At 36.2% G+C, this 143849-nt stretch overlaps 3 protein-coding genes across 11 annotated transcripts in view; 2 read left to right on the forward strand and 1 right to left on the reverse strand.

Moving 5' to 3' along the window:
- The window catches only part of LOC121369368 (mannose-1-phosphate guanyltransferase beta-like), a 33409-nt gene extending 26128 nt beyond the window's left edge, over positions 1-7281 (forward strand). Inside the window, exons 8-10 of the mRNA XM_041494413.1 lie at positions 1748-1875; positions 2538-2720; positions 5405-7281. Of these exons, the coding sequence (XP_041350347.1) occupies positions 1748-1875; positions 2538-2720; positions 5405-5536 (443 nt within the window). The 3' untranslated portion in view covers positions 5537-7281. The remainder of the gene's footprint in view (positions 1-1747; positions 1876-2537; positions 2721-5404) is intronic.
- A 2819-nt stretch (positions 7282-10100) lies between these two features.
- LOC121369367 (guanine nucleotide-binding protein-like 3 homolog) lies at positions 10101-35139 on the reverse strand. The gene is made up of 17 exons (XM_041494412.1): positions 35002-35139; positions 34204-34256; positions 33582-33636; positions 33101-33183; positions 32098-32226; positions 31580-31666; positions 27262-27397; positions 26391-26494; positions 25337-25481; positions 24894-24981; positions 17406-17517; positions 16522-16587; positions 15988-16130; positions 15347-15483; positions 13264-13481; positions 12624-12798; positions 10101-10542 (listed from the first exon to the last, which is right to left on the reverse strand). The coding sequence occupies exons 1-17, from the start codon at positions 35018-35020 to the stop codon at positions 10442-10444; spliced, it is 1851 nt and encodes a 616-aa protein (XP_041350346.1). The 5' UTR covers positions 35021-35139; the 3' UTR covers positions 10101-10441.
- Positions 35140-40699: 5560 nt separating this feature from the next.
- LOC121369369 (protein polybromo-1-like) lies at positions 40700-118371 on the forward strand. 9 transcript variants are annotated; one of them, XM_041494416.1, is made up of 42 exons: positions 40700-40832; positions 42318-42415; positions 43652-43799; positions 44216-44416; positions 45376-45528; positions 46077-46244; positions 46808-46899; positions 47804-48049; positions 49369-49438; positions 50127-50225; positions 54480-54545; positions 55499-55552; positions 61504-61656; positions 62276-62410; positions 63517-63689; positions 68185-68314; positions 69014-69184; positions 70149-70286; positions 71354-71445; positions 71936-71978; positions 72110-72196; positions 72601-72825; positions 73618-73697; positions 75052-75190; positions 75574-75675; positions 76783-76857; positions 77538-77693; positions 78172-78253; positions 79763-79838; positions 80583-80755; positions 80922-81019; positions 82128-82199; positions 82523-82564; positions 83969-84124; positions 86903-86938; positions 88363-88488; positions 88886-89042; positions 92133-92234; positions 93562-93918; positions 112252-112363; positions 114422-114651; positions 117870-118371. In XM_041494416.1, coding segments are annotated over exons 1-42 (5223 nt in total). In that variant the 5' UTR covers positions 40700-40724; the 3' UTR covers positions 117872-118371. The 9 variants fall into 9 exon arrangements, with proteins under 9 accessions (XP_041350350.1, XP_041350356.1, XP_041350351.1 ...); XM_041494422.1 differs by having other exon boundaries at positions 93562-93801; XM_041494417.1 differs by having other exon boundaries at positions 83969-84115.
- Positions 118372-143849: the final 25478 nt, after the last annotated feature.

Genomic DNA, 143849 nt, shown 5'->3' on the forward strand with positions numbered 1-143849 from the left:
TTTATACCAATCACTAAAACAAGCATTACTTAGCCTTGCTTTTACAGATGTCTTGCAGAGTTTATACCAATCACTAAAACAAGCATTACTTAGCCTTGCTTTTACAGATGTCTTGCAGAGTTTATACCAATCACTAAAACAAGCATTACTTAGCCTTGCTTTTACAGATGTCTTGCAGAGTTTATACCAATCACTAAAACAAGCATTACTTAGCCTTGCTTTTACAGATGTCTTGCAGAGTTTATACCAATCACTAAAACAAGCATTACTTAGCCTTGCTTTTACAGATGTCTTGCAGAGTTTATACCAATCACTAAAACAAGCATTACTTAGCCTTGCTTTTACAGATGTCTTGCAGAGTTTATACCAATCACTAAAACAAGCATTACTTAGCCTTGCTTTTACAGATGTCTTACAGAGTTTATACCAATCACTAAAACAAGCATTACTTAGCCTTGCTTTTACAGATGTCTTACAGAGTTTATACCAATCACTAAAACAAGCATTACTTAGCCTTGCTTTTACAGATGTCTTACAGAGTTTATACCAATCACTAAAACAAGCATTACTTAGCCTTGCTTTTACAGATGTCTTACAGAGTTTATACCAATCACTAAAACAAGCATTACTTAGCCTTGCTTTTACAGATGTCTTACAGAGTTTATACCAATCACTAAAACAAGCATTACTTAGCCTTGCTTTTACAGATGTCTTACAGAGTTTATACCAATCACTAAAACAAGCATTACTTAGCCTTGCTTTTACAGATGTCTTACAGAGTTTATACCAATCACTAAAACAAGCATTACTTAGCCTTGCTTTTACAGATGTCTTGCAGAGTTTATACCAATCACTAAAACAAGCATTACTTAGCCTTGCTTTTACAGATGTCTTACAGAGTTTATACCAATCACTAAACAAGCATTACTTAGCCTTGCTTTGACAGATGTCTTACAGAGTTTATACCAATCACTAAAACAAGCATTACTTAGCTAGCCTTGCTTTGACAGATGTCTTACAGAGTTTATACCAATCACTAAACATGCATTACTTAGCCTTGCTTTCATAGATGTCTTACAGAGTTTATACCAATCACTAAACAAGCATTACTTAGCCTTGCTTTTACAGATGTCTTACAGAGTTTATACCAATTACTAAAACAAGCATTACTTAGCCTTGCTTTTACAGATGTCTTGCAGAGTTTATACCAATCACTAAAACAAGCATTACTTAGCCTTGCTTTTACAGATGTCTTACACATATTCCAAATGTTTGGTTAATATGATGTTTTATATATGTTGGTATTTTTCTTATTAATATATCGCAAGAACTGTAACTGCATGAACTCTGTCTACACCGGCGCTCTATCTAAACCGGCATATTTTATCGGTCCCAACTTAATCTGGTTTAGACTAGAGTCCACTGTATATTAATTTGGATAATTTTATGTTATATTAATGTTTAGAAATTTATAGTACTACTAACTTGGATAATATGCTAGGATTATGGTTTTTAATGTTAATTATATGCAGGATTATGGATGGATGTTGATGTTTACTGTGTTTAATTTTAATCCTGGTTACATGCAGGATTCTGGATGGATGTTGATGTTTACTGTGTTTAATTTTAATATTGATTATATTCTGGATGGATGTTGATGTTTACTGTGTTTAATTTTAATACTGATTACATGCAGGATTCTGGATTGATGTTTACTGTGTTTAATTTTAATATTTGTTATATGCAGGATTCTGGATGGACGTTGGTCAGCCGAAGGACTTCTTGACCGGGATGTGTCTGTATTTGACATCTCTCAAACAAAAACAGCCAGAGAAACTTTACGTTGGACCCAGTGTTGTTGGAAATGCATTAATAGTAAGTTAGACACTTTTTATGTTGATAGTGATGGGAGACTTGCTAGATCTTCATCATAACATGGCTAGTGTTTTGTTTAATTTTCCCTTCAATTTGTATGCAGACACCCATGTAATGGTCAAACATTTAGTCTCAGCTGTGACAGTGAATGCTGGCTGTGTAGTTTTTCAGAGCACATCGGCCATCTTTCTTTTGCATAACCATATCACTTTCTTTAATTGGTCACAGTATTCATAGAAACAAGAGAAGTAGTGTGACAAAGATGTAGTAGTATTCACTTCTCATAGGTAAAATGCTGTACTAATGATTGAGATTTCAGAAGATGAGTAAATTAATCAAGAATTTTAATCCTGGTTACATGCAGGATTCTATATTATATATATATTAACCATTTTATATTAACCATTTTTATTAAATTTATATTTTGATGTCTAAAATCTCCATTATGTTTTAAGACAATAAAAACCTCTTTTAAAAAAAAATATCAACAGTATTAGTATTATAAAAAAACCTGTTTTGTGGTGACCTGGTTTGGCCATTGTCTTGAGTTTCATAAAATTCTCTAGAGAATTATAAAACTGTCCGATAGGTTTGATTTTGATTGATATTTTACCTATCATGTTCTTGATAGCTTAAGTAGTGTTTTTTTTTCTTTGTTGTAGGACCCGAGTGCTAAAATCGGTAACAACTGTAGAATTGGTCCCAATGTGACGATTGGCCCGGATGTGATAATAGAGGATGGAGTGTGTATAAAGAGGTGCACCGTGTTGAAGGGAGCTCACATCAAGTCTCACTCCTGGCTGGAGTCCTGCATCATTGGCTGGAAGTGTAACATAGGAAACTGGGTACGTTGTATGTGATGTAGTGTGTATTAAGAGGTGCACCATGTTGAAGGGAACTCACATCAAGTCTCACTCCTGGCTGGAGTCCTGCATCATTGGCTGGAAGTGTAACATAGGAAACTGGGTACGTTGTATGTGATGTAGTGTGTATTAAGAGGCACACCATGTTGAAGGGAACTCACATCAAGTCTCACTCCTGGCTGGAGTCCTGCATCATTGGCTGGAAGTGTAACATAGGAAACTGGGTACGTTGTATGTGATTACTGATTATAAGAAATTGGCTGGAAGTGTAACATGGAAACTGGGTACGTTGTATGTGATTACTGATTATAAGAAGTTGGCTGGAAGTGTAACATAGGAAACTGGGTACGTGGTATGTGATTACTGATTATAAGAAGTTGGCTGGAAGTAACATAGGAAACTGGGTACGTTGTATACTACTCAAAAGAATTTAAGGGTCAAAAATTTATAACCAAATAAGTTTCAGAGTGTATTAGATTGATGATGTAAACTACACCAAAATGTTTATTTATTGTTCCATATTTACAAAAAAAAACAAATAAACGTCACTGTATACAAGAAAGTCACATGACATGCTGTCAAAGTTGAAGGTTGTCAAACATGGATTTTACACATTAGAACATTCGTTTAATAGTGTGTGAATCCACCCATGGCGCGAATACACTCGACACATTGTTGCCTCATGCTGTTGATCAGACGTCTGAAGAACTCTTGGGGAATGGCCTGCCACTCTGCCATAAGAAGTTGACCCAGATCATGAAGGTTGGCCGGAGGGGCATGGTTATCCCGAACTCTCCTGCCTAATTCGTCCCAGGCGTACTCTATTGGGACCAAGTCAGGCGAATATGCTGGCCAATCCATCCTGGCGATACCTTGTTGTCTGAGAAAGTCCGTTACCACCCTGGCGCGGTGGGGTCTGGCATTGTCATCCTGCAGAACTGCCCCGCTGCCAATCTGCTGAAGGCCTGGGAGAACCAACGGCCGGATAATCTCATTCAGATAGCGGATTCCATTCAGAATGCCATCCATAACATAGAGGGGGGTCCTGTGGTGGATAGAGATGCCGCCCCACACCATGACGCTGCCACCACCGAACCGGTGACGTTGTCTAACGTTAACGTCAGCGAAGCGCTCCCCAGGACGTCTGTAGACACGAACCTGACCGTCGTTGAAATGGAGACTAAACCTGGACTCATCAGTGAACATCACTCGACCCCACTGAACACGTTGCCACCGCAGATGAAGCATGCACCAGTGACGTGGTAGGAGTGGTGGTCGAACAGCCTGGCGACGGCAGCGTAGATTATTGGCTCTCAGACGATTGCGTATGGTTTGATCAGACACTCGAGTTCCAGTTGCAGTCCGCAGATTGTCACGTAATCGGCGTGCAGTGGTTGTGCGTTGACGTAGAGCCATATTGGTGATGTAGCGGTCCTCTCTATTTGTAGTGCTTCAGGGTCTTCCCGAACGTGGACGATTTCGAACAGAATTCGTTGCTTGGTACCGTTGCCACAGTCGGCCAACGACACTCTGACTGACACCAAGTCTCAGAGCAACATTTCTTTGCGTATTGCCATCCTGAAGCCAAGCAATAGCCCTTCCTCGATCTTCGATAGTCAGTTGAAGTTGTACCATTGTCGAATTTGGAGTGTGCACCGTACACAAACGCAAGCTCCAATTATACGGAAATTCAGCATTGGGAACATGGAATACACGTGCAAAGCGTGCAAATGAAGCGCTTTGTGAAAAAGCAAGTTATGGGCACTTAGCAGACCTTTCGCTTTCGCCCTAATTTACGTGCAAATGTAAGCATGTTTTCGCCATTAGAACTAGTCGACAGTGTCAATGACAGTGGATTTTAATTCATTTATGGGTTGCTTAGACCCACTTTCGTCAAAATGGAACAATACCATGCGTGACATTATGGTCTAGCTAATATAATTGACATTCAGAAAATAATGTCGAAAATATCGTCTGACCCTTAAATTCTTTTGAGTAGTATATGTGATTACTGATTATAAGAAATTGGCTGGAAGTGTAACATAGGAAACTGGGTACGTGGTATATGATTACTGATTATATAAGAAATTGGCTGGAAGTGTAACATAGGAAACTGGGTACGTTGTATGTGATTACTGATTATAAGTAGTTGGCTGGAAGTGTAACATGGAAACTGGGTACGTTGTATGTGATTACTGATTATAAGAAATTGGCTGGAAGTGTAACATTGGAAACTGGGTACGTGGTATGTGATTACTGATTATAAGAAATTGGCTGGAAGTGTAACATTGGAAACTGGGTATGTAGCAAAACAAAACACAAGAAAAATGTGTATTAAAACTATAGGTGCGTTTGCATTTAGCATTAGTAAATAAAAAATTTATAATATGACGAGATAAAATTTTAACTGCTTTTCACATATTAACAACTGATATAGATAAAAGTTATACGGAATTTTTACAGTAGTTGTTAAATTCTCATTGGAATAATAATATGGTCTATTAATAGAGTAATATGTACAGAGTCATTCCCGTTTGGTATTCTCTCTCTTTGTGAACACTTTATCATCTTAATTGGCTCAAAAATTAAAAAATTTGTACCAACTACAAAGGTGGGAGAGTCATAATAAAACAAAAGTATTTACAAATGTTGTTTTGTTTTTCCAGGTTCGAATGGAGAACGTGTGCGTACTGGGTGAAGATGTGACAGTGAAAGATGAACTGTACATCAACGGAGGAAGAATTTTACCTCACAAGTCTATAGCAGAATCCGTCTGTGAGCCTCAGATCATCATGTAGCCAGACAGCCGTCTCGTTCTTACCTCACACCGCAGCTTTCTTCACAGAAGTGGAGAGGACACAGTCATCACCAATACTGGCCGAAACTTACACTTCATGTCCTGCATCAAGACCAAGTTAATACTTTCTGGAGTCCTTTGTTGGCAAGATTTCTGACACAGGTTTGAAGGAAATCAGTTGTACGAGTCACTTTTGCATCAGTTTTTAATGACTTGTTCGAGTTGGTTGATTTTATCGAGATGGGTATCGAGATTGTCTTCAAAAGGATAAGTTCCAGAAATATTTTCTAGTACAGTTGTATATGTTGTAAAATCATCCTGTTGTGCCACAATATCACCATTTCTTTTCATGTTATGTCAGATTGTGTTACCATCATAAAGAACGAGAAATGAAAATGTGTATTAACATGCATTGTTAAGAAGGTAGATGGTCAATGTTAATATTGTTATTTGTTGATGGCAGGTTACACAGTGTAGACAATCATTGCTAGGCAGTTTCTTTCTTAGGGGTTTTCTAGCAGGTGATCACCATCAAAGTTAACCCCGTTTATCCAGGACACAGTCAATGACAAAGTGGTTGGACATCTTTAACATAAAATTGTAGTGTAGCAAATTGTTTTCATATCTCAGCTGATTGCACTAGAAATACTTTTTCTTAAGGAACCATTGTTGGGGGTGGGGGGGGGGGGGGGGGGTGGGTGTGTGTGTGTGTGTGTGCATTGGGTTGTGGAGGGAATAAATAAATTGATGTTTATTTGGACTGGAGCTTAATGGAACATGACATTAACAGTGTGACATCTCTTATATAAGTATATTGAGAGAATTTGATTACTTCATTTTTGTCAAGTTTTTTCTTCTGCCTTCTAGTAGGCTTGACAGAAGGAGCACACTTGAATTGTCCATTTTGTTTAATTTAAAACTTGTACATGCTCCGATGTCTGTTATCAACCATCATTTTAACCATTATTGTTATTCGTGCAGTCTGCAGAATTGTTTAAAAAATGCATTCTAACTTATTGTAACATTTGTAGCAATAATTGTAGGTTTTACTGAATATATATTATTTAGGCAGAACAAATATTCTTTGGCAAATTTTGAATTGCACATTTTGTATGTTGACATTGTTTTTGATTATAAAATTGTTGAGTTTCATTTGTTGTATCATTTAAGTTTGGTTAGTAATTGTATTATTTGTTTTATCACGGTCCGTTTTGTTCACTTTCAAAATGCATTGTGTTTTGTTTTCTCCTGTTTGTAACATATAATAGAAGACATAATTTGTATCATTAGTCCTCTGCCGGTCCAATTGGAGGGGACTATTGGTTACATCTACGTCCTTCTGTCTGTCTTTGCCACACATTGTTTTCACAATGCCTCGAGATACTGATCTGAAATTCTGTGTATAGCTTTAACATGATCTGTTACAGATCAAGTTTGACTGTCAGGACAATTTATGCATTTTGCACACAGTTATGATCTTTTGAACTTGGGAAATAATTATTAAAAAAATTCTGGACCTTTCTCCCCCACCCCCCGCAACACAAATATTTTGTGTATAGCTTTATCATGTACGGTCACAGATCATATTTGACTGTCATATCAAATTTGACTCTCATGGCAATTTATACATTTTTCAGTTATGGTCCTTGAATTTAGGGAGATATGAAAATTTGTTTTCCCCCCGACATTTTCTTTTTGCAATGCCTGAAGATATTGAGATGGAATTTTGTATATAGCTTTATCATGTATTATACAGATCAATTTTAAGTTTTATGGCAATTTACCAATTTTTCACAGAGTTATTGCCCTTGAACTTAAGAGATGTAAAAAAAAAAAATGGGGGCCCAGTAGGGGGACATGTATTACTTTAGCACTACTCTTAGAATGCTGGTTTTATTATGTAAATTCATCAGGCTCTATTTGAATAATGGTTTGCAGCTTCACTTGCATAAACTAAATCTCAATTTTATTTGTATATTTTGTCTCTTCTCAGACTTCTGAAAAAACATTTACTGATTACAACCAACACATTATTTTATAATGAATATATGTTAATAGTCGTATACAAATAAGTGCAATAAACATTTCTTTGACATTCCATAAACTGGAATAAATGTATTAATATACTACATTTTTATTTGTTTTCCCATGAAATCATCAAATGTTTGAGTGTCTGATTTCAGTTTCATTATTTTATACATTGATGCTCCGTCCCATGTTCTTTATAGAATGTAATCAATATCTGTTTTTAACTGGATGACAGATATATTTAAGATTCACACACAAGATCTGTTAGCTGTATTGCACACCAAACTTCAGACAGTAGTTTCCTCATATTTTGTGGATTTGTAAATGTGGTAATACTTGTACAGGTGGGTGAAAGGCTTTGGTTCTAGTGTAGTGCTTTGATTCAAAAACAAGACTTTGTGATCTAAAGTGGGCTTTTGCTGCGATGCTAGTTAGCATGATTGGGTTTTAGTTTATGAAAGCTGCCATCTCAAATGTTCTGTTGATGAAGGGCTTTATTCGGGCATTCTGTGGGATCGACCGTAGATCCCTTCGCCAAAAGCAATTTGATGTGTAAATATTGTAATTATATTGGTTAGGATAAATTAATTTAATAATGGTTTGTTGCTTCATTCAATAGCCTAAACATTCCAGTAGTATATGATTAAATCAAGCTAATATTTCCACTCCCATTGGACACAAGATCCTGCCAAAATCGTGAATAAATCCCTATTTTAAGTATGTCATCAAGTTCAATTGTGGATAAATCCCTATTTTAAGTATGTCATCAAGTTCAATTGTAGATAAATCCCTATTTTAAGTATGTCATCAAGTTCAATTGTAGATAAATCCCTATTTTAAGTATGTCATCAAGTTCAATTTTGTGTCACCTAATATGTTGTCCTCTATTAATGCTTGAGGGGTGGGACATTTCTGGACTGTTTGGTGGTACAGACATCGAAATAAGTCGAGATTTTCACTATCAGTACGAACCGAGCTTTCCAGGTCTGTATTTTGTATTAAAACTAGTTGGTTGTATTTTGCTTTAGGAGGGGAGAGTGCAGCTTTATAAATAGGACATTCTGCATATGTCATCAAATATAAATCAAACATCTAGGGATGAATGTTTCATTACTGGAAATATTTTTGGGTTGTTGTAAAGATCTTTTTTTGTGCGATTTTTGTCTCTCTAATAACTAAAGGATTGGCTTGTTGAGCATCTGTCATTTGTTTACAACTTGTTTAATGTTATTGGTTAACATTCATTTTTAATTTGAAAGAATCATAAGACTTTTGTTTTTATACCACAAACATTTCTTTTGGAAGCAGTATTTGTTGTGTTTAATGCTCAAGTAAAGACGAGACTAGGGATTTTCAAAGCTATCTTTGTGCTACGAAATCATAAACCATCGTAGGCTGTGATGTCACTAAAGCACATGCCATAGCTTACAATGGTTTTATGATTTCGTAGTGTTAAGATAGCTTCGAAAATAGGGGCCCAGGGCCGGTGTTTATAAAAGTTACTCAAATCTCTAATGACATCACATGCATACAATTTGTATAGCTTTGCCATGACTTTTTTTTTTTTTATTGATTTCTTTTATAAAGTAAAAGTTTATTGGTAATTTTTATATAAAATCTGGGACCAACCTCGGTCAGTGTAGTAATTAGTATTGTAGAATATATATGAAAATTGATACGATAGATTTCATTCTAACTTTTGGCCAATATAGAGCAATTCAGTCTTAAGTAAACTTACTTAATTACAAATACATTGGAAGAACTTAATGGAATGGTTTAAAGTGAGGAACAGTTTATATAGAAATCAATTGAAACTCTTCCATATGTATGCAGTATGTTAATTCCCGAACTCCTTGCTTTCAGTGTGCATCACGCACACATGGATTCCTAGCTTAAGACTGAAATGCCCATAAGTACTTAGAATTTAAATGTCTCCACCAAAGATGATTGTTTTCTTTTGCATGTTAACTATTTTAATAGCAATTCCATTATTACCAAAAGTACTGCATTTCGTAGCATCTTTGTTAGTATTTATACCTCAGCACTGGTTCAAAATGCTGTTGTTTCTTTGCTTTTGAAAAGGTTGAACATCCTCAAATCATCATACTGCTTACATACAAGTTATTTTTATATACATAAATATTTATTTTCACATTTAATTTTGTACATATGTGGGGATTGACAATAAAAGATGAAATATTTACTGAGTTTTTGTTTCATAGATAATATTAGAAAGGTCATCCCAACTACAGCTTTAACTTGCCACCCTGTACATGACCAACTGATCCACCAGTCGGCTCCTATTTTACAGTGTACTCGTCAAACTGGAGCCAATTCCAAAAAAATAGTCAATTATACTGGTTATGCCTTTACATGTGTTTGGCATCTATTTTACATAGAAAATTACATATTTCAAACTATATTTGTTGTACTGTTAATAGTAATAAGAATTATGGTTCAGTCATAGATTTACAATTATGTGCAAACTGCGTTCTGTCAAATTGCTCGTCTCTCAACATAACTAAACAACATTCAAATAAGAAATAAGAATGATTTATTGTCAAGCAAACTTTTGCAACATATTTTTTACGGACATTTTTCCATGTGTCTTGAACCACCATATATAGTTCATCTGGCATTTTATTTACTGTCCTGACAATAGATCTCAATTCAGCCAGTTGATACTGCATTTTGTTTTATATACGAAATATTCTATTTTCTGAAAATTGGTTCTCGAAAATGTGTAATCTTGTGCAACAAACCTTCACAGTGATAATATGATGGTGCATGTGTCACAGGAAAACTGGTGTCGATCACAGAATGTGCACTGTACATCGAAATAAATATACAATTACATTTTTTATATTTTTGTCCATTTTCAAGTGAAGTCTGTTTCAAAACTATATTCATCATCTTTATCAGCGCTGCCCATGTTGAAAGCATTGGACATGGCATCGGAAAGCTGTGTGGCAACAACGTCTGAAACCAAAAGAAAACATTTATTACACTTTTATAACTTAAATGTTCAGGTTGAAAATGATAAAACACAATTTGGAACCAAGCAAAAACATGATTCTGATATAGACAAAGTTCACAGGGGTGGGAATTCTCCTCGGAACAGCTGCTTCCTCTCATGGAACATAGCGTTTCCTTGTATTTTAATCGTCCTTTCCTCCAAAATGTGTCGGATGGCACAAATTTTAACCTAGGATTTCAAGAATTTCCGGGACCCTCTAAATTTCCTCTTTTACAAAACTTCAGCATGTAGAATGCCAATTGCTATAAATGTGTTACCAGAGAGAGCTTTGTGAATTGGGCTGATGTTTAATAACAGATTATCAGCCGAGTCCAGGAAAACTGTACATGCACAATCAGATATTTCTTTTATTTGTCAAATATGAGACCGAGAGAAAGAAGCATGTCTACCAGCCTCATAATATAAATCTGGACAAGAGAACCACTGACGTTTTCAAAATCGTATCTACACACGGCAGTCTAAAGGATATTTTAACAAGGTTGTGACTGCTCCCACGAATCGTCCAAAAGCTGTGCTACCCAATTTACCTATAATATAGCTAAAGTCCAAACCAAATTGTTAACAACTATGATAAATTACTCTCCTACCTTTAATTACTGTTACATTTCCCCCAAATTTTGTCCAGACACAAGTTGTGAAAAAAACATTACAGTGACACAGATTCCACATATGAGACTGTAACAATGTCACCAGTATTGACTTCACTGAGATAGCATAGGGCAAAATACATGCAGTTTTCTGCCGTCTGCCATTTTGTTTTTTATGGAATACTCTTCAAGAGGGGTTAAAGGCTCCAAAGTATGTGACATAATTGATATAAAATCAATGATCTCTAGAGGTATCTTTAAAACCACAAACACTAATTAAAACAATAACATGACATCATCACATTTGCTTTTATATCGTAACATGTTATGACGTTGTTAGATTAAGTCATATCCTTTCACCCCTCTTGGAGAACATTCCATAAAAAGTCAAAATGACAGCCGTCACAAAATTACATCCTTTTTGCCCTATGCAATCTCAGCGAAGTCAACATAGCTGACATGGTTATCATCTAGTATGTGGAATCTAAGTCATAACGTTTTTTTTCAAGATTTCTTTCTGGACTAAATGTGCGTAAAATTTAACGAAAAATAAAAGTATTTTCCCATGTATTATGCGCACCGGTGTATAATGCGCACCCCCCACTTTGAATGTTTATTCCAAGAAAAAAAACATGAACCACAATATAATGTGCACCATTTTTTTAAACCACAAAATCGACAGTGAATACAAGATGTACCGTTTTTCCCCCGTCACCAAAATTAACGAAAAGCGAAAGTCGAAAGAATCGGTGTATTCAAGAAACCAAGAAACAAAACTTAAGTTAGGTATTTGAGTACATAGACCTACATATCACATTAAACAAAGGCTAGTACTTGTGTACTTACATACCACAGACTTACATGTGCATAAATCAAAACAAAGTTATATACCCATACACTGTAAATGACTAATAAATAAATGAAAACAAAAATATAGCATATACATTTGGTTCTCATGGCTAACGTGAATGCGCGAGATTTCTAAATTTATAATAGTGTGGTATATTTCCGGTTTGCCGGAAATGGCCGAATTAAATCTCATGGAAATTTAAAATATTTACGGTCCAGTTTTGTCAGTTTTGTGCACTTTTTGGTGAGGTATGGATACTTTTGTAGATTTATTTTGCATTTATTACAACCATCACAAGTGAAAAGCGATTTTTAAGAGGGTTTTGGCATTTCGTTGTAATGAACACTGTCAATAACCTGTAAAGTACCGTAAACTACCGATCGGCGATTTTTCATGGGTGATCGCTGGACATTTTTAAAAGATATTTTTTCTATTGCTATGTATAGTTAGCACCACCATTTTTAACCTGTATTTTCTGAAAAAAAAGTGCGCATAATACACGGGAAAATACGGTAGGAGAGCAATTTATCGTAGTTGTTAACATTTTGGTTCAGACTTTAGGAACAGTCTGATACAAAATTGTTACCTGATCGCTTTCTTTGCTTTTTCATTTTCTTGAATGCCAGTTTTTTAGCTTTGTTTAACTGAGGAATGTCAGTTTCCTTGTCGCCTTTAACCTTTGTCCTCTTGCCAAGGCTTGTTGTCGAGCTGGTTGTTGATCCTGATCTAGTACTGGGAAGAGATACGGTCAAAGCTTTTGGCTGAAACAAAAGTGAAGACGTACAGAAACATACCACATTACTTTATAGCTCTATGAGAAATGAACACTATAAAATGAATAAAGGTAAATATGTTGAGAGATAAATAACTGAAATTGTTTGGTATCTAGTGTGGTTATTATAATACTTGGATCTAGTGAGAAAAAAAAAAACCTAGAACTGGTTTATGACATCGTTAGCTACGGTATCAAACTATAAGAATTTAACTTGCAATGTTTGCATGAAATGAAGTGGTTACCAAGTAAACCAACATCACAGTACAGCATTTGATGTACTAGCCGTGGGGTACTGGTTGGAATGGGAAAACACCCAACTCCACTGATCCTGTGACCTATTGCATCTCGGACAAGAATCCCACCACATCGAATTTAATTATTAATTGTTTGAAGGTCACCAGAGATCGGTCTAGGTAACTGTTTAAAAGTCACAAGATATATGTTTAGTTACCAAACTGTCCTGATTGTCTGCAGTTTGTTCCATTTCCTCCTCCATCTCCTCCATCTCCTCATCATCCTCATCAACATCAACATCAACATAATCATCATCATCATCATCAACATCCTCCTCAATGCTCTCTTCAGCAGGCAGGTCCGACTCGTTGACGATCGCACCGAGTGGACCCATCGACTCCACCAGTATGTGATCGGCATTCTTTGGCTTCAACTCTAGAACAAGCGTTACAATAACGGTCATAGAAAATACATTAAAGGTAGACTAAACTCCAACAAGAGCCCTATGTGTTGGAAAGATGCATACCTGGACCACCAAGACATACTGACACTTTAACAAATGAAAAACGCGTAATTTTAGAATTAATAAAAAACCATGATTATTCCTGCTAACTGGGGGCAACCATTTTGTTTCATTTTTGTGACATCCGGTGGTATAGCTTGGGACGAAGTGACGTCAGCTCAGGTCCAACTTCTCTATTATGCACAGTGTAAACAATTGCTCTAATTTACAACAAGGCGCTTCGCTTTCATCAACCTGACTTGTAAAACAACATAAATGACTTGATAGTATAATAAACTATTTAAATATATTTCAATTTGCATCAATATAACGATATGGCGTTATAGTTATTTTAGTTTTTTTTTAAATCCAAAGAAAAAATGCATATTATTAGGCCTATTGGTAGGATACATTCGAGCAAAAATGACCACTCACGATACCCAAGTGATAATTTTTTTTTCTCTGGGACTACGTAATTGGTCAGTTTTGTGATTTTAGATGGGAAAGTCTACTTAATCAAGGGTTTTACAGAATTACTTACAGAATAAAGCTGGTAAAGTCCATTATGATTTGAGGTTATCACACAATACCCTGTGCTCTTCATAAAAGAGGCACGTCTTTTTAGTGTGTCTAGATACAGTGTCTAAGGACCATCTATATATACACCTGCCAATCAAGAACCACAGGTACAGGCCACGGAAAGAAAAGACCAATTAAGCAAGAAAACACTCCGACTATTATTTCAGTACGTGGGTTAATTTATATACAAAATATAAGACAGTTATTTCAACACTTTGACAATGGTGGTTTATTATGTATTGAAAAATAAACCACATATACACGTAGCTGTGTTACTGGGATGAATATTATTACAGAACATTGCGATGCATCCGCAAAAATCAAGTATGTTTTGTTTCTTCAGTTCGAAGACTAATTCCTGACGTGACATGTTAGGTATTACGTAACCACCAGCTCGCCAGAGGGCGTATTCCCTGGGATGGTACAAAATGGCTGCACAAGTTATATATAATAGCCGTCACATTTAACCGTTTTATTAATTAACTATACGATTATACTTGTTGATATAAAGCAATAATGTGCATTATGTATCGTTGAATATGCACACCAGTCCAAAAGCCTTACTTTAGCATTCCTTTAATAAGGAACTATTTCCTATGAAGTAATTCATTATTAATCCAAATACTATACAATTATCAACAACACAACTTTTAAACAGAACCCCTCGCTCAAACTGACCTAACCACAAACACAACAGATCTTCTTCTGTACAGTTATGAAGTTAATGACATGCATTATTAAGAACACAGCCCAGATTTTCTAAGCTATCTAGCGCTATATCGTAAAATAATTGTAGGCGATGGTGTGCATCATTGTGATCTTAGAGCTTAAATGGTGTGCATCATTGTGACGTTAGAGCTGAAGACAGTTTTATGACACTGTGGTGCTAAGATAGCTTCATAAATCTCCAGCTAAACAAGTAATAATTTCAAAAATAATTGTTATAATGAATGCACATACCTTTTTACTTATCGGCAGTTCAAACATAAGGCTTCAAGCTGGAACTACACTAAAATAAACTTGGTTTATAATGCACTATTGATCAAGTTAGAAACGGTCGATCCTCTTAACCACATTTGAATAATCAACATAAAATCAGGCCTAAAAATATTTTATGACTGACATGTCCAGAAATATGATCCAAGTCTTTACAATGATGTTTTAGAAAGCTAATCATATTAACGTGTCTTTTTTTGTACTGACGAATTTTATTATTTACCTTTCAAACAGTCTGCTTCTGCTTTTAGGATAGCATCGATGTCAAAAGACTTTCCCATTTGTGTAACAATCTCGGCACTGATGTGAGCTGGTAAAGACCTCTGTTCGGGAGGGTGGGTGAAATAGGTGATCTTACCACTGAAACAGACATTCACACAAATACACACATGCCTACACAATATTTTCTGTTTGGGGATTTCAGTGAACAAAACGGTGATAAACCCACCCCCCAAAAAAACCCCACATGTGTACCCATGAAAAATAACTATAAACAAACATGCTGAAAGTACTGCTAAAGCAAAATATATCCCCCAAATTGCCCAACAAATTGTTGGATCATCTAAATTCAACTCAAAAGTACATAAATTACTATGCATGGAAAATATATTTTTTAAATGTCAGCTCAATATTTTGACGCACTGCCATAGAAGTGCAGAAGACTATGTGGGACAGATGGACGCAATATCTATAGTCCCCTCCAGCTGGACCAGTAGTGGACTAATAACATAACAATATGAAACATACAAATCTAAACTAAAAAACCCACACACATTACGTTACAATTTGCAATAAACATTTGTTCTGTCACATCTTATCTTTTAATTTTCTTGTGACGATAATAAATAAAAAAGATTTTCTTACCACATCCAATCACTGAGGACCATTTTGGCTGCTTTCTGCTCATCTGGAATTCCTCCTTTTTTAAGTTTGCCCTGTCTTGTGGCCAGTAGTGACAGAAACTCACCGACATCTTTGTAGTCCGGCAAATTGTAGCGAAGCATCATCTTGAAACAGAGATTGTAATAAAGTAATAAAAGTCCATCTACGTCTGAAGCTTGTTCTAAGTCTAGCACTGTATAACATGTGTGGATTATATTACACTTTAAAATCTCATTACTTATACACTTTGATAAGAATTGGATCCATCTTGAGACTAATGGTGTGCTGATAATGATATAATTTTTTAAAAGTGACCATTTGTGTTGTACTGTAAGAGAAGTGGAACTTCATCTCCTTATAATCATCATATTTATATTCATACCAGTAATGACAACTCCAATCATGGTATTGATCTTCATACCAGTAATGACAACTCCAATCATGATATTTATCTTCATACCAGTAATCACAACTACAATCATGATACTAATAAACAATGTTCCAGTGATTAATTACCTGCTGTTTGTTACACCTCTTTAAAATGGCTTCCACCGGCTCCGTAGGGTCAGCTACAGTTTCAAGCTGTCAACACAAATTAAAAACAAACTGAATAAATAATGAGTTTGAACAACAGTTGTACTGATCAAAGTTACATTCTTACAAGTAGTCAAATTGTAGAATTGTCCACTAACAATAAAATCAGTCTGCATAATAAAAACTCAGGCAAGTTATGTTTTTTTAAAGGAGTGAAATTATAACTTCATCGGATTAAGCAATATTTTACACACTAGACAATACTACAAGATACTAGTGTATAATAGTACAAAGACAATATTATTCTACCACCCTACCTCGTCACTTACACACTTTAATATCACCAACTGATTACACATACATTTTACACACTAGACAATACTACAAGATACTAGTGTATAATAGTACAAAGACAATGTTATTCTACCACCCTACCTCGTCACTTACACACTTTAATATTACCAACTGATTACACACATTTTACACACTAGACAATACTACAAGATACTAGTGTATAATAGTACAAAGACAATGTTATTCTACCACCCTACCTTGTCACTTACACACTTTAATATTACCAACTGATTACATACATTTTACACACTAGACAATACTACAAGATACTAGTGTATAATAGTACAAAGACAATGTTATTCTACCACCCTACCTCGTCACTTACACACTTACACACTTTAATATTACCAACTGATTACACACATTTTACACACTAGACAATACTACAAGATACTAGTGTATAATAGTACAAAGACAATGTTATTCTACCACCCTACCTCGTCACTTACACACTTTAATATTACCAACTGATTACACACATTTTTTTGTAAAATTTAAAATGAAGCAATCACCTTGACAACATTTCTGAGAACTGTGTTGGTATCCGATGATGACCTTGCCATGACGACCCCTGGGCTGTCGAGAAGTCGGATATGTTTGTCTAACTGAACCTCCTGCATTGTTCTGCAGACAAAAAGAAAAAGGAGATTTTTTAGGAAGATATAAAAAATATAACAGTAATTGTACAAAACAATTTATCTTCCATAAAAAGTACTACTATATGAAGAAGAAATCTAGATAGACCAATTGTACATAAATTATGTTTTAGGTTTTATATATCTGAATTGAAAAGGAATATTCTTACAGTGACCTGAAAACTATATTCTTTATGGGGCTTCAAAAGATAACTGCTGTAACATTAATACCTCCCAAATAACTAGAATCTGAATAGCTTTTAACCCTTATCCTGCTGCATTCTTTTTGTTAAATTTAAAGAATTTTCACCTGTTCTACATTTCTAGTAATTTTATTAAAATCCATGGGCATTTTAACATGAAATTACACCCATATATACCATAATGATCCACCTACGTAATGATAGCATTTTGTAGATGGTTATTTTATTTATGTTACCATGGCAACAGCTGCAAATTTCAATATACAATTTTTTCATTAATAATTAAGAAAACATGAATAAAACACTACTATTTTTTGTTTAATTTAAGTGTATGCTGTGATTTATTAAGCATAGTGATTGATTTAAAGAAAAAATTAAGCAGACTGCCATTTTTTTCAGAATAATAGGGTGCAATGCACATACTGTCATCAACGCTTTTTTGTAAATTATGAAGATAATGTCCAACATTAACTATTATACATTTTTAGTAATATTATTAAAATCAGTTGACATTTCAGCATGAAATTACACACATATATACTAAGAATATCCATCTACATAACGCTAACATTTTATAGTCAGTTATATTATTTATGTTACCATGGCAACAGCTGCAAAGTTCAATATACCATATTTTCATTAATAATTATGAAAACTTTAATTAAAAACTAATATTTGTCTTTTAATTTAAATCTGTGCTGTGATTTATTAACAATACTGCTTGATGTAAAGAAAAAATTAAGTTGACAACCGCGTTTTTTCTGAAAAATAGGGTCAGATGCGCATTCGGCTATCATTGCATTTTTGTAAATTATGAACATAATTTCCAGCATTAACTATTATACATTTCTGGTAATATTATTAAAATCAGTTGACATTTCAGCATGAAATTACACACATATATACTAAGAATATCCACCTACGTAACGCTAACATTTTATAGTCAGTTATATTATTTATGTTACCATGGCAACACCTGTAAATTTCAATATACCATATTTTCATTAATAATTATGAAACCTTAATTAAAAACTAATATTTTTCTTTTAATTTAAGTCTATGCTGTGATTTATTAACCATACTGCTTGATGTAAAGAAAAAATTAAGTTGACAACCACGTTTTTTCTGAAAAATAGAGTCAGATGCGCATTCGGCTATCAACACATTTTTGTAAATTATGAACATAATTTCCAACATTAACTATTATACATTTCTGGTAATATTATTAAAATCAGTTGACATTTCAGCATGAAATTACACACATATATACTAAGAATATCCACCTACGTAAGGCTAACATTTTATAGTCAGTTATATTATTTATGTTACCATGGCAACACCTGCAAATTTCAATATACCATATTTTCATTAATAATTATGAAAACTTTAATTAAAAACTTTTCTTTTTTTTAAATTTAAGTCTATGCTGTGATTTATTAACCATACTGCTTGATGTAAAGAAAAAATTAAGTCGACAACCGCGGTTTGTCTGAAAAATAGGGTCAGATGCGCATTCGGCTATCATCGCATTTTTGTAAATTATGAACATAATTTCCAGCATTAACTATTATACATTTCTGGTAATATTATTAAAATCAGTTGACATTTCAGCATGAAATTACACACATATATACTAAGAATATCCACCTACGTAACGCTAACATTTTATAGTCAGTTATATTATTTATGTTACCATGGCAACACCTGTAAATTTCAATATACCATATTTTCATTAATAATTATGAAAACTTTAATTAAAAACTAATATTTTTCTTTTAATTTAAGTCTATGCTGTGATTTATTAACCATACTGCTTGATGTAAAGAAAAAATTAAGTTGACAACCACGTTTTTTTCTGAAAAATAGAGTCAGATGCGCATTCGGCTATCAACACATTTTTGTAAATTATGAACATAATTTCCAACATTAACTATTATACATTTCTGGTAATATTATTAAAATCAGTTGACATTTCAGCATGAAATTACACACATATATACTAAGAATATCCACCTACGTAAGGCTAACATTTTATAGTCAGTTATATTATTTATGTTACCATGGCAACACCTGCAAATTTCAATATACCATATTTTCATTAATAATTATGAAAACTTTAATTAAAAATTAATATTTTGCTTTTAATTTAAGTCTATGGTGTGATCTATTAACCATACTACTCGATTTAGAAAAAGAATTAAGTAGACAGCCAATTTTATTTTTGAATAATAGGGTCAAATGCACATACTACCATCAACGCATTTTTGTAACTTGACACTAAAAATATGTATACTATCTCTATTACTTTATATATCTTTGTCAAATGACACAAGATTTTAAAAAAGGTATATGCCCTTTCACTTCCTGTCATTTTCAAATGAACATAATTAATTCTGTTACCATGGTAACCAATGCAAAAAGAGGAACCGTTTCCCATATGAAATGTTTTAAATGAATTTATTTGAATACAAATCACTGTATAATGATGTAATAATAAGCTCCCAGCTGTTTACAAGAGATGGGTGAAAATTGTGAATTCTGTTACCACGGTAACCAATGCAAAACAGAACATTTCTAAAAAAATATCATTTTCAAGGACTGAGAAAAAACAACAATGTATAGTGACACAATTGTACTATGCCTGTAGAAAAGATATATGAAGCTTATTAATTCTGTTACCATGGTAATCAGTTCAAAACTATATGTTACCATGGTACCCAGATCGAAACTGTTACCATGGTAACCAATGCAAACTATTAGTTACCATGGTAAGGTATGTAAAACTGGATACTATTTGCTGTGTGCATGCAACTTTTGGGTCATACGGTCAAAAGTAAAGGACACCAGTAATCAATAATTTGAGGGTACTTGAAAACTCCACATCATAACTGCCACTACAAGGTGGTTATGACGTTTGGAATCTTTTTAAATTGGACACTGTATTTCATGTACACACTTTAAGCAGCAGCTATCTTACTATAATCATTCTAAAAATTATTAAAACGTATCCATTAATTCTCAAGATTTTAGGGTACATAATTTTACCCTTCATACCCTCTGGCAGAAACCCTGGACACTGATATTAGAATAATAGAAATAGTAAAAAGGATTTTATGCATTTCCGTAATTTATTGTGACACAAGATACTTGCCATAGTGCTTCACACGGTCACAATTGTAAAAAAAAAAAAAAATTGTCCATTCATCTAAAAAATGTTTTAAACCCAAAGAAACAAACATCAACATGTGAGCCCTAATTAAAATTCGATATGTACCGTATACATAATGTGTATCCAGTGTTAAACACTTATGCATGATACAAAATAGATCTAAACGGTCACCTGAGTAAATTGCTGACCACAACTACCAAACACATGGAGTGCGGAGCACCCATTTTCCTAGGGGGATTAAAATGACCAAATTCATGGTTTTGGGTTTTCCATGGGTGAGAGCAACTATCAAATAAATTTGGTTGGAAATGGTCTAGTATTTCTGAAAACATAATAGTTTAAATGCATTTGTCTATATGATAGATGGTTTAATGAATTTGTCTCCTACCTGAGGGGGGGGGGGGGGGGGCCCCAGGTAGGGGACACGACCTTAACGAAATTCGCAAAATTGATATTTGTATGGTATTCCTGGACACGATAATTGGCTTAATTTCCCCTATTTGTGCCCCACCTTTAGGAGAGGGGTAGGTAGAATGACCAAATTCACAAGGAAATGGGTCACGAATATGCAATTTCTATATAACTATTGTGACCTCCATCCCCACCTAGGGGACATTCACAAGTTATATACACTGGTCATCTATTTGCCTTTATATATTATTTGAATACTATCCAGGTATAGCATTTCGGGCAAATGAGCTGGCCTAAAACCTTTTAACCATGTATTTCCATCATTTTACTCTGACACAGTATTAGTTGTAATCCATGTAAAAATATGTAGTGATTCATTTGCAACCCTATATAGCTGTTCAGGGCTGTAACTAGGATTTAAACAATGAACCAATGAGCATGGAAGGTGCAAGACACCATTTTGCAGTCATTTCAGGAAAGTTACATACTTAAAACATCAGTATCAATAAACTATTTTTCTATTATTTTAACAACCCCCCCCCCCCCCCCCCCCCCCCAATGCATTCCTCCCACACCAGGGGCGGGATGCAGCCCAGTGGTAAAGCGCAGTTGGTTTGGGATTGATTCCCATCGGCGGGCTCACTGGGCTATTTCTCGTTTCAGCCAGTGCTCCATGACTGGTATATCAAAGGCTGTGGTATGTACTATCCTGTCTTTGGGATGGTGTATATAAAAGATGTCTTGCTACTAATGGAAAAATGTTGGGGGTTTTCTCTCTAAGACTACTAGTATGTCAAAATTACCAAATGTTTGACATCCAATAGCCGATGATTAATAAGTGTGCTCTAGTGGTGTCGTTAAATAAAAAATAAAACACACACACACACACACCATTGCCTGTACCCGTTAGCGGAGACCCTGCTGTTTGGCAGTAAAGCTAATATGAATAATAATTGTTGTTATCTAGATTCAGGGATTTTCGTTCAACTCTGGCAGAAATGTGCCTGCATGCCCAACAAAAATGAGAGCCCGTACGCTTAGGCCTATGCCGATTCATATATATATTTTTTTAATTTTGTGCCCTGTCGCTTAGGCCCATGGAGAGGGAGGTCAGAATGTGTTTATGTGTGGCACACAATGTAGTTGGAACTGATTAAAAAGTCAAAAACGTGAAACGCGTGACGCACAGTAGTCCGAGCGGACGTAGAAAATGTGCTCCATACCGCAATAGGTCACTTGAGATGTCACACAAGTAAATGTTTAAAACATTATTATCGGAATCATAAATTTATATTTGTGCAACTTCTTCTGACATGTTTATTGACGGAGTGAAAGAAGAAGAAATCACTGGCAGTTGGTCCCGCAAAGTAATGTATTTGGGTCAAGGGTCGATAATATAGGTCAACTACACTTCCAAGTTTTTGCGATTTTTCTTTGATATTTTTATCAACAATATAGGATCGTTTTATGATTTGTGATTATTACATCCAGAATACAACATTTTAATTGCATTAAATAATTTGTTTAATGATTTTTGAGACAAAAACAATGTTTCGGGTCGTTGCCTACACAACAGTGTCCGCCCTGCTAAAGTACGTGGAATGTTTTTATTTTTAATTGTTATTTTAAAAATTTTAGTTATTACCGTATTTTTAAAATAAAAAAACGTGATAACTTACTCTGAATCTATTGCAAACCATTATCCTACTGTAATTTTCACATTTTATATAGGTCCATATAGTTACCGCACGATTTTTTTTGGGGTGTTGCGTAACACGAAAAAGGACCGTGTCGATGTTCTAAAAAACGGTCGATAACTGTTGCATGGAAAAAAAATTGGAACTCGCGGTAAGGGTGTGTATACCCCCGACGCATCCACACCAATTGGTACCGTACAGGCCTGATGTACTAATCATAAGCGTACGGGATCCCGTTTTGTTTTGTAGGGGTGGGAGAGGGAGAAGGGCAGGCTAATTTGTGCCCGAATTAAACGAAAATACCACCAACTAATTTTTTTTATTAGTTTTAGCGTTACTGCTAACCAGCTATATATAATATAGGGTTTCAAACGAAGCATTACACAATTTTACATTGATTTAATTACAACTAGTATTGTAGGAGAAATGTTGGAACTACTAGTACATGATGAAAAGGTTTCAGGCCAGCTCAATTTGCCCGAATGTCTCTCGTATTCGCCCAAATTTTAGATTTTGGTACTAATAAATTTATAAAAATACAGTAGATCCAACAGTGCAACACAACTACAGTTTACCTCATGATGATTAATTTATCTGTATAACATTTGCAGATATGTGTGCAGGGAATGGGTCGACCCCCACCCCCTTTCCGGTCCCTGCTCGAGCAGATTAAAAAAAAAAAAAAAAATTCAATACATATTCCGTCGGAGCATTACAGAAATCCCCTATAAACTTCGCTCTCCAGACACCCCTACCTAAAATCCCTGCACACATGCCTGATTTTTAAAAGATTGTCATCCACCATTATTACAAAAAATTAACTGCTTATATACGCTTATTCATAAAACGCCATGCACGGCACACACACACACCCCTCCCCACACACCAAATCCTTGGATCCGCGACTGGTACAGTAATAAAAACAAAAAACCGGTGGCGCCACATAATTATGTGTGACACGCAACGAGAATGTTTTGTGATTGGTTATTGAAAATAATGTAGGTCACGGTATTCTGCAGACTACTTCAGGAGATATTCATAACCTATCGTTTATAATTCATTTTTTTTAAAATGAGAACAAATATATATCCACTCAGTAGTGATTAATACTAATGTGAATGTTGAAAAGGAAAAACTGGCAGAAAAACAACACACAACAAAACAACGACGAACACCGAGCACATGTGCGTATTCGATCATATAGTCGACGTAACTGTTCAAGTAAACATAGTTAGTTAGAATATCGTCTGCTGTAGTATAAGTAACCACGTTGTAATTATTAATGAAAACAGTTAGCCGCACATGCAAGCAATGTGTACTACTGCTGTCAAATTGTATGGCGGGAAATGTGCTGTCACATGACCTGTTGTTTATAAATAGAAACAGGGAAATGGCGCTTTTCGACGACTGTTTATGCCGTCGGATTACAATTATTTGATTGTGTTTGTACCTTTTTTAGGCATTAAAAGTGATACTTTTTCTAATTTAATGCAACTGTCATAATGTAGTTCATATATAATAGTATATTATGACAACTTTGTAGAGATAAAAGAAACCGCTACCAAAAAGACAAGAAACAATAACAAACAATAGCACGCGCCATTTGACGGGTCATTTTTGTTTTTAAAAAAACGTAAGATGTACAACAGCAATTTAGCAAATATTTGGATATGTCATTCTAAGACTATTTATTGACATTTTCTTACTTTGTTTTTGACAAAAATGTCAACAATTAATTTAGAAAACGATTTTTAAATGAAAACAATGCAAAGTGACGTCATTGTGATGACGCTTGACGTGTATACACGTCAACGGCACGATAAGGGTTAAAACATGCACCTGTATTACAGTAACTAAGATTGTCATCCTTGTAATGAAAACTCACTTGGTGATGCCCGGCATTCCTCCAACATTACACACTTTGGATCGTTTCAAACTGTTGATTATGCTGCTCTTTCCGGTGTTAGGGAAGCCTAAACAAAATCATTTGAATTATGATAATTTTTCATTTTCCATAATGAAATCATACTTTAACACAAAATTATGAATAATTATATTACATACCCTACATTATATCAGAAAACACAATAAGGGAGTTGAGAAAGGCATTTTAAATAATTTTTCCTAAGCAAACAATAGTGACAAAGGGAAGACAACATAATCCAAAGTATTAAAAACGTATATGAAAAGCATGATTTACTCCCACCAATTTACATAAAATGTCCATTTGTGTATTTCTTAAAAGATATATATTTTACATTCCATAAATATAAATTTCCAAGTTTCAAATAAATGTACTAAATACCAAGTTCCTGCTGCAGAACTTACCAACAACACCCACTCGAATTGTTCTTTTAACGTCCTCACTACGGGCATAGTTACCAAGCAGTTTCATCAGAATATCGGCACCAAGACAGAGACTAGTTTGACGAATTTCATCATGCACTGTGGATATATTCACTTTTCTCCGAGCCTACAATGAATGTAAGACATAAACTCAATAAATTAATGTTTCACAATCAAATACACAAGACTTGCAGAGACTTAAAAGTAATATGTAACCTTTATGGTCAATCTGAACAGATGTTCTATTCCTGTTTACATAATATTATGATCAACATTAAACAAACAAAAAAACAAACAAAAAACAATTATTATTTTAAAAAGTTGTTTTATTTATTGACCACTCTTGGGCACATTGATTTATTAACCATCGGCTATTGGATGTCAAACATTTGGTCATTTTGACATGTAGTCTTAGAGAGGAAACCTGCTACATTTTTCTATTAGTAGCAAGGGATCTTTTATACGCACCATCCCACGACAGGATGACACATACCATGGTTACTGACATACCGGAGGTGGTGCTCTGGCTGGAAAGAGAAATAGCCCAATAGGCCCACCAATGGGGATCGATCCTAGACGACCGTGCAACAAACGAGTGCTTTACCAATATTAAAAAGCAGAAAGAAAACATGACACTTGAATATTATCATTTTGATGTGAATTTGTCTTACCAGGTTATTAATCTGGATCCGTGTTAAAGCCTTGAAAGCCACCGTAGGAAATTGTCTTACCAGATTAGTAATCTGGGCCTGTGTTGAAGCCTTGAAAGCCACCGTAGGAAATTGTCTTACCAGGCTATTAGTCTGGGCCTGTGTTGAAGCCTTGAAAGCCACCGTAGGAAATTGTCATACCAGATTAGTAATCTGGGCCTGTGTTGTGTTGAAGCCTTGGAAGCCACCGTAGGAAATTGTCTTACCTGGTTATTAGTCTGGGCCTTTGTTGAAGTCCTCAAAGCCACCGTAGGAAATTGTCTTACCAGGTTATTAGTCTGGGCCTGTGTTGAAGCCTTGAAAGCTACCGTAGGAAATTGTCTTACCAGGTTATTAGTCTGGGCCTGTGTTGAAGCCTTGAAAGCTACCGTAGGAAATTCATTTCTCAGATGTTTCAGCCAGGCCTCCACATTCTCCCTCGGTACGAGGTCTGAAAAAAAATCCTTTGTGATTACTCAGTTTATCACAATACTGAAGAGTTCATACCTGCTACCAACTGACCTCTGTTTTCCAAGATAGTGTATGCATAATTTAGGGAATATTCACAAAAGCCATGTCCAGGGTAATACTGCTTTACAATATCGAAAATAACATGCACACACACTATTACAGCAGTAATCACACACACACGCACACACACACATACATGAACACCCACTCACACACACTATTACAGTAGTAATTATATGAGTTCTCTAGTTCCATCCAGCTGTAAGTGACGAAAACAACAATAGACACTAGACCTCTATTCCTGAAAGAAAAATCCATGAAATAAATGGATGTCTGAAAATAGTATTACATATTAAATATTTGAAAATCTCCATTTTCACCAAAAGGTATCAGACTACTTTCAAAAATAGATAAAATAATCATAAATGTTTCTTGAAAATTTATATTCCATTGCAATATCCTAATAAAACATGCTTTGGGATAAAATACAACAAGTATCTATTTACATTCTAACAAGACATGACCTGGGCAGGTGCTTATAAAACTTTTAGAGTCCAGACTTAATCTTTAATGACGTCACACGCATACAATTTGTATGGTGTTGTCATGACATCACTGGCTCAGATTTATTAAAGTCTCGAGTCTAGCCCTGACCTAAAACAGCACATGTACCTATTTTGTTAAGCACGAGAACCAGACTCTAAAGGTTCTATAAGCACCAGTCCTGGACTAAAACAGCACATGTACCTATTTTGTTAAGCACGAGAACCAGTTTCTTGTCTGTCCCACTTTCGAGCACAGCCTGCTCCACTTCCACACACCGACTACCGAGCGGGTCTCTCGCGTCGAGGACTTCGAGAACCACATCAGCCGCGTCGATCACCTGTAACAACACAGGGTACAACTATTCTGAAATTCGGGATGTATTGTAGAATAAAACAAATATAACGGGTCAGATCAAAAGCACATTGATTTATTAATCATCGGCTATTGGATGTCAAATATTTGGTAAATTTGACATACAGTCTTAGAGAAGAAACCGACTAAATATTTTCATTAGAAGCAAGGGAACTTTTATATGCACCATCCCACAGACAGGATAACAAATATCACAACCTTTGATACACCAGTCGTGATGCACTGGATGGACCGAAAAATAGCACAATAGGCCACCAATGGGGATCGATCTCAGACCGTGCATCAAGCTAGCACTTTTCCACTTGGTTACGTCCTGCCCCTCTGTTTGCAGTGTTGCATAAAGTACTCGCCTGCTCGCCAAATGTGAGTAAAAATTCTGATGGACGAGTTAAAAAATGAAAGTACTAGTCCGAAGGGGCGGGACGATCGGTCTTTTTCTGACTCAGGGGTTCAAAAATCCCATCGCCCGACGCCCGTGCCAAGTGGAATTTTCATGCCGGGCAAGTAATTATGTTAACTGCATATGCCCGATGACAAGTGACTAATGTAACACCTAAAGCCGTTTTAAAATGTTGTTACAAATCTCGGTAAAACCTTTGGAAAGAGTTCCGATCGTGCGAGCATTTACATAGCTCTAAGGATAACTCACCCTAACTCTAAATGCTGGAACGATCGGAACTCCTGCCAATGTGTTGACACACCAAAACTGAAAATAATGTGTTAAAAAGTTTGATAACAATTTTAGAGTTATTCCCCTTTTACTGTCGACTAAGATCGGTAATTTCCGCCACTGAACGTAATCGGTTCGATGATCTTCAAACTTAGGAATAACATCCAATACGCTTTACAGCTCATATAAAAGTAAAGTATACATGCCTTGTGTGTGCAATCATAATGTTTAATCCTTGCAAACATGGTAAATGAGGTGGGATACAGTTTAAGTGTCATATTCAAATTAAATTAGATGTTAATGTGGTTCTGGAATCTGCTCTTTGCAAATGAACGGGGAGGTAAAGCAAATTTATAATTTCCGAGTTCACTTGAACAGAGCATAAATATTATGAACTGTATGTTTATAAAAGATGCAAGACATTATAGTTTAGATATAATAAACCTTGTAGCAGAAAATACTTAATGTGTTTCAGTACTTTGCAAATGTAAATCTACGTTTGTGTAAAATGAACGGGTAAGGTGAAGTTAGATTTCATTAGCCCTACGCCATAATCGTGATGGTGCGTGCTATGCCCTCTAAGCATACATGAATATATTAATTTGTTCTGCTTTATTAATAGTTTTTAACAAATAAATTATGCTTAACAAGTTAAAAATACAAGGCTGCAATCGATGTACACCCCCTCCCCGGCATTTGCAAAGTAACAGAGCTCATGTTTACTTTGAGGCCAGCCACGACTGTTTACGAGAGACTTTTCTCAGCTATTAACAGGGTAAAAACACCACAAAGAAGTGTTCAGGGGCAAAAAAAAAAAAAAAAAAAAAAAAAAAAAAAAAAAATATATATATATATATATATATATATATATATATATATATATATATATATATATATATATATATATATATATATATATATATATATATATATACTGTCGGTAGCCAAATTAGCCACTGGCTAATTTTTACAAAAAAATGGCTAATACAATTTGCAAGTGGCTAAAATTTTGGCTAAGCCATTTTCTGTCTTCTGAACAAATGGTTACATAATCTATCCGATACCTCAAACATAATAATAATACCAAATATTCAATTAGCGTAATAGCGATCTCGCAACCGGTAACAAAAAAATTGTGTCATGCATAATTTAGCGTAGGCCTTATAATGTTTGCTTATTTTAATAATCACAGTAATTAATTTTAAAGGCATACATTCAACATGTATGACAGCAATGTCTGGAAGATATGTAACTTGTTATTTTTACTTTGTAAAATCTTTGAACCAAAGTAATAAAAACAGCCCGACAAAGCGTGTCAATTTTAATACACATGCCAGTTCAGGGCCGAAAGACATGTAGGGCTATCTCATGGGCCGAGTTCAGCCAGACCGATCGAAAACAAAACGTTTGCTAAACAGGTTTGTGCGCTTCACGTTAAACCAAATGGATATGACGAACACCAATCACATTGTTCGCGAACGTTAGGAAGAACGTTCGTTGGCTGAACTGAGGACAGCTCTCGGTGCGAATATACGTCACGTCAGCCGACACCCACATGTCAAGAGACATTGTTGCATTAAACAATACGATTATGCAAAAGTAAATCTTGATGTAAATTTGTAGAAAAACAATAGTTGTTCGCATCAATGAATACCTAACTGCAGTTTTTGTTTATTCCATTGTCTTTGTTAATTTCGTACCCTTGGTCGAGAGCATGCATGCAAATCGCTATCGCAGGAAATGAACATGCAGTATTTATACAAATTGCAGTTAAATGTACACTGAATAAAAGTAGTTTACAATAATCATATTTGTTAGATAATTTTAGCTCTAAATTTGTAAGACTGTGAGGTGACATTTAATAAGTTAGCTGGATTTTAAAAAGACCGTAAATTTTAATTTTATTAACTTTCTTTCTTTTTTCTTTCTTTTTTTTAAATAAATGAATGGAGTGAAGTCGGCATTCTTAGCCGAGGTATTTTGCAAGCAGAAATCACAACAAGCATTTAAGACGACACTGGAATCAACAGAAACAACATGGCACAAATTATGAAATTGTTTGGGGTGGGGAATTGATGGGTCACTTTAAAAAAAAAGAAAAAAAGAAACAAAACAATTCAATTTAACATAAAGATTGCTATTTAAAGATATAATGAGCTCTATATAAAAAAAGCTCTCAAAATTTTATTTGGGAAAAAAGGAAGAAAGAAAAAACAACTACCCACCCCCATATTTCTGTATGTTTGTTAATTTAATGTCATAGGCCTTAGAAGTGAGGGTGGGTGTATGGGGTACTGGCTTCAAACTGAAGATAATGCATAACCCCATCCCCACCGCACCCCCGCTGAAAAATCAAAGTAATATATTAACTGCCCCTACCCCCATTGAGGTTTTGTTATTCCTATTCATTCCAGTTTGTACACAATTAGCTGAAAAAGATACATTTTCATATTCATATATAAATACTCTATACAGTACTGCGTAAAACAAATTTGGCTAAAGCATTTTCAATATGGCTAATAAAAATTCCATTTGGCTAATATTTTGGCTTACAGGTATTTTTGATCCAGGGTGAGCCCTGAAATCCCTAAACATTTTTAAACCAATGCCAGCCATAAAAGAATGGCTCACGAGTGGAGAGGGGGCTCACGAGTGGAGAGGGATCTCACAACATCCACGGTCATACAAGTGGTCACTAAGGCATACATCGACACAATAATTATATTTAGATGAACAAGTGGACACTCCCAAACAAATAACAAAGTTTAAATCAACAAATGGACACTATTTAAAAAATAAAGTTTATATCAATAGAGAAGACAGTTGATACTACTGGACAGACATATACATTTAGTACTTCCTAGGTAAGTGTTGTAACCTATTGGCAAAATTCTTTATTTGTGGAATTAAACCAATTACTTTCAAGATTATTACACTATTAAGCACTGTATTAAATTAAATAGGAGTAACACAATTGGTTACCTTAAGAAGTATGGGCAAGTGGAAAAATATATGGGGCAAGTGAATATCTGATTGGCACTTGCCCTGTGGCAAGTAATTTTTTTGAAAATGTTTGAACCCCTGTGACTGACCATAATGTTTGTTTTTTTATCCATCGAGAGTGCATCAGAGATGTCAGAATTCCAAGCCACTCAAAGAAACAGTTTGGAATTATGAAGAAATACACAATAAATGTACCACATTGACAATAGACGACTCCCGAGTTCTGAATTGTGCAAGTGTGACATTCTGGAAATAGAGCTGGTCAAAGGTTAATATTTTCTAGAAATGGCTTGTTTATGTTGAAAGTATGATACCAGTGTGTTTTGAATAGATTGTTCTGTTAAATACATGCGGGGTGTCACTTGAATTTTGTGATATTTAATAAGGTGAAATCTAATATTTATGGATATGGATCACACAATGTCTGACAAGAACAGATGTATGCATTAATTTGTGGTAAGTATGTCAAACAACCTTTTTAAATTCTTTGTAGTAAGCTTTCAGAGATGTTTCCATCTTCTTGCCAGACACTTTGCCATCTGTCTCGGACTTTAATAATTTCTGAAATATAACAAATAAATTGCAGTTGATGAAATCTATAACTATAAAGATGCAAGACAGACGTATGTTGTTGCTAAATTAACAAATGAACAAAAATCAGCAAGGCTAGCTCTGGGTGAGAAGAACATTTGACCAAATCATCTATTAAGCTTCAAAAATGGCGGAAGATTATTTTGTCAAATTAAAATAGTTTGCCAGAGCTAGCCATGTAAATGTATTAAAGTTTTTTTCTAAATTAGTTTTTTCTAAATTGCACTTTGTTTTAACAATTTTTTAATCTATCCAAACCAAGCAAGAATATTATTCAACCATTAATTTTGACAAGAAATTTACAGAGATATATTACATGAAGTACAATCGTATGATGGTACATAACAAAATATCCCATGGTGAGCTCAAAATCAAATGTTTTATAGTATGTGTCAACAAACCCGTTTTTCAAACTCTCTCTGCTTCTTGTAAGCATCCTGAACAAGATTATCGAGATTCCGTTTCTTAGTGAGCAGTCTTTCCCGTTCCTTCTTCCGCTTTTCTTTCAGTCGGTTCTGTTCCTCTTGAGCCTAGGCAAAATCAAAATCAAATTAAGACTAAACAAGCATGTTGAGAGTACTGCTAAAGCAATACACGTCCCCTACTGGACACAACAATTTTTCGTATCTCCTAAATTCAAGACCAAACATCTGTGAAAAGTGGGTAAATCACCATGAAAGTTAAAATGATCAGTAAAAATACATGATAAAGCTATATACAAAATTTCACCTCAATATTTTCAGATAGGCCTATTGCAAAACAAATTTTCATATCTCCTAAGTTCAAGAGCCATAAATGGGTAAATTGTCATGAAAGTCAAACTTGATTTGTAACAGTACATGATAATGCTATACACAAAATGTCAACTCAATATCTCAAAGCCTTCTGCAAAAAACATATGTGGAACAGACGGATAGACAGACAGAAGGAAGGACGGAGATGAAACCCATAATCCCCTCCAGTTGGGACCGGTAGGGGACTAAAAACAATTCACATACTGTCAGGAATAATCAAAATCAAAACAAAAGTGCCATACTTCTTTGTCAGTTAACTTGAATACTGAATATTTAGTTATATTCTTACGTGTTTAGTTGTGTAGCTTAGTAGAAGAGCACTCGTGTCTGAGGTGAATTCAAATTTGTTTAATCAAAACCATGCCGATTTGTCCAAGGCAATAATATTTACCGTCTTGTCTATGTGAAAGTGAATGTAAATTATCCCAATGCTGCTCATCAGTAAGAGTAGCTTGTATATAGCAAGCATTCTCTTTATCGACCAAGTTTTAATAACTTTACGTGAGACTCCAAATAGCTGTAGTTTAAAATATGCTAAACAATGCTTCATTTCCTTTTACAAACTGGCCAATCAAGTTTTGTTTTAGATCCAGCAAGTGTCTTATCTTACCCTAATTTTCCTCTTTTCTGCTTCCTGAAGAATTTGTTCTTTGAAAGGAAGGCTGTTTGGAATTCCTGGGTCTTTCCGTTTTTCTGAAATTACATGTTAAGAAAAAACAAATAATAGCCTTCTATAAATATTTCAAGTACATGACACACAATATGGCTGTAAAAGAAGAAACCAGCAGACTTTTCCTGCTGGGTTATAATCATGGTGTCTAAAATAAACGTTTACATGTTGCAACAAATATACTTCACATGTTCAACACAAAAGACAACAGAATGTAAATTGATATTTTACTTGTCAGTATTGTCAGATTTGGAAGGTGGAATTTTACAGATGGTGTAAATTATTTAACTGCTGGCTGATGGCTGTAGTATCTCTGATTAACAGTAACTGTAAATACTAGGTATGTATGAATGTATATGTGTGTGTGTGTGTGTGTGTGTGTGTGTGTGTGTGTGTGTTGTAAAGATTCAAATATACTTACTCTTATGCAAATTTTTCTTCTCATCTTTTTTCACCTTTTTCCGATGTTCTTTAACCTATAAATATAAAATGTTAAATAAGTAGTGTAAGACATATTAACAACATAAACTAGGACAAACACATGTGCCGTCTTCAAACACTGTATTGCCCTTCAAGCACATTAGTTGGCAGGGGTGACTCTTAATGATGAACAAAGGGTCTTGAATCCTTATTATTGATAAAGTAATAAATTTTTATTTTGTGCAAGGTGGAGTATCGACACCACTGAACTATATTACATATATGTTATGCCCTGACCACCAGACATCGCTGTTTAAAGGGAGCTATCACTCTTACTCCAAATCACTTCCCTGAGACTACATCATGTGAGGGGAGTAATTTTTAGCTCTACTCTTTAGCATATAAATTTATATGGTATCAATATGGTAATACTGTAAATTGCTCCCCATAATCTAAGTTAGGGGAGCACTTAACCACTGCCCTCAATTTTCTTCGAAGTATGCAAACCCCAATTAAAAACATACAGTTCTGCACTTGGTAGGGTGTCACAATCATACAGCAGGTATGGTCTACCGAAATGTCTTATCACAATTACATGTACTAAATAATCAGCCCTGCTTTACCTTCTTTTCAACTTTGTATCGTATCTTAGCCTTTAATCGTTTGCTTCTCTTTTCTGAAAATAATAATAAAGCACAATTTAGGCTATTATATTCATAGTGTTTTCCCTAGAAATATGGCAAGGTGTGGAAAATTAAACTTTTGGGGCATGTTGACCATTCTTAGGGCACTTCGTTTATCATTAAAGATAACAAAATTTATTTGAAATAAAAATAAATGTAATTAATATGTTTGAAATTTACTACAAGTTTTTTTATTTTTCTAAATTGCACACAAAAATAGTATTATCTTATTATTTCCAAAACACTTTTTTTACTTTTATTTTTACATCAAACAAAACTGAAATTATTTACAAAATACATATTTGTTGGAGGATGGGACAGACTATTTTAAGTATCTTAGGGACATAGTGGCATAGCATGGGCGAGACCACCGGGGCGATTGCCATGGGTGCAAAATTCTGAACTGGTGGAAGCGATTCTGGGAGTGCTAATGGTGCAATGGTTGGGGGCGCAATACTTACCTTGTCCCGGCAACCCACGCTACGCCACTGCAGGGACTGAATAAATTTTCGGACCAGATTTAACACAATGCATCAATCTTTGAACTGTTAGGTCATATATATTACAGACACACACACACACAATGGTTCCATTTTTGCCAAAGAAAATGGTTCTGTTTAGGTAGTGGTCCTGTTTTAGCCTGATCCCCGATTAAATCTCGAGCCCTGATAATTTTTTTTTTTAACTTGTGGGTTGTCGACAGCAGTGGGAGTGTAATTTTCACCAAACAAAACTTACTCATGAACTGTCGCACCATACTGAAAGTAAATATTTACTGAAAACAATATGATAAATAAGTACTACCGAATATTTACAACATAAACATACACTACAAACACGTGTATGTCACTAAAAAATAGTCTTGATCAACACAGGTTTGGGAAAACCGAGACTAAACGAAAAACAAAATCTATCAAATCCGTGAATGACTCTAGGCCATACACATGCACAATAATATATCGATATACAGCTTGTTATAGTAGACGACTTGATCATTTCGTTTTATTTTTGCTGCATTTCCCTGTACTTTATTTTTTAAATGACATTATCATCTATAATACAAACAATATATAGGTTTATATATATAATATTTGCCGAATTTGCGAAATAGACCGCAACTCCGTATTCTTGTAGGTGCGCAACAAAGATTTGTAAATCAGTCTGCTGGCTATGCCTGGTTTGTCATAATTTGATTATTTTGTATCTTTTTAGTTTGCTAAAATTAGCATCAAATATATTTTAGTTCGTGTTTTATTAATTGGCTATATAATACATATTATATTATTTAAATTATGTCTACTATTCTATGTGCAGGTACCGTAAGGAAGCTGCATACTAGTAATTTCTAACCAAGCATGTCGAATGTTGATTGGGTGTCTTTGTTTGGAAAGATAGAATTATGAATGATTGTTAATTTCGAATATTTTTTTTCAGAGTATGGATGGCAAATTGTCCTTATGCTTCCCATGAACAAATGTTTGTAAACAAATAATTTTAATGAATTGATTAATTTATAAAGTTTTAATGAATATTGGGATTAGGCTATTGTTATGAAATTTGGTTTTGTTCTACTAGTCTGAAGGGACGTAGAAAGTGTGGTTCTTTTTATGTCCAAATATTGTTATGTATCCTACATATAGCTAGTATTAAAAACCATGTTTCTCAACCGAAATAGTGCAACAAATGTACACACAATCCAAAAATGTATACCGGGAACCTTAGCCCGAGTACTTAGTTCACCAAGATAAACCTTGCGTGCAAGCACAAACAGTGAGGTTTATCTTGTCTAGGCATTCCGCCATTAGCAGCTTCTGGACAATGGTTCCGAGGAATTTAGCTCGGAACGAAATTGCAGTCAAAATAACAATTACCATCACATTTCCACACCCTAATCGTATATTGTGATCTATTTCGAGCTCACTGAGACCAAGAAATACTTACTTTGAAACAATCTTCACTTTGAATTAAAGGAAAAAAGTCCTGACTTTACCGAGCGGATTCTAGCAGACAATTTCAGCTGACACGCATGGCGACGTTCTAAACACCAGACTCATATGCCTTTTGAAGACCCTTTAAGACATAAAAATGAGTCTTGGTTATTATTTTGATTTTGTGTGTTTTTTTATATAAAGATACTCTTTTAAATTCTGAAATTCTTAAGTTATAGTGAACACTAATAATTAGCATATCGGTGTGTTTGAAAGGTGTATGATTCCGAGCAAAATTCCTCGGAACCGTTGTCCAGAAGGTGCTATGGCGGATTGCCGAGCAAAATAAACTCGGAACCGTTGTCTTGCACGCAAGGTTTATCTTGGTAATGGCTCGGAAGGTGCCCGGTAGACAAGATAAACCTCGCTGTACATTTGTGCTATTTCGGTGCGAAACATGGTTTTTTTATCTAGCTATATGTAGGACCCGAACACTCTGGACAGTAAAAGAGCCAGACTTTCTACGTCCCTTCACAGAGAACGAAACCAAATCCATAACTAGCCCGACGCCCATATTCTTAAAAGTTTATAAATTAATCAGTTTGGGCTTGTTTACAAAGATGCAAAATAAGGACAACTTGCCAGCCCGCCCGCTAGTGGTTTCCCACCCCCTCTCCTTATTGCTCGATCGTGTTTTTGTTGTTTTTTTCTCTCGGCTGAAATTTCGTTTAATAAATTTGATTGTGACGTTTGTCATAGAATAATATCAACAACACCATCAGTATATAATAATAATAATCCACTTGAACTAGGTCTGCAAATTGCAGACATGCTATCTCTAAATCATCACAGTTACAGCATGCATTGTTTACTTTTCCCTTTCAAGTTTCTGGCACAGGAAATAAGTCTAATGACATGCATGTAAATAATTGGTTGGAAACGTCACGTGGTAGTTAATCTCTCACATCCCGGGTAATTATGTTTTAGGCTAAGAACTTGGAAATCACCAATCGCAACGGCAGGTTAATCTCAATCAAGAAAACCCCAGTCATGCTTTGAATTTCAGTGTTTGTTTTATTTACTTATTGTTTTCTAATTTAACACTTCGCTTACATATGGTTATTGGCAACCAGGAAAACAATTTACTTTAATGGTAACCGCACATGCAATGACTCGGCTTGGCCTATTACGTTTGGATAATGCCTCACAGCTGCTGATACAAGATAATTCCTTTTTTGTTCATCAATTAACAACTGATTAGATGTCGCCGTTCTATTCTTTTGATATCGGTCTGACATGGAATAATGCCCTGTATTTGAGCAATTGGCAGTACCGTTCCTGGCGACATAAATAGTAGGCCCTAAATGTATAACCCACTACCAAATACACTGAACCATCTATTACTGTGTGTCGCACTGTCGTACCCTCATTTAAATTTAATTATTTTGATAGTGGTTTTAGATACTAACCATGAGTTTAATCAATTATTTTTCCCCGGGGGAGGGCAAAAGCAAAAACAGGACAATGACGATGGATCACACTTGACAAAAGACCAAACATACAACATGACAAAACTGAAAGTTACAACATAATTTAAGTGTGTGTTTTTGTTTTATTTTACTGTTATACTCGTAAATGTGTAATCTTACAAAAATTAGATAAAAATCCAGTTATAATTAATCAAGAATTTGGGCTAGTGCAATTAGTGATTAATATGTGGATTTTTTTTAAATCAGTTAACTCGAAAATGATCGATGTAAAGATATTTGACGTCAAACATAGGATTGTTGTGGTATTAGAGCGGAAATTTTTGCCAACTTTTTGGTTGTCGGGAATTGCCAAAAAAATACATAGCTTGGTCTCTGACTGTAATGAGAGCGTGTTTATGTCCAAATGTGACTTTGTCCGTCTAGCTCTCTTACAGTCAGAGTACTCAGGCTACGGTAAGCTATACCGTACTCACTAAATCCTGATTAAAGTATGTCCATCATTATTAACCAAATAAATCTTCAAACAACAACATAAAAAATGTGCCTGCCATTTTAAATTGACTAAATAGAGGGAAGTAACTTGCCCTGCACATTAAGAAAAGTATTGACTTAACATGCATGTATGCCCTGTGCACACTAAGTTTCATTTAAGAAAACCAGCATAATGAGAAAGTCTTCTGACTGGGTATTAGACGTTTCGCCCCCAAGTCTGTTTCCCCCCAGTTTGACCAATTCTCCTGAAGTGTCAGTTCCTTCTCCAACAAATTGTCAGTTTGCCACCTCAATAATTGTCATCCCCCCCCCCCCCCCCCCCCACAAACTACATGTATTTGTTAATTCCCCCCCCCCCCCCCCCCCGCCCCCCAACAAAAAAAACCCCATTCAGTTGAACGGTTCCACTGAGGTGATTCAATCCTGCGATGCAAGCACCTCAGGCGAGCGCTCAACCGACTGAGCTAGCCATGGAACTTAGTGTTACTAAAACAAATTAGGTAGATGCTTTGGTGATAATAGTGTTATGGTAACAACTGACACCAAATAGTACTGTGACCCACCAAGCTGATGTGGCCTCTTTTTCTTTATGTAGGTGGTATTCACAGTGTGGTTTCTCTAATTAGGTAATTTCCGGTAATTGGCAATTAAGCATCAATATCTGATTTTCGATATTTTGTCCATGGATGGTTGGATGTATTCATAATACTTTCCACTAAATATTCCAACCATCTCACATATATTTTAATAAACTATTTTATGAGCAACATACTCAGGCCTTCAAGAATTTTTACAAAATCCACTAGCCATGGGATCAGTGATTTAAAATATTTACTAGCCATGATTAAAAATTCACTAGTCCTACTTTACTTGATACAAATTTACTAATAGTAATATTCAGATGTTACCTAAAGAGGGAGATAGAGATTAAAAACACTAAGATTGGTGGGTGAGGGCGGGGGCAGAATATTCATTTTTACCAAATAAGACTTAAATGCAGCATTTAACAACTTTTTTTTCACTAGCCATTGGGCATGACAATAGTAGTTATTTACTAGCCCAGCATTGAATATCACTAGCCATGGGAGTGGGGCTACCATAATCTAGGAGCCCTGCATACTTTATTATTAATGGACTGTTGTATGAATTTTGTAAATTGCAAAGCATTGCATCAAACTGTGGGCCAAAAACTGCAAATATGAACAGCATGCAGGGAGGGGCGGTGAACTAGTAATGCATTGGTGAAGAACTAACTAGAGCGAAACATTCCAGTACTGGATAGAGTTCTGTATTTTCCCTATATTTGGGATATTGAATTAGTGTTATCAACACAATAATGCATAACAAATGACTGAACTGAAGCCAAGCGCCTCAACTCGGCCTCACCTACTCAATATTTTAAAACTTATAAAGCTCAAAGGGGTCTATTTTGTTGGAATGAACTGAACATTACATAATAAAATGAATGTTTAGTCTTCTATGTTAAATTTCCTTCCAAAACACCCTTTTGAAGGATATTTCACAAATATTAAATCCAAAATGTCAGGTATAACCTAGCAATATTGGATAATGAAATATTTATACAGAACTTCAGATACGTTGTTTTCGCTTAACGTCATAACAACACTTTGTTAAATCTATGATCAAAACTCCTTTCATGGATTTACTTAACGTTAAGAATCATACTCTGCGGCAGCCTTGTGTAATGTTTCAAATACAATGTGATGTCATTTGTAAATCATATATGACGTCAGTAAATAAAAGGCACTAATTGCAATAAAAAGAAAAAGGGAATTCCCCATTTAAAAGTTCTGGTCCATATTGCACATATGTGCGATACAAAATAAATTTATCACATGGTTTCAAAATGTCAAAATGTAATAAAACGATTTTTCTTTTGTTTTATAGAACAAAATGTTTTAAAAGATTTTTGTATATACACATGTAACTATCTTTAACCCTAACAAATACCAGTATGTTTTAATTTTGCTGGAATTTGTCTAATAAGGAAAACCAATATGATAGATCATGTGAAATTGTGACATATTGCAATTTCTGTTACAAATTTCTTCACACAGGTGTTTTTGGAGGAAATAACACAGAAGGCCAGGTTGTGGTATTTCATAAGATGTTAGGTTAATTCCATAACAGCACATCCCTATGAGCTGTATACAAGCTGGGGATTTTTGAAGCAGTCTTAGCACTATGGAATCGTAAAACTATAGTTGTCTGTGATGTGAATACAACATGCCATAGTGACGTCATAGCTTACAATGGCTTTATGTCATGTAGCGCTAACATAGCTTCGGAAATATGGGCCCTGGATTGTAGGTTATTGTAGGTGATCTGCTGCATGGTCACAAAGGCTTGGAGTTCGAATCTGGACCGTAGCATTACAATGTAACATGGTCTGTAATGTGGCTCAAAATACAAAGTAAAATATGGTCAAGTGTTATTAAAACAAATGTAGCAGGCAAAGATAGATGTGTCCTAATTGGTTTGTTTTGAGATTTCTAACTTATTTTTGTTGATTTCTAATTTAAAAGACACAATGCCTGCTAAGCGTAAACGGAGTGTTCCACCAGATGGCATTGAGGAGAGGGAAGAGTCGCCTGCCCCTACTATCAAGCGCAAGAAGAAATCCCTTCAGTATGACTCTGTAAGCTTTGTTTTGTTTTTGTCAGCTTGACATGCATAACCTTTTATTTACTTTTTGTTTGGTGGTATATTACTATGATTGTTTCATTATTCATAACTTTGAAATAACTGATTTTAATTTGAATATAATTTATAAAATCTGTATGTACTTTCTGTTATGACACCATACTACCATTCCATGAGTTGCAGGGTATGCATGTAGGATTTTTTTTGACTGGCCAATCAGGCCACTCACAGCAACACTTTGACTCGCCCATACAACTTTTGAATGGCCCGTGACCGAATTTCGTTAAAAAAGAAGTTACTTAAATTGTACTTCAAAAACAAGTTATCATATCATACAAACGGTACAAGAAGGAAACAAAAATTGTTTTAGTTTTATTACAAACTGTTGTAATTAAAGTTTAATTATTATGTAGTCACGTGACCCTCACAATCAAACATCTGGAATGTTTTACCAAGGCTCGATCTTGGAATGAATAAGGTGTTCTTGTGGCCGTATGACGAGGAATTAAAAAAAATACTAAGCTGACAGCAATCTATGTTGACATTGTTCGCAGTGATGATTGGGTGTTTGGTATAGTAGACTTGGTATATTCTGTAAGAAATGAAAACGTTCCAACACAATGTAACTTCAAAAAACTTCAGGCTTGTAAACAAAATCTTTCTGTGAAACACGTAGCGGAATGTGACGAGTTGTCCCGATTGTAACTAAATGGATTTAGTAAAGATGGACATGGCTGAAGTGTTCCGATTGAATCTACGAATACATTTACGTGGTCGAGGTTTTTCAAATACATAATCCAAACCAGCAGAGGCATTCCGAATGGTTTTACTGTTCGATAGACTGGGGAAGTGGTCACTATTATTACAATAAGCGGACATTTTCGGTCGCCAGGCAGGCGACACGTAATAAGGTTTTGACTTGCCCAACGCTATTTTGACTCGCCATGGGTGATCGGGCAACCGTGAAGTGCACACCCTGGAGTTGTAACTTGGTATAGCTGCTTAGTATACTTGTATGTATGTAGGAAAAAGGTCTTCATTAAAACAAACAGTTCAAGGCTAGATTCAGTTGCAAATTTTAAAAACATTTGGCACATTTTATATTAATTTTGAAAAATAATTTCATATAATAATTGATGTTTTGTTGAAAAATTAACCATGTTTAGAAGATGAGCATACAAAATTTTCGTCTCACCCAGAGCTAACCATGGAAAATTTATAGGGAAAATGTGACTTGTTAAACTTGAAGCTGCACATAAGCAGTGTTTTGGTATTGCTTGAGTTTAATATGTTAAATAATAGGAAGACTATGGGAGCTTTAAGTATGTGGAATATGTTTTATGTCTTAAAATCACTCTTTGATGTGAAGGCTTGTTAAACTTGTAAATTGTTTTCTTAAGAATCTCTATGCAAACCATGGCAAGTAGCTAACATGTTGTGTGAGGTATTGTTACACTGGTAAATATTTTATTCTAAACAGCAAGAGCTGTGCCAGGAACTGTATGACACAATACGTTACTACAAAGATGAAGATGGCAGGATCATTTGTGAAACCTTCATCAGAGCACCCAAGAGAAGGTTAGCCTCCATCTTTATACCTAATGCTAGTACTATTAGTCATTTACTGCTTTTAGAGAAATAATTATTTTACTAATAAACCTTCATCAGAGCAGCCTCCATCATTATACCTAATGCTAGTACTATTAGTCATTTACTGCTTTTAGAGAAATAATTATTTTACTAAACATTATACCTAATGCTAGTACTATTAGTTATTTACTGCTTTTAGAGAAATAATTATTTTACTAATAAACCTTCATCAGAGCAGCCTCCATCATTATACCTAATGCTAGTACTATTAGTCATTTACTGCTTTTAGAGAAATAATTATTTTACTAATAAACCTTCATCAGAGCAGCCTCCATCATTATACCTAATGCTAGTACTATTAGTCATTTACTGCTTTTAGAGAAATAATTATTTTACTAAACATTATACCTAATGCTAGTACTATTAGTTATTTACTGCTTTTAGAGAAATAATTATTTTACTAATAAACCTTCATCAGAGCAGCCTCCATCATTATACCTAATGCTAGTACTATTAGTCATTTACTGCTTTTAGAGGTAATTATTTTACTAATTGTTTTGATTTGAGCTTATTGCTGTTCCTTATGTGACATAACATGAACATATTTTAATTTTTTTAAATCTGATGTACTAACTGGTGCATTTTAAAGGGACAGAGCCTAGTTTCAACCCGTGAAAATTAAAACTAAGTTTAGTTAATCTACAAACCTGCAACACATTTGGATAAAGTTACAATTTAGTGAAACACGAGTCTGTGACTTTGAAATGGTGAAATACCCTCTGAAAATAGACTAAAACTTGACTCCATAACTGTTACTTCTCAGACACACGTGCATTTTGTGATATTAAAAACACCAGGATGACCAAAAACACTTCGAATGTACAAACATTGATAATCTAAACCATAACATCTAAGTAAAGTATGATTTCAGTTGTCAAAAATGGCTATAATAGTCAAAAATATGCCTTAGTGTTTAAAAACTAGGGTATGCCCCTTTAAGATTTTATATTTATGAATTGATAATATTTTTTTAGCTTAAAACATTTGCCTCCTGTATAAGATGATTACAAATTTATCTAAAAAATATTCTTTTATCAAGTTATGAAGTGATTATATACTATCAATTTTTAATTTAATCATATTCATATACCTTTGTTTGACACCCAATAGCCGATGTATATTTTTGTGTAAGGGCGTTAATCAGCATTCATTAATTAATTTCAGGACTGCTGCCGATTACTATGATGTTGTTTCGACTCCGATCGATCTTCTGAAGATTCAGCAGAAACTGAAGATGGAGGAGTATGAAGACATAGACCAGCTGTCTGCCGACGTAGAGTTGATGCTGAACAATGCTAAGGCTTATTACAATGTACGTATCAGTCTTTACAACTCACATTGTTTCACTTAACAGGCAAGCAGAAGCTTGTGTCCAAAGACGAGAAGCATTTGTGGGAAAAAAAATAATAATGTTTTTGTTTTTGTGTTAATGTTTGTAAAGAACTAGATTAATAATTTAGTTTTTTTAATTAATTGTGTTGTTTACCATTCATTGAGGTAAACACTGATAAGTGACATCTAATAATTGTTTTTGTATGCAAGAAATTTAATTCAACAAAATTCTTGCATTAAAGTGCTATATATCAAAAGTTATAAAATCACTTTCCCCTGAGGAAGGCAGCTAGGCTGCAGAAAGGTTGGATGTAATGAGTAATGTGACTTACTGTGACTCTCAAACTGTAAATAAATTTTTAAACTTAAACTTTATCTTTTGTGATTATGTTGCAGAAAACCTCTCAGGAGTATAAGGATGCGGCCAGGCTGTGGGACTTGTTTGTAGAGGCGAAGAATGACGTGATATCCGAGGCTTTTGGAGAATTACCTCGCCACGAGCCGCCACGCAGTCGACGAGAAGTGTCCGTACCAAAGGAGGCGAAGATTGAAGATGTAGGTGCCATGACCGAAGAGGATGAAGAGGAAGATGATGATGTGAGGACACTGACTGATGCAAATTATCATTTACTGGGTGATTCGTAAAAAAGAAAACCCACTCCACTTTTTGCTGTTGAATAGCAGAAAAAGTATATGTAGTGTCTGTGCCCAAGGAGCAGAACATTGAAAAAGTATATGTAGTGTCTGTGCCCAAGGAGCAGAACATTGAAAAAGTATGTAGTGTCTGTGCACAAGGAGAAGAACCTTGACATTTTGCACGAAACCAGATTATTTATCGTTGATTAATGGTCAGAAAGTTTTACTTTGATATTTAGCTTACATTTAAAATGGTACATGGGACAAAACATAATGTCGAAAAATGCTGTAATTCCATTAAGAAGGTACTCAAAATCTACTGTACATGTATGTACCATCTTGTTTTTTTCTTGGTTTTTTTAACCACATCCTGTAGTATGTTTTCCAAAATAAACTTAACTTCCTTACTTTTTCAAGTTACCTTTTCCCCAACATTTGCAAACTGATGAATAATTCACATTTGACCCATCTAAAAATTCTGTGTCCTTCTTGACCTGGAAAATGACAGAACTTACAAATTACGTGATTTCTAGGACCATATAAACTCTTTCAATGTAACAATGTCATTAGTTTCATTCTGATTGTGTATATTGATGAATTTTAAAGAAATGGAAATTCTCACTTTCTTAAGTTAATAGAAAAAATATGCAACATTAAACATGGATATTTTGCACAAAACTAATTTATTATATTGTCTGTTCACTTTGACACACAGTTTTAAATTGTAATGTCAAAAAATGTAGTAGCACTCAGAATCTACTCAACATCTATTGGCCCACTAGCTTCTTTTGTCACCTCTTGTGGGTGATTTTCCTTACTTATTCCAGAATTATTTTCCACCCATGTTTCACAGTCATTAAATTAGAGACTAATATGATATATTTGTTTATAGATTTGAATTGTTTTTTTTAATTGTACAGAAAGCTATGAATGACGACGCACATTCGACTATTTCTGAAAGCCGTGAGCCTGATGACCCGGATGATATCGAGGCTCTGTTCACGTCCGTGATGATGGCGCGAGATGGTGAAAGAGACATCAGCTTGATGTTTCAGCTTCTACCTCAGAAATCTGTAAGTGTCTCTCAGTATTGTGCTTGTGGTCTTGACAGGATGTCATGTATAGTGTCTAACAGACACATTGATTAATCAGTGTCAGTATGGTAATTAAGACTAGGAGAGGACCTCGTAACTTGTGCCCAAACCTTTTATATATATGTTTAAAAAAAAGACTAGGTGAATTTAAAAATCAACTTTTATTTGTTAACAACAAGGGGACCAGATAGCACATAACAAATACTGATATGTCAGTTATGGACCACTGGCTGGAACGAAAAATAACCAACTTGATATAAAGACGATGCTTGGTCATATCACCCACTGTGTGCCATGGTGTATTTCTGGTACTAAACCACATTCAGCTCTGCCATAAATGGAAATCTAGTAGAAATGACACCCAACCCATGGATGGTACATTTTAATAATGTCTTTTTGTCTTCAGAATGGAGCAAATAATGTTCATGTGGATGTTTCAATGCTTTGGTTAAGGAACAAAATGTTAAATTGTTACCAGATGATCAGTATGCTCCATATGAATGTTTGTGTGTTGACCTTGTTTTCAGAAATACCCTGAGTATTACTCCGTCATCAAGGAACCCGTTGATCTGAAAATGATTGCTCAGAATATACTTGATGGCAAATACAAGTACATCAAGGAAATAGAACGAGACCTAAATAGAATGATAAAAAATTCGAAGATATTCAACGAACCCAAGTCGCAAATCTATAAGGTATGTTCTTTCTTTACTTGCTGCTATTTCTTTCTTTTTGTACTTCAGATGCCATTTTCTTACTGCTAGGGTACATCTAATGCTACATGTATATCTCATTAGTTATGTAATTTACATCATTTTTCATTTAATTTTATACTATGTTTATAGCATTACCATGTTTATTTCTTTACTTCTTCAAATAATGTCAGATTTGATGTATTAAATTTTTAACAATTTGTATCAATGGGTATTATTGAAAGAATCATCTCTGCCCATCAAGTTTTTTTGTTGCTCAAAGTTGACAACATCAAATTTAAGCAGTCTTTGGACTAGATATGACTTTGTATACTTGAGCTATTTACAGATGACAATATTTCAAAACCTTAGATAACTGGAAGTCGCTTCACATCATTTTTTTTACCTGAACTGTATTTGTGTCATTTATTTAATTACCTAAAACTTCTATTAAATGTACATCATTAAATGTACATCACAATGACAATATTTTCAAAGCAAAGTAAAATATTAAATAAAAATGTTTAATTTTAACGGTTCAACATGTAACTTGTTGATGTTTTCAGGATGCTGTTGCTCTCAAGAAAGTGATAGCAGCTAAAATCCACGAGCTGGATTGCAAGAAAACTGGTTTGCTGAAGACAAGTGAGCGAATAAGGTGAGGTTTATAGATTTTGAGTTTCCCAGTTTGGTATCGTGACAGCAGAATTCTCATACCAACATGTTTACTGTTTTGAATGAAGCCATATTTATACTCATTCATTTCAATTATGCTGGAATTTGATGGTTATCATATTTACAATCAGGCTGCAAATTTAGCTTCCGTGAATCCCAGATTTTTGGTGAGAAGAGTAGGATTTTGAGATGGAATCCCAAAATATCTAATACAGGTATTCTTGATTAAAAAAGATGTGACTGTGGGTGTGACATTTCATTTGTCAATCTTCTTTTGCTATTTTATAGCTTGTGTTTAGTCTTAAACATCAATATTAGCTTCGCATTATATATTGGACTAAACTTATTTACTGCCATTCCGTTTTCTTCATATTTACCAGTAGTTGAATTAATTTAATCAAGTTAGAGGCCAATTAGAATCCATAGGGTGATTAAAATTACTTTTCTAGGCACATACTAAAAACTGTTATGACTAGGCAGTTTTAACCCTTGTTTACAGTAGAGTACTAGTTACTTTCTTTTTTTTCAACATCACTTGTCCGCAAAACTAGTGTATATTCCCCTAAGGATAGTAGTCGGTTCGAATATCCAAACAGCCAATGGGATGGTCTAAAATTCTTCAACTGCGCACCCTTCCTGTTCCGGTCACGTGACTGTAGCTTCCTTCTTTTTCCTTCTCGTCTTATGGTTCAGACGTTCTTTTTTTCTCTCTGTCGTAATCTGAGCCATCTATTTATTTTACTTGGTTTATTGCAACAGTTATGTCTGTAAAACATTCTACAATGTTGTTACTTTATTGTTGTACAATTACTTCGGTTTTTATCACTTTCTTTAAAGTGTTAAGTAAAAATTTAAATTTTTTCATGTTATCCATGTTTCCTGACCAGAACCCGGAACTCGAACGTGCCGAAGATGTCGTCGGTGTGTGCGAGCCTGAAGTACCAGTCTGACGAGGAGAGCGACGCGAACACGCCACAGATGACGAGTCACCTGGAGGAGGGCGACAGTGATGGCGACGTTGGCATGACCGAAGATGACACACCCATGATGGCGCTCTACAAGGCCATCGTCAACTACAAAACACCAGCGGGAGAACAGCTGTCGGAACCATTCCTCAAACTGCCCAACAGAAGGTTAGTGTTTCCTCAAACTGCCCAACAGAAGGTTAGTGTTTCCTCAAACTGCCCAAGAGAAGGTTAGTGTTTCCTCAAACTGCCCAACAGAAGGTTAGTGTTTCCTCAAACTGCCCAACAGAAGGTTAGTGCTTCCTCGAAATTCCCAACAGAAGATTAGTGTTTCCTTAAGCTTCTCAACAGAAGGTTAGTGTTTCCTTAAGCTTCCCAACAGAAGGTTAGTGTTTCCTCAAGCTTCCCAACAGAAAGTTGGTGTTTCCTCAAGCTTCTCAACAGAAGGTTAGTGTTTCCTCAAGCTTCCCAACAGAAAGTTAGTGTTTTATCAAGTTTCCCATCAAAAGGTTAGTGTTTCCTCAAAATTCCCAACAGAAGGTTGGTGCTTCCTCAAGCTTCCCAACAGAAAGTTAGTGTTTTATCAAATGTTTCAACAGAAAGTTAGTGTTTTATCAAATGTTTCAACAGAAGGTTAGTGTTTCCTCAAACTTCCCAACAGAAAGTTAGTGTTTTATCAAATGTTTCAACAGAAAGTTAGTGTTTCCTCAAACTTCCCAACAGAAGGTTAGTGTTTTATCAAATGTTTCAAGAGGTTAGTGTTTTATCAAATGTTTCAACAGAAGGTTAGTGTTTCCTCAAACTTCCCAACAGAAAATTAGTGTTTTATCAAATGTTTCAACAGAAGGTTAGTGTTTCCTCAAACTTCCCAACAGAAGGTTAGTGTTTCCTCAAACTTCCCAACAGAAGGTTAGTGTTTTATCAAATGTTTCAACAGAAGGTTAGTGTTTCCTCAAACTTCCCAACAGAATGTTAGTGTTTTTTCAAATGTTTCAACAGAAGGTTAGTGTTTCCTCAAACTTCCCAACAGAAAGTTAGTGTTTTATCAAATATTTCAACAGAAGGTTGGTGTTTCCTCAAACTTCCCAACAGAAGGTTAGTGTTTTATCAAATGTTTCAACAAAAGGTTATTGTTTCCACAAACTTCCCAACAGAAGGTTAGTGTTTTATCAAATGTTTCAACAGAAGGTGAGTGGTTTTTTGATTTGACTAGTTCCCATCCTCTTAAATTCATTTAACATTAAGCACTGTAACCTTTTTATTAAGTATTTTGTAATACCAAAGGGTACTTGCTTCAACTGAGTGCAGGAAAATTAGTTTCCATGTTTTGTGAGGTTTCACAACTGCCACCCAGTTACATTTATTATCACTTAATTAAGCTTTTAGTCATTTAACTTTGATTATTGTAATGGAACTATTGTTCTCTTGAAAATGTAAGTCCTTTTGTACCTGTTCTCGATTTTGACCACAAAGTCTTTGACTTGCAGATTTTATCCTGATTATTATGAAGAAATCAAGAAGCCGATGTCCCTCTACAACATTCGAAAGAAATTGAAGGTATGAACAGCCATGGCTGGTGTCCTTTCTGTGTTACCACATCTCTTAGTATAAACTCTCTGCTGGCAAGTTGAAGGTATGAACAGCCATGGCTGGTGTCCTTTTCTCTGTTACCACATCTCTTAGTATAAACTCTCTGCTGGCAAGTTGAAGGTATGAACAGCCATGGCTGGTGTCCTTTTCTCTGTTACCACATCTCTTAGTATAAACTCTCTGCTGGCAAGTTGAAGGTATGAACAGCCATGGCTGGTGTCCTTTTCTCTGTTACCACATCTCTTAGTATAAACTCTCTGCTGGCAAGTTGAAGGTATGAACAGCCATGGCTGGTGTCCTTTTCTCTGTTACCACATCTCTTAGTATAAACTCTCTGCTGGCAAGTTGAAGGTATGAACAGCCATGGCTGGTGTCCTTTTCTCTGTTACCACATCTCTTAGTATAAACTCTCTGCTGGCAAGTTGAAGGTATGAACAGCCATGGCTGGTGTCCTTTTCTCTGTTACCACATCTCTTAGTATAAACTCTCTGCTGGCAAGATAAACTTCATTAAGTATTTAAACCTTTAAGTATTATCATTAAAGACCAATACTGTTTTCTTAGGATATGCTAAAACATGTCTGTGTTGTTATGACTAGATACATTTGTGATTTTATTTCCCCCAAGCTAACGGTGAATCACTGTTTGTATTGCAGCATAACCGTTACAGTTGCCTAGCTGATATTGCAGCAGACATGAATCAGGTGTTTGACAATGCCAAGCAGTATAACCAGGATGGATCCAAGATCTACAAGGTATTTTAATGTTAAGAGAACATTCAGTGACCTGTGGTGCTGTATGGTTTACCTTGTACGACTGGACTGATGTTGTTCTTACAAGTCTTATGACAATGATTCATGAGTACATGTCATCACAACTGTACTTTTTCTAATGAACTCTGTCCGGTGCTGGTTGTGATTTAGTAAACTAATCTGGGAGAGGCAGTCCTCTTTGTGGCAGTGCGAATGGATGGAATCTCCAATAAAGGATCTCTTTGGGAGTGGCTGTTCTCCTATAGACAAGGCACTAAATAGAGATTTATGAAATCAACCACAATTTTGCCAAAAGCCCATTTGGTCACGTATTATGGTTATGTCATTCAGATTTGATGAGGGAAGGACATTAATTCACAAGTGTAAGATAGAGTATTGCTGAGAACGAAGTTGGGTATTCTTTTATTACCCATTATCATTCTGATATCTTTTCATGCAACATTTTCAAACAATACTGAAATGTACAAGTTAGATATATAGCTGATGACACAAGTCTACCTGGACCTCCAACCCCGCAATCAGTTCCCAACACTTTATGGTTGAACAACATACTTGGTGTAGAGCTAACATCGGTTTTGTCATATCAGCTAGTCTATTGGCATGAAGTGATGATGTACGCTTCAACAGGTCACAAATACATTCATTTGACACCATCACCACACTATTAAATAAAAAAATAGTTTTGGGTTCTCTTACATATCATATAATCACTGAATATGATGTCATGCAATACTGATTTTTCCAAGGAGAAAACCAGCAATAATCTCCCCCACATGTTTCTGCACATATGAGTAATAAATGCCATATTTGACGTGGGAATGCTAAATTATTGATGTAGCTAAGAAACCTACGTCAACCATCCTTAAAAAAATTGTCTGCTGTAATATTATTCATTGTTATAGCAGTAGATAAATCAGTAGGCATTAATTATAAATTTTTACTGGTGTTGAAAATAGGCAAAAAAACTAACATTTATGAACAATATATTATAGTGCCAAAGTACAAGACTGGACACTGTTATTACGAGTCGGCAGGATTGCTTGAAACCATCTATTCTGTTTTAACACACCACAAATTGATAATACTCCTAGTTATACCAAAATCTATGTCAACATTTATTCATACTCCTTGATGACAGTTTTGTTGTGGCTAACTTGAATTAAATAGACTTATTGATTATATTAAAGGGACATTCCTGACTTTAAAGAAAATAGACAGTAATATAGATTAGTAAACTCACCTGTAATACATTTGTGTAAAAAAATCAATGAAAAGTGCGAAATTGAAATACTTACATAGAACAATACTTTTGGGATTCCCCATGACACGATTATTTGAAATCCTCGCGGAAAGGTGAAGGTCAGAGATCGCAGTGATGACGAGAACACAAATTTCCCACAATGCAATATTCAACATGGCTTCAGTGAGTACACGTTTTTGGGATGCAGTCGATTCGTCCACTGGACAATTTGTCCACGGACGATTCGTCCACTGAAAATTCGTCCACTGAGGAACTCGAGATGATTCGTCCACTACAAAAAATCAGTTCCGGACGATTCGTCCACTGGGTTTTTATTTCCCCAGTACATTTGGGTGAAAGTTTTCCGGCATATGCCGAATTTTCCGATTTTTCTGGGTCTCTAAGGGTCGTTTTTCCAAATCGTGTAAATCCGTTGAGATTTTCATAGGGGGGTGGGTAGGGGTTATGACCCAACTTCTCCGCGATTGTTGATAGATGATTACTCCAAAGTTCAACAAAAAGTTTGATTCTACAACCTAATTTTATCAATGATTCAATCCGAGAAAGTTCCCTGATCTAGCAGATGCACAGTGCGCGTTTTTTTGTGGGGGGGGGGGGGGGGGGGGGGGGGGGGGGGTGGGGGGGGGGGGGGGGGGGGGGGGGGGGGGGGGGGGGTGTGTTTACGGAGATCGCCGATCCTTTCGTTCGATTCCGACAAAACTGACTCAATGCGATCACCAGTCAACGGAAACACGAAATCGCAGCCGTGAAACGAGATCTGGAAAGTTGAATCAAGTCGCGTCTGAAACAACATGCTTTGTTTGAATGACATTTGTTGTTTTGTTGAATTGTTTTTTAATGTACATTTAATTATATTGGAATTGAAGACAGCGAGTTTTTATTTTATTTCGAGGTTATTAGGCATATGGGGATAACATGTGACGAGGGAGGGTACAGTGGATAGAATTTACACCATTGAAGGAGAACATGACATGGGGGGGGGGGGTAATAAAGTCTTCCGATGCGGAGGCTTGCATTACCTATTTACCACATCGTGACATGCGAGATAATGTATGAGCGAGTGGACGAATCATCCGGGGCATGATAATGAATACAAATAGTTAATAAAAAATGGATATTAATGTTGAATTCTAACTCTATTTTACTTTTTTGGTTATAGTATACCACAAAATAATGTTAACAAACGATTACAATGTCAAAGAAATATCTATTAATATGTATGAAAAAAATGCAGTCATCGAGTGGACCAATCGTCCGTGGACGAATTGTCCAGTGGACGAACCGTATGGAAAGCACGTTTTTAATGTTATTTATTTTTTAATATTGACGTTTTGCATTGATTACCAACGACTTTCCATTTGTTTCCTACAAGTCAGTAGTATTACAATTTCTTTTTTCGTTAAACTAAGCGATACGAATGGACGCATTTTAAAAGAAACGAGTAGAAATGATGCCGATAACAATTCCAAGATTTCATAATAATGTTCGGTTTTTTCTTCGTTTTTTTTAACTTCTACAACTTTTTGATCTTGTCTCTTTTCTATTGGCTTCGGCTTGGCAAGCCTTCTGATCGTTCTAGCATTTAGGGTTAGGGTCACTTGTACTTATAGCTATAGAAATCTATAGATGTTGGAAAGATCGAAACTTTGTCCATTAGTCAACTCGCCCCAACCCAAGCATTATACTCATAATACTGTGATGGTGCAATTTTATGGGTATCTGGTCGTTTTGGCCGGTTGCTAGTCACTTCGTACCTTGGTCCTTTTGTACCATAGTCATTTCGTAGCTTGGTTCTTTTGTACTATAGTCATTTCGTACCTAATTTGGTCCTTTCGTACCATTGCAAAATTGAAATTACGTATATAAGATGCAAACACCACCTGCAACTGACTTTATAAATCATTAAATATTTAATTTTGTCCCCAAAAAAAGATCAAGTCATTTCGTACTATACACTGAAACAAATTTGTTGTTAATTTAAGTGCGTTTCTGATCAGCAAAACAAAAATTAAAATATTGTCATTGTGTATAAGTAATAAACATGAGCAATTGGCTGATTTGGTAATCGATAGGGTAGTCAATGTTTTCAGTGATTGTTATTGTTTATTTCTTAAACAAATAAAATAATTAGTAATAATAAGTAATATTCGACCATTTCAGCTGGTAACTGAAAAAAATTGTTCATATTTATTTATTTATTTATTTATTTATTATTATTATTAGCATATTTATTAATTATGAATGTAAAAAAAGCACACTTTGGTCAATTGGGGCCAATTTCAGAAAACATCGAAGTTGGCCGTTAGTAGTACATACCAAATACGGCTCTTGTCAGGTAAAATGGAAATAACAGTTGACAGGTGTTATGGTAAATCAATAACGATATGCTGCACAATAATGTGTTCTGATTTTCAAACTGTCAAAGTAAATTTAAAAAACAAAACAAAAAAAGACTGCTTTTATGCTATGGTCGATTCGTTTTTTATATACTGGTATGAAATGACTATGGTATGGAAAGACTTCTCACAATGGTACGAAATAACTAAGGTACGAAATGACTTTTTACAATGGTACGAAATGACTAGGGTACGAAATGACCAGGCAGCATGGTATTTACATGTGCTCTACGTCACAAAAAGGTCACGTGATGCGCTTCAAATGCATGACAAGTCGAAGGGAATCCGCCGTCTAAAAATAGACTTTATTTGACGGTTGAAGGGAAAAATAAATTGATATGTACGAAAAAATATTTGGCAAAAATGCATATTGAGCTACTACGAACATTTGGGGGACCAAAAACACATTGGATATACAGATATAGACATTCTGGACAAGGAAATATAAGTAAATTGTCATTCTAACAATTGAAAACGGTTTTATTTGCCGGAAACTTTATAGCATTGCAACAAAGTCAGGAATGTCCCTTTAATGATTTAGTGTTTATAAAATGTATGACATATTGAATCTATTTTCAGGACACTATTCTGCTACGAAAGTTCATGCTGGACAAGAAAAAAGAGTTGGAAAAAACTGAGAACAGGGTATGTTTGTATTTTTAATTGAAGATATCTTTCTGGTATATCCACCACTTTGTTAACAACAGAGGATGAACGTAAGATGGAGATTGTGTAGCTAATAAACAAGATCAGCAAATGTTAACCACTTATTGGCTGTCAGTGAGGCCAATTTCTTGGGTCCATAAAACATGATATTTTTTTATTGATAAGACTTATACATTCCTATTTTTTTTATCCAAATCGAAATAGCTTTTATTTTTCTACCAGTTCAGAGCTTTCCTTTGATGTGTCATGACAAGCATAAGAATGCAGAAGTAAACATTTGAGAAGTAAAAATTTGAAAACATAATTTTTAATTTTGTTTTTACAACAAACTCTGTCTCATTTATCACCAATGGCAGGACTTGTGGTATTAACTGCGATATAAAAAAATTGGTGCACCTTGAACTTTGACCCAGCCGGTTGTTATTTGGTTTGGTACTGCCATATTCAGACACTTTCAGATACAAACAACTAATTTTTGGTAAGTTCATCATCTGGCTCTAATTGACCAGCCTCGGTGGCGTCGTGGCAGGCCATCGGTCTACAGGCTGGTAGGTACTGGGTTCGGATCCCAGTCGAGGCATGGGATTTTTAATCCAGATACCGACTCCAAACCCTGAATGAGTGCTCCGCAAGGCTCAATGGGTAGGTGTAAACCACTTGCACCGACCAGTGATCCATAACTGGTTCAACAAAGGCCATGGTTTGTGCTATCCTGCCTGTGGGAAGCGCAAATAAAAGATCCCTTGCTGCCAATCGGAAGAGTAGCCCATGTAGTGGCGACAGTGGGTTTCCCTCTCAAAATCTGTGTGGTCCTGAACCATATGTCTGACGCCATATAACCGTAAATAAAATGTGTTGAGTGCGTCGTTAAATAAAACACTTCTTTCTTTCTTTCTGGCTGTAATTGAAATTGGTTGTATACTGCTTGCCAGGAGATGACGACAGTCAGTGCACATCCTGTAGTGTATCAGCCATCTGTATCACTGGTGAGTATTGAACATTCCAGTCAACTTGCCATGTTAGACAGGCCACTAGCATCATTCAGCTTTTAACAGCCGACGTGGGGGTGGGAGGGAACTTGCCAAAACTTTGTCGTGACACTTATGCATCCATTATTACTGTTCAGAATTAATTCATATTTATTCCCCACCTACCCCAGATCATTCACCTGAGTAACCGGACGGTGGATCTGGAGGAGGCATGCCTGAGTGGATTTAGGTATGTTAAAGCAGTCACGGCCTGACTTGACCCCAACCCACCCAACTTGACCTGACCTGACCTGAATCATGATATTCACTGAGTTTGAAGTATTCAATATCTTTCAACAGAATATGTCTTTCTTTACATGAGCTTAAAACATTGGGTTGGGGGGGGGGGGGGGATGCCAATCACCTTAAATGCCTCAGCTTGAATCTTAATAATATGTTCAGACTAGAAATCACATTCTAACACTTCACGATGTTGAATTAGAATGCTAGATATCCTTGGTAGTATCTCCAACACGCTGCCAGCTTAAAGGTTTGGGCTGGGTTTAGGTGCAAGCTGATAGTAAGAACATCTTAGCATTCTGCTTATATCAATTGTCCTGCTATAAGATATATGTAGAATGTTTGACAGTTTTATGTGTGTTTGGGTTTTTATATGTGTTGAGGGAATTAGGGGTTGTTCGTCAGCAAGGAAATCCTGTTTATGAAGTTACCCTTTGCTGAATTACCTTCACTGTAATACCCATGTGCAGAGCAATAGCATTTGATACATATCAGAATGCAATAACATCATTTCAATACATTAGATTATTAGTAACCTCATTTTGATATGCATTAGCTAACCAATATCATTTGATATTCAGTGGCTGTGCAGTATCATCATTTTAGTACCTTATATATGTTTTTTTGTTTTTGTTTTTTCTTGTTTTTTCAATTTAGTTATTTTTACATTGTCATCATTTTAATACCAAGTAGCTGGCCTGTATCATTTCAGTACTCTGTAGTTGTGCAGTATCATCATTTTAGTACATGAAAGTTTTAGCTGTGCAGTATTGTCATACATATACCCTGTAACTGGGCAGTATCATTTTAGACTTTTATATCCTATTATTTTGTCAAAGGTAGAAATTTAATAAATTTTTATTTTTGGTCTAAAATTAATGAATGAATTTTGACAAGACGCAGAGATCTTATTTTCATGATCTTGAACAGCACTTAGCATGACAGTGTGACTGAGGGGTGGGGCTAGTGGGTGATAAGGACAGGATCAGTCCCCATAATGAATAGACATATTTAAAAAAAGAAGAAAAAAAGAATTCAGCCAGTGTTTCAAGGCTCGATATTCATTTTGTACAATGTAGTGTTGTAATCAATTTGTGCTTCTCACATTCAAGGTTGAAGCAATTTGTAGACATTGAAAGGAATATCTAGAAATTAGTTTTAGACTTTTACTTGTAATGGTTAGGCCATCGGTCTACAGGCTGGTAGGTACTGGGTTTGGATCCCAATCGAGGCATGGGATTTTTAATCCAGATACCGACTCCAAACCCTGAGAGTGCTCCGCAAGGCTCAATTGGTAGGTGTAAACCACTTGCACCAACCAGTGATCCATAACTGGTTCAACAAAGGCCATGGTTTGTGCTATCCTGCCTGTGGGAAGCGCAAATAAAAGATCCCTTTGCTGTTAATCGGAAAGAGTAGCCCATGTAGTGGCGACAGCGGGTTTCCTCTCAAAATCTGTGTGGTCCTTAACCATATGTCTGACGCCATATAACCGTAAATAAAATGTGTTGAGTGTGTCGTTAAATAAAATATTTCTTTCCTTTTTTTTTTGACTTGTAGTGTAACAATTTTAGAAGCAACATTCCAGAATTGAGACAAAGATGGCTAAAAACATTAGACTTACGTCAAAGGCATTCACTCACAGATCGATATAAATTCAAGGGTACATTACATGGCCGTCATATATATACATATAGATGTGTCACTATTCATAGTAGACTTCCCTTAAAAGAGTCATAATCCATATTTAGAAAGATAAAGCTCTCTAAATCTGTGCCTTTAACACTTCTGAAAATCCCGATTTTTTTTTAATACCTTAAAAGTACTTAATGTTTGAATTCAACATATTACAAATATTTAGTTACATTTCATTATCAATTTCTTGTTCAAAAATACAAAAAATTAAGTGCTTGTAAATGTTTGGCTTTAATGGGGGGGGGGGGGGGGGGGGGGAGAATGCCAATCACCTTAAATGCCTCAGCTTGAATCTTAATAATATGTTCAGACTAGAAATCACATTCTAACACTTCACGATGTTGAATTAGAATGCTAGATATCCTTGGTAGTATCTCCAACACGCTGCCAGCTTAAAGGTTTGGGCTGGGTTTAGGTGCAAGCTGATAGTAAGAACATCTTAGCATTCTGCTTATATCAATTGTCCTGCTATAAGATATATGTAGAATTTTTGACAGTTTTATGTGTGTTTGGGTTTTTATATGTGTTGAGGGAATTAGGGGTTGTTCGTCAGCAAGGAAATCCTGTTTATGAAGTTACCCTTTGCTGAATTACCTTCACTGTAATACCCATGTGCAGAGCAATAGCATTTGATACACATTAGAATGCAATAACATCATTTCAATACATTAGATTATTAGTAACCTCATTTTGATATGCATTAGCTAACCAATATCATTTGATATTCAGTGGCTGTGCAGTATCATCATTTTAGTACCTTGCATATGTTTTTTTGTTTTTGTTTTTTCTTGTTTTTTCAATTTAGTTATTTTTACATTGTCATCATTTTAATACCAAGTAGCTGGCCTGTATCATTTCAGTACCCTGTAGTTGTGCAGTGTCATCATTTTAGTATATGAAAGTTTTAGCTGTGCAGTATTGTCATACATATACCCTGTAACTGGGCAGTATCATTTAAGACTTATATCCTATTATTTTGTCAAAGGTAGAAATTTAATAAATTTTTATTTTTGGTCTAAAATTAATGAATGAATTTTGACAAGACGCAGAGATCTTATTTTCATGATCTTGAACAGCACTTAGCATGACAGTGTGACTGAGGGGTGGGGCTAGTGGGTGATAAGGACAGGATCAGTCCCCATAATGAATAGACATATTTAAAAAAAAATAAAAAAAATTCAGCCAGTGTTTCAAGGCTTGATATTCATTTTGTACAATGTAGTGTTGTAATCAATTTGTGCTTCTCACATTCAAGGTTGAAGCAATTTGTAGACATTGAAAGGAATATCTAGAAATTAGTTTTAGACTTTTACTTGTAATGGTTAGGCCATCGGTCTACAGGCTGGTAGGTACTGGGTTTGGATCCCAATCGAGGCATGGGATTTTTAATCCAGATACCGACTCCAAACCCTGAGAGTGCTCCGCAAGGCTCAATGGGTAGGTGTAAACCACTTGCACCAACCAGTGATCCATAACTGGTTCAACAAAGGCCATGGTTTGTGCTATCCTGCCTGTGGGAAGCACAAATAAAAGATCCCTTTGCTGTTAATCGGAAAGAGTGGCCCCTGTAGTGGCGACAGCGGGTTTCCTCTCAAAATCTGTGTGGTCCTTAACCATATGTCTGACGCCATATAACCGTAAATAAAATGTGTTGAGTGTGTCGTTAAATAAAATATTTCTTTCTTCTTTTTTTTACTTGTCTTGTAACATTTTTAGAAGCAACATTCCAGAATTGAGACAAAGATGGCTAAAAACATTAGACTTATGTCAAAGGCATTCACTCACAGATCGATATAAATTCAAGGGTACATTACATGGCCGTCATATATATACATATAGATGTGTCACTATTCATAGTAGACTTCCCTTAAAAGAGTCATAATCCATATTTAGAAAGATAAAGCTCTCTAAATCTGTGCCTTTAACACTTCTGAAAATTCCGATTTTTTTTTAATACACCTCAAAAGTACTTAATGTTTGAATTCAACATATTACAAATATTTAGTTACATTTCATTATCAATTTCTTGTTCAAAAATACAAAAAATTAAGTGCTTGTAAATGTTTGGCTTTAATAGTATTATTTATGTTACATAGCTTAAATTAACACTAACAAGAACAGGCTTTTTGCTAGACCCCAAAAATAATAGAACATTTTAGCCAACTTCATGTTTTACTTTTAGTTACATGTAGTCAAACAGCTACGGCAATCGCTTTTTGGCAAATTAATGATGAAATAAATTTGCCAGATTCAGCTCTAATTGATATTTGGTAATTTGGCGAACAATGTTTTAAATCCTGCTGATGTTCTTTTGTCAGTATTTACAATTTTGTTTAACAAAGCAATAGTGTGATTGTCATATGTGTTGTTAGGTGTTAAAATTTATCTCTTCAAATTAAAACAAGATTGGACAAGTTATGAAAATCGGCTGTACTACTATCCAATCTTGTTTTAATTTGAAGAGATACATTTTAACACCTAACAACACAGAATTTGATTTAATATCATTCCATAAGGTAATTTTTATTCAGAGTAAATGTAAGTCTATGAACTTATTACAAACGGTTTCTGTGTAATAACAACCGGCCTCGGTGGCGTCGTGGCAGGCCATCGGTCTACAGGCTGGTAGGTACTGGGTTCGGATCCCAGTCGAGGCATGGGTTTTTTAATCCAGATACCGACTCCAAACCCTGAGTGAGTGCTCCGCAAGGCTCAATGGGTAGGTGTAAACCACTTGCACCGACCAGTGATCCATAACTGGTTCAACAAAGGCCATGGTTTGTGCTATCCTGCCTGTGGGAAGCGCAAATAAAAGATCCCTTGCTGCCTATCGGAAGAGTAGCCCATGTAGTGGCGACAGCGGGTTTCCTCTCAAAACCTGTGTGGTCCTGAACCATATGTCTGACGCCATATAACCGTAAATAAAATGTGTTGAGTGCGTCGTTAAATAAAACACTTCTTTCTTTCTGTGTAATAACTGTCATTCACCTGTAAAGATCAGTGTGTACAAACATGAGTGAATTAGATAGAAATAAAGGCCATTTCTTATTGTTTAAAATGTGTAGTACAAACTTGTGAAAACATGTATTAATTACTTTAATTTATTTTAGTTAATTTTCACATCTTGGTATTTTAAACAAACACTTTCATCTATGAATACTAGTTATAAATAGGATATTATTAGAGCGACTAAAGCTGTAGCTACATGTATGTAAACAGATTAATGGAATAAAATATTCAGCATAAAATTAATATATGACATTGATGTGTTTACATGTATTGTCATGTATGTGTATGATACTAGTATGTATACTGAAGTAAATAAGTAAAGCAACACCTCGTATTATAGACCACTTTTAAGTCTAGTGTCGTAATGTCTATAAAGTACAAAAATGTAATATGGGACTGAATGTCAGTAATGTGAGATTGAATGTCAGTAATATGGGACTTAGTGTCAGTAATGTGAGATTGAATGTCAGTAATATGGGACTGAATGTCAGTAATGTGAGATTGAATATCAGTAATGTGAGATTGAATGTCAGTAATGTGAGATTGAATATCATTAATATGGGACTGAATGTCAGTAATGTGAGATTGAATATCAGTATTATGGGACTGAATGTTAGTAATGTGAGATTGAATGTCAGTAATATGGGACTGAATGTCAGTAATGTGAAATTGAATGTCAGTAATATGGGACTGAATGTCAGTAATGTTAGATTGAATTTCAGTAATATGGGACTGAATGTCCGTAACACGTTTAAGTTGTTGAGACTATGGATGATGGTTTTGATTGTCTCACTCCTTCCTGTTAATGTCAGTGTGAACCCTTATTTCTTTCCATCAGTATACATAATAAATGATTAATTGAATTACTTTTTTTTTTTTTTTTTCTTTTTTTTCCCCATGTTTTTTAAAATGATTTAAAATGAAGTCAAATTTAATTAGTTAACTACTTTATTTTGTTTCTATAGAAACCCTTGATCACTGAAGAGGAGCACACACCGAAAAGTAAAAGTCGTCGAAGCATGCCTGTGACGGACAGTGAGAAGAAGCGTAAACGGTCGCCGGAGGAAACACTGAAGCGACGACTTGGGGCCCTTTACAAGTCGGTCTATGAATATCCGGTAAGTCTCGTGACTTCATTGTCGTGTAGGGGCGGGATTCAGCTCAGTAAGTTGAGGTGCATGCGTCGCAGGATGGAACCACCTCGGTGGATCAGTTCAAATGATTGTTTTTTTTTCCTTGTTCCAACCAGTACACAACAACTGGTCAAAGGCCGTGGTATGTGCTTTCCTGTCTGTGGGAAAGTGCATATTAAAGATCCCTTGCTGCATGTAGTGGGTTTCCTCTGATGACTTCGTGTCCGAATGACCAAATGTTTGACATCCAATAGCTGATAATTAATAAATCAATGTGCTCCAGTGGTGTCATTAAACAAAACAAACTTTTCAATATCATGTAAATTATTTGTATTTTTATATCCAGCAAGTATTGTTTTTTAATAACCAACAGATCTTTTGGGGTTTTCACTACTCAGTCTTCTTTTTTCTTTTCTTTTTAGCATCTATTAAATTTCTTGTCTTGTTTTGTAAGATCCCCTAACTCTTCTCATATATAAAAAACATATTTTTCTATAAATCATAATCCAAAGAATTTTATCTTGTCATTGCCTGGCTGTGTTTTGCAAAGCAAACTGTAACTTGTGCTACTATAGTTTACAGTGGAGTTGTGTTGTTTTCACAGGAGCCAGGTACTGGGCGCTTCCTACGTCAGATCTTCATGGAGTTACCATCCCGCAAGGACTACCCCGACTACTACCAGGTGATTCTGGAGCCCATCGACATGACCATGATTGAGGCCAAAATCAAAGCAGAAAAGGTGAAAGTGAATACTTGGTCTAGCTCATTTAGACTAGTAGGGGTCAAGGTGTCACTATGATCAAGGCCAAAATCAAGGCAGAAAAGGTGAAAGTCAATACTTGGTCTAGCTCATTTAGAACTGTAGGGGTCACGGTGTCACTATGATTGAGGCCAAAATCAAGGCAGAAAAGGTGAAAGTCAATACTTAGTCTAGCTCATTTAGAACTGTAGGGGTCACGGTGTCACTGTGATTGAGGCCAAAATCAAGGCAGAAAAGGTGAAAGTCAATACTTGGTCTAGCTCATTTAGAACTGTAGGGGTCACGGTGTCACTGTGATTGAGGCCAAAATCAAGGCAGAAAAGGTGAAAGTCAATACTTGGTCTAGCTCATTTATAACAGTAGGGGTCAGGGTGTCACTCAATGATCAAGGCCAAGATCAAGGCAGAAAAGGTGAAAGTCAATACTTGGTGTAGCTCATTTAGAACAGTAGGGGTCAGGGTGTCACTCAATGATCAAGGCCAAGATCAAGGCAGAAAAGGTGAAAGTCAATACATTTAGAACAGTAGGGGTCAGGGTGTCACTCAATGATCAAGGCCAAGATCAAGGCAGAAAAGGTGAAAGTCAATACATTTAGAACAGTAGAGGTCAGGGTGTCACTCAATGATCAAGGCCAAGATCAAGGCAGAAAAGGTGAAAGTCAGTACATTTAGAATAGTAGTGGGCAGAATGTTGCTCTATGTAGAGTGCTCATCTGAGCTTTGAGGGGTCATAGGATCAATCCCAACCAGTGTCCAAGACCACTTTATAAAGTGTGTTCTGTCCTGTCTGGAAAAGTGCATATGAAAGATCTCTCACTTCTTTTTGTTTAGAGTATCCTGTAGTTTTCATATGTCGGCACTGGTTTCCTATGTCTCTCAGTGAGGTGTCAAAATATCGCATGTTGTAAACACCACATAGACACAGTTTAAATGTGCTGAGGTGTTGTTAATGTGTTTTGTTTTCCTATCCTTCCTACGGTGGTTTCAAATACTTTGATCAAAAGTTAAACAATTCTCAGTACTGAATCCGATATGTTTCAAGTTCTGTATTGTTATTTATTTCAACTACTGTTTTGTTTGTTTTAGTATCCTAGCGAGATGACCCTTCTCAATGACTTTGACCTGATGTTCAGCAATGCGCGACACTACAACGAGGAGGGCTCACTCGTCTACCAAGACGCCAACCAGCTGGATCGCGTCCTCAAGAGTAAATGGCGCAGCATGAACCAGACTCCAGCACCGCGCTCCACAACCAAGAGGTTTGTCAAAGTCCTGGCGAGATTTGTTGGTGATCATTTAAACAATATTTGAAGAGTTTATTCTCAAAATGAGATATAAGAGGATTCACTACTCGTGTTTTTTAATATGGAAAATATCAACCTAGTCTACGTTAATCGGTATTTGTCGAGGATCTGCCGAAACAAATACCAATTATCTAGACAAGGTTGATAATTTACATATTAAAAAACACGAGTAGTGAATTCTATTTATCCTATAACACTTCTAAAATAACATTTTCATTTGATATTAAGTAAATTACAGTACTAAAGTCGGTAATATGATGTTATCACGATTAGTACAAATTACTTTGACATCACACACTATAACTAAATCTTATGAAAACGTTATGCTCAGGTATACAGGTCTTGATGGCTTGTAAACAAATAATCCATTCACAGCAACACATTATTACCAAGAGCAAGCCTTGAAATAAAACATTTTAGTGTACCTGGCACAATGTCCTGCACCAATCAATTTGTGCCTGACATGAAAGAAATTGTACCGGTCACAAAACATTGTAAATAAAAATGAAATAAATTATGTTTTGTGTTTAATAATTGATATATTTAATTACTAAATAACCAATGCAGCAATTAAGGCAATAGTCACCAAATGATGACATTTATTATTGTTACATACTTACTAGTCTATGATGCATTAATATATGTCCTCTGGTAAAGCTGTATCCTAACCAGCCGCGAGTTACATGAGCGATTATTTTAGAAATCATGTGTACAGTTAGGATGCAGCAATGGAAGTCAATGATTTCTAAAATAATCGCTCGCGGCCGGTTAGGATAGGGCTTAAGAAACCCATGAAACTTTTGTCACCATCACTTTGTGTTGAACTTTCAGATTCATGATGATCTGACTCAGACTCATCCATTTTTTTCAATGTAATCAGTGTCTTGTTTGTGGTAATATTCTATATTTTTGGTTGCCGAGTGTTATTTAGCATTTGACACATGCAGATTTGTGGACTCTTTGATCCATGCGTCCGAAAAATCGTGATTATACTACATTTCTTTTTTAAATGTTTTGCAGAGCGAACACGTCATAAGTGTAACCTCGCCTTTGGTGTTTTCTTCAAACTGTAGCCACAAAGAGGCATTTGTTTTAACTAAATACTCCTTTTACCATTTTAGTTCAGTGCTAGATTTTAAGATACTACTCTGCGGGATATTCGTTTGGGAATTTTTGGTGGACGATTTAATCGGCGGCTGCCCGCCGCGGATACTTGGAACAGGGACAGTTGATTTGTCATTATCGGTACTTGTCTGTTCTTTTACAGCAAAGACTGAAGTTATTTTGTTCAACATCCTTTAACTGTTAACAACGAGGCAATTTGAATTGCAAACTTTAAATGAAAACACCACAGGAAGTATACGCTAAGTACGAAAGGTCAATTACTAATATGTGTGACATCACTTTTCACAATGTAAGTTCCCGCAAAATCGAGACTATAAAAAATCCTACTAAACAGCTACGCGGACTGTAGATGAACTTCGTGTTGGACTGTCAAGTGCGCCGCAAACCGGTTCGAATCCCACTGGTACACATTTGTATTTTTTCATTCGTAATAAAAAAATTAATTGGTGCATTAAGTGTATTCGACTACAAAGCAGCCGGCTTTTACAACAATGCGAGCTTCGGACATGGTGACCGGCGCAATCGACATTGTTACTGACAAGTGACAAATTTGTAACGGACAATGACTGTGACTGGCCGCTTATTTCAAGGCTTGCAAGAGACCTTGAAAATTTGGATATACCTTTAAATTTGCATACCGTTATTAATTGGGTTAATACACCAAATTATCACATGAGTTTAACAAAAAAATGTAGTGTATTTTACACACCCTACAATTTTAACCATCCTGTTCTGTGGACATTGACAATGTTTTGACATAAACTTTATTGGCATCTTGATGAGTTGTACTAATAGGAGTACATCTTCACCTTTAACTCTAAAATTGGGAAAATGGCATAATATCGCATTTTAAAAATAAATTCTTTATTTAAAGGGAATACCCAAGTTTTTAAACACTGAGGCATATGTTTGACTATTAGAGCCATTTTTTGATAACTGAAATCATACATTTCCGTACATTTAAAGTGTTTTTGGTCATCCTGGTGTTTTTAATATCACAAAAAGTATTTCTCATATTTTTAAATACGCACGTTCGTCTGAGAAGTAACAGTTATGGAGTCCGAGTTTTGGTCTATTTTTAGAGGGTATTTCACAATTTCAAAGTCACAGACTCATGTTTCACTCAATTGTAACTTTATCCAAATGTGTTACAGGTTTGTAGACTAACTAAACTTAGTGTTAATTTTCACAGGTTGAAATTAGGGCATGTCCCTTTAATACCATCAGTTTAATAAGTGGCTAACAGCCATAGCCAATAATGCTATTAGTGTTTAAAAAATAATTAATAATGCTTCAGTCTATAGATTCTTTTCATCTTTGTTATGCAGAAGTCTTTATTAACAAGTATAATTTTAAAAGTTATTATACAGTCGAATCCACTTTATTGCATATCGGTTTATAGCATAAATTTGTTATTTGCATACATTTCGGCTGCACAGAACCAAATAGCATTAAATCAATACAAAATATGTCGCATATTTGAATAGCTTTATAAAGAAAAAATCGGTTAATTGCATACGAAAACCATTTTTTTGTTGAAAATTCAATCATAAAATGTTCCACAAACCTTTAATATTTTACCAGAAACAATAAAAACTAATATTAAAAGAAGAAAAAGTAAAAGCAGTTACTAAAACTGGCGATGTATAATGTTGACATCTCGCGCAACAAGACTCATCATAGTGCTTATAGCAATGTGTTCAAGTGTTTATTGCAGTAATCCTGGGCCATTATTGCATCATTTAAGTCTAGATGGCAGGATTTCAGATGTAATTTGCCCTTTGTTACAAAATTACTTAAAACAATACTGACAACAAAAACTACGTTGACAGAACACAAAAACCTCCCTGAAGCTGTGGAATAGTTCATTGTTATTTTTATATGCGCATGCGTTACGCTGAAAGATAGACTTGGCCAAGGCAATTGTGTCCTAGAATAAATTTAATAAAGATAATTAAATATGATTATTTTTACTGTATTTTGTATGTCACATAGTTGGATGTTTGTGTTTTTCTTTCAAGAGGTTTGACCCTTCGTGAACTTACAGCAGACTTGCAGATAAAAATATTTTTAACTCATTATAAATAATTTTTACAACATTCATATTGGGTCTTTGTTTCTAGAATAAGATGCTTACAGGCCTATAGGTATGACATCTGGAGTGGGGAAGGCACCATCTAGTTGGGGGGGGGGGGGGTAGGGGAGGAGATAAGCCAGATTTTAATCTGTATATGGAATAGGAAAAAAAAACCCCACATACATTTGTGGGGGGGGGAGGAAGGAGGCAGGCACAGGCCTCTCCCCCGATTCCTACGGGGGGGGGGAGGGGCGGGTACAGTTCTGGCTTACATCGTGTTAATAATTTTATTCATGATTAAATATATTTTTTTTTCTAATTAATTAATGAAATAAGCAAAATAAACACTACCCTTCTTATATTTTGTTCAATGCACATTAGCATCTCTAACAAAATATACTGTAATATTAGTACACTGTAGCTGAAATCGGTTGACAATTAACAGTTGCTAATTTAAGCTATGTATATTTCGCCTGCACGTGGAAATTGCGCTTTGCCAAGTAACACGGTTTCACTACTCACACCCCTCAGAACAATAGGTGTGAACTGTGGAAGAGCCGTGTGTAACAAACTGCAACGCGAATATTAGTAGCTAGACATAGCATCAATAAATACAACCACAGATTTGTAACAATGCAGAATTAAAAATATATAAACAAATAAAACACATACATGTATCGGCATTCAGACAATGTTCTGCAGTTAAGAGTAAGAAGACTGTCCACAAGGCATTTGTAAAGTTTACCGTTGGTTATAATCTGGAAGTGGGGCTCTATCGGATAATTGGTTATACCAGTTATTGGCATAAATTTAACACGCACCGGGGCTATGCAATTAAGCGGATTTGACTATTTAGTTTTTGTAAAAACTTGTAGATTCAACCAAAACAATTTTGATATTTTTTATATTGAAAATTTTCTTTGATTTTCTTTAAAGTCTAAGCTTTTCTGTGTACCCTTTTAGTCTCTCAACAGAATTTAATTTTTGCAGAACAATCATGCGATTAATTTACAGTAATACAGTAGTGTCTTTAATACAGGCTGCATGTTTTTTTTTACAGAATTGTTTCTGTCTAATTAGGTTGATTATTTCATAAAAGCTTAAAGTTTTCTTTACAAGGTTTTAGATTCTATTTAAATGAATACTTTATACAGACATGGTTTATTCTTGATACAGGTTGCTGCTTGTTCAATGTTATTTCTCTTTCTACAGAATTTAAATGTTATTTTTATTTTATTTTTCACTCAGTCGTTCGAAGGCCAAGTCTTCCTCTCCATTATCTCAGAAGCTACAAGATCTGTTCGAGTCGATCCGAGACTATCACGACAAGTCGGGGCGGGTTCTGTCTCCACCCTTCCTCAAACTGCCACTCAAAAGTGTAAGTCTTAATCAGTTGTTTCTTTTATAGCTGAAATTAGTCGCACATTCTGTACATTGTCAAGTCTCTGGCATGAAACTGACAGTACAGTCAAATGATCCAGCATGCAGCTCTGAATATATGTAAGCAGTGAGGTTTACAAATTATGTGTTGATTTTCTAAAAAGTGCCCATACATTTCCTAGATATATCTTTCTGTGAAATCTACTTTCTGGAAAACAAATTAGAGATCCCATTGTCGAGGACACCATTCACGGATAACAAGACAGGTCGTAGCCCAGTGCTAGAGCCATAGTTTAAATGTGCTCAAAACAACAACAATACCATCTTACCATAGGTGACTAATTGTCATGTGTTGATTATTCACGTTTAGTATTGTCAGTTATATTTCTTGATATATAATTAACAATGCAGTAGTTTGCTAATATTGTATATTGACTATTGAGGGTTAATGTTTTATTTCTCTGTAGGATTGCCCCGACTACTACGGAATCATCAAGCGACTAATACTGTATATTGACTATTGAGAGTTAGTGTTTTATTGTATATTGACTATTGAGAGTTAGTGTGTTATTTCTCCTGTAGGATTACCCCGACTACTACGAGATCATCAAGCGACTAATACTGTATATTGACTATTGAGAGTTAGTGTTTTATTGTATATTGACTATTGAGAGTTAGTGTGTTATTTCTCCTGTAGGATTACCCCGACTACTACGAGATCATCAAGCGACCTATGGACATGCAGCGCATTCAGCAGCGGATGACGGGGCCGCACCAGTACGAGAGCGTTGAGGACATGGTGGCTGACTTCGTACAGATGTTTGACAACGCCTGCAAGTACAACGAGCCAGACTCGCTCATTTACAAGGTGAGTTGTCATGGTTACCGACTTTGTACAGATGTTTGACATTAAATATTTGTTCATACTAGGGGCGGGGCGTAGCTTAGTGGTAAAGCGCTCACTTGATGTGTGGTCAGTCTAGGATCGATCTTCGTTCCAGCCAGTGCACCAAGACTAGTATATCAACAGCCATGGTATGTGCTGTGCTTTCTGTAGGATAGTGCATATAAAAGATCAATGTGCTATAGTGGTGTCATTAAACAAAACAAACTTTAACTTTTTGTTCATTTGTTCATTTGTCCATCTGTTTGTTCCTTTACTCTTTCATACATTTGTGTTTTTTAACAGAGCTAATAATTATTAGTGTTAGTGTACATGTATCTTTCATGAATAAATGACAGTTGTCAAAATACCCATGTTATACTCATGTTATACAAAATACTCAAGGCACCATGTTGAAGTTATTTTTATTTCAGTCCTGGTTGGTCATGTTGCCCAGTGATGAGAGTAATTCTGGTTATGATGCTTCCACCCATGTATCAACAACCCCAGAACTTTATTTATATCCCGTAATGACTTCTTTTTCAGGAAACCGGCCTCGGTGGCATAGTGGTTAGGCCATCGGTCTACAGGCTGGTAGGTACTGGGTTCGGATCCCAGTCGAGGCATGGGATTTTTAATCCAGATACCGACTCCAAACCCTGAGTGAGTGCTCCGCAAGACTTAATGGGTAGGTGTAAACTACTTGCACCGACCAGTGATCCATAACTGGTTCAACAAAGGCCATGGTTTGTGCTATCCTGCCTGTGGGAAGCACAAATAAAAGATCCCTTGCTGCTAATCGGAAAGAGTAGCCCATGTAGAGGAGACAGCGGGTTTCCTCTCAAAATCTGTGTGGTCCGTAACCATATGTCTGACGCCATATAACCGTAAATGAAATGTGTTGAGTGCGTCGTTAAATAAAACATTTCTTTCTTTTTTTCTTTTTCAGGATGCACTAACTCTACAGAGACTGTGTCTGGAGAAGAAGATGGAACTGACATCGGATGGGACGAATGAAATCCCTGATATCAAAGCTCTGGTTCAAGAGTTGATGACCAACCTCTTTATATCTGTGTATAACCACCAGGTACGGTTAACACCACAACCTCTTTATATCTGTGTATAACCACCAGGTACGGTGAACACCACAACCTCTTTATACCTGTGTATAACCACCAGGTACGGTGAACACCACAACCTCTTTATACCTGTGTATAACCACCAGGTACGGTGAACACCACAACCTCTTTATACCTGTGTATAACCACCAGGTACGGTGAACACCACAACCTCTTTATACCTGTGTATAACCACCAGGTACGGTGAACACCACAACCTCTTTATACCTGTGTATAACCACCAGGTACGGTTAACACCACAACCTCTTTATACCTGTGTATAACCACCAGGTACGGTGAACACCACAACCTCTTTAAACCTGTGTATAACCACCAGGTACGGTGAACACCACAACCTCTTTAAATCTGTGTATAACCACCAGGTACGGTGAACACCACAACCTCTTTAAATCTGTGTATAACCACCAGGTACGGTGAACACCACAACCTCTTTATATCTGTGTATAACCACCAGGTACGGTGAACACCACAACCTCTTTATGTCTGTGTATAACCACCAGGTACGGTGAACACCACAACCTCTTTATGCCTGTATAACCACCAGGTACAGTGAACACCACAACCTCTTTATACCTGTGTATAACTACCAGGTGTTTTTAAAATATATTTTTTTAAAGCCACTAGCCCATCGGGCTACTGGTTTTGCATTTGTTACTAGCCCTGTGTTAAAAAGCACTAGCCCCGGGCGCCGGGCTAGCGGATTTGTCGAACTCTGAATTAGTACCAGCTATGTCGTCATTAAGACAACTAATAATAAAAATATATATTACACCAAATAGGATTAATTTAAATTTACATGAAATGAAACTACTAAGTATTACATTGCCTTCTAACTCTGTGGTTGACAGAAGTCTTAATTAATTGGGTGTTCATTTTTTGTGTATGTGAATGTCCCAGTTGGTCATGAGGTTAGCATCACATACTGTCACATGTCATATAAATGGACTGAAATAGGCTCGAATCCCATCAATATACACAGTGTTCGTATTACCGATACTGAATATTTGTCTTACAGGATGAAGAAGGGCGGTGTTACAGCGACTCGTTCGGCGAACTCGCTGATTTAGAGGCGCAAGCGGCACTGGATGCGGCAGGAGTTCCAATCAAGTATGTGTGGCATTCTTAGCTCATTGGTTTTTGTTGGCATTCCTTTGTACGGTACATTCTCTCTGATTCATACATGTCTTAAGCTATTCTTGTAATACCTTAAAATCTGTCTAAATCATAATTTAGTGAAGTAAATGACTCATTCTCACATTTCTACATTCACTTAATATGCATTTTGTAAAATTCAGAAATGGTTGTAGATTTTCTTTAAAACACTTGAAAATCCACCTATTAAAGTATCTTGTATTTTTTCAGTCCTACTTGATATATTTACAAATCATTTAAAAAGTCGGTAGTAACCACCTTTATTCTATGATATTAAATAATTAAATAAAATAAACTATGATAAATTTACTGTTAGTTTTGCTAATTAATTTGTTGTTGGTAAGTCCTGTCAAATTCTAAATTATGTTCTCATATTTTGTGATTAAAGATTGTAAAATTAATAATAATAATTAAACAAATTCTGTTGTATGATTTGTTTTTCTAGGAAACCACCAAAGTTCGACCAGATAAGAAGAAATCTAGACAAGGTAATTTCCATCCTCAAGTTTATATAACTTTTAATGTATCTTGGATTTTAAGTATTAAGGTTGGGTTACATGGTAATTTGTTTAATATATTTGTCAAAAATTTACATAATTTATTATATTTTGCTTTCCAGGGCCGTTACCGACGAATAGACCGATTTCAAGAAGATATGTTCAAAGTGTTTGAGCACGCAAGAAGTCTGAGTCGCACTGACTCTCAGGTCAGTTTTCATTATTACTTCAACTGTCTGTAATTCTCTGACTTTCATTGACTGTCGGGTCTTTTTTCTTTATTAGTCTAATTCTGGAATTCTCTGATTCGCACTGATTCTTATGTCTATTATCATTATTAATATAACTTTATAATTCTCTTAGTCAAATGGACTGATTAGGTTAGGTTGCATTATTTATAATGTTTAGGATGTTGTCTAGCTGTTGATAGATCACTGGCCTGAGGTGTTTGGATCATAAGATAAAACCCCCTCAGAAGACCCCCTTTGTCATCCCAACCTTTCCCCACAACTAGTTTATCAAAGGCCTTGATATGGTGAAAGATCTCTGTCATAATTTAACTTTTAAAATGTGTATTATAAAATATTTAAAACAATTTACTTTTAATTTTCAGCTATATGAGGATTCCATTGACATGCAAATGTTTTTCATCAAAATCCGTGATGAGTTGTGTAAGAATGGGGAGATGGTGTTGACCCCCGCCTTGAGTTACACAGAGCGCCACCTGCTGGAGGCTTTAGAAATCACAAAACGCGAAAAGCTTGTCCAGGAACAGAAGGACGATGAAGAGAAGAAGATAAAAGGAGAATCAGAAGAGAAGGTGGACGACATGTCTTTAGTACGTAGTTGTATTTTCAGTACGAAATGGTAAATATGTTACTTGTGTATTTGCTGCAGTAATATCATGTGTCTTTAACATAATCATGTTAGATGTGTATATGGTATCATCAGAACATCAATGCTTTGTATTGTAGGGAATCTGTCTAAGCTATTACTAGTACCCTACTGGTCCAACTGGAGGGACTATAGGTTTCAACTCCGTGCTGTCCGTCCGTCCATCCGTCTGTCCCACATAGTTTTCCGGATGGGTTTTTTCACAGTGCCCAGAGATACCTGAAATGTGTAAATCTTTATCATGTTCTGTTACAGATCAGTTTTCACTTTTATGGCAATTTACACATTTTTCATAGTTATGGCTGATGAACTTAGGAGATATGAAAATTTGCTTTCCGGACTTTTTCTTTGCAATACCGAAAGATATTGAGAGGACCTTTTATATATAGCTTTATTACTTACTGTTGTAAATCAGCTTTCATTTTGATGGCAGTTTACCCGTTTTTCACAGAGTTATATCCCTTTAATTTAGGAGATTGTTCGTCTCGTTAGGGGACATGTGTTGCTTTAGCAGTACTCTCACAATGCGTCTTTCTTATTATAGTATTAGTGGATAAGCAGTTAATTCTTAACTACTTTAGCAGTACTCTCACAATGCGTCTTTCTTATTGTAGTATTAGTGGATAAGCAGTTAATTCTTAACTACTTTAGCAGTACTCTCACAATGCATCTTTCTTATTGTAGTATTAGTGGATAAGCAGTTAATTCTTAACTACTTAATCACGTTTGTTTCTAGGATACAGACCCCAAGGAGCACAGTGTCACATTCAAAGGACAGGAGTATTTCATTGGTGACTTCGTTTATGTGGAGCCAAGGTAGGTTACTTTAGTTCCTGTAATCAATTTTAGGTCTAACTTGCTGATTAAAAAATGAATGTTATAAAAGTGATGGATTATAATTTTAAAAACAAGCTTTACATTTCAAGAGTGGATTCTGACATATAAAAATAACCTCAGAGGCTGGACTTGAGTCAATCATTCTGGTTGAAGAAATCACATTCCTTGATATGAATATCGATGGCATGTTCAGGAGGCTGAGCACACACAAACAATTTGACTGGTACCATCGTCTTTTATCATATCACATTCATCTAATATTTAACATAAAAGCAGTCTTTTGATCCACTGCTCGCCCTCTAGAACATGCTAGGTATTTTCGAAGCTATCTTAGCACTACGAAATTGTAAAAGCATTGTAGGCTATGACGTCACTACAGCATACACCATAGTGATGTCATAGCTTATAATGGGTTTTACTATTTCATAGCGTTAAGATAGCTTTGAAGAAATGGGTCCCGGTCTCTGGATGGTAGGATGTTCCCGTATTGTGAGTGCTGACTTGTGATTGGTTTCCAGGTCTCTGGATGGTAGGATATTCCCGTATTGTGAGTGCTGACTTGTGATTGGTTTCCCGGTCTCTGGATGGTAGGATGTTCCCGTATTGTGAGTGCTGACTTGTGATTGGTTTCCCGGTCTCTGGATGGTAGGATGTTCCCGTATTGTGAGTGCTGACTTGTGATTGGTTTCCCGGTCTCTGGATGGTAGGATGTTCCCGTATTGTGAGTGCTGACTTGTGATTGGTTTCCCGGTCTCTGGATGGTAGGATGTTCCCGTATTGTGAGTGCTGACTTGTGATTGGTTTCCCAGTCTCTGGATGGTAGGATGTTCCCGTATTGTGAGTGCTGACTTGTGATTGGTTTCCCGGTCTCTGGATGGTAGGATGTTCCCGTATTGTGAGTGCTGACTTGTGATTGGTTTCCCGGTCTCTGGATGGTAGGATGTTCCCGTATTGTGAGTGCTGACTTGTGATTGGTTTCCCGGTCTCTGGATGGTAGGATGTTCCCGTATTGTGAGTGCTGACTTGTGATTGGTTTCCCGGTCTCTTGATGGTAGGATGTTCCGTATTGTGAGTGCTGACTTGTGATTGGTTTCCCGGTCTCTGGATGGTAGGATGTTCCCGTATTGTGAGTGCTGACTTGTGATTGGTTTCCCGGTCTCTGGATGGTAGGATGTTCCCGTATTGTGAGTGCTGACTTGTGATTGGTTTCCAGGTCTCTGGATGGTAGAATATTCCTGTATTGTGAGTGCTGACTTGTGATTGGTTTCCAGGTCTCTGGATGGTAGAATATTCCTGTATTGTGAGTGCTGACTTGTGATTGGTTTGGTTTCAGAGAAGCGAGACTGCAGCCTCACATCATGCTGATTGAGAAGTTCATCACTGACAGCGCCGGGGTCCAGAGCATGCAGGGCAACTGGTTCTACCGACCAAACGAGACCTATCACCTCGCCACGAGGAAGTTTCTCGAGAAGGTTTGTATGTTTGAGCTAGGTAGAGAAGAGTGAAACATTCTCTGTACCTTAGTGGTAGAGATTATGTTCTCAAGTTTGAAATGAAGTTAAGTAAATGAAGTTAAGTATATGTAAATAATTTTCTTTTTAGTTATGTTGATTTATCTCCCTTGTCTGTGATGATTTGTGTGCTTTCAGTAAACTAACATACATTTGAAGACACTCTTAATTGTCTTATTTTAATATTTTAGAATCCAGTTTCAGATTTATAACATGTATAAGAATTTTAATATTCGATTTTTTTTCTGTTGCTAAGATAATTTCCATCATTTCTCAGATTTACGTTTGTTAACCCAGTGGTGAAAAACAAATATTATAAATTGAATGTATTGTTTGTGTTGTAGGAAGTGTTTAAAAGTGAGAGCGTCACAACCATTCCCTTGGCTCAGATCATCGGGCGATGTCACGTCATGTTTGTCAAGGATTATTTCAAAATGAAGCCTGAGGTAAATTTTGTTACATCTGTCTGTGAATTTATTTATATATAATTTTACAATGACGTTGACTATAATTAATATGTTATGTATAATGTTTAACCTTCTGACTACTGCAGGCGAGATATCTCGCCCGACGTCACACCAGTCGACATACAGTGCATTCCCCAATTCATATTTCCCGCCATTTTGCACATAGCACTCACTGGAAACGAAAATATAATACTAAAAACAGACAAAATGGTGGGTTTTTTTGTTTTTTTTCAATAAAAAATACTTTGGAATTTTGGTTTTCTGCAAGTATTTTCGCTTGACAACAACGGTAATTTTTTTCGATCGATAGCTGATTGTAAACGATAATTTGATAATAAATTTTATCGTTTTACCAACAACAAAAATCACCAAATATTTGGATATGAAACGTAGCTTGCTTTTTAGAAGAAAAAAAAAATTCTGGTCAGAGAACCACTGTTATTGGGAATAATGGACTTCGCTGTAAGTAAACAACGTTTTAAATTTTTTCCCTAATTTTAATCAATATTAACTGATATAAAATATCATTAAAATTAGAAAACCCCACGAAAATAATACTTACTGATTCAAATATGAACTTTACTTTAGGTACTTATAAAACATTTCAGTGAATATTTGTGAGTAAAAATTATAAACTTGTAGCCACTCAACGTGGTTTTTGTCAAAAATTAATCCAGTAGTCTAAAGGTTAAAAGAAGTCATCTCTGCTTAATTTGGTCACTAATCTGGTGATAAAAAATTGTTAACATTGTCAGTATTTCAGTATGTGACTTTGGGAGTCAAAACCTTGTTTTATGTGTTTTAAAATATAGTAGTTTCAGTCACTTAAGGACTGATTAAATTTACATTTTATAATTGTATGATACTTAATGTATGAGTTTAGTCTCTTTATGGTACAAATTTGTTTTTCTGATTAACGAGTCTGCAATTTTTCTTATTTCTTACAGACTTGCTCTGTAAACTGTCACTCATGTTTACTGCATACATTTCTTATATTTATAATAGCTTTGTACATGCAATGTCGTTTTCGTTGATAGTGATGTCATCTTGTTTAACTAACAGAGAGTACATTTATCTTGATTTCAGAATGTGCCAGACAAAGATGTGTTTGTATGTGAATCTAGATACCATGCCAAACACAAGTGCTTCAAGAAAATTAAGGTAACAAGAGCGAAGTAAAACTAATATGTATTTTGTAAATCTGCCACAAAAATCTGGATACATTTTTGCTCACTTTTGGATCTGTTTATCAAATGTGAATTATTTCCCTTTGATGTCTTTGTATGTTTATGTTGCTAAATAAAGTGATAGACTTTGACCCTGGTTGTTAGCCAGTGTAATATATTTGCAGCTTTTGTTTACAGTTAATTTCTTCATTACTTGAAATAAAATGTGTTGTTCAGATTATCTGTGTTTGGTAAACCCTACTTGGTTCTGGTTGTGCTGGTCTTTCTAGGAGCTCAAATGTAATTTTTTATAAAACAGAAAAAGGGACATAACTTGGAAAGGAGGGCTGGCAGTTTTATTAGGTTTGTATTCTATTACAATCTAAAGACATTTAGTTTTCTATTTTATTACCACCTAGAGACTTGTATAGTTTCTCTTCATTAATATTGCCTTTATTAATCAGTAGATTTTAATCAAATTAGCTTTTCTGATAAACAATATTTTAATAACTATTCATCACATTTTGGAAACCTTGGTATTCAACGTGTAAAGGAAAATATTTTTGTGGTTGAGTTTAGTGTTTGTTAAGAGAAAAATGGTTTTTTCTTTCTTTTCTTTTTTCTTAGTTCTACTTACTTTACCTGAGATTAAATTGTGTTTGTTTTTGTGCTCAGATCTGGACGACAGTAAAGAATGAGAATGTGAAGATTGTTCTGCGAGAAACCCCTCTGTCTCAGGTTCGAGTTGCCTCAGTGTTTGCCGACAAGACTCCCTGCGATGTCGTTGTTGAAGATGATGGTCAAACCAGCGTGCTCGATAAAACTCGCATTGTGAGAAACATTTTACTGTGGTATAAGCAATGCTGTATTCTGTGTTACCACAGCAGGGGTTGAGTGAAGTGTGTTAGTCTGTTTAGTGTTAACTGATTGGCCAGTTTGTTTTTACACATGTTTGTAATGATTTAGTGAGTTGAATATTGGTTACATTTCTGTATGATATTTTAGCACATTGTTCTGTATTGATTAGTAAATCTGCAAATCATCTTCTGCAAGTTGTTGAACAAATGATTTTCTTTTCTACTTAACCATTTGCTGTTGGGATGTTCTGACAAGACTAATATCCCTAGGGGAATAGGCTATTGTTTGAGGTCAGGTTAAATATTTTTAAAAGAGAAAACACTCCAGTTTTCTCCAGTTTGTCTTTACTTCATACATAGCAAAATAAGCAGTCATATTTGTTTTAATATTAATCTTATGCTTTATAATACTAATATTTGTAACTAAGTGTGTGTTTTCACTCTGTTTTCAGACAGTTCTCAGTGAACAGATCCCGGAAGATAACAACGTGTACTATGAGCAGTATGTGGGAGCCAACGGATGTTTTAAACTGGGTACAATTTACTCATTATTCTGTGTATTATAGCCACTCATATTAAAATATGGTAATCATCAGATTGTCGAAGCCAATACATTCAAATGTTTTAAACGGGGTACAACATATTCATTATTCTGTGTATTATAGCCACTCGTATTAAAATATGGTGATCATCTGATTGTCGAAGCCAATACATTCAGATGTTTTAAACTGGGTACAATATACTCATTATTCTGTGTATTATAGCCACTCATATTAAAATACGGTGATCATCAGATTGTCGAAGCCAATACATTCAGATGTTTTAAACTGGGTACAATATACTCATTATTCTGTGTATTATAGCCACTCATATTAAAATACGGTGATCATCAGATTGTCGAAGCCAATACATTCAGATGTTTTAAACTGGGTACAATATACTCATTATTCTGTGTATTATAGCCACTCATATTAAAATACGGTGATCATCAGATTGTCGAAGCCAATACATTCAGATGTTTTAAACTGGGTACAATTTACTCATTATTCTGTGTATTATAGCCACTCATATTAAAATATAGTGATCATCAGATTGTCGAAGCCAATCAATCGAGATGTTTTAAACTGGGTACAATTTACTCATTATTCTGTGTATTATAGCCACTCATATTAAAATACGGTGATCATCAGATTGTCGAAGCCAATACATTCAGATGTTTTAAACTGGGTACAATATACTCATTATTCTGTGTATTATAGCCACTCATATTAAAATACGGTGATCATCAGATTGTCGAAGCCAATACATTCAGATGTTTTAAACTGGGTACAATTTACTCATTATTCTGTGTATTATAGCCACTCATATTAAAATACGGTGATCATCAGATTGTCGAAGCCAATACATTCAGATGTTTTAAACTGGGTACAATTTACTCATTATTCTGTGTATTATAGCCACTCATATTAAAATACGGTGATCATCAGACTGTGTAATACCAATCTAATAAATTGCAATATAAACATTTTACATTGTATTTTGCTATGGCTTTACTCTTTACACTGTTTTAATATAATTTTTGAATGTTTATTTTGATGTTGATCATCGATTACCTTTATTTTACACCCAATAGCTGATGCATATTTTTGTGCTGGGGTGTCTTGAATATTCATTCATTCATTCATTTGCTGTGACTTTATTAATGTTTGATTTTCTGCAACATTTTGGTCTTTGTGTAATTAGTCACCTAAACAAAGTGAAAAACAATTCTAATAATTATGATGGAAATTTGTGTGTTATGCTTGTTGAGACCACAAATGAGCACCCTGAAAGCGAGATTTAATACTTTTACATTTTAAACAGCTCTTTTGTCATCCAATCAAAGAGTGTTTTTTAACGTGAAATTAAAATAATATGTAATTATCTATTGCATGTGACTTTGTCTTTTTTAAGCTGAAATTAAAAGAATATGTAATTATCTATTGCAGGTGTCTTTGTGTTTTTTAACCTAAAATTAAAAGAATATGTAATTATCTATTGCAGGTGACTTTGTCTTTTTGAGATCAGAACGAGAACGACCTCCGCTGGCTCGCATTGACAAATTGTGGACCACTCCCAGGTACGTACTGCTGTCATGTTGACTTTCTAATTGATCAATAAATTTTTGAAGACATGACTTTGTTTCATTTGTAACACTTCAGCACATGATAAACCACAGCTGTTTGGTATCTAACGTATAGTTTATTTTGACAATTCATCAATTGAGAGAAAAGGGAAATGAGCTGCTTCTACTGATGAAGCAGCAAGGGATCTCTTATGTATGCACTTCCCCAGACATACCACAGCCTTCAATATACCAGGGGCGGGACGGAGCACAGTAGTAAAACACTCGTTTCATGCCAGATCAGTCTGGGATTGATACCTATCGCTGGGCCCATTAGGCTATTTCTACTTCCAGTCAGTGCACCATTATTGGTATATCAAATGCTGTGGTATGTGCTATCCTGTCTGTGGGATGGTGCATATAAAAATATAGTGTGTTTCCTCTAAGACTGTATGTCAGAATTACCAAATGTTTGACATCCAATAGCCGATGATTAATAAATCAGTGTGCTCTAGTGGTGTCGTTAAACAAAATAAATTTTAACAGGATGTGGGATGAAAAACCTGAATTGAAGGCTATCGATCAGGTTATTCTTGTCTCTTGCAGTAATGAAGCAATTTGAATTTGTTACAAGTGGACTTGAATGTATTTGAATGTTTTATTAGAGAAAATAGTAGTAGAAATTTCAAAAATGTGAAAATGTTGTATAAGTTGAAGACATGTAAAATTCTCTATTTCGTGTAATATTTTCTTTTGTAGCGGTGATGCATTCTTCTTTGGTCCATGGTTTGTCCATCCCTCTGAGATCCAGCACTCTCCTACGCGACTCTTCTACAAGAGAGAGGTGTTCTTGAGTTCCGTGGAGGACACCAATTCTTTGATGAGCGTCATCGGCAAGTGTAGCGTCCTGCACATCAAAGACTACTGTTCTTGTGAGTACCACATCCACTTATTTTCTCCACACACTAGCATTCTTCTCCACATCAAAGACTACTGTTCTAGTGAATTAAAATACACCATATTAAGAAATAACAGAGATATTTTATGTGGTTTATGTTTTGCTACAAGTACTTTAACACCATCACTGTTGTTTTGCAGCCCGTTTAACGGAATATCCAGAACAGGATGTGTATGTGTGCGAGTCAAAGTACATGGAAACTGAAAAGTCCATCAAGAAGCTGGGCAAGGGCCTGAAGGTAGGAGTCTATTTATCTTTCATATCCAGTGAGTAATTCATGGATGAGGGGGTGGGATATAGTTCATTTGGTTGAGTGCTTACTCTAGGTGCTTGCGTCGCAGGATTGAACCACCTCGGTGGATCCATTCAGCTTATTGTTTTTTTTCCCGTTCCAACCAATGCACCACAACTGGACAAAGGCTGTAATATGTGCTTTCCTGTCTGGGAAAGTGCATATAAAAGATCCCTTGCTGCATTAGGAAAAATGTAGCTTGTTTCCTCTGATGACGACAAGTCAGAATTACTAAATGTTTGATATCCAATAGCCAATGATTAATTAATCAATGTGCTCTAGTGGTGTAGTTAATCAAACCAAAAAGTCTTCTGTTTGAGTTTTTAAAAATTTAAACACAAGGATTAAACTAAGATTTTTGTGAAAAATTGCTCTGAAAAGAATTTTAATATAGAATATGATTAAAAATATTTTTTGAATTTTCGTTTTCCTCCTCTCCCCCAACTCTTGTATTTGTTTCACCAGTATTTTGAATGCTCTGTCAACATTAGATCTAAGTTTATGCAGAAAAAAACCCCCGCCTGTCTTATGTGTGTGATGCATTAGTGTGTATTTCCTGTGGATATGAGTATTTGGCTAAAGATCCATCCCAAATATACCTACCCCACTCATAACCATATCTCCCCAGTTCTATATCAGCTACTGAGAATTCTTACTAGTGAGTCGTCGTTCACCATTCTGATCCCTCCCAAATATACCCACCCCACTCATAACCATATCTCCCCAGTTCTGTATCAGCTACTGAGAATTCTTACTAGTGAGTCGTCGTTCACCATTCTGATCCCTCCCAAATATACCCACCCCACTCATAACCATATCTCCCCAGTTCTATATCAGCTACTGAGAATTCTTACTAGTGAGTCGTCATTCACCATTCTTATCCCTCCCAAATATACCCACCCCACTCATAACCATATCTCCCCAGTTCTATATCAGCTACTGAGAATTCTTACTAGTGAGTCATCGTTCACCATTCTGAACTTCATGTAGTTTATACAGATTTGATTGTTTTTATCGTTATCAATCAATTAATTAGTTTGTTTTTTTCTTCCAGAAACATGCACTTTCACCCAAGGTTACTGATGATGAAATCTATTTCTTCAGAAAGTTAATTTCTGCACAGAAGGTAAGTAAATTAGCTATATCTTTCACCTTGAGTTCAATAAATAAGATGCAATATTGTATTATGTGCATATATCTCTATTATTCAGAATATTTTCTAAGAATTAATTGTTAAAAAAATGTCATCCTGGTTTTTTCACTGGCATAACCACATTATATATTTTCCTGTTACCCTATAACATAACTCATAGACAATGTGGTTGGCCCCCAATGTGGGTGGCACCTCCCCCTCCCTCCCCCCCACCCAATATAAAATCCTGGCTATGTTAGTGTTTTTTGTTGCTTTTTTTGGATGTTGTTGATGATCAATGCTCTCTCACCTTGCAGGTCAGTTTTGCAGGTATTCCCGGAAAGCCAGCTTTATTTATGGTACGCTGTTACATACATGAGGGCATTGCTTTAAACACCCCTCCCCACCCACCCACACATACACACAACACAATTAATTGACACGTGTTTGTCGTTAAATTTTGTTTTTATCTCATTCTACTTTGAATTTACTGCATGCATTTTACTTGAAAGCACTGTTGGTAATTTACTTTATACTTTAGGATCCTTAAGATGAAAGCTCTTAGAAATAGCTAATTAATACATGTTCTTGTAACTAATTGGGGCCTTCTCCAGATTGTAATGCGTATCTTAACGATAACTAACTGGACAAGACACTACTATTAGTTAATAGCTGTGCATTAAGTTTATCATCGGTCATCGGTTATAATCGGTTTTCAGAAACTGATTAACTTTCGAATAAACAAAAGGTTAGAATTATATGAACATAAGACAGATTTGAAATATAAGGATCAGGCATCCTTCTGTTATATTCGTCAGATAATTTTACCTTTAATATAATTTTAATTAATTGATCACTTCAACATCACTAGTCTTCATTTATGTTCGATTAAAAGAATGAATGAATGAATGTTTAACGACTCCCCAGCACAAAAATACACATTGGCTATTGCATGTCAGAAAAGGTAAGTACATGTATATGGAAATATTATTGGATTAAAAGAGACTTATGGGTTTAAAGAAAACATATTGTGAAACAAAAATTTTGCTTTTACTTATTAATGAGCATTTGTGGCAAAAGTGGGTTTCTTCCCTCACTAATCCATTAACATGGCAAGTTGAGCCTCAACGGCATACTTGAAATTTATTTCGATAGAGGCACAGATATGATTATCTTTGGATGGGTGTTTTATTAAAACCTAGCCATGGTTATTAGCCCACTACCGGTCCAACAAGAGGGGACTACGCTTCAAAATATTGGGCTGACATTTTGTATATAGCTTTATCATGTACTGTTACAGATCAAGTTTGATCTTCAGGGTGATTTACCCATTTTTGACAGAGCTATGACCCTTGAAAATGGAAGATATTACAAAAAAGAATTCCAGACTTTTTTTCCGCATTGCCTCAAGATACTAAGCCACAATTTGGTATATAGCTTTATCATGTATTGTTACAGATCAAGTTTGATTTAATGGCTATTTACTCATCTTTCACAGACATATGACCCTTGAACTTACATGTAGGAGATACAGAAATTTTATATTAAATGCATTTTATTATTTGAAATAACAAGAGGCTGACAAAAAAGAGATGAAGGTAGCAAATTTAATTGATAATAAAGTGTCAAATTTTTTACAATTAATTTCATTATAATTGTTGGTTGTTGAGTGGATTTATTGCTTTTTTCTGGGGGGGGGGGTTTTCTGGGGTTTTTTTTTCTAATGTGCTATTTGCAAAGTTTATTTTGAGCTGTTATTCCAGGAGCCGTCCCCGCTGCTGTTGAAGACATCTGACGATCAGTTTGGTGCAGACATTGAGGACTCGCAGGACGGACACATGGACGCCGACCACAGCTTGAACATGTCGTATGACGACGCCGCCCCCACGCCCGAAGTTAAAACGAAAAAGGTTGGGAAAGTAAGATATACCTTCACCATTCTAAGCACGGCATGATCTGGTGTTGGGGTGTGCAATTTACATTATGTGAAATCATTGTGCTCTAGTGGTGTCATTAAACAAAACAAACTTTACTGTAAATTATCTGATGTGTGCGTTCACTGGTGGATTACACAAACTCGAAGAAATGAATTTTATCTGTTCACACTGTCACTATGTTTTAACTGACAACTGGTTTATTGTTTTCATCATCAAATGGTTTTTTCTCCACTCATTGTAGTTGGAAAATGAGATGGATGTCATTCATTCCAGATGACATTTTTCATTTACTGTAATGAGAGAAAGAGAGAGAAAGACAGAGAGAGAGAGAGACACACAGAGAGAGAGATAGAGCATTATGAATGACATACTAATAAGTACCAATAAAGTAATATACTCGGTGTTCTCGCTGGGTGAAAATTAAAGAAGGGCGGCCACGCAACACCACGCCCTTCAAAAAAAAAGAAGAAAAAAAAGATGCTTACCATATTGTTGTGTGTTGGTAGACTGTGGAAAGACATACTCCTTATTTTGCCTACAAAAGAGTGAAAGATTGTTTATACAAATATAAGCAGTCTCGTATTTTAATTAAACCGAAGATGTTATTGGTCTGACATTCACGAGCAGTTCCGGTTTTGCTGAATCGATCAAAGTTTTAATATTATTATTTTAATAAAGATTTCAAGATATACGAAAAACAATAAAGATGTTTGTAAAGTGATCCCCTAATGTCGGATACATTTTTTGTTATTCCCATCTTCATCAATGAATTGATTGCTGTGATAAAATATTATTGCCAGCTGATAAAAAGTAGTTTCGTTTTTGTAAAGGCGGTGTATATATTATTTGGCACCCAAGATAAATAATTTTAATGATAAACACTACCACTACCGTTATTTTTGTAAGCTGTGATATCCCCCCGAAATGAATTGTTTACAATATTTTATAAAGAACTGCTGAATAAACAGAATGACAGAAATGACAGATAGTACAAATCATCCGTTACAACCAATTATATCTGCAATTGTGGACAAAATATCAGATGATTGTTAGTGGAAACAAAAGACAGAATGACTGTTACGATCACGTGACAAATTTGGCACCAAATAAGTAGGGGTTTTTCAATCACAGATTGCTGAATCCATAAAAAATTAAAATGTTTTCATTGCTCAAATAAAATATAACTTTTATTGTATGTATTAAACATACAAATAGATACAGGTATGAGACAAAATAGAGGCTGTTAAAAATACTGTTACATTACGTTACGGTAACTGTCGTAAATGTTTCGTCAATTGTTTTTTCGCACACAACACGGCTTGTTTCCTTTGATGTCCAGTGTGCAGACTGATCGTTGTGGGGTTTTTTTGTGTGGAAAAAGTGTGCATTTGTAAATAGCAGATATAGGTGCTGTAAAATATAGTAGGGTGCTGTAAAATAAAGAGGGGCACAGAAAAATAAAGGAGTGCGGCAAAATGCAATAGCAGCGAGAACACTGATACTAGTCACAACAAGTTAGGGACTATATGAACATTGCTACTGGAGCGGGGTTGCTCTGTCGGTCTGCCAGTAACACAGAAAAGCTCTTGTAGCCGTTAGATGATGGAATGGCTAACTTGCAGACATCTCGCCACTTCTCTCAGAATAGGCCATCGTTCAACCATGTCAGGGCACGACCACGGTCCAGCATACATAAGCCAGATACCAACGAAATTTATAACCACCCTACCTGATTCAAACATGAAAAGTGTTAATATGAAAAAGGAGTTTCATGTATACCATGCAGTACTAGGCAGGTGCCTTGCTTAGTCAGCAAAAATGGTTTTTAAAAATTCGAACAATTTTGGATTTTTAAATCCTTTTACAACACTTTCTACTGGTGACCACACAAGCTGTGAATAAAAGGCTGATGCATGTGCAATCTGCAATGTTTTAACCACGACTGTAACCTGCTTTTCACTATCTGTCACTGTCCTGGTATTTTTTATAAATTCTTTGAAACGTAGGTTAAAAATTCATACTTAACATGTGACTGGTATTCGTGCACTAGGTTTAGTTGAAATCACTCTTGTAAAGAGATTTGCAATAAAATAAATACATCACAATTTATACTTAACATGTGACTGGTATTCGTGCACTAGGTTTAGTTGAAATCACTCTTGTAAAGAGATTTGCAATAAAATAAATACATCACAATTTATACTTAACATGTGACTGGTATTCGTGCACTAGGTTTAGTTGAAATCACTCTTGTAAAGAGATTTGCAATAAAATAAATACATCACAATTTATACTTAACATGTGACTGGTATTCGTGCACTAGGTTTAGTTGAAATCACTCTTGTAAAGAGATTTGCGATAAAATAAATACATCAGAATTTATTCGACAGGAGCAGGACGTAGCCCAGTGGTAAAGCATTCACTTGATGCACGGTAGGTCTGGGATCGATCCCCGTCAGTGGGCTATTTCTTGCTCCAGCCAGTGCACCTTGACTGGTATATCAAAGGCCGTGGTATGTGCTATCCTGTCTGGGATAGTGCATATAAAAAATCCCTTGCTGTTAGCCCATGAAGTGGCGACAGTGGGTTTCCTGTCAATATTTGTGTGGTCCTCAATCATATGTCCGACGCCATATAACGGTAAATAAAATGTGTTGAGTGCGTCATTAAATAAAATATTTCCGTCCTTACTCGACAGTACTTGAAAACCAACAGTAGGAGTCCATGGAAAATATAATTAAATTACCTTTTTGTTTACAGTGCTTTTCAGACTACATGTTTGACCTTTTCTTAGAGGTGATGTCAATGTTTAGTTTGCTTTGTTGTTTTATTTGAAAAAGTGAAAATGTTTAGTTTATTTTCATATTGTTTTCCTGTTCTTTTTATAATTATGTTGTTTATAAACATATATAGGTATTTTCAAACTGAAGGAAAACAAATAGACATGTTTGGAGTTTTCTATCTTTGCTTATATCAGTTCCTAAAAGAGTTCCTTGTGTGATATTATTTGAGGAAAAGGCCAGTCAGTTTCCATTGTTGAAATATTAGGGGCGGGACATAGTCTGGTGGTAAAGTGTTCGCCTGATGCACAGTTGGTTTAACATTAATGCCTGCCAGTAGGCTGTTTGGGTTATTTTTCTTTCTGGCCATTGCACCACAACTGGCCTATAAAGGCCATGGTATGTACTCTCCTGTCTGTGGGATATTGCAAATATAATATCCTTTGGTGCTAATTAATGAAAAAAAGTAGCCCACAGAGTGGTGGGTTTCCTCTCTAATTATCTCTACGGTCCTTAATCATATGACCAATGTCATATACCCGTAATATGTGTTGAATGCATCGTTAAATACCACACCTGTTTCTTTATTTATTGAACTATTAACTGACCACTATGAGAACCATCCCGGTCTGTGAACTGGTTTGTTGAATGCATCATTAAATACCGCGCCTGTTTCTTTATTTATTGGACTATTAACTGACCACTATGAGAACCATCCCGGTCTGTGAACTGGTTTGTAGAATCAGCTTTCAATGTCTGAAGAGATTCAGTTCTTTTGTATTGTCCTTAAGAACAGCTTCTTACCATTTACTTATTAAGTTAGCTGAAATTCAAAACTAGGATAATGTATTACAAATCAAATTGGCCATATTATAGTAACATTGTTATTGCTTTGTTTACTTACACAGTTATGGCTTAGGTTTATTTCTAACATGGGTTATTGTTATCTTTTTTGGTTATTAGTTATTAATTACATCACAGACTGACCTGGAATGGCCCTTATATTCTCACTGATTGTGGAATAAAACTAATAGAACACAACAGACCATAGTTAAACTAATGCAAAATTTACTAATAGAGGTTTGTAAATCTGTAGTTTTTTTGATAGCTGAACAAGTACTCTGTATTTCATATTAATTTAACAGATTGATAATATTCTATTTACTACATACCTGGCACATATTGCAATTTGACAATAGCAGCAGTAAATTCTTGCATTTTGTGATTAGTAAAAATGTTATTTGCATAATTTTCAAACATAGTATCCTGTGTTTCGTTTATGGTAATAAAGCTTTTGTTTTCTATAGCTTATAAATATAATGCATGGGTGATTGTAATAATATGAATGACATCATTAATACAAACTTTGTTTTGCACTAATCTCACATTTTAATAGACTAGTAACATCTGATTATTTATTTTGTTTTAATCGTTGCACAGGTAAAGAATCCAAATCGTCGACAGCCCAGTGGTTACATCGTGTTTGCTGGGGAATGTAGGAAGACAATTGCCAAGGAGAATCCAGAAGCAACATTTGGAGATATCAGCCGACTTGTTGGCACTAAGGTAGGTCATGTTTGTGAGGTTTTAATGGGGGTTTTAATTTTTCTAATTAATTTTTTAACTTCTAAGACAAATGTTTTGTCAGCACAGTAATCGTCTGTACAGTGTTTCCAGGTTTTCTGGTTTTGGTCGAATGTTTACAATACTATCCGTCGAGAACTGACGATATGGTTTCAGTTGGTGCTTCGAATACATTTTGAATGAGAGCAACCATTTTACACCATTGTGCAAATCCTAGAGGCAGTCGCAGTATCCCACCACGAATATTAACATTTCCAGATTTTGATTTCTTTCAAAACCCACTTCCATCTCTGTAATTTGTAGATGCCATCGAGCTAGTGGACAAAAAGAAATCAATGTTAAGATAGTTTTAAAACGTGTCGACTCATTATGATTGCAGTGGCGGATGCTGTCGGATGAAGACAAGAAGATATTTGAGGAGAGGGCCAAGAAGATTTCCGAGGAGATGCAGGCCAAACAACAGGAGGCAGATCGGGCATTCAACGAATCCTTAAACCGATCGCAAAGTCCCTGGGAGGCCGGTCGAATGTCTCCAGGTTTGTGTAGTCGAATGTCTCCAGGTTTGGTTGGTCAAATGTCTACAGGTTTGGTTAGTGGAATTTCCCAGGTTTGGTTACTCAAATATTTCCAGGTTCAGTACAAAGTACTTCACGGTTGTTCAGTTGAATATTTCCATGTTGAGTTGAATGTGTTTTTAGAATTTCTTAAAGGTTTGTTCATCAAATGTCTATGGGTTTGATGGTCAGTGTCTATGGGTTTGATGGTCAGTGTCTATGGGTTTGATAGTTGAATAGCCCCAGGTTTGTTAAGTCGAAGATTTCAGTGAATGACATCCGTCTAGGGTCAGTAGGAAAGTGATGCAATGCTTTGAGTTTCAGTTTGATCACGCTACTCGTTAACTCAAGTGACGGTCTCATGCCTTCACCTATATGTTGTCCTCACATCAGTCACAGAGTTGAGTGCTTTCAGTAAGTCCTTAAACTGATTTCCAATTATTTGCTGAGATAAAGTCGACCAGCTACATGGGTATATTTGTGACAAAAAAGGCAGTCTTCGCCAGTAAAGGCAAGTGATCACTACCGATCCTTCCACACTCACTATGAAAATGTTAGGAGAGTGGCAAATTGATTGCCTTGCAATAAACTATTTAAAAGATTTTATTTGAAACTTAATATGCTTGCTTGCCTAAGGATATGTTTTGTTAATAGAAAATAATTTGATTTTGAGAGACAATTTTAATTAAAATACTATTTTATGTGAAATATTAATTATGGTTCACACACCACAGTGTTATAAAGAGAATTTAGCTGCATTTTTAATTTCACAAAACCATTTATATGCATAATTAACTGGAAAACAATTGTAATAAAGAGTTTTAAATGTAAAATTGTAATTCATTATATTAAAACATTCAGCAATGACACAAAATTTGTCAATTATCTCCCCTTACCAACCCACTAGAAACAGTGTTCTGAATCACAATAATTACTTATTAGAATGACTGAATACAGGTGTTTGAACCACGCCGTTCAGTATCTGGATGATTTAGTTTTTTGCATCAAAATAATAGAATGTGATGTCCGAGATATGTGTTATGTGATCTAGCTATGATTCCCAGTAGCCCACCGTTCCTGGCATGATAGCACACGAATTGTAATACCGCCATATGAATCACACCAGTAAGAGAATAGACACACTTCAGTTTTAAACTAAACCAATGTTGCCTTCTCGGTCTATGGTTTTTTCATCTCCTAAAGACTTGCAGCCTTTTGCATGTTCTGCCCATTATTGGAACAGTTACATTAAAGACACGCACTCTGCATTATTTCTAATCTGTCAGAGCAGAATGTTCTAGGTAGTTGTGTCCAACATAGGCATGCTTGAGCCTTTGGTGGATGTTGACATGATGGTTGATGGATTGTAACCTCTGTGGTTTGTAGGTTTTTACTTCAGTATCATGACTAGTGTCTTCATCTTGCAATGGTTCATACCTGGAGCCAGTATTTAGAAATAATTCATTTGTTCACTTGTATCCAAGCACATGTTACCAACTGGTGTATTTCAGTAGCAGTTTATGTTCATCCAGTAGTGGTTTGACCCTCGAAGAAGCAAATATTTATAATTGACTGACATATATTTATTACACACATTAGTGAGTCAGCTTTGTTTTGACAAGGTGCATTTTTGATTGTGTCTACCTGGAATTATGTTTTCATAGCATGTCATGTCATTTGTGTGTATAGCTTTGTCCAACAAAAACGCAGGTCTTAAAACATGTGCTGCTGTTGTAACGTTATTAATGTACATGTATTAAACTGGCTTTACACGGTGACAGCTGTTTGATATGTCTGAGTGTTGCACAGATATGTAAGTGATGAATTATGAGCATGTGATATAGCTGCATGTGCACCATAGTTACTGTTAGCAAATTACAATCTTAGTGTTTTGCTCTTGTTTCTATGTCAAATTGTCACATGTATTTCACCTTGTCACACATTTATATTTTCAGTTTATGTAAATTTCTTGTCATGGTATTGACTTCTTGACTAAATAATGGTTAATATTTTTGATATCAAACCATATTAAAAAGGACCGAGTTGTAACCTTTAAAGGTGACATCTTTTTCATATTAAAATAATTAAAAAAAGACTGAATATTTCTGCAGTTAAAGGTGACTGTTTTTTATAATGAGGACACTTATATTTATATTGTTAAACTTAAAGTGGACTGTGATCTGTTAGAAAGGACTGTATTCACAATTAAAAAGAATAGCATGCAGGGTTGGAAGCCGTCTTTAAATGGACTGTGATCTGTTAGAAAGGACTGTATTCACAATTAAAAAGAATAGCATGCAGGGTTGGAAGCCGTCTTTAAATGGACTGTGATCTGTTAGAAAGGACTGTATTCACAATTAAAAAGAATAGCATGCAGGGTTGGAAGCCGTCTTTAAATTCCTTGAAAGACTTTGAATTTGTAAAACATGATTTTTAGGTTTTTGAAAGTCTTTGAATTATAATAAAAGTCTTGTATTTGATATTTTCCAGTTACCAGGTTTAATCTGTCATGATGCACATAAAAAAGCTAAATGTTTTGCCATCAACAGCAACATAAATGAACTGATTCGGTATTTTTATTGCATTCTATTGTCTTTGTCCGCTGTGTAAAAGTCTGAAAGTCTTTGAATTTGTTTTGTCTTTAAGGCTTTTAACCCTGGCATGTTTCTGCCATGTTTTCCAGTAATAAGGACAGTGTTTACCCATTAAAGAGGACTGCTGACATCTAAAGAGGACTTTTATGTCAAGATGACATAAAGAGATTTTTCACATAAGACGACAGTATGTTAATTGTTTACCAAATTAAAGAGGACAGTTTTTATATTAGAGGACAGTATGTTTACCCCATTAAAGGAGACTGTTTTCATATTAAAGAGGACTGTTTTCACATTAAAGAGGACTGTTTTCACATAGAGGACATTATGGATACCCCATTAAAGAGGACTTATTTTCACACTATTAAAGAGGACTATCTTTCCTTTTTTAAAGAGGAGAGTATATTTCCTTTGTTAAAGAGGACTATGTTGATGTTTATCGGACTGAGCAAATGACCCACTTTGTTTGGTCTGTTAGGTTCCCAGGGTCACTATGGTGGATTCTCAGGATATTCCGGACAACCAGGAATGGCACAAGGGAATTATGGGATGCCAAATGGTCACATGACCCCACAGCCAGGTAGGTAGTGGCCATAGGTCACTGTGTTTTCTGGGGTCAACGTATGTCCAAAAGTGTAAGACTTAATTAAGAACCAAATAGCTGGAGAGTCCCATTACAAGTTGATGACTAGGGTTATCCTGTTTGTCTGAGTGTGCATGTTTGATATTGTGCAGACGTTGGCTCTGCTAGATAGTCTAGTCATGTTAGTGAGGCCCACTTTCCAAGAATTCATTTCCATGTGTGATTCCTTGTGCAATTTTATCGACACCATGCATAAACACTACGTTTTTCTAGGTAAACATTTCCACACAAGTACATTGAGCATGCACAAACGAAGTTGATCGATGATTCGTTATTTTGGTGCATATGTTCGGAGGAATGTGCATTTGCTAGTGCACACATTTCAAAAAAGTGTCGCAGATAAATAGTTATTTCCTTTTTTGTAAAATTCCATGTCCACAGAATCAGATACTGCATTATAAAAAACCACACTGATATCGGAGCACCAAAATACTTAATATGATGTGTGTACCTAGAAATGCTTATTGGAAACTGGGCCTAGAGCACCCCTATGTCTTCTTCAAGTTGAGCATATGGCACTTGCATGGGTCTTGGTGATACGAGTTTGATGTTAGTCTAGGACTCTTCAGTTTGCTTTTCTTCACCCCACGTAGGTTTTCTCAATGAACTAAGAATAAATATGTTTTTATTACCAAATTATTCATGGTTGAAAGCGGAACTAGTATAGAGCTGACCTTATGATTTATTTCCATATATTAAATATAATAAATAGCTTTATCCTGCCATCACTATAAACAATATGTGATAATTAGATAAAAATAATAATTTATAGTTTCGGTCGGTAACCAGAAATGTAGGTCAGGTGACGACTCATTTACAATAGCATATCCTTTATGTTGTTAGTTTTCATCCAGCATATACAAATAAAGTTTTGTGTTATAGTAAGATAACCAACCTTACATATTCTTTTATGAATTAGATTTTAAAAAGGCTTTTATTGGCTTGTCAAAATTTACCTAACATTCTACAAAGAATGACTGCATCTATCTTTTATGATGCCATAGCACAAAATACTTTCTAGATTGATGGTACACAGTTAACTGGCTATTGCATTAAGACATCAGCTTTATTTTGCTATGGTCGAATGGTGAATGATGCTCTAACCATTGCATGTCTTCATGCAGTAAACGGTTATTCTCTATAGAAGCCGTGATCATTAGTTTACGAGAAGTAAGACAGATCGGTAGACCTGGGGTGAAGAGAATGTGTTGTGATCTTTTGCTTTCTTTATTTTGTTGCTTTACGGTACCTTTACGTTTATAAGGAATGATGTATGGCTCACCGATGATGACGCCGCCGTCAAGAGGAGTTGCCGGAATGCCGCCGATGCCACCAGGACAGAGGCCGTTTATGGCGCCATTCTGTCAAACAGGGAACCGCCTACCCGGGGCCTACCCCGGCATGCCTCCGGGTCAGACAGCGAGTCCCCACCCAGGCATGCCGCATCCCCTCCCTGGCATGTCTGCCGCCCCCTACCCCATCAGTCCTGGTGGTACTCCACAAGGTATGCCACCACACGGGTTCTCCATGTATGCGAGGCCATCCTGCCTGCCCCCTGGTGACGGGATCTCACACTATGCTCATGCTTTTCGATGCCTTCCTATGTCTTATCTGCACTATGGTAGGATTTTGTCTCATCGAGTTTCTCATCTAACAGCCTGTTCTGATGACAGTGTTACAGAGCTTACAGGGTTCTTACGCATCCTGGAAATCTTAGAATGTCCTTGAGTTTTGTTATTTTAAAATCCAGGCCTGGAATGCCCTAGAAAAAACATTAAATTTTATTGTGTCCTGGAAATGTCCTCGAAATTTAGGCCACAAATTTGGTGGTTTATTTTTTTCGCATGTTTACTTTTGTTATCCTCATAACCTGTCTTAACTTCAGACAACAGTTCGTTATAAAAACATTCATTGATTGAACATTTCATGTCCTGGAAAAAAAATGTCCTGGAAAGTCTTGGAAATGTCCTTGAATTTTTTTTTTTTTTAAGTGTAAGAACCCTGTCCATTGTCAAATTAGCCAATTGCTCATTTCAATACAAAGTGACTACAACATTTGGTTTTTGACTAATGTTTTATTTTACATTTAAACTTTTGAATAATTTTCAGCTGACAAGCACAAAAATAAACAAATGAAAACAAATTCTCCTTTTTATGTTCAACATAATTACTTATTTAGTATTAAAATTTAAATGCATTATCATCATATTTGTATGAAAATGTTTCTGTTTATTTAATTTTACAAACCTTTTCATAGAAGAAAAGGTTTTGCTATTAAAGTATGTTTTCCATTTGTTGTGTCGCTTAGAGTGTCTGTAAATTGAAACACTAGTTTGGCTTTTTGATATACATCTAGTGTATGGTAACACTTCTAAGTGCTGCACTCAGGTTTGACTGGGAGCCCTACAGTGTAATTATGACTGTTAACTTTGTCCCTGTCCAGTGTGCATCAGGAAACAGGCTGTACGACGAGACTGTTAGTGGCATGGTTCTGTTGGTGGTTGTTTTTGTTTACTTCTCTCTGCTTGCATCTAATGTCATAACATCTATATTCAGTTCATGTGCGATTAACATAATTAAAATACCTGCATAATTTATTTTATTTATTTATTGGTATTTATATTTATTAACATTGTATTGCATTATATATAGTTTACATTTTACAGTCAAACCTGTCTTAAGCAGCCCCCTAAGAATTGTTTAATTGTTTTTTTTTTTTTTTTAGCACAGTTGGCTGTTAAATACAGGGTATGGTAACTTCTGTACTATAGTGGAAGATTTGGGAAAATATTAGATTGACTTAAACAGGTGGCTGTTATTTACAGGATATTTAGTACTATATTACTGTAGAAAGTTTGTAAGTCAGGTGGTTGTTAATTACAGATGTTTAAGTCAGATGGTTTTTAAATACAGGTTATTCAGTACTATATTAAGGAGGATGGGTTTTTTTAAACAGGTGGTTGTTAATTACAGGTTATTTAATACTATATTAAGGAGAATGGATGTTTTAAGACAGGTGGTTGTTAACTACAGGTTATTTAATACTATATTAAGGAGAATGGGTGTTTTTAGACAGGTGGTTGTTAATTACAGGTTATTTAGTACTATATTACTGTAGAATGTTTGTAAGTCAGGTGGTTGTTAATTACAGATGTTTAAGTCAGATGGTTGTTAATTACAGGTTATTCAGTACTATATTAAGGAGGATGGGTGTTTTAAGACAGGTGGTTGTTAATTACAGGTTATTTAGTACTATATTAAGCAGGATAGGTTTTTTTAGACAGATGGTTGTTAAATACAGATTATTTAGTACTATATTACTGCAGGAGATGTTTAAAGGTAGGGTCAACTCAAACAAGAGCCTTATGTGTTGTAAAGATGCATACCCGGACCACCAACACATACTGACACTTTAACACATGAAAAACGCGTAATTTTACAGTTAACAAAAAAACATGATTATTCCCGCTAACTGGGGGCAGCCATTTTGTTTCATTTTTGTGACGTCCGGTGGTATAGCTTGGGGCGAAGTGACGTCAGCTCCGTCCATCTTCTCTATGCACAGTGTAAACAAACTCTCTAATTTACGACAAGGCGCTTAGCTTTCATCAACCTGACTTGTAAAACAACATAAATGACTTGATAGTATAATAAACTATTTAACTAAATATATTTCAGGTTACATCAATAGAACGAAATGGAGTTATAGTATTTTTCTTTTTAAAAAAATCCAAAGAAAAAATGCATACTATTAGGCCTATTGGTAGGGTACGTTCGAGCAAAAACTACCACTCACGATACCCAAGTGATACTTTTCTTTTCTTTGGGACGACATAATTGGTCAGTTTTGTGATTTTAGATGGGAAAGTCTACTTAATCAAGGGTTTTACAGAATTACTTACAGTAATAAAGCAGGGCGGTTGGTAATGTCCATTACGATTTGAGGTGTATCCGTGCTGTTATCACACAATACCCTGTGATCTTCATAAAAGAGGCACGTCTTTTTAGTGTGTCTAGACACGGTGTCTGGGGACCGTCTGAATATACACCTGCCAATCAAGAACCGCAGAAAGGCCACGGAAAGAAAATACCAATTAACCAAGGAAACACTCCGATTGTTGTTTCAGTACGTGGGTTAATTTATGTACGAAACATAATAGTTATTTCAACACTTTGACAATGGTGGTGAAAAACATGCATAAAGTTTCACAACTGTATGCTTCAAAAATACATGAAACGGCATAGCCGTGAGTTAGCAGGGTTCACCTAGCATCCACAGACTATGATAATAAATATAATAATTATTTATTTACTTAGTGAGGCTAACTCAGTTAGCAAAATCTAATCTTCCCTGAGGCCCTCAGGTACAAACAATACAGAATTACAATACGTACATTTATGAACAAGTAGAAAATACATATATGGCATAAAGCATATATACAAATGATATTATTTTAGCAAATATTGCTTGAGTCTATATTTAAAAGCAGAAGTATTTAGCTTTAGGTAATTGATTCCAAAGTACTGGTCCAGAGTAACTGAAAGCATTTTTAAAATAAAGACATTTTAGGTTTTGGAATAAATAGATTTCCATACTCTACATTTCTAAGTTTGTAGGGATTGTTTTCTCCAACATATATTAATATATGGATGGCTGGGTCTGCTTGGTACAATTCAGACATGTGACAATCCACAACACCTCGCCCAATTTTGACTGTCATTGGTTGAGTCATTCTAATATAAGTTAAAAGGAAATTTGGCAACTCAAGCCATACAAAGTTAAAATATTCTTTGAGATTTCATTTTGGCAGTGAACATGTATGTAGTTCTGTCATCTATATACATGTATATCCACATCTACATGTACATTTGTATCTGTGTGTGTGTGTGTGTGTCTGTGTGTGTCTGTGTGTGTGTGTGTGTCTGTGTGTGTGTGTGTGTCTGTGTGTGTGTGTGTGTCTGTGTGTGTGTGTCTCTGTGTGTGTGTGTGTGTGTGTCTGTGTCTGTGTGTGTGTGTCTGTGTCTGTGTCTGTCTGTCTGTCTGTCTCTGTGTGTGTGTGTGTGTGTGTGTGTGTGTGTGCTGCATTTTTGGTAATATTTTAGTTTATGACATTGTTTATTTATGCTTGAGGAAGAACATTGAATTTGCCAGTTTTATAGTTGTTCTTTGTTTATGAAACTGTGTAACTTAGTGGATGTTTTAACCATTTTTATTTGTGCAAAATAACCGAATACACAACAGAAAACTGAATTCATAAATTTCACTGTGTCAGAAAAAGGCCTGCAGAAAAGGGGAATTAACAAAATTAGTTTTTTTCTTTTTATGATAGCCAACAGCCATTACAGTATAATGTGCATATCTTTATTGTTAAAAATAGATATGATGACGGGGATCTGAAAACTATAATGGTGAGATCAGGAGAGCTGTGTTATTTTCAAAACAGTTGAAGTGTAAAGAGATTGATGATTGCATTTCTGGCAAATATTATATAGTCCAGCTGTAATTCCATCATTAAAATTTAACATAGATGACAACTGTGATAAGGACACTTTTAATATATTCAATGCTTACATGTTAATAATGTTTTCAGCCAAGAGGTGTCCGAATGTACATGTATGCCATCTAAAATTGAACATAACATTACTTTAAATGAAGTGTTCTGTGAACGAGATCCTCCTGGATCTGTATACTTTCTCACTTACGCAGACACAAATAAATAATCAGTATGTTGAAAAACGAATTCATGTTCAGACCAATAACTAAGTGTTTTTAGGAGCTTGATTAAGAATATTTAGGAGTGGAATTATTTCACAAAGCTCAGCAACACTGTATTGTTCTACGTTTAACTCACTATTACTTGAAAAGGAAAGACAAAACTACAAGGACAAAATACAAAACAGTTTGCACACTGCCAGATATTTCAATATTATTACCCCAGTGGTCACTCATAACAGGGAAACTACTTTTATTTTTTCAGTGGGAAATATTCTGCATTGGTTTAACGTACACTAGTATTGGACACTTAAAACCAATCACCTTGTCGGTACTGTAACGCACAGAAAATTATATCACGTAGTTTTAAAGCGTTTGCGTCTTTCTGTTTTCAGTGTTAAACTTGTAATAAAATGGTAGTTTAATGCAATTCATTATAAAATATTTATACAGAATATATAGAACTTTGGTTTTTGAAAATTATCTGTGAATTGTCATTAAATTACAATGTTAAAGCAATGCCGAACAGTGTGTAAAGTGATTTACATTGTTTCTATTTACATGGATGTGTATCCGGTGTATATCGAAAATAAAGGCTTTTAAAAAAAATCCAAATAGATGGGGTAATAAATAGAATAAAAAAACTCTGTACCAGTTATTAAATCAAATTTATGTCCCTCGTGACAAATAAAAATTATTTCCGTTGGGACATAAATTAGATAATAACTGGTAATTATCCTCTATCTACCTGCAGGTATTAGGCTAAAGAACTTTACAGCTTCAGACCTGTCCATTCTGCATGTTGAAATGTTTAAAATTACCAGTAAATAGATGACCTATAAAAGTATATAAGGTTGAAGCATGTGATGCCATTTTAATACCCAATACCCATACAGTTTGAAATTTACTAAAATATGTCCCACTTTTAAAAAGTTGTGGTACTTCTTTGCTTCATTATCTATAATTCTTGAATCATGATGTAAAACAGAATGAAGCTCTTTGGTGCACTTGAGATATAATGTATGTTAGTTTGATAGTTTGTTTTATTGTCATCATTATCCAGCTAGTTAACCCAACTATCAACTGAATGTGATGTTTGTATATCACTGAAATAATTTTTCTCACTTCTTCGTCTTAATTCACTCAGTTCTGTACTCTCATGTAGGCAGATCTGTAGGCGTTGCTAGATATTTGAAATTGTTAGTTTTGCTAAGTAACAGTTACCAAGTAGCTTAATTTTGTTTTGTCCATGTGATCTGCATGACAGAGCACATATACAATGTTGGGAGGTTAGGTCAAAGGTGGGAGATACTCATGACAATTTGGAAGTGATCTCTTGATACCTTGTATCAGTTTCCAGTCCTGATACCTGATGTAGACCACCTGTGTATTTGACATCAGTGTCCATTCAGATGGGATTAGTTGGTCTAGTTACTACTAGTAACCACTTGACGTAGGGCCCTGCGTAACAGGAAACACATTTGTCCTGTTTTTTGGACACCGTTTACCAGTCCAGGGTAAACGTGATGAACGGCATTAACCAAGTTACCTCTTGTCATGCTACAGCAGTACTCCATATAGTGTCTTAACACAGGTGGCTGGATAAGGAGGTGGCTGTTAATAGGGGTAGTATACATGTGGCTGGATAAAGGAGGTGACTGTTTAATAGGGGTAATTTCTATGGACAGGTGGCAGGAATAGATGGTGTTTAATAGACATAATGTTAAGATAGGTGGTTGGATACTTGAGGTGTCTGTGTGATAAAGGTAATGTCTATGGACAGGTGGCTGGAATGAGAGGTGTTTAATATGGGTATTATGTTAAGACAGGTGGCTGGATACTCTAGGTAGATGTTTAATAGTACAGGTAGTGTTAAGACAGGTGGCTGGAATGAGAGGTTTAATATGAATAATATTTGAGGACAGGTGGCAGTCCCCTCTTCCACCCACCCAACCCTTTCCTGTCCAGGACAGGCATGTGCTACAACAAATTGTAAAACCCCCCATATAACATGACATGATATTAGATGTGTCTGTTTCAAAAAAGGGGTAGTGTCTCTGGACAGGTGGTTGGAATAATGGTGTTTATTATGGGTAATTATGAAGACTGGTGGCTGGATTCTGCAGGTGGCTATTTGAGCAGGTTTTTACTAGTCATGCTTGTAACTACAGTGGACTGCTTGTTCTTTGTGACCGGCCTCGGTGGCGTAGTGGTTAGGCCATCGGTCTATAGGCTGATAGGTACTGGGTTTGGATCCCAGTCGAGGCATGGGATTTTTAATCCAGATACCGACTCCAAACCCTGAGTGAGTGCTCCGCAAGGCTCAATGGGTAGGTGTAAACCACTTGCACCGACCAGTTATCCATAACTGGTTCAACAAAGGCCATGATTTGTGCTATCCTGCCTGTGGGAAGCGCAAATAAAAGATCCCTTGCTGCTAATCAGAAAGAGTAGCCCATGTAGTGGCGACAGCGGGTTTCCTCTCAAAATCTGTGTGGTCCTTAACCATATGTCTGATGCCATATAACCATAAATAAAATGTGTTGAGTGCGTCGTTAAATAAAACATTTCTTTCTTTCTTTCTTTCTTTGTTCTTTGTGAATCGAATCTACTTGCTGTGCGGGCATCGTGTATTAGACAGACAGGCTACTGTTTCCTCTTCTGATGTATTGAACACTGCTTCTGTGAGACACACCGCAAGCTGTGTGAGGTTCACCCAAACTGGGTTGAGAAAATAAACTTGTTTACTTTGTGGGAGTCCAAAGAAAATCTTTGTTTTTCCAGTCTATATCAGTTCTTTGATTTCTGTGTGCTGTTTGCTTGTAATACTGTTTGTAAAATTTGCTCATTTTTTGGCTTGAGTTGTTTTGATTTTTAGGCTGTTCTTGATCTTTATGATACTGTCTAATCTGTTAGTCCATCAGATTTTTTCTAATAAAGCTCATAATAAATTCATACCAACTACATGTAATTGGTAACTAATGTGGGATTTAGCTTTGCAAAACTCATGTTCAAACATTAATGGCCCTATTTAAAAAGCTATACAACATTATATTAAATGAGTTATAAATGATATGGTGCATTAGGACACTGGACCTAGAAAGTTAAGATTGTGGAACACATAATTAATATTAACAGCTATATTTGTAGTAAATTACATCAGCATTTCAATGCCAAAACAAATTTTAAAAATAAATCTGTCCAAACATCCATAATCTTCCAGTTGCGTAATATACAGCAATCTGTTTTAAAGTGGACTGGGGCTAAGGTAGATTTGTTTTTGTGGTTTATCATATTGCAGCTTAGATTTCATTTGCTATTTGTTTTATTGCAAAGTACAGAGTTCGTTTACTGTGTCAAACTACACAGCATAGATTTTGTTTACTGTTTGTCATACTACACTGTATAGATTTCATTTACTGTTTGTCATACTACACTGTATAGATTCCATTTACTGTTTGTCATACTACACTGTATAGATTCCATTTACTCTGTCATACTAAAACGACCATCCTGTACTCGGTAAAGACCAAAGTCTCCATTGTGCCCAAATTAGTGACATCTAAAGCCCTGATCATAAACACTGTGTAGATTTCATTTACTGTTTGTCATACTACACTGTATAGATTTCATTTACTGTTTGTTGAGGGCGGGCCATAGCCCAGTAGTGGTAAAGCACTCTCTTGATGCACAGTTGGTTTGGGATCGATCCCCGTCGGTGAGCCCATTGAGCTATTTTTTCGTTTCAGCCAGTGCACCATGATTGGTATATGAAAGGCCATGGTATGTGCTATTCTGCCTCTGTGAAGTGCGTATAAAAGGTCCCTTGCTGCATTAGAAAAAATGTAGCGGGTTTCCTCTGACATATGTCAAAATGACCAACTGTTTGACCTACAATAGCCAATAATTAATAAATTAATGTGTTCCAGTGGTGTCATTAAACAAACAACACTTTTACTGTTTGTCTACCATATTGTTTAGATTTCATGTTATATAGTACACACCTCTCCTCATTTACTCTCATGACACTTGACCTTTCCTGCTCTTGGAAGCCACAGTAAGAATTAATAGTGATTGATCAAGCCTAACCAGTTTTAAGGTCAATGATAATTACAGCAGCTAGTTCACTTCCTGCAAAGTCATGCAAGGTTTAAAGGACACAATGAATGGTACACAGTAGTGCTGTTTGTTCGAAAAATAATAAATAACCCTAATATAATATATGTCCAAATAGAATTACGTGTGTGTGTGTGTGTGTGTGTGTGTGTGTGTGTGTGTGTGTGTGTGTGTGTGTGTGTGTGTGTGTGTGTGTGTGTGTGTGTGTGTGTGTGTGTGTGTGTGTGTAAAAGTATTGTTGATAAAATGTTGTTATGTCTTCTACATCACCTCTAAGCACTAGGTGCAGCCATGTGCAGTGAAACCCCTCAAAACCAGACCCTCTGTAAACCAGAATTCCCATAAAACCAGACTGTCTGGTGGACTGGAATTCCCTTAAAAGCAGAAATGTTTTCAAGGGTTATTTTTTAAATACTAGTACAGAACACACATGTAACCTCACTAAACCAGATAACCGTTAAAACTGGACTTTTTACTAAGTCCTGTGGGTTTCTGGTTTAGAGGGGTTTCACTGTATTTTTATTAGCTGTTGTACTGTTACATGATGTTGTACTGTTACACGATGTACCGTTACACGATGTTGTACTGTTACATGATGTACCGTTACACGATCTTGTACTGTTACACGATGTACCATTACACGATGTTGTACTGTTACACGATGTACCATTACACGATGTTGTACTGTTACACGATGTTGTACTGTTACACGATGTTGTACTGTTACACGATGTTGTACCATTACACGATGTACTGTTACACGATGTTGTACTGTTACACGATGTACCATTACACGATGTTGTACTGTTACACGATGTACCATTACACAATGTTGTACTGTTACACGATGTACCATTGCACGATGTTGTACTGTTACACGATGTACTGTTACATGATGTTGTACCATTACACGATGTTGTACTGTTACACGATGTACCATTACACGATGTACCGTTACACGATGTTGTACCGTTACACGATGTTGTACCATTACACGATGTTGTACCATTACATGATGTTGTACTGTTACACGATGTACTGTTACACGATGTACCATTACACGATGTTGTACCGTTACACGATGTTGTACCGTTACACGATGTTGTACCATTACACGATGTTGTACCATTACATGATGTTGTACTGTTACACGATGTTGTACCGTTACATGATGTTGTACCGTTACATGATGTTGTACCGTTACACGATGTTGTACTGTTACACGATGTACCATTACATGATGTTGTACCGTTACACGATGTTGTACCGTTACACGATGTTGTACTGTTACACGATGTTGTACTGTTACACGATGTTGTACTGTTACACGATGTACCATTACACGATGTTGTACCGTTACACGATGTTGTACCGTTACACGATGTTGTACCATTACATGATGTTGTACTGTTACACGATGTTGTACCATTACATGATGTTGTACCGTTACATGATGTTGTACCGTTACACGATGTTGTACTGTTACACGATGTACCATTACATGATGTTGTACCGTTACACGATGTTGTACTGTTACACGATGTTGTACTGTTACACGATGTTGTACCATTACACGATGTTGTACTGTTACACGATGTTGTACTGTTACACGATGTTGTACTGTTACACGATGTACCATTACACGATGTTGTACCGTTACACGATGTTGTACCGTTACACGATGTTGTACCATTACACGATGTTGTACCATTACATGATGTTGTACTGTTACACGATGTTGTACCGTTACATGATGTTGTACTGTTACACGATGTTGTACCATTACATGATGTTGTACTGTTACACGATGTTGTACCATTACATGATGTTGTACTGTTACACGATGTTGTACCGTTACATGATGTTGTACCGTTACATGATGTTGTACCGTTACACGATGTTGTACTGTTACACGATGTACCATTACATGATGTTGTACCGTTACACGATGTTGTACTGTTACACGATGTTGTACTGTTACACGATGTTGTACCATTACACGATGTTGTACTGTTACACGATGTACCATTACATGATGTTGTACTGTTACACGATGTTGTACAGTTACACGATGTTGTACTGTTACATGATGTACTGTTACATGATGTTGTACCATTACACGATGTTGTACTGTTACACGATGTACCATTACACGATGTTGTACTGTTACACGATGTTGTACTGTTACACGATGATGTACCGTTACACGATGTTGTACCGTTACACGATGTTGTACCATTACACGATGTTGTACTGTTACACGATGTACCATTACACGATGTTGTACCGTTACACGATGTACCATTACACGATGTTGTACTGTTACACGATGTACCATTACACGATGTTGTACCGTTATACGATGTACCATTACACGATGTTGTACTGTTACACGATGTACCATTACACGATGATGTACCGTTACACGATGTACCGTTACACGATGATGTACCGTTACACAATGTTGTAAATGTAACAACATCTGTTTAGGTCTTGAGATTAGAACCAGCTACCCCTAACTCCTACCACAACCACGTGATCTAGTCCAAATAACTTTTCACGCTTAAACTTTATACTTGCATATACAATATTTGATTAATTTTACATTAATTTATGATCATTAATTACAAATTTGTCAGTTGCATACCTAATCTTTGCCTAATTAATTTGATGACAATCGTGATTGTACGGTGCTGGCACAGAGTGTAAACAGGAGAAATCTGAAAGTAAACACAAAAATGTGACACATTTTCTGGTTGAACTCTTGCTTTTCAGACTTCCTCTCTTTTGGCCTCCAGTTTTGTTTTCCTTTGAACTGTCCCAAAGATTTAGGAGTAGATATTTGCACATAAACCTGATATCAGACAGGTTTTTTTAGGAGAATATATACTCTTCAAAAGAAGAAACGCAAAACGACATTGTCGTAACATTTGGAGAATTGATTTAATTATTGAATGGTGAGTCCGATAATTACCAAATGTTGCAGGATTGTTCACAATTCACTCTAGTCCATTGTGAGTAAGTGATAGGACACACCACCAAGGTCAAGGTCATCTGGAGTCAATACCGGGTGTGGCCTCCGCGTGTGTTGACAACTGCCTGGCACCGCCTGCCCATTGAAGCAACCAGAGTACGGATGACGTCTCGGGGGATGGTGGCCCACTCGGCCTGCAAGGCTGCTGCCAGCTCGGGCAGGGTCTGGGGCTGTGGCTGTCGCTGTCGGAGGCGTTGGTCCAACTCGTCCCATAGATGCTCAATTGGGTTCAAATCCGGTGATGTCGATGGCCAAGGAAGGACATTAATGTTGTTGTTCTGTAGGAAAGCCGTTGTGAGACGTGCTGTGTGAGGCCTGGCGTTGTCATGTTGGAACACTGCGTTGGCGTTGGCCATAACTGGAACGATGTGTGGCCGGAGGATCTGGTTAATGTAGCCCTGTGCATTCAGGTTGCCCTGCACGTGGACCAGGTCAGTTCTGCCAGTGTGTGAGATGGCTGCCCACACCATGACACTACCTCCGCCGAATCTGTCCACTTCCTGCACACAGTTTGCCGCATAACGTTCACCACGACGCCTATACACGCGACATCTTCCATCATGACGTCGGAGCAGAAATCGGGACTCGTCACTGAACCACACCTGTCTCCATCACAGTTGAGGCCATTGTTGATGAATCTGGCACCACTGCAGTCGGAGTCGACGGTGTTGTGGTGTTAAGATGACACCTCGAACTGGACGTCTGGCACGAATTCCTACCTCACGTAGGCGGTTCCGTACGGTCTGGTCGGATATCCTGCGCAAACCTGGTATTGCTGCGGCTGTGGAGGTGGCAGTAGTCAATCGTTCCCGAAGGTGGCGTACCCGGATGTAGCGGTCCTGCCCGGGGGTAGTGACCCGTGGTCGACTGGATCTAGGGAGGTCACGTGTTGATCCATGTTGCTGGTAACGGTCCCACAGTCTGGAGATGGTGCTTGGGGACACATGGAATGCCCTGGCAACGGCCGTTCTGGATTCACCTGCGTCTAGTCGGCCGATGGCATTGTTTCTCTGCGGTTCACTGAGACGTGGCATGTCCTGGATTGTCAACTGTCGGCCAGATACAGAGGCCAGGCAAGCGAACACCCTGCACTTTTATACTGTCGGTGTTCATGTTGCACGTGCAGACAACGCACGTGCAGTGGTGACATGGTTTGCACGTGGCTGCGTTTTTGCGAATATTCACATTTTGGAACTTTATTGTACAGTAGCTGCGTTTTATCGAATGTAACCGTGAGAATGTGTTTGGGACATGCAATGACCTTATATTCACAAAGCATGAACCGGTAGGAAACATAAAATCGGAGTTATAACCCATTTGTACCCTTTTGCGTTTCTTTTTTTGAAGAGTATATATGTAGTTGAATTAATAATTTTCACATTTTAAAACAATACCTTTGGCAGGAAACCAATTGTACGCAACTTTGGTAATGCCCTTTTAATATATTTAATTTACTGACAGCAATCTAAATATCTGAAATTCTGCCATGTGTATCTCAGAAATATATTGTTTAAGTAAGAAATTCAATATATTGTGCACAGCTGTCAATGCTTGTATTCAAATATTTGTTTCAGTTAAGTGTAATCATATTTGTTTTAACTTAGCAGTGTACTAGTAATGGAAGTATAATACCAGTAACATATGTTTCAGATTTTTAACAGAATTCCCTTGCTAATTTCCAAATGTGCTATGAGCAAGGTTACGGGGAGTTGCCTGTATCGACTCACATTTCTAGAGCTTTATTGAAACAATAATAATGCACAAGTTGGTCAAGTTTAAAATGATTTCCAGGTGATTACAATATTGCTTCGCCATGTGTGTGACCTGTCATTAGGTGTGAAAACACTCCTGCTGTAATTATTGTATTTTGTAAGAGTCGTTCTGTGTGCTGCAGGAAACTCTGAATTGACCTTGAAGTAATAGATTGTGTGTTGTGGAAGAGAGTCCCTACCAGTAATTTGATATATGCACTATAACTATTAGCAAGTGCATGCATAGGAATGTTTTGGAGGGGGGATTCTAGACTCTAGCAGATACAGTGCCTCAAGCACAAAGCCTCAGGGTGGGGGTGGTGGAGTGGGGATGGGGGAGTGTCTATTCAAATATTGACCTTCAGGCACAGGAGGTAGACAGATTAAATTATTGTGAGGGTTGGTGGGTAGAGCATGTTCTTCTGTAACATTTTGAAAAGTAAATGTCTTGAAATGCAGTTTCCTGCATTACTAATAGAATTGACCATGACAAATGCTGGTATATGCAGCATTTTTTAAAATAAAATTTTCACAATATATATATATGTACATGAGTATATGAGTATATGCTGAACTGGTTGGATTACTTTAGTAGTGTTTACTTTAGTTCTAGGGGGATTTGGAATGTGGATTTTTTTTTGGACATTACTAACATGGTGAACAGTCATGTTGGACAATTAACATGTTGGACAATAATGATATTGTTAGTTATATCATGTTGAACAGTTATAACATTTTGAACAAAAATAACAGCAATATGTTTGACAGTTGTAACATGTTGGACAGTTGTAACATTTTGGACAGCTGTAACATGTTTGACAGTATAATAACTAGTTGGACAGTAATAAGATGGTTTCTCATGACCGATATCGACTTAGTACAGGTTTATTTGTATGGTATTAGTAAGTGATATCTTTCATCAAAAATGTTCGGCTTGCATACAACACATACAGATAATGAAAGTCAGTAGAATTATGTTTTCCATCTGTCTTTTTAGCCATCAACATCTGGTTTACGACAGGGTAAACTTCAAGTATGATTAAATTTCCACTTAGTTTTGGCTCTTATTGTAGACCTAATTGTTGTACATGATGATCAGATTTTGTGTCAAGATTGCAGAATGTTAAGTAACAAAAAACTAAATATTTGGTTTAATTTACATTGTTAAATTGTGTTTGTTTTTAAAGTGTTGTTAAAGTTTGGTTGTCATCGATAGTGTGCCACATATTGTATTGAGTTGCTAGGTGAGAAACATTTCATGTTGATGATGTCCTCTTGGTAATCAAGTGTCGGCTCGTAAATGTTTCATCTTGTCTAGACAATTCATCACACGTGGTACTCCTCTTAGAGGGTACTGCTTTGATGTGTGCTGTATATCAGAGGTTGCCCGTGGAGTAGTCCCGGGCAGAGGTTTACCACAGTCCTCTGAAATAGTCTCCACTTCACCTGATACCCAACCCCTCTCAGGATCACGCAGAGTGTTACCATATATTCTTCTCAGATCTTACATCTATATATAGTGCCCCTTAAACAGTGTTTTTGCCAGCTGATTATGTCCTTGGTGAAATCTGTTGTGTGATGCTAATCAGAATCTGTTGTGTGGTATTATGTGTCAGTACTTACTACGTACATTAATAAATTAGTTGTCTGTCGGTACAGTGTTAAGTCAGTGTGTTTGTCCAGTAACCAATCAGTTTGTATATCACATGACAGTGTATTATATGATGGCAGGTTATCACATGGCAGTGATGCAGTGTGTATCAGTAATATCCTCTGTTAGCTTGGTGATAAGCCTATCAAGTTGCAGCAGTAACTCTTATCTTGTACCTATCAGCATAGGTAATTCAACCTAGAGATGCTTAGAATTATGAAGATGTGTATGATAGCAAATTAGTGATGAACTTAAAGGTTTCTTTAGTTCACATTTGTTTAGAACTGATATGAGTGGTAGTGTTTGGCATATATTTGAATCCATGTTTGAGAGCATGAACATCAGTTAAATAAATTTCCTAAAGTTTATTGTCTGAATAGTAGTAACTCTTAGAAAGGAAACTGGATCAGTGATCATTAGTTAGATTACCACAAGTATTTTAATGTAAAAAATATTTAATATTAGATTGATGATAAAGTTTGATAGACTGCTGCCTGATGTACATGTACTAGTAGCAGATAAAATACTAATGTATCTCTACACTGACTAACCATGGTAAATATCACTGTACACAGTTTACATCATCTTTGTTCGACTTAGCTTACTTCATCTTAGTTCGACTACCTTCACTAGACAGTGGTGTGTTAACTCTTCAAATCCTTTCTGCTTGGCAAAATATGCATATTTCTAACACTTTGTAACAGCTGGTATTTATTAACACTTAAACTTACAATATTTTATATCATTTAATAATTATACTCGCTAACACTTTTCATATTTATGTATTATATATTTCTACTAACACATTTGTTTTCTTCAGAATTATATTTTATTTGAAAAATAAATTTTGTTTAGCATTTATTTTACCTACTAATACCATGTTATAAAAATTGTTATTGTTGATATGTTAGGTACATGTACAGTGTATATAATATTATAATAAACTTGTTAAAGACATTTTAAACGTGTTCTGTAAGAAATGAGGATTAAACATTTTCACTGTATCGATTATTATAGATCTGTCAGATTACTATTGATAATTTGTTTAGTTATATTGAGCAATTAGTTTAACCTTTATAATAATCACTCCTAGCCCAAACATGCATGATTTGGACAAAGACATGTGCATAGTCTATAGTTAGCAGATTGTCAAAGTTAATAATGTGTATAACATTAATCTGGTGCAATTATTTTCCAAGACAGGATATTGAGTGTCAGAATAAGTGAAAGCCTTTCAGCTGGAGGTATAAGGGTAGCGTATTGAGGAGATAATAAACATTAACCACTGATTAATGTTGTTATCCAGAAACTAGTACAACTAGTTGTTACGTTGCCAAGAAACTGACACACTAGCTGTGTGTGTACGTGTTTTTTCACACCGTTGGATGGTGTACAAGTCTTTTACTCTTGGTTTATGTCAGTACACATACATTCTTGCTGACACAGTTTTTCGCACACACACTATACCCAAAAGTACACTGCTGTACTCATCACGTTTGCACTCGTACAAAACAACAGACTTTTATTTTGTTTTTTCCCCCCTCATTTTTGTTTCTATTTTTGTGTTTCCTACATCTTTGATTTGACATCTTTAAGAAACACTTACAGCTGGTACAATGTAACATTTGGCAAAATAAATCTGACAGATATACTTTTGAGGTGTTCGAGAAACGAACAAAATTGGATACATGTAGGTCAAAAAACGGAAGCTAGTAGTGATTAGGTTTCACATGTAAGCATATGTTTTAAGATCTAGTCAAAACAGTTGTAATCCTTTGGTTTAACGCTGCTGAAAATAAAGTTCAATGCTTTTGGTGGAGATATTTTGTTTTATTATTATTTAATTAAAGCTCAATCTCACCTCACATCTTTTACTAATATAAAACAAAACATCATAGATTTTAATTTTTAATAAACTTCCTATCTCACCTGACAATATTACACTATCAGGTACTAAAACAAAACAAAGGACATCTACAGGGTGATAAAATTCATGACACCACTAATTAATCATCAGCTATTGAATGTCAAACATTTTGTAATTTTGAAAAAAACTAAAGGTATTACTTTTCTGATAATGTGTTTAGGTCCATTTCTCATAAACTATCAGTCATAGATTAATGAAACCTGGTTTATAGTTACATCGATTAATATTCAGCTAAATGCATGTTAAAAATACAAATGTTTAATTAAGGAATTTTCATTTTAATATAAAACCTTTTTTTTTTTTTTTTTTTTTTTTTTAAAGAACTAAATTGATCATGAATGTTACATCACAAATTATGTCTTTAATCACCAAGTCAGGTTATGGTAGACAAGATATTTAATTTTGTGGAATTTTCAGTGGATATCAAGTGTCTTAATGCAACATATATGTGTACATCTTGTTCACTTGTATTTTGAGGGGTTTTGTTTTAATAGTAAATTGTGTAACTAAACAGAAGCTGAACACACAGCTTTATAATGGTTAACATATGTTTTCATATCATCTAAATAGAACACTGTCTATTGGATGGTGCATATCAAAGATCCTTTGCCACTAATGGGAAAAATGTAGCGGGTTTCCTCTGAAATAGTCAAAATTACCAAATGTTTGACATTCATTTGCTGATCATTAATAAACCAATGTCCTCTTGTGTTGTCATTAAACAAAACAAACTTTTTTTAACTCTACATTGGACATGGATACGAATTTAAATTGAAAAATGACACATCTCTAACTGGGTTATCATCTCAAAAGGACTGAAATTATACTAAGACTACATGTATATTACAAGTATTCCTAAGGCTGGTGTGTTGAACAGTACAGTAGATATTGATTGGTTTTGTCATCCATAAAGTTATGTTTTAGTAGTGATATCCATGAGGGCCAGTGTTGTATATTAGTAGAGCATATTTATTATTATGTGTGCATACATTTCTGGAGGAATGTCTAGTGCTTCAGGCCATTTCCTTTGATGTTCACCATGGCAAGTGTGAACGTGCTAAAATGACTCAGTGTCTAGCCTTCTACATAACTCAGAAATAATATATGTCATAAAATAGCTATTTTGAGCTGTAATATAGTTTGCTTTATGTAGTTCTACCAAATTTACTGTTTATTATGAACATTCTAGTTCTACCAAATTTACTGTTTATTATGAACATTCTTGTGCTACCAAAATTACTGTTTATTATGAACATTCTAGTGCTACCAAAATTACTGTTTATTATGAACATTCTCGTGCTACCAAAATTACTGTTTATTATGAACATTCTAGTGCTACCAAAATTACTGTTTATTATGAACATGTACTTAGTCTTTAAATTTCTTGGCATTAATATAATTGTAATGATGAATTAAAAAACAAAGCCAGATCATGATATTCCGTATGGAAGAACCCATGTGAATACCGCACGAGCCACACTCCTACCCAGATATTCAAATTGGTGTTCTTACCATCTGTATCTGTTTAATAAGGTAACTTCAGTAATTTTAATGAAACTGCAAAATGAAAGCTTAATCTAGAATGTTTAAATCTTGCTGGTTGTGGTAAATGGTTATGTGCAGCAAAATAATATGCAAATAACTGATTTAAAAAAAAGAGTAATTTATTGAATTTGACTGTAATGTGTAATTGCTGTAATATGTGTACTATTTGTGTTGTAGAATGATATGTAATAATGGGTTATGTCTTGATGTTTTTCAGCAAATTCTCAGCAAATGGTTCCACCCCCACCTCCACCACGCCCCCCGTCTCCAATGTTTGTTTCCGTCCCTCCAAGAACCCAAAGACTTCTTCACTCAGAAGCATATCTCAGGTAAAGTATACACTGATGTAAACTAGAAACTTGGGGTTGTCACTGGGAACTGAACATACACATATATGTACAGGTTATCAGGTAAATTATACAGGGAATATTAAGTCAGTCCTGACTAGTGGAGTTTTAGTCTGGGCTAGTGAAAATGATCAGCTGTATATACATACACGTATATGTAATACACAGGCCACAAGCCAGAGCTTCAGTGAGGGCTAGTTACTTTGTCAGACATTTGTCAAACACTGCTTATTAGCAAAAACACTTGACTTGTAATATGAACAGTCTATCTTGTTCAAGTTTGGGTTTTCTGAGCTAGTCTTGGGAATGGCAGTCCTACAGGCTGTGCAAGAGGGATGAAACATCCTGTTATCGATCTCCTATGGGAGTGGCAGTCCTACAGGCAGTGCAAGAGGGATGAAACATCCTGTTACAATCTCCCATGGAGTGGCAGTCCTAAGGACGAGCACCTAATAGTGGATCTTGGAAGCAATCACGGTTTTGCCATAAACATCCTTTCAACTCTGCCTTGTGCAGACATATTTTGATTACGGTATACTGTTTTGTGTTTCAGATTACAAGAACAAGTATAGTATAATATTTATTACAATGCACATCAGTGAAGAAAATTGGGAAAGTTACCTCCAGCATAACTAAAGAGACTTGTAGTGGTTACCAGCTTTGGCTACTTGTCGAAACTTTGATTTCCTATGCAGTGAATTTGTCAGTGAAGTTTGATAGTAATGATACAAATATACGAACAGTGTACATTATAAACCACAGTCATACATTAGATACTTCAGACTTTGTTTATCAGTAATGATACAAATATACGAACAGTGTACATTATAAACCACAGTCATACATTAGATACTTCAGACTTTGTTTATCAGTAATGATACAAATATACGAACAGTGTACATTATAAACCACAGTCATACATTAGATACTTCAGACTTTGTTTATCAGTAATGATACAAATATACGAACAGTGTACATTATAAACCACAGTCATACATTAGATACTTCAGACTTTGTTTATCAGTAATGATACAAATATACGAACAGTGTACATTATAAACCACAGTCATACATTAGATACTTCAGACTTTGTTTATCAGTAATGATACAAAGGGAAATGTAGTGATTCTGATAGATGTGATGGATATTCCAGATAAATGATACACCCTTGTCATAAGTTAGAAGGGGAATGTAGTGATTCTGATAGATGTGATGGATATTCTAGATAAATGATATACCCTTGTCATAAGTTAGAAGGGGAATGTAGTGATTCTGATAGATGTGATGGATATTCTAGATAAATGATATACCCTTGTCATAAGTTAGAAGGGGAATGTAGTGATTCTGATAGATGTGATGGATATTCTAGATAAATGATACACCCTTGTCATAAGTTAGAAGGGGAATGTAGTGATTCTGATAGATGTGATGGATATTCTAGATAAATGATATACCCTTGTCATAAGTTAGAAGGATAATGTAATGATACAAATATACTTCAATAGGGAACATTCAATTGAGAACATTTTTAAAAGTACCTGTCCCAACCGGCCTTGGCCACCATGGACGGAACACTCCAAGTTTTATACAATCATGTCCACTTTCTTTAATAACTGTATGTATTGGATAAACATGTACTGTGATAATTACCAACCAGTAAAACTATAGACCTGTATGTACTGTTCCTGGTGTGTGAGGATGAAATCTTTGTGCTGCAGATGTAGGGTACAAGCTTTCCAAGACAATCTTTTACATATTATAGACATACATGTAGGTTTAAAATAAGACATATCAGATTGGATGAATAAACTAAATATTACAAATGAAATTTTAAAAATCTTTTATATCTCCATCAAATTACATTAATAAGCACTCTAGTGTAGCGTAATGTAGTGTACACAAGAGATACACTCTCTTTTCAGTAATTTTTTAATGCAAATTTGATTTTTTATTATTGTTTTTTTTTTTATTATTCTTTTTAAAGTCTCTTTCAAGGCATGTTCAAAACAACTATCAGAAATGTTGTTATCATGTTTCCAGGTACATTGAAGGTTTGAATGCTGAAAGCAAGACGATTGGAGACTGGGACAAGACCTTGTCTGCTGCTCGGGAAAACACTCCAGGTATCCCCGAGAGCAGGCTGCCCACCCATTGGCTGGGCCAGGGAGCTGGTTACCATGGCAACGTGACTAGTGCATTGTGGGCGCTGCGGGACCACATGCTGAAGGATGCACTGAGTATACAGCGGATAATCCCATTTGATGATCTCTGTAAGTAAGATAACGGGGTGGGGGGGGGGGGGGGAGCCTGGCCACCTGTCACTGGTGCTGTAGAGGTGCACTGGGGGGGAGGGCATTGACTTTTGGGGGGGTTTAAGAGGCCACGCTAATATGTATATGTCTAATGAATGTCATAGGATATGATGGAAACTGGTAGACTGATTTTAAGGATGTATCCTGGAAATGGGCAGTTCTCTTAATGGAAGACTTCAAGTCATTTATGGAAACAGGCATGATACAATTTTGAAAATGTTAATGGCTTTGTTTCAGATTTGCACCTGATGTTAAATGAACATTAAGGATACAGTACAGAGGAAAGCAGTCTAATTGTTCACACATGCTGTCCCTCCTGAACATACTCTGTTGATTTTCTGCAGTTTATTGCTGCTTTCATGGTTCTTCGTTTTATAGGTTCTCTTCATGTTTAACCTCAGTGCTAATTTTACCAGTTTCTTTATGTTCAGACATCTGCTTGAGGCATTGAAAACCCGGATCACAGTTATCTGTGCCATCCATCTTTTATTTTGATTGCATAGATGCAAAGAACATCTGTGACCAGTGGGCATCTTATTGTTTTCTCCCTCTGTGTATTTTACTGGTCATTATATGTACTGCTGATCATCTTAATATTGATTACTTCAAGATGGGCTTTTTTGTGGGGAGGGGTGGGGAGTTTTTTTCATTGTTTACTATTACAGCATTCTTTGTACTGTTGTTTATTTTACTGTTACTTTATTCTTTGTACTGCTGTTTATTATATTGTTGCTTCATTCTTTGCACTGCTGTTGATTTTACTGTACCTTCATTCTTTGTACTGCTGTTGATTTTACTGATACTCCATTCTTTGTACTGCTGTTGATTTTACTGTTACTACATTCTTTGTACTGCTGTTGATTTTACTGTTACTCCATTCTTTATACTGCTGTTGATTTTACTGTTACTCCATTCTTTGTACTGCTGTTGATTTTACGGTTACTCCATTCTTTTTACTGCTGTTCATTTTACTGTTACTTTATTCTTTGTACTGCTGTTTGTTTTACTGTTACTCCATTCTTTGTACTGCAGTTTATTTTACTGTTACTTCATTCTTTGTACTACTGTTTATTGTACTGTTACTTCATTCTTTGTACTGCAGTTTATTTTACTTCATTCTTTGTACTGGTTTATTTTACTGTTACTTCTTTATACTATTGTTTATTTTACTGTTACTTCATTCTTTTTTTTTCTGTTCTGTTACTGATAATTTTTTGTACTGTTCTGTTGTTACTTCTGATACTTTATTCTTTGTACTGTTGTTTATTTAACTGTCTTTGCACTGCTGTTAGGATCGATCGCCTTCAGTGTAGTGGTATATACGGACCTTCCTATGGGAAAGTGCATATTGAGATTATTGGTAGGAATAGCCCGTGTGGTGGCAGCAGGATCGATCGCCCTCAATGTAGTGGTATATACGGACCTTCCTATGGGAAAGTGCATATTGAGATAATTGGTAGGAATAGCCCGTGTGGTGGCAGCAGGATCGATCGCCCTCAATGTAGTGGTATATACGGACCTTCCTATGGGAAAGTGCATATTGAGATTATTGGTAGGAATAGCCCGTGTGGTGGCAGCAGGATCGATCGCCCTCAATGTAGTGGTATATACGGACCTTCCTATGGGAAAGTGCATATTGAGATATTTGGTAGGAATAGCCCGTGTGGTGGCAGCAGGATTGATCGCCCTCAGTGTAGTGGTATATACGGACCTTCCTATGGGAAAGTGCATATTGAGATATTTGGTAGGAATAGCCCGTGTGGTGGCAGCAGGATCGATCGCCCTCAGTGTAGTGGTATATACGGACCTTCCTATGGGAAAGTGCATATTGAGATATTTGGTAGGAATAGCCCGTGTGGTGGCAGCAGGATCGATCGCCCTCAGTGTAGTGGTATATACGGACCTTCCTATGGGAAAGTGCATATTGAGATTATTGGTAGGAATAGCCCGTGTGGTGGCAGCAGGATCGATCGCCCTCAGTGTAGTGGTATATACGGACCTTCCTATGGGAAAGTGCATATTGAGATTATTGGTAGGAATAGCCCGTGTGGTGGCAGCAGGATCGATCGCCCTCAGTGTAGTGGTATATACGGACCTTCCTATGGGAAAGTGCATATTGCAATTATTGGTAGGAATAGCCTGTGTGGTGGCAGCAGGATCGATCGCCCTCAATGTAGTGGTATATACGGACCTTCCTATGGGAAAGTGCATATTGAGATTATTGGTAGGAATAGCCCGTGTGGTGGCAGCAGGATCGATCGCTTTCAGTGTAGTGGTATATACGGACCTTCCTATGGGAAAGTGCATATTGAGATTATTGGTAGGAATAGCCCGTGTGGTGGCAGCAGGATCGATCGCCTTCAGTGTAGTGGTATATACGGACCTTCCTATGGGAAAGTGCATATTGAGATTATTGGTAGGAATAGTCCGTGTGGTGGCAGCAGGATCGATCGCCCTCAATGTAGTGGTATATACGGACCTTCCTATGGGAAAGTGCATATTGAGATTATTGGTAGGAATAGCCCGTGTGGTGGCAGCAGGATCGATCGCCTTCAGTGTAGTGGTATATACGGACCTTCCTATGGGAAAGTGCATATTGAGATTATTGGTATAGCCCGTGTGGTGGCAGCAGGATCGATTGCCCTCAATGTAGTGGTATATACGGACCTTCCTATGGGAAAGTGCATATTGAGATTATTGGTAGGAATAGCCCGTGTGGTGGCAGCAGGATCGATCGCCTTCAGTGTCATGGTATATACGGACCTTCCTATGGGAAAGTGCATATTGAGATTATTGGTATAGCCCGTGTGGTGGCAGCAGGATCGATTGCCCTCATTGTAGTGGTATATACGGACCTTCCTATGGGAAAGTGCATATTGAGATTATTGGTAGGAATAACCCGTGTGGTGGCAGCAGGATCGATTGCCCTCAATGTAGTGGTATATACGGACCTTCCTATGGGAAAGTGCATATTGAGATTATTGGTAGGAATAGCCCGTGTGGTGGCAGCAGGTATCATTTCTTTTTCTCTTGACAAAACTGTCAGACATTGTGCTAAGTACCGATGATTATGTTTGTTGATTGTAAATCTGCCAAACACTGGCTGATACTAACGTCTGTTATGTTGTAATTCACAGTGTATTTGTCTGATTGTGTGTTATTTTGTATCTTTTCAGGAACTCTTGAAGACCTAATCAGCTCATTACAGCATTTTATCATCGAGTCAACATTTTATATCGTGGTCATTGTTATTAGTTGTTTTATTTGAAAAACATTTTAATGTACAATACTGCCTCCAGTTGTCTACATATTGGACTTGTTTGGTCAGTGCCTGTGTGTTGTATGAATGTTTCATGCTATCTGTAGGATACAGCTTGGTATTGTCTGTAATTGAAATAGTCACTGCTAATTGCTCATTGCCAAGTCTTACAGCAATCTGCACCCTTAGGACGTACATGATAAGACACTGTCGTGGTCTTGTATGATTCTTCATACAACTGTACTAAATATTGTTCTGCAATTCACTCATCCTATAACATTATTAGCAATGATTTCCATCGGTGGGCCCATTGAGCTATTTCTCGTTCCAGCCAGTCCATCACTGGTATATCAAAGTCCATGGTATGTGCTATGCTGTCTATGGGATGGTGCATATAAAAGATCCCATGTTACTAATGGAAAATGTAGCTGGTTTCCTTTCTAAGACTATATGTTAGAATTACCAAAGTGTGACATCCAATAGCCGATGAAAAATAATCAATGTACTCTAGTGGTGGTGTTAAACAAAACAAACTTTAACTTTGTTAGCTATGATGTTGCTATGGTGTGTTTCTATGGTGTGTTGCTTGTCTGTGTTTCTGAATTACTTCAAGTGTACACAGTACCCCAATTAAAAAAACATTTTGAAATTCAATATCAACATTTGAATATTTTAGAAAATTTCCAAACTTCCCAAAAGTTACCCAAAATTCTTGTAAATTTCCAATATTCCCAGTGAAAATTTTCCACTGAAAATGCCTGGAATTTTTCAGCCTGTCTGGCTACACGAGTGACTGCATGTGGTTTTCCAGCACTAGCTAAAAGCTTATGACCTTTACTACTTAATTAGTCAATTATCCCAGGGAGAATGACAGAAATGTTAATTTTACAGCAGTGTGTGTCACTTCACACACAGAGTTATATATACTGTTTAATCAGTACGGCTGCAAGCTATATACATTATTTTTTATTTGGAGATTCGCATAAACTTGGGGGGGGGGGGGGGTAGGGGCATTCTACCTCTTCATTTTAATCTTTCAATGGCATTAAATGCATTTCCTTTTAATGTTAACAAAATCGTTAATGTTTAAAATTGAAAATTCCCACAAATTCAAGCCAGTTAGAAATTCTCAAAATGTGCCATGCAATCAAAATTTCCAAAGTTCCTAGAAAGTTCACACCCCTTTACAACCATTGTAAGGTAACTTGGGGTGGATGCTTTTCCCCTCCACTACCTTTTACATGTTTCACCTTATGACACAACTCACAAACAGTGAGGGTGCCCCCCCCCCCCACCACCCTACCCTCCCAATATAAAATCCTGCCTATGCTAATGGATGCCTTATTAGTAAAAAAACGTCACTCCATTTTTCACTAGTTCCAGTAAAGTTCAGGTTAAAGCTGAACTTTTCATCTCGTGAGGTTTAAATATTGAAATAACTGCTTTTACTTTTTACTGCATAATATTCTTTTAACAGAAGCTAGGAGTTATTGCCCTTTTAAAATGTTTGAACAATGAAGTTAAAAGTTACCAACCTCCTTCCAACTGAACGATTCAATAGAGAAATTATGATTGAGGTTTACACGATCAAACTATTATGATCTTTTATAATGTCAAAATCTCCTTTAGACTGTCTTGTGGAGAGAGATGAGATGGAATGTGTTAATACTTTTGTTGTCCTGCTTGCATAATGTTAAGTTTTTTGCTGCAGTTCCTGATGTCTGTGGGTGGCCATGGTGAGCTCTGGCACGTGCTCAGTGTAATTAACCTGTAGTGTGGTAGAAGATTTTTTAGTCTGTGTTTTTATGTCAGGTTTCCTGGTTACTTTGCTACAGAAAATAAATTACTTCCTTCTGTATCTGATGCTCAGTGGCATACTAGTATGTTTGAATCTCGAAAGTGATGAATCATGTTACATATTGTTGGATGTTAAATCATATTTAAAAGATACTTTGAAGTAGGAAATCATGTTTGTTACCATCCCTTTTTTTTTTTTTTCTTTTTACACCCATGTTACTTGGCACATGTTAATTCATATTCACAAACATTACATCAATGTTACGTGTCAGAATATGTTAAATGTTCATTTTACATGTACCACAAGTTAGCATGCACTTCAATGTTAATGATTATGTTCATCTCATTTAGTAGTCATGGTTTTCATGTTAAGTCATGTCACAGTGGTGATTCTTGAATGTGAATAATAAACATTTAAAAGTCTTATTCTAAGTGGTTCAAGGTCATTATGGTGCACATATGTCAATGACTCATGTGGTGTCTGAGAGAGAGAGAGAGTACTGTATCTGTTTGACTGCTGCTAGTGGCGCAGTCATCACCTTTCTTTTTCTTTTTTTTTAACAAGATTACGGTTTTGTTAAATAAATTATTTATTCATTTTAATGTATATCATATTGTTGTTTTCTGTTAATTACTGTTAACCAGTTGGGGTTTTTGGGGGTTTTTTTTGGTTCTTTGTTTCTTTTTTTATTCTTGATTGTGGCAATAGTTTTAACTAGTCTGCAGAACGGTATCTAGTTGGGGCCCCCCCCCCCCACCCCCCACCCACCCCACCCACCCCCACTAATATATATATATTTTTAGAAAAGCTGCTTTTTAAAATTCCATTTTAATGCCCATAAAAAATATTATGCACATATTATATAAAAAGCAGGCATGGATTTACTACCCCCTGGGGTCCCCCTATTAAAAATTCTGCGCCTGGGAACCCTAATCCCATAATCACGGTGTGGTAACGTTTCAGAATTGATGAGTTAGATTACAACTTCCTGACGTTAGTGTGATCGTAACAAAATTTGTTTTCATACCCCCCGTCTGTTCGGCTGTTTGTTTGGCTCCGACGCAAAGCTTGCACCACCGACAGAGCTCTGGTTGTAAACTAGTGGGGGTCTATTTCCAGTTCTGTAGATGGGTCTGATACTGAACAGTGCACACAGTATGTTACCACAGCCTGATTAAAATCTGTTTTTAACTTCGCTGTAAGTACAAACTTGACGTTTGTAATTTCCGTTGTTTGAAATCACTTTTGATTTCGGGTTGACCTGATGTTTGCCACACACAGTTCAGCCCATTCAGTACAAGTGTTTTTTCGCTTGCAGGCTTCCGTCACACCTTTGATCATTTTATGTCGATGTAGCCACCACATCTGACACACACCAGCATGTGCACATAGGAAGATGTGTCTTGTCAGATCGTGACATAACGTCTCCTACATACTGCACTGAGCGATTTCCATGACTCCCTGATAATTATCACCAAACTTACTGTGCTCGTTCCTCATTCCTTAGACCCATATTATACTAATTATAGTATCACATAACGTGTTGTGTATAATGACAAATAGTGGTGCCCAAGATTTATTTCTTTTGAAACAAACTTTTATGAATGGAGGATGGTAACTGAAATATTTGGGAATTTCTGATCAAAGATCAAATGTAAGCTTGAGGGTTACTAGTACGTTTTCTGTAGCGTCGCCAGCATATTATACACTTGGCATAAACACAACGAACATTGGTGTTGTGGACAGACAACCCAGATAACTGAGTGTGCCTAGGTCAAGAACCTTAATTGGATATAAGCACGAACATAAATAAAACCAAGACGGCACTGACCTGAATGTGACCTACCTAGCCGTCTCGCTCTGTTTCACACACGATTAGATACACACACACACACTCACTCTCTCTCTCTCTCTCTCTCTCTCTCTCTCTCTCTCTCTCTCTCTCTCTCTCTCTCTCTCTCTCTCTCTCTCTCTCATCTTTTTAATGTTATTTTGTGCACTCTGTTCCCATGTGGAATGTTTAAATGCAATGTTATCTTTATCTTATCTTATCTCCATACACACACACACCCACATACTCAAAACACATGCGTACGTACGATACATATATACGCAACAAATCTAAAACAATGAATAAAGGAAATAAAGAAAATCTATTTTATATTTTTGTTCATTAATTCTGTACTTTATAGATTAACTATGTATAGCACTATTTACAGTTTACATCCTGCAGCTATTTCAAAAGGACATCTTGGAATATTTTAAATACTAGATCTTGAAAAATATAATATCGTCCAGACTTGTACTGTATTTTACCCGTTTCACTTTTTAACTTCTTTGTAATTTATATTCTTGCTTTGAACAGTTCAAGCTGTTGTGCCCGGAATAATTTTACTACTTGAACACGGATTGAAAGTCTTGTTCTGTACCCAGTTCACCCACAGCCCGGCAAACCCAGATGTACAGCATAAGATCATAATTATGCAAATGAAGTTTTCAAGCAGAATGAGAGTGTTCTTTGTGATTCTCACTCAGTGGTCATTTCCTCTCGTCTGCGTTACCTAGTTCGATACATCTGCCGTCAAAGTGGATTTGAAAATTCAATCTGATGAAAGATTTAAAGAACTGTTCGTTTCTCACTCTATAATAGCTTGACACCCAATAGCCGATATATTGTCGTGCTGGGGTGTCGTTAAATATTCTCACTTTATTAAATTTGTCTTTGTCTTATATTTTATTTTTATTTTATTTGTATTATTAATTTTTTAATTATTATTTTATTTTTACATATTTTATTTATTTATTTATTTGCAAATACTTGCAACTTAGATAGTGGCTATTAGTAAATACTACAGTTCTACGTGTATGTCGTGTAAAATATGTTGAATTATTGAAAAGCGGTGCCGACATTCCAAATGATATACATTTGAGGTGTGTAAATGTGTTTCTATTTCTACTGATCTTGAATACGTGACGGATTAGAGTCGCCACGGGGTATCACGATCATAAACCGACGGAAACGGCAATGAACCAATAACGACCATGCACAGATCATCAACCAACTGCCAATACACCGGCTAGGTACAGACAATACTCTATGTAAGGAAGTACAGTGATTGTTTTTATTGAAACCTATTTTATTGCACATAGGGCCTAATGTACAAATGGATTGAGCACAAGTTATTCAACTTACGAGGCCCTCTCCTAATAACATAGGCCTACAATAATGACAATATGACAATCTTTTATGAATCAATGAACCGTTAAGAAAGAAAGAAGTTTATTTGTGTAACGACACCATTAGAGCACATTGATTTATTAATCATCGGCTATTGGATGTCGAACATTTGGTAATTTTAACATATAGTCTTAGAGAGGGAACTCACTACAAGAGATGTTTTATATGGAACATCCCACAGACAGGATAACACATACTACGGCTTTTAATATACCAGTCGTGGTGCACTAGCCGGAACACACCGGCGTCGTGGTTAGGCCATCGGTCTACATGCTGGTAGGTACTGGGTTCGGATCCCAGTCGAGGCATGGGATTTTGAATCCAGATACCGACTCCAAACCCCGAGTGAGTGCTCCGTCAGACTCAATGGGTAGGTGTAAACCACTTGCACCGACCACTGATCCATAACTGGTTCAACAAAGGCCATGGTTTGTGCTATCCTGCCTGTGGGAAGCGCAAATAAAAGATCCCTTGCTGCTAATCGGAAGGAGTAGCCCATGTAGTGGCGACAGCGGGTTTCCTCTCAAAATCTGTGTGGTCCTTACCCATATGTCTGACGCCATATAACCGTAAATAAAATGTGTTGAGTGCGTCGTTAAATAAAACATTTCTTTCTTTCTTTCTAGCCGGAACAAGAAATAGTCTATTGGGCCACCGACGGGTATCGTTCCCAAATCAATCGCGCGTCAGCCCAGCTCTATAGCCTACCAGTGGGGTATGTCCCACTCCGAACTTACGGTTAACGACTGCCCAGCACGAACAATATATTGTCTGTTTGGTGGTGTCCAAGGAAGGTTAGTATACGTATATGAATGAATTGATGATTGATGTCAATAAAACTTCAAAAGATAAATTAAAACACGATGCAAACAACTGTATAAATATATAACCCCTAAAAACCGGACCCCTTCTAAACAGAAATTCTCTCAAAACCGGTGTAGCATTTAATTTGCACTCCCCAAGAATATGCACTCCCCAGTCATACGTATAATTTGCATTCCCCCAGTTATTATTATACGTATAATACGCACTCTCCTTGAATTATTTGCACTCCCCTAGTTATTATTCATATGATATACACTCTCCACTACTTTGTATAAATACTAAATACATTAATTGTCTCTTAAAAGAACTTTGGATTGATAAATAATTTAAGTGCTATTCAATGAATATAATCCACATTCTTTATTAGTCCCCTATCTGTCCAACCAGAGGGGGGATTATAGGTTTCATATCCGTCCTTCTGTCTGTCTGTCCGTCTGTCTGTCACATAAAGGTTTCTAAATGTTTTTTCCCCCAATGCCTCGAGATATTGAGCTGAAATGTTGTATATAATTTTATCATATACCATTACAGATAAAGTTTGATTTTCATGACGATTTACACATTTTGACCGAATTATGACCCTTGAAAATAAGGGATACAGAAATTTGTTTTCCGGACTCCCCTCCCCAAAGACTGGGGGAGTGTCTATTAAATGTAAAATATACAATGGGGAGAGTTTATTCTACGTGTACTCTTAACTGGGGAACGCAAATCCAGGGGAGTGCAAATTATACGTGACACCGGACGTTTTTTCATGATCCCTTTTTAAATATCACATAACATCTCTACACCGGAAACCCCTACAAATCGGACTTTGTGCTTGGGCCCACGGGTGTCTATTTTAGAGAGGTTTCAGTGAATATATACAATTTATAAATCTATAGCAAGTTGAGAATGGAATGGAAACGATTACATCACTATTAACGACACCTAATCAGGTATTACTATTAAGTTAAAGCTGTGTTGACGTGTTATTTTGTAAAATGAGTAACAGAGAATAATAATCTTGTAAAACAAACCATAAATGTATTTTCTGCCTGAGAATACATGTTTTGGATCTTCAAGTCTTTATTAATCGACTGATTGTTATAAAATACTGAATGAAATCAGTGCTGGGTTATTTTGATTTAGGTTCATTCTCATGGTCTTGATTTGTAACATGGCAATTTCAGGTTGTTCACCCTAATAAATCAAACATTTGTTCATAAATTCGGGTGCCTTTGTGCTATAAAAATGTATCTGTGAGGTTTTAATTAATATATAATTATTTAAGTTATGTTTATCTCAACTTTCTTACTTTTATAAATTTTAGGGGTGGGTAACACAATATGACACATTTCGAGAGAATCACACACACACACACACACACACACACACACACACACACACACACACACACACACACATATTATCATGTCGTGGGATACTTGCCAGTTGGAGAGGGGACAATGATGGGTCTACTATAAGGGATCGATCCTACGACTTGTACGACTTGGACTACAGCACCAAGCTGTTTGTAGCCGGTGTATGCACGTACATAGGTGTGGATGGATGGAATGACAGATCCAGGATTTTGAAATGTGTTATCGATTTCAGGATAGGCGATTGGCTGCTTCTGGGTGATGTCATAGTCGACAGTCTTACCATCAAGTGAAAATGATTGTTCTGTGACGTATAGGTTAACAGAAAATTGATTACTCTGTGACGTTTCAATGAACTGTAAGAGAAAGCGCCGTAAATAAGTCTTAGTTGGACAAGACGTTTTAAATTGGTTAAAAACTGGTGTTTGGTGGTTGTTGTTGTTGTTAGTTGGACAAGACGTTTAAAACTGGTTAAAAACTGGTGTTTGGTGGTGGTTGTTGTTGTTAGTTGGACAAGACGTTTAAAACTGGTTAAAAACTGGTGTTTGGTGGTTGTTGTTGTTGTTATTTGGACAAGACGTTTAAAATTGGTTAAAAACTGGTGTTTGGTGGTGGTTGTTGTTGTTAGTTGGACAAGGCGTTTTAAATTGGTTAAAAACTGGTGTTTGGTGGTGGTTGTTGTTGTTAGTTGGACAAGACGTTTAAAATTGGTTAAAAACTGGTGTTTGGTGGTGGTTGTTGTTGTTAGTTGGACAAGACGTTTAAAATTGGTTAAAAACTGGTGTTTGGTGGTGGTTGTTGTTGTTAGTTGGACAAGACGTTTTTAAAATTGGTTAAAAACTGGTGTTTGGTGGTGGTTGTTGTTGTTAGTTGGACAAGACGTTTAAAATTGGTTAAAAACTGGTGTTGGTGGTGGTTGTTGTTGTTAGTTGGACAAGACGTTTTAAATTGGTTAAAAACTGGTGTTTGGTGGTGGTTGTTGTTGTTAGTTGGACAAGACGTTTAAAATTGGTTAAAAACTGGTGTTTGGTGGTGGTTGTTGTTGTTAGTTGGACAAGACGTTTTAAATTGGTTAAAAACTGGTGTTTGGTGGTGGTTGTTGTTGTTAGTTGGACAAGACGTTTAAAATTGGTTAAAAACTGGTGTTTGGTGGTGGTTGTTGTTGTTAGTTGGACAAGACGTTTTAAATTGGTTAAAAACTGGTGTTTGGTGGTGGTTGTTGTTGTTAGTTGGACAAGACGTTTAAATTGGTTAAAAACTGGTGTTTGGTGGTGGTTGTTGTTGTTAGTTGGACAAGACGTTTAAAATTGGTTAAAAACTGGTGTTTGGTGGTGGTTGTTGTTGTTAGTTGGACAAGACGTTTAAAATTGGTTAAAAACTGGTGTTTGGTGGTGGTTGTTGTTGTTAGTTGGATAAGACGTTTAAAATTGGTTAAAAACTGGTGTTTGGTGGTGGTTGTTGTTGTTAGTTGGACAAGACGTTTTAAATTGGTTAAAAACTGGTGTTTGGTGGTGGTTGTTGTTGTTAGTTGGACAAGACGTTTTAAATTGGTTAAAAACTGGTGTTTGGTGGTGGTTGTTGTTGTTAGATGGACAAGACGTTTTAAATTGGTTAAAAACTGGTGTTTGGTGGTGGTTGTTGTTGTTAGTTGCACAAGACGTTTTAAATTGGTTAAAAACTGGTGTTTGGTGGTTGTTGTTGTTAGTTGGACAAGACGTTTTAAATTGGTTAAACACTGGTGTTTGGTTGTTGTTGTTGTTGTTGTTTTAATACAATACTAAATCCGTGTCCATTAGATACCCTTTATCTCACAGCTCGTTGTTTGAAAACGTATCCAAGTCGATTACAAGATAGTAGTTCCTGTGTATTCTTTCTCTGCACGGTGCAGGTGTTATTTCTGTCTAATTTTGGTTCATGCTAGAGGGACATTGAACTTTTGGTCTATTTGGTGTTCGCTATCATCGTACAGACATTCCGTGATGAGGTGTTGGATAAGAACCTGACGGAAAGCAAAAACATCTGCTGCATGGTGAGGATCGACCTCACAGACAGCCTGGCTCCCTCTTAAAGCTGCAATCTACAGGCAGCCCGACTCTCTCTTAAAGCTGCAATCTACAAACAGCCTCACTCCCTCTTAAAGCTGCAATCTACAGACAGATTGACTCCCTCTTAAAGCTGCAATCTACAGGCAGCCTGACTACCACTTAAAGCTGCAATCTACAGGCAGCCTGACTCCCTCTTAAAACTGCAATCTACAGACAAGCTTAAAGCTGAAATATATTGAATGTATTTGTCCACAGCAATAGCAGCGTGTACGTCTGCAAATCGGAGTTCGCAATCTCCCTCTAATATATTTGTAGTATATTAAACAGCTGAGATTAGATGATGAAGTTCGCCTCTCTTTCTGTCTCTCTGTATCTGTGTGTGTGTGTGTGTGTGTGTGTGTGTGTGTGTGTCTCTCTCTCTCTCTCTCTCTCTCTCTCTCTCTCTCTCTCTCTCTCTCTCTCTCTCTCTCTCTCTCTCTCTCTCTCTCTCTCTCTCTCTCTCTCTCTCTCTCTCTCTCTCTCTCTGACGTTTAGCTGATTTATTTTCTTGTAACTACACAGTTGTAATACCTAAACAGGTAAACTGTAATAACAGAATCTAGTTACTCCCTTGTCACAGTTGTTACAGCATGTACAAATCCAACTTTAAAGTCTAGACTCTAGGTTTAATTAAGTCTCGCCTACACACAGCATGCAGCTAAAGTCTGATGCTCAGGCAGAAACCACTGTCAGACAAGGTAATCTTTCAGATATTAAAGAATAGGCAGACACAAAGATAAAAAAAAGAGTTCATTATGTTGGTTCCACATCTAATGGGATCAGCTGAATTTGGATCCGCTTTCCAAATAGTAACATCCGAGTGGTAACTATCAGACAGTATCCCATTTCTTGCCAAGCCAGTCCTGGAGAAGCTGTGGCACTGCCAGTTGTTCACGAAAGAACACATGTTATGGGCAGATTTGCTGGCGAAGTCGAAGAAGACAAGCAGGAAACAAATCCAAGAACATCAAGCAGACACCTTCAGTCAAGTAGACACCTTCAGAGTTTGTTGTAACAAAGACCATCCAAAGCCTTAATTATCAACCATCCAAAGCCTTGATTATCAACCACTCAAAGCCTTTATTATCAACCACCCAAAGCCTTAATTATCAACCACCCAAAGCCTTGATTATCAACCACCCAAAGCCTTGATTATCAACCACCCAAAGCCTTGATTATTAACCACCCAAAGCCTTGATTATCAACCACCCAAAGCCTTAATTAATTGACCACTCAAAGCTTTGATTATCAACCACCCAAAGCCTTAATTATCATCCTGGACGCATACGTCTGCTAGCTGTCTTTGCCTTGGACAGAACTGACGGATGTAGCAAGCTCATTCTGAGAGTCTGTCTTCAACAGACAACTTTTAAGAGTTCGTAACCAGGCTATGGTTTTGTCCAACTGAAAATGATCAAAACCGCAGCGTTATGCTTGGGCCGATGTTGATGGGCTATTTCACCCAGTGTTTACTCCGGTGCCTCCTACTCCAAATGTCTAACAAAAAAGAGGATATTATTGGACAAATGTATTAAAAAAACCCATGTGAAAATTGTGGAAAAACCCCATGTCTTTATGGGTCAACATCGTGAGAATGACGAATATTGAAATACTAACACGAACATTAGTCACTCAATTGTAGTAAAGAAACATTTGCCATTTGATCAGGCGATTTCAAGCTTTTCACGACTTGTATAGCATTGAAAATGTAGGGTTAGCCACAAGAACGGTTTCACGCGATGTTCACAATCCAAGTTATTGTTAAAAAATAGTGTAAATGGCAGTCAATTTTTAAATCCAAGATGGCTTCCACCGACCAACCCACCAAGTATGCCACCATGACTTTTTTACTATTTGGGATGTTTAGAAGACCTCCAAATAAGTGTGATCTTCTAATTAATTATAGCCTATGAAATGACATATATAAATGAGCTTCTAATAGCCACCATGACTTTTTATTATAGAAGACCTATGAAATGAATTATAGCATGATACGAGAGAGAGAGAGAGAGAGAGAGAGAGAGAGAGAGAGAGAGAGAGAGAGAGAGAGGAGAAGAGAGAGAGAGAGAGAGAGAGAGAGAGAGAGAGAGAGAGAGAGAGAGAGAGAGAGAGAGAGAGAGAGAAGAGTGAGATGGAGGGTGCGTGGGTGTCAAAGATGATCCTACAGGAAGAGGTCAAATTCTAAAATGTTTCAGCTCCCTGTTTGCGTTAACCTATTTACAGAACCCCTGATTTTAAGAGCCATCCCGTAAGCATGGCGGTACGAGATGTGTCATTGGTTTAGGAAGGGGGGGGGGGGGGGGGGGCATGTTCCCTCACACTTTTCAGATATTTTGCTTTATATTTGCTTTATAATAGTGTAAAAGTGTGTAAATATAAAAGTGTGCAGCCCCACTTTTTGGCACCTTCCTACACCACTGTGTGTTGTGTTTGTGGGTTTATTGTCCCTATTGCCATGACCTGGGTACAGCGTTAGTACCAAATGTTTGTTTATCGTCTGCTGGTAACGGGAACTTTTCCAAACTATCTATGCCGTCCGTCAAAATCTGACATCGAAATCCCGATGGTACATTACGCCATACGAGCCTCACAGTCCGTTAATGACAGTCCTTGTGGGAAAATATCAACTTTAGGTACAGCCAAATGTAGATCTGATACAAATATCACTTCATTGAAAACAGAGCCCAACATTTTCAGTCAGTAAAAACAAGTTTAATTTCCCCACAAAAAGTTTCAATATTGCCAGTTGGAACATTCAACATATACTGCCAAAACTAGATGAAATCTCATTGATAATGGGTGAAAACCCTTCTTTACATATATTAGGATTATGTGAAACCTTTCTAAGCCAGGAAATCCCGGATACTATAATTAATATTGATCAATGCAACTTGGAACGAAAAGACAGAAGGGACAAACAGTTTGGAGGACTGGCTGTATATATTAGAAACTCCTTATCCTATAAAAGACGAAATGATATCGAAGACTTGACTACAGAAACTATATGGCTACAAATTAATTTACAACATGCTAAAAACATCTTGTTATGTTTTGACTACAGACCACCTAACTCACATGTGTCCTGGATAGATATGATTGACACTCAGCTGGAAAAGGCTTTAAATGAAAACCTTGATATATTTGTTATGGGAGACTTTAATATCGATTTCATAAATGGTTGCTCTAATACCAAGTGGAGCAATTTAGTGAAGTCATATGAATTGACTCAAATAGTGGATAAGCCTACCAGAATAACCGAAAATTCTTCGATTATCATAGATCACATTTATTGTACAATCACTAGTATGATTACTCAAGTATGTATACCATGTTTTGCTATTAGCGATCATTATCCTGTCACAGTTAGTCTTAATCAATATACAAACAATTCTGATAAAAATATGATAAATAACACTCATAAAACTATATCATATAGGTGTTTTAAAACATTTTGCACTGAAGACTTTCTTTTAGACATTAACAATTCCAATATAAACAATATTTTTTCATGTAATGATGTTAATATGGCCTTATTACTTTGGCACAACACACTAATTAATATTCTGAATAAACATGCACCTTTGAAAATAAAACGAGGAACAACAAAAATGCTACAGTGATAAGATAAAATACTCAAGAATGCAACGTGATCATTTTTATAAAATAAAAGACTGGACCAGCTACAAGCTGTGGTGCAATAAAACATTAAATTTCATAGCTGAGGCTAAGAAGGATTTATTTCAAGATACTGTTCAGAATAACAAACCTTCAAGTTTCTTATGGAATCTTTTCAAAACATTATCTCGAAAATGATCAGGGTTACCTATGCCTTCAGAGTTAAAAATAAATGACAGTTTGGTTACTAATGCAAGTGACATTCTACACACTTTAAATGAGCATTTCATTAACATCTCACAGACTATTGACACAAAACCTTACTTCCGAAAATCACACTATACTTCAGGATTATCTTAGAAACAAAATAGTAAATAACATGCCATTTAGAATACCACATATCTGTCTACACGATGTGGTAAATTATACAACAAAATTAGACTCATCAAAGGGCAACCGGTTTAGACGGCATTGGGCCTGGAATATTAAAGCTTAGTAATCACACACTAGCTCCACTCATCGTACACATAATCAACTTAAGTATTGCTGATGGAACCTTCCCATGTGCATTAAAAATTGCTAGAGTCACTCCAATATATAAAGGGGGTGATAAAGACAAAGCAGAGAATTACAGACCTATCTCGATTTTACCAACTATAACAAAAATATTTGAGAGGCATATCTCAAATCATCTATATAAATACTTGACTAAATATAACCTCCTACATGATGCTCAGTCTGGTTTCCGTGAAAAACACTCATGCCAGACTGCATTGGTACACCTAATTGATCAGTGAATCTTGTATATCGATAATGATAACATGGTAGGAACCATTTTCCTAGATTTAAAGAAAGCTTTCGATCTTGTAGATCATTCTATACTTCTTTATAAACTGAAGCTTCTAAATTTTTCTGATCAAAGTCTCAAATGGTTTACTTCCTATCTACAAAATCGTCAGCAGATTGTCAAAGTTGGGAACTTACAATCCTCATCACAGCAAGTACTGACCGGTGTCCCCCAAGGCTCAATTCTCGGTCCACTACTATTTATTATCTACATAAACGATATGCCCTTGTATGCCAAACACTGCTCTATTGACATGTATGCCGATGATGCAACCATGCACACATATGGTAGTAAGTTAACAGAACTAGAGTTAAATTTGCAGGTGGATTTATTGGGCATTCAAAAGTGGTGCACAAATAACAATATGGCTCTTAATCTTCAGAAAACAACTTGTATGTTAGTAAGTACAACATACAAAATAGCCAGGCAGCACTCAATACAAAAGGTACTTGGTGTTTATATAGATGAGTCACTGACCTGGACAGTACACCTTAGAAAAGTGATTTCAAAATTGGCCTCGACTATCTCACTTCTCAGGAGACTTAATATATACTTAAATCAAGCTGCCAAAACAGTTTTCTATAATGCATACGTTGTTTCAATTCTCGACTTTGCTGCTACTGTTTGGGGACACTGTGCTAAGGAACAAGTGGTTCAAATTCTAAATGCAAAAACGTGCAATGAGAATAATTTTAAACAAACCATTAATAACTCCATCTAAAGACATGTTCAGGGAACTAAATATTTTACCTTTCCCTGACAGAATAAAATACCACATCGGCATAATGGTATATAAAGCACTAAATGGCTTCTCCCCAGAATACATTACATCTCTCCTTACCCCAATATCTGAAACCTGTAATTATAACCTAAGATCCTCTAACAACAAACTTCAATTACCAAGGCCTCATACTGAACTATATAAAAAAATCCTTCAGTTACTCAGGTGTTCAGATATGGAATGCAATACCCCTTGATATTAGACACCAGAAGTCAGTTGCGAACTTTAAATCCAGCCTGAAACAATATCTCATGGATGTTTATTTGGCTGATTAATTTTTATTCTATATAATAATTATGTTTTAAGACTTTAATGTCAATATTACACAACTAACAGATGTCTGTTAAATGTAAGATTTCTCTAGTCAATATGTATGTATGCAATATTATAATAGTATAGTACTTAGTATATATGTATTTTCTTTTCCAGTATTTCAATGTATTGTTGAGGGCCAAGTAGAAGATTAGCTTGTGCTAAACCTGTCACCCTCATTAAATAAAGTTATTATTATTATTATTATTATTATTATTATTATTATTATTATACACGAACCGTGCTAGGGGGAGATTCCAGCTATCATCACACTGTAGGGGAAGTAAACAAGGGTGTCGCTCCGTCACTTATCAGGCGAATGTGCAGGAATTTATGCACGGGGGGGGGGGGGGGGGGTGTCTAAGCTGCCAATCGAATCAGGGGAGGGGGAGGGGAGGACGAGTCATGCTCCCTAGGAATACATATTTTTAAAAATAAAATTTGCATTAAGCAGGATGAGGAATTTCGACTCACAAAACCCTCTCCCAACACAAGCGCCTTCTTATTAACTACAGAAGGAATGAAAACACTTTTGACGCATTAAATTGGCATTCAAAATACACAAAAAGTCTAGCTGAAATCAGTAATTATTACACCTGCATAAATCTCTGATATCTTCTACCACACCCCTCTTGTGGTTTGTAGAACTGCCCTGTCACGGTAGACCGGAATGCGCTAACGCCTGGGTTTTTGCTGTTCGTGGTGCACGTTAATTAAGTTTTCTGTACCGGAATGCACATGGATGAGTGTGCCATTTATAGCTCCATGCAATGTGCAAAGGAGCAAATTCCAAATAAATATTGCACCAGAATGAACGCAAAGAACACTATTCAGCCATTTCAAGGAAATTGCAACAGATGAAAGGATACTTTATTGCATATAAACGTTCCAAATACGGAACTGAGTGCAAAACATGTTACCGAATAACAAAAAAAAACAAAAAACAAAAAAAACAACAACATTTACAACAAAAAGAGACAAAAAACGAAAAGAACCCCTCCCCCCCCAACAAACAAAAAAAAACCCAAACAAAACAACGAAAACAAACACACATACCAATTCCCTCCCACCATCACAACAACAACAAAAACAACCCCACCCCCCAAAAACCCAAAACAACAACAAAAAATAACCCCAACAAGAACAAACAAAAAACAAATACGGCATATATTGTGTACCCTAATATGCACGAATGTTTAATTGTGTTTGCTTTTTTCTTTAATTTTTTTTACAACTGTTCCAATGATAGTCGTGATGGTTAGTTAATCTACATGCCTATTCGGGCCGACAGGTGCTGGGTTCGTCTCTAAAGTCCAGAATACATGTTTTTAAAAAACATTCTGCAGCCGGTTAAAAAGAAGACGAGCATCTAAGGAACGCCACACGTGAACGGCTTATCTTTCAATATTGCCTTTTAGAAAAGCTTATCTTGAAGACAGAGTGTACGACCGGCGTGTGAAACGAAGCGGCGTGTGAAACGAAGCGTTTTCACGAGTTGCACATGACCCCGCAGAGTCAGCCGGGAACTATCTGCTGCCAAACGTTGCAGCGAAACATGGAATCTTTCAGGACGAAAAGCGCTCGCGAACGATTTTTCTTGTTCCCATCGTATCCTAACCTGCCGCGTTCATTTAATAACGTTAGGCGCCGAAACCAGTCTAATGAGTGTCTGCGAGCACTCGGCACCCTGAACGTCTCAGATTGCCTGGGGTGTGCCTTTACATCTGTCTTCACGCTTCAAGTCTGACTTCAATGTTTGTTTCAATTTGTGTTGAATTTTTTTTGTTTTAAACCTATGATATATGGTAGTATAAAATATATCTTAGACAGCTGGATATTTCTGGAATAAACTGAGAAGTACACACACACATACATACATACATACATACATATACACGTTAGTGTACTTCAGGAACGATATCTGGAGTGGGGATGGGGGAGATGTATGGAGTGGGGGATCAATCTCTAGTGGAGGAGAGCACAGTTTCTAATATGGGTTGGGGGCAATGACACAAGCCAGATTATTATCTTCATTTATGAAACACTGTAAGTACCATTTTTAAAGTTGCAACCCCTCACCTAGAATAAAAAGTTTTGCATTCGTCCCTGCTTTAGATAAGATAAGATAAGATAAGATAAAATTTATTGCATTTAAACATTCCACATGGGAACAGAGTGCACAAAATAACATTAGAAAGTTGCAATATCAACAAACAATTAATGACTATATTTTTACATAAATATATACACATACATGTATGTCACTACTACAGTCTATTCATTATATTGGAAAACCAACTTGCAAATAACACCTATGTTGGCTGGGTCCTGATTTTTCATAATAAAAATAAACTGCTCTTTGGGTGTCATATTTAAAAATGAAGGGTTGTAGTTGGAGATAAAATGAAATAACTTTGACCGCTGATACTTATATTTCTTACATTGTACAATGTGATGAAATTCATCTTCAATGATATTGCATTCATCACAGAGACGCTGGTCAAGAGGAGTATATGGTTTTGTATGCCTGCCAGTTTCAATTTTCAAGTTATGGTCACTAAGACGGAGTTTAGAGAAATGTTTTCTATGATCTGGGTTTAAGCAGTGAATTAAATATGGTTGTAAGTATATTTCTTGTTTGAGAGTTTCATATGTTCTCATTTTATTGCCAGTGCTATTTGTCTTTTTTATAATATTTAGACTTTTTTGGAAATGTTTTTGATAAAAATTCTTTAATAACTTTATTAGATAGTTTGGGCTGTTAATAATACTTCTGTTTAGACCTAAGTGGTCGATAAATGAATGTAATTTGTGAAGCCAACCAATATTCTTTCTTTCTAAAGCCATGCTTTCTTTAAAAGCATACTGCAGTAGAATATTTTTAGTTTTTTGCATATGAGAGTGGAAGTTCACCATTCGTTTTACAACATTCATTAAAATAGGATATAAGCCAAGTTCAGCTCTTGAACTCCAGTTGTGGGAATTCTTGGTAGTTTGTAATGTATGTTTACAGAATTTTAAAAGCAGTTTTTCAGGCAGAAATGTGTCTATGTTTTTTAAAGATATATAATTTGCACCCCATACTTCACTACCATATAGGGCAACAGGTTCAACCAGAGTGCTAAACAATTTGCAAGAGATATCGGTTGGCAGATTGTAGTTTAACAGATTTTTCTGAAGGTAGTAGAGACAGCCTAATCCTTTTTTCCATAGAGAATGAACACATTCTTTAAAATTCCCATTTTGAGTAACATCTATTCCCAAATAGGTATATTTGTTTGTAATCGGTACAGATAGATACCATTTAATCTTATTTGTTTTGCTGTTTCCTCCAAAAATAACAATCTTTGTCTTACTTATATTAGTGTTGAGATCATTATCTTTGCAATATTTGGAAAGTTGCCCAAGGAGGTTTTGTAAGCCATCTGGATCTTCTGATAACAGAAGTAAGTCATCTGCAAAAAACATGTGGCTAAATGACATTTTGTCAAGTGATACCTTACCTTCAATATCTGCTACATATGTTTCAAAGTCATTAATGAACATATTGAAAAGGGTTGGTGATAGGATGCACCCCTGCCGTAATCCAATGTTTGAATGAAATGGCATTGAACAGCCTTTATTAGTTTGAACACTATAAGTTACATTTGAGTAAAGGGACTTGATTATGTTTAATATATTGCCCGTAATTCCCATTAATGCAATTTTGTTGAATAGTTTGTGTCTATTAACAGAATCAAATGCCAGTTTGAAATCAACAAAACAGCCATAGACTTTTTTCTTTTTACTTCGGTATTTATCAATGAGTGTTTTTAGAGTAAATATATGGTCTGTAGTCCTAAAGCCTTCCTGAAATCCAGCTTGGCACTTGTCACTTTGATTAGTTTCAGTTATGTAACTAACTATTCGTTTATCAATAATCTTACAAAACAGCTTTCCAATACAACTACTGAGGGCGATTCCTCTGTAATTACTTGGGTCAGTTCTGCTTCCTTTCTTATGCAATGGAACAATAATTGAGTGAGCCCATTTTGGTGGGAAATATCCAACTACTAAAATATCATTAAATAATTTAATTATATGATCAATTATTATTGGAAAAAGACATTTGATAAATTCATTACTTATATTATCATCTCCTTGGGCTTTTCCCGATTTTATTTCCTTTATTGCAGAAAAGATTTCATTAGCACAGATTGGAATATTAATTGATTGATTATGTTTAAGATTATCATTAGAGTGGTATCCATCATTGGTTGGATTAGTTATAATTGATGGCTTGTATAAGGTGTCTTGGAAATGCTTCACTAAATCTTTCTGAGTCTGGTAATGTTTTATTTTTATCGTTCCCTTTAATATTATTTATTGTTTGCCATAGCAATTTTGAATCGGTTGCTGGTACATCCCTAAGTTTTGAAACTAACTTATCTTTATGGGCTCTCTTTTTTCTTCTAATTAATTTCTTATACATCTTTTTAGATAGGAATGCATTTTGTTTTGTTTCAGGACTATTATTATTATTCAGGCTAACAAATTTAGATTTCATGTCTACCTCTGCCTTTTTACATTCATAATCATACCATGGGTTTTTCTTTTGAACTTTAGTTGAATTACTAGCTTTGGTAGCAGACACATTTACTGAATTAAGGATTGATGTAAATTTGTCTACCATAACTTCTGCATCTTGAGGTGAATCTGGGGATGGCCCCATGATGAATGCATCAAGTGCCTGCTTAGTTGCATCAGACATCACTGCTGAGTAAACAAATTGCTGGCTATCAGTGTGCCACTTTCTTCGTTTTCTTTTCCTAAATATATATTTACACTTTCTGGGTTTTTTTTCTTGTATGGTTTTAACAGACACATCAAGTTTTAAAGACAACTGACAGTGATCCGATAACCACGTGAGTGGTTTCACATTAAAATAAGTAACATAATTATAAAGTTCATCAGAGATGAAAATGTAATCAACTACACTCTGCCCGTTGTATGTGTGACAAGTAAACTGTCCCAAGTGATCCCCAGCCATACGACCATTCAGTGCCGTTAACTTACAAGACGCTGCTAGTGATAGGAGTGATTGGCCAAATTTATTTGTTAATTCGTCTCTGCTGTTTCGTTGTGTTTGAATATTAGAGAAGATAGTAGATGGTATGTCTGGGAAAATATTCTGGTCATCACTTGTCACACATTCAAAAACATTCCCCATTCTGGCATTGAAATCACCTCCAATAATTATATGCCCATGTTGTGAATATTGTAGAATCTCCTTATAAATATGATCAAATGGGTAATTTTTGGTACATTTCCAGTATGACGAGTTATCAGGGGGAATATATGTGGTACATATATATATATCTTGGTCAACCGACCAAACTGTGATAAAAGGTTTTAAGTAAAGTTTGCATAAGAAAGCTAAGCCACCACGTCCGACTTGCACAAATTGTTTTCGTGGATTCAAAACACAGTAAAATCCATCAAAACACAAATCACATACATTCTCTGTCCATGTCTCTGACAGGCCAATACAATCATAATAAGAGAAACATTTTAAAAGATCAGATTGTTATAACTCAGATATTCCCTGAATGTTCCAGAAGGAAATATTAAGCATATTAGCATTTGTTATCATAATAAAAAATGCTGGCTGTTAAGCTGCTACCCTTGAAAACATACTGTTATCATGCTCCCAAGTATTGAACCACTCACACTGTTATGTATAGTGGCTGCTCCATATTCATAGACTGTCGTTATTAACAATTAGCGTGTCATTGTTTGCACATCTGCGGGTGTTGATTTGCACCAGATGAGGGACACGTTAAACGACGGACGTGACGTATCCTAGATAAGCGTCCAGTAGACACACAACGTATTGTACAGCCAGAAATACACTAACAAACAAATACACTCACTATGTCTGGGGCGGGGTCACCTTCACTACATACATTAATGTCTTTATCTTTTGCTATGATTTATTTTAGACCAGTTATTTTTTCTGTGTTCGTAATTTCACAACCAAACGTTTTGTGATTGTTATCTTTCGTCAAGAACGTGCTCTGAAATTGAAAGACGAAGATTAATATTCCTTGATCGAATCACATAGACATTTACAATCTTACACACTCGTTGCACGTTGGTTATCTCACACGACAATAACGCTTACGATTGGCTTCTCCCAGATGATGACCTGGTCGCCACAGCCACACCATCCAATCAAATAAGCACTATCTAAATTGAAAGCTCTCTGACATATAAGTTACCATGAAACTAACTGCTCTGTGACGTATAAGTTAACTAAAAGCGCAAGCGTAGTAAATAGATTTTTGTTGGAAAAGACGTTTAAATTTGTTTTCACATCACCATCATCATCATCATCACCACCACCATCACCATCACCACCACTATCATCATCATCATCACCATCACCATCATTCTCATCATCATCATCATCACAACCATCATCATCATCATCATCACACCATCATCATCATCACCATCACCACCACCACAGCAAACATCACCATAATCATAATCATCATCATCACCACCACCATCATCGTCATCATCATCACACCGCCATAATCACCACCACCATCATCATCATCATCATCATCACACCGCCATCATCACCATCACCACCACCACCACCACCGCCATCATTATCATCATCATCATCACCACCATCACCATAATCATCATCATTACCACCACCACCACCATCATCACCACCATTATCATTGTTGCTTGATTATTATGATAGGGTTATAATGATTTTCATTCTAAAATCATTATTGGAATAACCATCAACAAGATCATGCATGTAATCATTGCCAAAATTATACTGTTGTAATCATCTATTTGACATAGGCGTCGGAAGATGGCAGCAACGGGGGGGGGGGGGGGGCACTTATTAAATGCGAGTTCATATTTGAAATTAAAAGAAAATCCAATAACATGTTATAAGGCAATTTAGAGGTTTACTGTCAAGCGATTAAGTCAGTTACTGTTTAGAAGTGGTTGGGGGGGGGGGGGGGGGTCCTATTATAATCAAGTCCCGTCGTACTAAAACAATGTCCTAATAATATGATGAATTATAAGCTACATTCTTCTGAAATTTCCTAAAATATTCATTCAAATGCTTACTTCTATCGCTTTTAAACTGAGTGGGGGGGGGGGGGGACAAAGCATATTGTGCACCCTTCCCCCAGCTTCAGAGCTGAGGGGGGGGGTGCCCCACTGGCCCCCCCGTTTCCGACGCCATGATCATAGTTTCATTTTTACTTGGTTTTGTAAACAATTGCCACTTTGTATATACTGTCATCAAATGCATTTACCTCATCACGACCGTGATGTCTTTTCTACTCACCGACCTCGGTGGCGTCGTGGTTAGGCCATCAGTCTACAGGCTGGTAAGTACTGGGTTCGGATCCCAGTCGAGGCATGGAATTTTTAATCCAGATTCCGACTCCAAAACCTAAGTGATTGCTCCGCAAGGCTCAATGGGTAGGTGTGAACCACTTGCACCGACCAGTGATCCATAATTGGTTCAACAAAGGCCATGGTTTATGCTATCCTGCCTGTGGGAAGCGCAAATAAAAGATCCCTTGCTGCCTGTCCTAAAAGAGTAGCCTATGTGGCGACAACGGGTTTCCTCTAAAAAAACTGTGTCAGAATGACCATATGTTTGACGTCCAATAGCCGATGATAAGATAAAAAAAATCAATGTGCTCTAGTGGCGTCGTTAAATAAAACAAACTTTACTTTATTCTTTTCTACTCGGGTCAGCTCAATAGCTGGGTTTAGGACGCCTTAAAGGTAGTCTGTTTGGGCATACGTTTTTTTGTTTGTTGTCCAAATGTAGGTCAGAGTAGAAGACACTTCTATTTATTAACAAAACGTAGAACGTCGAGACAGCACGCTGTTTGGTTTCCTGTGGGCTTACACGACAAAATGAGTTGTGTTATTTGACAAAGTAACGTATAAAACGTTAATCCTTGACATTCCCCAAAACCGCCCATGATTTCCCATTAAACGTGCTCATTATAATAATGATGTTGTCTGGCGTGTATGTTGAGGCCAGGGGAATGCGAATGACCCTTGATAAAAAACACAAAAAAAACCACAACAATATTTACATTGGTCAGTAACCGCTGAATCCTAATGTGCAGAGTGCAGCTAATCTAAACAACAACAACATAAGGTACTAGTAGCAACAACCAATGGAAACAACAGTTGCACATACATCAAGAAACAGAGAAGAAACAATAACAACAAAACCAGATGATGGGTGTATTCTTGCCGCCACCGTCAAATCTAATAGAAATCAGTTATGTAGCATACGGGAAAGACTGGAGTTGGGGTGGACGGGGGGCAGTTTATCTCCTCAGAACATTCCCGTGTACAATGTCATCACGAAAAAGGTCACGGTCTGGACGACGCAGTGATTAAGCTGTCATTTTAAGTCTGATAGGTACCAGGATCGTATCCCCGATGATGCTTGAAGTCAAAGTTAGTTTTGACAGATTTTTTTTTAAAACAACAATATTTATTGAGTACATAAAGTAAATTATTGGGAAGATGTAAGGCTACTATATCGACTTGTCGCTGACCAGTCGCCTGTCATAACCACTGAACCCACACATCTGATATGTGTACCTATATATTATAGGCATGAAACTAATGAGCAATTCAATAATAATAATAATAATAATAATAATAATAAAATTCATATACATATTTAAAACCAGAGACGACAAAGCATACTTGTTTGGAGTGTGAGTCATAGATATAATAAAGACTGGGACGAAAAAAGTGATCCATTTAAAACACTGCTTTCGGTGTGGGTTTTTTATTTATTAGTCAAGGTCGTTTACCTGTGTGACGTGTCGATACAGGTCATAGTTTCCTTACAGGGACAATTTCGTGAAATATGAACCTTATTTGTTGGAAAGATGCATACACGGACTATTAGCACTTACCGACAGTTTAACAAATGAAACAGGTCTAATTTTAGAATAAATAAATAAATAAATAAATAAATAAATAAATTAATTAATTAGTTAATTAACAAACAAACAAACAAACAAACAAACACGGTTATTCCTGCTAATTGGGAAAATCTTATAAGTAGTACATTAGACATTAGAATGTTTCTTCTGTGAAGTATATATCAGATTTTAAATTTTAGTTGGAAAGTATTGATGATAATTCTTCCAAACTGACAATATGGCAACATGGATGCCAAATCTATCTTTGGAAGCGCCACAAATAAAACTGCTACAATCGAAAATAGTTGTAATCTGATCTTAGCCAAAGATACATAACACGGGCTTATGCAGTCTTCAGCCTGGGTCATACAAATAAACAAGTCGACTGTATCAGTTACCAGCAGTTATCTCAAGATAATAACGGAAATATTAGCCTCATTAACGAACCCTAATCCTTGATTAATTCCACTTTTTTTACATATTGTTTTTAAAGACACATTGTGTTCTAAAACAATGTATCATACTTATGGTTGATACTTACACTTTCTTACTTAGAATATTGGCTTTTGTACATCTGTCATATGTAAAGAAAATATATATGTATATCTGTGTATGTATATATGTATGTATATGTATGCATGTTGTTGTATGTGTGTATGCGTGTGTATGTATATGTATAATATATGTATACGTGTATGTATGTATGTATGTATGTATGTATGTATGTATGTATCTATGTGATGAAGCTAAATGAATGTCAGCGAGTGTTTCTCATGTAAATGTATATATTTCTGTTTTGTTGCATAATGCATGTGACATCTGTGATTCGTATGTTCTGTAACATAATCTGTATGTATTTTGTACCGGCTCTATTTTGGCGTTTTGTACAATAAATATTGATTGATTGATTGAATATTCTTGGTTGTTCAAATATCTACAGAACATAAACAGAAAATGAAAACTAAATTAAACGAAAAACAAACCAAACCCTAACAGTGTCTTGTAGGAGCCTCAAATTTCCAAACTGCACAGGATGTTCCAACCTGGACTTCGTGGACAGACACAAGCCCAAGATGTCCCAACCTGGACTTCGTGACAGACACACAAGCCCAAGATGTTCCAGCCTGGACTTCGTGGACAGACACAAGCCCAAGATGTTCCAACCTGGACTTCGTGGACAGACACACAAGCCTAAGATGTCCCAACCTGGACTTCGTGGACAAACACAAGCCTAGGATGTTCCAACCTGGACTTCGTGGACAGACACACAAGCCCAAGATGTTCCAACCTGGACTTCGTGGACAGACACACAAGCCCAAGATGTTCCAACCTGGACTTCGTGGACAGACACAAGCCCAAAATGTTCCAACCTGGACTTCGTGGACAGACACAAGCCCAAAATGTCCCATCCTGGACTTCGTGGACAGACACAAGCCCAGGATGTTCCAACCTGGACTTCGTGGACAGACACACAAGCCCAAGATGTTCCAACCTGGACTTCGTGGACAGACACACAAGCCCAAGATGTTCCAACCTGGACTTCGTGGACAGACACAAGCCCAAAATGTTCCAACCTGGACTTCGTGGACAGACACAAGCCCAAAATGTCCCATCCTGGACTTCGTGGACAGACATATGCCCAAGATGTTCCAACCTGGACTTCGTGGACAGACACAAGCCCAAGATGTCCCAACCTGGACTTTGTGGACAGACACAAGCCCAAGATGGTTCCAGCCTGGACTTCGTGGACAGACACAAGCCCAAGATGTTCCAACCTGGACTTCGTGGACAGACACAAGCCCAAGATGTTCCAACCTGGACTTCGTGGACAGACACAAGCCCAAGATGTCCCAACCTGGACTTCGTGGACAGACACAAGCCCAAGATGTCCCAACCTGGACTTCGTGGACAGACACAAGCCCAAGATGTCCCAACCTGGTCTTCGTGGACAGACACAAGCCCAAGATGGTTCCAACCTGGACTTCGTGGACAGACACAAGCCCAAGATGTTCCAACCTGGACTTCGTGGACAGACACAAGCCCAAGATG

This window comes from Gigantopelta aegis, chromosome 3, assembly GCF_016097555.1.
Source record: "Gigantopelta aegis isolate Gae_Host chromosome 3, Gae_host_genome, whole genome shotgun sequence".
NCBI classification, from domain to species: Eukaryota; Metazoa; Mollusca; class Gastropoda; order Neomphalida; family Peltospiridae; genus Gigantopelta; species Gigantopelta aegis.

Coding starts and splice junctions, on each gene's coding strand:
- LOC121369367 (XM_041494412.1), bottom strand. Junction 32,227..33,100: donor CAGAAAAGAGGAAAATTAGG/GTAAGATAAGAC, acceptor GATTTTGCCTAG/GCTCAAGAGGAACAGAACCG. Junction 26,495..27,261: donor TCTCGTGCTTAACAAAATAG/GTACATGTGCTG, acceptor ATTTTTTTTCAG/ACCTCGTACCGAGGGAGAAT.
- LOC121369369 (XM_041494416.1), top strand. CDS start 40,725: ATGCCTGCTAAGCGTAAACGGAGTGTTCCACCAGATGGCATTGAGGAG. Junction 72,197..72,600: donor TGAGTCGCACTGACTCTCAG/GTCAGTTTTCAT, acceptor TTTAATTTTCAG/CTATATGAGGATTCCATTGA. Junction 112,364..114,421: donor CACTCAGAAGCATATCTCAG/GTAAAGTATACA, acceptor TCATGTTTCCAG/GTACATTGAAGGTTTGAATG.